At 42.1% G+C, this 144,179-nt stretch overlaps 4 protein-coding genes and 1 non-coding gene across 6 annotated transcripts in view; 2 read left to right on the forward strand and 3 right to left on the reverse strand.

Moving 5' to 3' along the window:
- Positions 1 to 3,958: 3,958 nt before the first annotated feature.
- LOC117259760 (tetraspanin-18B-like) lies at positions 3,959 to 68,087 on the reverse strand. Of its 2 annotated transcripts, none has more exons than XM_033631454.2 (9): positions 67,891 to 68,087; positions 49,494 to 49,573; positions 24,722 to 24,817; positions 23,750 to 23,944; positions 21,125 to 21,199; positions 8,465 to 8,563; positions 8,184 to 8,351; positions 6,614 to 6,697; positions 3,959 to 6,138 (listed from the first exon to the last, which is right to left on the reverse strand). In XM_033631454.2, exons 3-9 carry the CDS (start codon positions 24,782 to 24,784, stop codon positions 6,091 to 6,093), a joined length of 732 nt encoding a protein of 243 aa, XP_033487345.1. In that variant the 5' UTR covers positions 24,785 to 24,817; positions 49,494 to 49,573; positions 67,891 to 68,087; the 3' UTR covers positions 3,959 to 6,090. The 2 variants fall into 2 exon arrangements, with proteins under 2 accessions (XP_033487345.1, XP_033487335.1); XM_033631444.2 differs by having other exon boundaries at positions 49,485 to 49,573.
- LOC117259753 (dynein regulatory complex protein 1-like) lies at positions 9,082 to 19,598 on the forward strand. Its single transcript, XM_033631431.2, has 15 exons — positions 9,082 to 9,394; positions 11,655 to 11,758; positions 11,905 to 12,079; positions 12,169 to 12,306; positions 12,617 to 12,700; positions 12,820 to 12,930; positions 14,490 to 14,590; positions 14,667 to 14,798; positions 14,882 to 15,203; positions 15,687 to 15,776; positions 15,863 to 15,949; positions 17,011 to 17,090; positions 17,244 to 17,399; positions 17,484 to 17,584; positions 18,488 to 19,598. Exons 2-15 carry the CDS (start codon positions 11,658 to 11,660, stop codon positions 18,514 to 18,516), a joined length of 1,707 nt encoding a protein of 568 aa, XP_033487322.2. The 5' UTR covers positions 9,082 to 9,394; positions 11,655 to 11,657; the 3' UTR covers positions 18,517 to 19,598.
- On the forward strand, positions 51,084 to 51,165 carry trnas-uga (transfer RNA serine (anticodon UGA)). Its single transcript has one exon. It is a non-coding gene; the product is annotated as a tRNA-Ser (tRNA).
- Positions 68,088 to 89,203: 21,116 nt separating the features above from the next.
- Positions 89,204 to 137,237, reverse strand: LOC117259977 (CD82 antigen-like). Its single transcript, XM_033631820.2, has 9 exons — positions 137,011 to 137,237; positions 111,993 to 112,065; positions 107,371 to 107,443; positions 97,147 to 97,268; positions 96,641 to 96,715; positions 91,907 to 92,005; positions 91,187 to 91,360; positions 91,008 to 91,091; positions 89,204 to 90,447 (listed from the first exon to the last, which is right to left on the reverse strand). The coding sequence occupies exons 1-9, from the start codon at positions 137,220 to 137,222 to the stop codon at positions 90,370 to 90,372; spliced, it is 990 nt and encodes a 329-aa protein (XP_033487711.1). The 5' UTR covers positions 137,223 to 137,237; the 3' UTR covers positions 89,204 to 90,369.
- A 5,876-nt stretch (positions 137,238 to 143,113) lies between these two features.
- LOC117251020 (G2/mitotic-specific cyclin-B2-like) overlaps positions 143,114 to 144,179 on the reverse strand; it is a 3,341-nt gene continuing 2,275 nt past the window's right edge. The window contains exons 5-8 of the mRNA XM_033616974.2: positions 144,048 to 144,179; positions 143,617 to 143,757; positions 143,408 to 143,518; positions 143,114 to 143,334 (exon numbers count right to left, since the gene is read on the reverse strand). The exon at positions 144,048 to 144,179 is cut by the window's right edge and continues 105 nt beyond it. Of these exons, the coding sequence (XP_033472865.2) occupies positions 143,224 to 143,334; positions 143,408 to 143,518; positions 143,617 to 143,757; positions 144,048 to 144,179 (495 nt within the window). The 3' untranslated portion in view covers positions 143,114 to 143,223. The remainder of the gene's footprint in view (positions 143,335 to 143,407; positions 143,519 to 143,616; positions 143,758 to 144,047) is intronic.

Below are 144,179 nucleotides of genomic sequence, written 5' to 3' on the forward strand. Positions count from 1 at the left end.
ATTGGGTTCAGGTCTGGTGACTGTGGAGGCCAGGTCATCTGCCGCAGCACTCCATCACTCTCCTTCTTGGTCAAATAGCCCTTACACAGCCTGGAGGTGTGTTTGGGGTCATTGTCCTGTTGAAAAATAAATGATCGTCCAACTAAACGCAAACCGGATGGGATGGCATGTCGCTGCAGGATGCTGTGGTAGCCATGCTGCTTCAGTGTGCCTTCAATTTTGAATAAATCCCCAACAGTGTCACCAGCAAAACACCCCCACACCATCACACCTCCTCCTCCATGCTTCACAGTGGGAACCAGGCATGTGGAATCCATCCGTTCACCTTTTCTGCGTCTCACAAAGACACGGCGGTTGGAACCAAAGATCTCAAATTTGGACTCATCAGACCAAAGCACAGATTTCCACTGGTCTAATGTCCATTCCTTGTGTTTCTTGGCCCAAACAAATCTCTTCTGCTTGTTGCCTCTCCTTAGCAGTGGTTTCCTAGCAGCTATTTGACCATGAAGGCCTGATTGGCGCAGTCTCCTCTTAACAGTTGTTCTAGAGATGGGTCTGCTGCTAGAACTCTGTGTGGCATTCATCTGGTCTCTGATCTGAGCTGCTGTTAACTTGCCATTTCTGAGGCTGGTGACTCGGATGAACTTATCCTCAGAAGCAGAGGTGACTCTTGGTCTTCCTTTCCTGGGTCGGTCCTCATGTGTGCCAGTTTCGTTGTAGCGCTTGATGGTTTTTGCGACTCCACTTGGGGACACATTTAAAGTTTTTGCAATTTTCCGGACTGACTGACCTTCATTTCTTAAAGTAATGATGGCCACTGGTTTTTCTTTAGTTAGCTGATTGGTTCTTGCCATAATATGAATTTTAACAGTTGTCCAATAGGGCTGTCGGCTGTGTATTAACCTGACTTCTGCACAACACAACTGATGGTCCCAACCCCATTGATAAAGCAAGAAATGCCACTAATTAACCCTGATAAGGCACACCTGTGAAGTGGAAACCATTTCAGGTGACTACCTCTTGAAGCTCATGGAGAGAATGCCAAGAGTGTGCAAAGCAGTAATCAGAGCAAAGGGTGGCTATTTTGAAGAAACTAGAATATAAAACATGTTTTCAGTTATTTCACCTTTTTTTGTTAAGTACATAACTCCACATGTGTTCATTCATAGTTTTGATGCCTTCAGTGAGAATCTACAATGTAAATAGTCATGAAAATAAAGAAAACGCATTGAATGAGAAGGTGTGTCCAAACTTTTGGCCTGTACTGTATGTATCAGCAAAATGTACTGAAAGTACTTAAAGTAAAAGTATGTTGCAGTAATGTGTTCCACGCTGTCAGTGTTTTATTCTATCTGATGTTTTTGGATAAATATTCCTGCTGCATGTATGTGTCTGCGTCATTTCCTCCTGTAGATGTTCATGGTTGTGCTCATTGACCTCCTCTATATCCTGTTGGGTAGACAGCGCAGTACGTATAGTGTTGGGATTCTTCTCATCTATTTACTCTCTGTATTACTCAATCAAATATGTTGTTATATATATCAGACATATATCAACATATCAGATATCAATATCGTGCATCCCTAGTATAGAGAATTATAAGAAGTACAAATAAGAGTATGGAACAAAACTATGTAAATGTAAAGTAATAAAGTAAAATATAATAGAAATAAAAATGTGCATTATATTACAGTGTTTATTACTAGTACTCAAGATAATACAATTAAGCTGACTGTGTTGAGTCTGTAAAAAATATCCAAATATGTGCACTGTGCTACATTACACTGTACAGAAATATAAAACATGTACTATTAAATTAAATATTTAATATATCATGCTATAATGTTCACTACAATATATATATATATATATATACATCAATAGAATAAAACAAGAATAAGAATAAACATAAGAAATATGAACAGTTATGTGCATTATATGTTGAATAAATATAAACATTCAAGCAGTGGATAACAAAAACATACCCAGCAGTCATCACTGCATATCTGCATATGACAAAAATACCAAAGAACATAATAATTATTAATTTAACAATTTTGATAGTTTATTTATAGAATAGGTGATTTAATTATTTCATTTTAATTTTGTTATTGACAATTTATGAAAAAATAAATAAATAAATAAACATGACAGATGATTTGCCTTTTTCAGTGGCACTGTTTTTAATCAAATGAGAGTTCTTTAAACACGGCATATTGTTAAGGTGGCAATCACTCATAAGGGCCCATCCTCCACCCAACACGTCCCCATCTCAGGGGCCCCGGTGCAGCCACACTGCCTGCACTGACTACATTCAGTCCCTGCATTCAACAGGTGTTGGTGAGAATATTATTATTATTATTATTATTATTATTATTATTATTAGCCTATTGTGCACCAGTATAGACAGTACCTATAGATGTAGCTAACATTAACATAAAGCAATGTAATATTTATAGTAATAACAACAGGCTGACACAAACACCTGTTTCATCAGTTATCTTTAGTGAAAAAGAAAAAGAGAGGCAGCTACTACTCTGATGATTAACCAAAAAAACAGTGTAACACAGGTGATAATCAGTCTGAGCACTCACCTGTCGTCCTGCTCCATCCCCCCTTTATGACCGCTGTCAGTTCCCGTAGAGTTGTTTAACACAGTTTTACGGTGATGTCCGGTGCTGTCGTGTTTGTTAACTCTCAGAAACATGATTTACATCCTTAAAGTCTGATCTTAACCAGGTGCCATCCTCTTCACATAAAACACACAGACAGGAGGCAAATGAAACAAAAAAAAGGCTCCTCTGACAAGCTAACGTTAGCAGATCTGTTCGCCATCTTGTCCCGGTGGACCACTCCACCTTAAATGTGTTTATTTCCACCGGAAGTTTGGTTTATAACAACGTTCAGCGGCCGGAGGGCACCGAGGAGATTTATATAACGTGTCTCCTCAGAGAGCAGACTTTATAATGTCTCCTGTAGAAGATTATTTATGATGACTGCAGTTACGATCAGCTCTGACAGAAATACGAAGGCTGACAGCTAGGAGCCAGTGACGTCAGCAGTACTCGGGGAACCAGCCAATCAGAGTGCAGCCTGCTGAGCATGCGTGTTGTTGTTTTCCCACACTGCAGACACTTGATATTGCAGCTAAAACACCTATTTATTACGTCATCCACTGACTTTATTATACAGTAATTATTAACAGCAGCAACAGAGAATATTATATTAATTTATAAATGACTCAGAACCACTAAAACTTGTTTTTCCTGCTGCCAACAGGTGGCGCTTTGACACTGATGGACAGGTGATGTGCTAAAGGTGGGGCCTTTCCTCAACCTGCTCAAACAGGCGTTTATGTGCATACTGTCATACAGACATCAACATATTAAAGGTTACAATGTATTTGGGATCAAATATATTCTTCTCTGGTCTCAAGAAAACGGTCGTGATCATTTGTTTGCAGTGCTGAATATTTACAACATCTGTTACAAAAACCGAACCACTCATGAAAGCCCAAACAAGCCAAAAGATGTTTACAAAAAAAATAAATAAATGACATAAAATAATTTGAAATAAAATAAAATAAAAGCTACCAGAAAGGCTTACAGGTGAGTTGTATATTTATTTATTATATATTTATTAATGTTTATTTATATCGATTTATTGACTTATTTTAATAATAAAAACATAACACAAAAATTCAGGTAAACTATGGCAGCACATACAGATGAAATATAAGTACTCTAAATATATATAAAGACATTTCACTAAATTAGGCAGATTTTTTTTATGAAACACTGGATACTGTTATGTCCCCAAGGCCTTGAAAAATCATTCAAATAAAATGAGAAATATCATGTGTCGTGTGTGTGATCAAACTGTTTATATGAATAAACTCCACTGTGAGTAAAACGTCTCTGTGTTTGTGTGTGAAGGAGAAATAAAAACTTCGCAGCACTAAAACCACAGAGATCAGTTTAATATCAATCAGTGCCATTTATACAAATCAAGTTTCAAAACACACATTTACAGTAAAATATTGTTTCAGCTAACCTCCTGTTTTTATTTAACTACTGACAAAAGTATCACACTGTGCACAAACACACACAAACACACACTGTACACTGACACAGTCCCACTGAGGCTTATTTACATATAAACACACACTCACACACACACATTCAGTCTCATGTTGTGAAGTTGATGCACAGGTGCTCCACCACAAACCTAAATACAGAATACTCCTTTAATGGTTATAATATCTTACACTGAACCCTGGGTGAGTGGACAGACCCTGTAAACACGTGTTTTAAATCCTGACTGTGAACAGATACGTTTAATGATGTCTGACTGGTGTCGCTGACGCTCGGCCTCGTGTAAGAACCTCCTGTAGAAAGACAGAATTTGTTCCTGATTCAGAAACTTTCTCAGATTTAGAGTTTTCTCTGAGGGACAATGACAAGTTTCTTGGATGGTGTGACACCTGGGAGAGACACACCATCCAAGCTGCAGACCACTGTTTGAGACCAACAAACATCAAAACCAGTTGTTTCTAGAGTCATCACTGTGTTTCCAGCAGCATGGCTGTGTTTTACAGACCTGTAGCTGTTTTTCCGTCAGGCACAGTGCAACAGAGTTAGTGATGACGCTGAAGCCATGTGACTGTGCTGTAGTTCACTGATAGCCAAGTGTTCGCTTTTTACTTCTGGAGATTGGATTTACACTTCAACTAGAATTACCACCTTGCAGTTGTTTGCCTTCGAGACCTGGACAAGTTGCAGTTACAGTTTACATCCACGTCCTTCTGGACTCATATGAAGCCATGACAGTTGAAAGTTGCTTTCCGGTGAAGCATACAGTTTTTTGACCGTCAGGTGTAGCGTGGCTGACAATGGAGCCTTTGTTTGTTTTTGCATGCAAGTTATTAATGGTATACGTACATGTGGATCAACGGACGCTTCTTGTGATGCACCAGAGGATGTGTAAATAAACACACTTGAGTATTGCTGCACGGACGCTTGTGAGTCTGAATTAACCGACCCACTGCACATAGGAGACACGTAAAATAATCATGTACCGGTATAGCAGCCCCTCAGTGGCTTGTAGGTTTTGTGTTTTGTGAAGCAAATTCACTACAACTTCATTATTTTATCCTGTCAGACATGTGTGTCAAGTTTGGTCATAATTAGTGAATGAATCCTTCAGTTATGGCCAAAAACATTTTGTGAGGTCACACTGACCTTTGACCCTCAACCACCACATTCTGATTAGATCATTGTTGTCAAAGTGGACGTTTGTGCTGAATTTGAAGAAATTCCCTCAGGGTGTTCTTGAGATATCAAGTTCACCAGAATGGGACGGATGTATGGACAACCTGATAACAGTGGCTGTGTCTCAATTCAGGGGCTGCAGCCTTCGTGGTCGACGTCGACCACGTCCTTTGAAGACCGCATCAGCCAAATCCAGTGAATCAAACAAATGTTTAACAACACGTCCTGAGTTTGGCGACTTCCAACAGTAAAGAGAAAGACAAGTTTTTGATGAGAAAACAAAAGTGTTCTTGCATGAGGCCGACGTCGTCTGATTTCCATTGTTGATCAGCTCAAACTAAATGATCATCTTCACATTTTCGTTATAATCCTGTTCTGAGGCTCACTGCCTATTATCGTGTGCTGCTTGAACCTGACCTGTGCTGTGCTGAAATTGTGCAGACTCTCTGAGATCCTGAAAACCAGTCGAGGTGAGAATCAGGCTGTAAATCATGAGCGTGTTTCCAGGACACAGATTCATCCTGAAGTGACCACTTATAAATGAGTTTGCCCTCAGCCTGCAGAGCCTCTTAGCACCAGTGTTAATCCTTTACTTTGGAGGAAACAGTGCAGAACCTCGTCTTCAGGTGGCGGATTACTTCCTGTGTGTGTCTACTGTGCCCTAAGCAGTACCTCAAACGCCTCGCTGCTGCTGTGAAGTACAAAATGATGTCACAAAACCAATGAGACACAGAAACTATCACTGTACAAATACATTTCATATTTTACAGTTTGTGTTCTCTGCACTGACGGCCGCTGATGATGCGTGTGGACGCGGCGGTTACTGGATACCTCTGAACAAACACATCGCAAACACCATGGCGAAGAGCTGCGGAGAGAACGAGAGACATCTTAATGTGACGTTATATTTCTGGAACATGATGAGACTTCAGACTCCAGATACAGAAACAGTTGGCTTTTAAACTGTTAATCATGTTTCAGAGTGATGTTTTTATTCAGTGTTGTTCATTCTTCAGTCAAATAAATTCATAAAGTTCCACATATTCCAGTAATTCACATTTACCAATGTCAGGATTTCATGTCGAACTTCATGAATGGCTGATGAAACATATGCTACATAAAAAGCCTCCTCAAAGACTGAGTGAAGTTTCTGAGTTTGTCTGAAAAACTAATCTGTCAGTCTTCATTGTGCTGTTAGCTCACATCTTCAGATATGAATGTTGTGGTTTTTCAACAGATAAAATCTCTGACAACTATCTCTGTTTGTATCATTTACAAAAACTAAATCAGTCCAAAACAACAAGGAATAATTCAGTGTTTTATTATAAAGTGATAAAACTTACTTCGATGGTCAGCACCACGATGGCCAGAGCTCCTGCTGTGTAAATGTACGTCTCAAAGTAGTCGACCAGTGCAGAGTAACAGCCCTGCAGGAAATCAAACACACAGACATGATCAGGAAACTGTGCTGAATTATTCTGACACTGCGGTGTGTCCACTGTTCCTGTGATACAGTATAAAATATAACTTCAAATGAATTTAAAAGTCTGTGTAAAATCCTTGCAGGTGGTTCAGTATCTTACAGTGGACGTGAAGTGTTGAGTTTGAACCTTAAGAGGAGATACATAAAAGATCTTGAGCTCCCAGAGAGTGGCTTCATTTGACAAAGAAAGATGATAACTGTGCTGCTGTGATGTCTGGAAAATAATCATCTCAAGTCAGAGAGTAAAACCTGCAAAATGATGAAACATATTTCTGCACAAAAGAGAGTCTGACAATAAACGAAATAAAACGTGTCAGTATCAGTGAAGTGTTTCAGAGATGGAGAGGAAATGTTGCTAATGGTTTAGCCTTCTGCTAACCTGAGCTAAAGGCTCACAGCTGCAGCTTCAAGTTCATGTTTATGTAGCTAATGTTAGCAACTGTCTCGAATCACAGTGTGTCCTCCACCTCACTCCCACCGCTACAGATCAGCTCACTGGGAGGAGAGCAGGCAGCAGCTCCGGAGATGGACTACAGTCAGCACAAACCCCAGCTCTGAGTGACCGGACAGCCCCGACTCCCTACTGAATCAACAAACTTTCTGTTGCTGCTGTTACAAAGGTTGGACCTGATGCTGCTGCTGGCCACCAGCCCGCTGTGACACCTGGCGCTGGGGGGTATTGTGCTGCTATACAAGCTGCTACAGCCTCAGACTGGAGGTCTGTCTCCGGAGATGCTGCCCACTCTCCACCTGGGGAAGCAGTCCACAGTGGTGGGGAGTGAGACGCAGGGAGCGTGGGGCGGCTAGCAGCTAATTCTTTTCTCATTCGTGGTCTGATAAACAGAGAGAGAGCAGGGCAACTCTGCAACTGTATAAAGCACGTGCACACACAGTATGCCCATGGTCGTCTGGTGGGAGGGGCTTAGGACAGAGAGGGGAGAGCTGCAGGACGAGGGGAGGGTTTTCCAATTCTGCCTGTTTTGGTTTTTTTGCCTTGCCATGTGTGTGTGACGCTCTACATATGAGTACCACTGCTTCCCAACCAAGCAGCACGTCTGTTATCGAGGGTAAATATCCTGTTAAATAATGACATCAATGATGTAATGATAATTCTAATTATGTTACAATGACATGACATGTTATGATGAACATTAGCGTCACGTAAGCAAGCTGAGCAGGTTTTATTCTTTGACTCAGAAACTCAAAATAAAAATGAATGCTTGTCTTGTTTCCTCTCCACCGTGTTCAAACTCACTGATAAAACTGTACTTTTTCGTCCACACAGAAAACTGTTCAGGAATCAATACGAGAATCGACAAAGAATAAGCAGAATCAATAATGGCACTGGTGTCAACAAAGTCTTATTGATTACCATCCCTACTCTCCAACGTGACATGATGGCCTTTGGAGTGTGTGTCATCTGTAATGACCTTGTTGTGTCTGAAGACCACGCTGCCGCTCACACACTGCTCCACGGCGGCGTCTCCGAGGTAACCGTTCCTCTGGCAACAGGCCTCAGGGACCATCTTATTGGGGCTGAGGAGTCTGAAGAGGCTCTCCTCGAAGTCCTCGGGACCGCTAACGCCACAGCAGTCGAACTGCAGAGACACATGAAGGGACGGAGTTAGTCACTGATGGACGGTGGTGTGGGTTGATTATAAGGAGGAAAGAAGGAAAAAGAAGAGAGGTAATTATAAAATGGATGCTTCACCGTGGTCATAATGGCGTTCCATGTGGATGTAAAGACGTCAGTGTTGTTGTGACCTTGGTAGTGACGTTTGAGCTCCCTGCTGAAGTACTCTCTGGTTAACTGGACAGAGACACAAACACACTTCAGCTCAGTCGAGATCTTTTCTTCAAGTTTGCACATACAGTTTATTTAGTGCTCCACATAAAGGATCAAATGTTCATCAGATATTCAGCCCCATGATTTCCTTACATGGGAACAAAAGGGACTCAAATCTGTCAGAGACCTTTATGGATCTGATGTTTTCTGTAGATTTTAGAACCTGACAGGCGAACACGCTCCGTCTGGACACGACCTTTTTCTGTATTTCCAAATAAGACTCTTTATTCTCAGTGTTTATTTTTACTCCTCGAATTACCTTGAGACAAATGTCTGGAGATTAGTGCACAAATATATAATCATCAAACATTCCCTGGCCACTTTATTAGGTACACCTTGCTGGTACCAGGTTGGACCCGTTTTTAATTCTTGGTGTCACAGATTCAACAAGGTGCTGGAAACATTCCTCAGAGATGTTGGTCCATATTGACATGATGACATCACACAGTTGCTGCACATCCATGATGAGAATCTCCCACTCCACCACATCCCAAAGTCTCAGGAGGTGGTGCAAACATTTCTTTCCCCCACGACCTTTGAGTCTGCAGTTTACGAGGTGCACGTGAAGGCAGCGCGCATCGCTCTGATGTCTCCGTCGCCATAGAAACGGTCAGTAAACATCGCGCAGCCACAGAGAGAGAGAGAGAGAGAGAGAGAGAGAGAGAGAGAGAGAGAGAGAGAGAGGCTCCTGTGTTTGTGTCTCAGTGTTTTAACAGAGGCAGTTTACACATGAACATCTGTTGATCCGGATCCAGGAGAGAGATCTGAACCCTCCGTGAGGCCAAGAGAGACTCGGTGAGTCCGCGTGTCACTTTCACTTTACCGGAGACTAACGGATCAATCAACCGTCGTCCGTTGAGCCCCGGCTGTGTGCTCAGGTTTGGAGGTGTTTGGTCAGATGTGAAATGAAATTAAATTTCTAAGTTGAAAGTCAATATTACAGATCTCAGCATTAATACATTCACACTGAGATTAAACAGATTAGTTTTTCTGACACGTTGATGTTTCAGTGGTTAAAGAGAGCTCGGAGACGTTCAGGCCGAATATCAACCAGAAATCAACGTTGAGGTCCCGGTTGGTTCTCACTGGGTGTCGGAAGGTTAACTCCTGATTATGAAACTTTAATTATAGTTTTACAATATAACAATTATAGTTTCCTTCATTATGGACACCTCGCAGTTCATGGTCACCCCCCCCCCCCCCCAAAAAAAAGGACATTAATTCCTATATTAATATGCATTTTGCAATCAAAATTTAAAAGTTTTTCACCAGCCATAACTCCGTTTCCATGGTAACACCTGGAAAATCATCACCCCCATAAGGGACTGTTCCTTACTAATATGGCAGGAGGGAGTGGTGTAAAATAAAAAAGGGGGCGGCATGTCAAATAATTTTTAAGCACTGGGGAGACAGCTCAGCTCATACAATGTAAATGGTTGTATTTTGTATTTGTTTTCCCGCCTTCCAAACCTGCCTGCAGCACGTTTTCTTTAAAAATTGCCAAAATGGGACTGTTTATCACAGAAATTTCTGACGGTCGTTGGTCACATAATGTGCAACAAACTCAACCAAATCTGATCTTAAAATAGTGATGTTTCATGAAAATCACTTTATTCTACGTCTCTTTTAAAATTTGGCCGCAAATAAACCGACAGCACGAACTAACCAGCATGTCACACTCAAATTCAAACATCAACGTTTTAAAAAATCTAATGACTAATTTATGGTGGGGGAAGGCAGGTCGTGCTTTTTCAGCCAGTCAGCTTCAGCAAGGGTCAAAATAAAAAATAAAAAAACAAAGTAATGCTTGGTTCACACTGCAGGACATTTTTGTCTGTTCCAACAGTCACTGTGTCACATTAGATGATTGTGGAGTCATAAAATTGTGCCGTGACTTGGCCGACAGACATGACACACTACACGATGGTACTCACCAATTATCCCCAGTCGTCTTTCACAACGTGTGTGATGTCATCAGGTTATTCTTGTCCTATTGTTATTACGTTTACTGTTATTTCAGTCACTGTGTTTGTTCGTGTGCCAGCTGAACTGTTATTGTAGTCCCCTAAAAAGTGCCACCAGATGGGAGGAGCTACCTCATGCAAACTATGTACGTCACTGAATCCTTCAAAACAACTTCCTGCAACTGTTTCACAATAAAAGCCTATTTAGAAAATTAAGGGATTCTCTCAACCAAAGTTAAAGGAGGCTTTTAATTTTATACAGGTACGTACAGGAAGTGTTGAGTTTGAAATGATGGCACAATGCATTAACTTTATCAAGGCAAATGGGAGCAGCTGTGCTGAGTAAAGGCCCAGACGACATCTGTGAGTTCCTTTATATCCTCCATTATGAAGAAAGAACATTCTTTGCTAGCTTGATGCTAATGGCAGTACTCAGCGGGTTGATAAAGTGCCTCTGCTGTTTGCTTTTTACTCTGTGTGCTAACGTCCCTACAAGAAATATCTAAAAGGCTGGGCTGTTGTTGTCCTACAGTTTCCACGGTAACAGATCACTCTGTGTTCCTATTGGTCAAAGTGACGGCTGTGATGGGAGAAGTCGTGGAAGACAAAAAGAAAATCAAACATGCTAGACTTTCTGTTGGGACCTTGTGAGGCGTCCAAGACATGGTGTCGGTTGTCGTCTACTATGACACACAACAAGATGAAACGATGGATTATCGCGTACGACACTGATTATCATTCATGATGCCAGCCGACACCGTACGTCACTGCGTCAGGCTGTAACCGGGCTGATATCATGTCATGTGAACCCAGCATAAAGAACAGTCGCTGACATCAACATGAGAATGTTAAAACATTCCTCAATATTCTCTTTAACAGTATTCACTGGCCATGGATTCCACCTGTCACGGCTCTGAACAAAACTGTTTCCTGTCTCACACGTGTTGTTTTAGCGTTTGGTAGCAGGAACATTTTATCTGTTGCATATGGTGTCTGCAAACTGAGAGAATAACCTTTCACATAGTATCTGTGGTGACTGTGTCATGTGTACTCAGAAAAAATGGTCCTGTTTTATTTTAATCTCTCCTCAGAGGATGATGGACACGCAGGAGGATTTAGTGACCAACGTCCAAACTGCAGTGGACGCCAAAGAGTCAAAGCGAAGGAGCGAGCTGGAGGAAGCTCAAAGAATCAGGTAACTGAATAAGACTTAAACCAACACCCGTAGCAGCAGACTGCAGCAGACTTTGCAAAGCTAAAGGGGCATTTTTACTTGCTACATCCTCCACACCATTCCTACTGTTCTGTCTTTCATCCCATGTGTTTGCCACCATCGTCCAGACTGAAGCAGGAGGAGGAGGACGCAAAATACTGCCATAAAATATTTGGGGAGTTGGACACAATGCGGGGGTCGAGAGCTCGGGGGGAGATGAGTCAGGAGCAGCTGGACGCCCTGAACAGCCAGTTACTGTTATGTATCACTGTCATGGAGGACAAGAAAAAACACCTGCAACAGGTAAATCAGTCTGTCCGTCTGTCTGTCCACATTGTCTTCTCAAGGTGTCGTCCACTCATTTCATCACGTCCTGTGTTTTCTCTGAACAGAGGCTGAATGAAGTCAATGATCTCTACGTGAAGGAGCTGAGGGAGCAGGAGGAGGAGTTGGACCTGATGAGGAAGACGATGGAGGAGCAGGATAAAACCCTGAAAGAGACCTACAGGAAGAAGATGGCCGAGGCTGAGGTAGGACACAGATCTCTAAATCATCCGTGGAATCTGGTTGAATCTACAGGGATCCACTCTGGACTGGTTTTGGACTGTCAGACTCAGTAACCAGTTGGTTGAGTGGGGAGGGAAGAGTGAGAGTATTGGCTGACGACCTGTACAGGTCCAGTAGTCGTACTCTGTCGCTCCTCCTCACTCACTGCCGGGCCAGCCTGAGCTTGTTTTGGATTTTTTGGGGCGGCAGTAGTTCAGTCTACAGGGACTAGTGCTGGTGTTTTTGTGCCATTGTTGTCTTTCCTACTGATGTTTACACCTGTGTTGTTGGCAGAAAATGTTTCAGGAGGAATTTGAAGAAACGCTCAGAAAAGACATGGTTGAATGGGAGCAACGAAAAATCACTGGGGACGAACTGGTCAGGATAACACACACACACACACACACACACACACACACACACACGTACACACTCAACCTTTAGTCCTCATTCATACCTTATGTCTTACATTGGACACATAACAACTCTTTTTCTAGTCGGAGATGCTGAAGGAGAGGAGTAAGAAGGCAGAGGAGGCGTCTGACGCCATGATTAAGAGCATGATGAATGACCTGAAGATCGAGGAAGGACAGATTGGAATACTTCAGGTATGCACGAATATAGAGATGCTCCCCGGTATCTTATCCTTTGAATGTAGCCTTTTTGCTATGATCTCTGTTTAATACTAGAATAACCACCCTGTGGTTGTATGACTCCGCCCACCAGTCCAGTGTCTCTGACAGTCTCCATCCATGTCAGTGAAAACATGGATGCTTCACACACAGAAGATCTATACAATCAGCACAGTTTCAAGATTAGAGTCACCAATTCAGTATCTGACCAAATGTCTCCCCTTCTGTTCCTGAGATATGACGTTAAAACATGATGATGTCACAGTCAAGCTGACCTTTGACCTTTTGGACATTATGTCATCAGTCAAAAGACATGCAGGTTAATTGGTGACTGTCAATTGTCCGTTGATGTGAGTGTGAATAGTTGTCTGTCTCTTCAGGCTGGGCCATATGGACAAAAAATGTATATCTCAGTACAAGTTGAGTGACGATATATATTTCGGTATTTCCAGCTGCACAACATGTTCATGAAAAATGATATCAAACAAACAGCAGGGCTGCACATTAATGTTCCTGCACACAGCACTGGAGCTACAGAGGTTTAAAGGTTTGCAGCTCAGGACACTAAACTATAACATGACTGTAAAAGGATCAAGTAGGTTTGAAACTATTAAAAATTCTGTTCCTGAGATATGACGTTAAAACATGATGATGTCACAGTCAAGCTGACCTTTGACCTTTCGGATATAAAATGTCATCACTTCATTATTTTTTCCTTGTTCAGTCCAGTTCAGACCAAAGATTTCACGACGAGAAGAAACTGCTGTAGAACGTCACAGAGAAAAGTGTCAGCGGTGTGAACTGGCCGGTCTGAGCTCGACTCAAGCCGGCTGATGATGTCACCTGACACTCAGCTGGTCAAATGGCCGGCGGCTGGTTTTAAAGCACGTCACCTGTTTCAACAGCCAATCAGCTTGTAGTGAAGTCAGCTGGTCAAGTCAAAATGACCGCAGACGGCATGTTGGCTTGCTGCAGCAGGTGCTCCTCTGTTTCCGTCCTCAAGGTGTGCAGGTGTCGGACGGTGGGTCGCTGCTGCTGCTGGCTGTATGTGCTTAAGCCCGGCCCACACACACACATTCTCATTGATTGATGAATTGGTGCTGGTTATTTATATTATTGTGGCGTATTGATTATGAATACAGTCCATCTGATGCTGGTTTTGTTTCATCACTGTAGCCAGTATCTCACTGTCACTGAGTTATGGCCAAAAACATGTTTTGTTAGGTCACAGTAACCTTCACCTTTGACCACCAAATTCTAATCAGTTCATTTGTGAGTCCAACTGGACGTTTGTGCAAAATTTGTGTAAATTCCCTTACGGCTGTCTTGAGAAATTGCGTTCATAAAATGAGACAGGGGCAAGGTCACAGACCTTTGACTACAGCTACTGCCGGCTCAGAGGCATACAAAGAGAGCTCCTACTGAACCGCGGATTTTCCTTTGATGTAAAACTGAACTGGAATCAGCCTCAGAAACCAGTTGTCAGACTAAAGCGCAGCATCGAGAGGCCTTAAATCTCATTCTTGCCTCTGCAGGCTCAGGAGACAGAGAAACAACACCAAGACAGCAAGAAGGAAACCAGCCCCACCATCCCATTGCTGAAGAGAGGGGCCAAAAATAATGGAAGGATCTCCAGGTAGAACAGATTTTCTCTCTCACACACACTCAGTTACCTTTACCTCACTCTCTGTTGGGCTGTCTTTGTGTTTCAGAATGCAGACAGTGACACCAAGTCGAAATGCAAAGTGTTCCACTCAGGATAAACCGTCTACAAAGGCGAGCCAGATGTCTGAGGAACTCAAACGCTGCATCGAGCGAAAGGAACGCTTAGAAAAGCAAATCAAGTGAGTCAATTATCCTGCAAGGTTAAAGTTTTTCCTCTTCTTCTCTTTTCTTAACACCTCCGCCCCTCCTTCACATCATGCAGGCACTTTGCAGTCACCAATGCCAAAAAATACAGGGACGTGCGTCGAATGGCTGAAAAAGAGGTGAAGGAACTAGCGGAGAGGGCTTTGGCCATGGACTCACTGATCTGCCAACAGGTCCTGGGTTTAGCCTGGGAGCGCCCTCCTGTGGAGCTGATGGAGCCCATCCAGCCCAAGAAACACCAGCTGTCTCTCAGCGGACAGACTTCAGAGTGTAGTCAGAGCACGGACATGGACGGGACAGCGGTGCAGACAGAGGTGGAGGAAGTCACACTGTCGATGGAGACAGTGAGGAATGTGATGGAGCTGCTGTGTGACAAGGCGGTGAGAAACAAGTTCATTACTCATGTTCATTTATTTATTTTATTACAGGAAGAGTTTTTACAAAAGGTTTTCTGTTTGTGTGTCTTATATTAAAGGAATAGTTTGACAATTTAGGGATACACTTGATGAAGGTACGATATGATACGATACAGTACAATAAGGGGTTTTGAAGCCACGGAGGGGCGGAATAGACAGGCTACTTACTAACTGAAGCGCTTGCCTGACATAACTGACCGCTGCTTATCAGGTGAAACAAAGAGTCCACTTTTTCTTCTTCACTGATGTATAATTTATTTGTCTGCTGAAGTCTTAAATGAAAAACCTGCAAACATCTATGAATCTGTTTCCGTAAACCAGTCCACATTTTATTACTCTTTCCTTCTGTTCCCAGGTTTTGGCTGCTTTAATTATTTGAGTCAATCATCTAAGAGTATCTAATCATCTATGCTAAAACTAAAGACAGAGTTTCTCCTTCTGTCTCAGGGTGTCCTGATAAACGACAAACTCCTGAACCTGGTGGTTCCCGAGCAGAAGGACAGTCCGACCGTAGTGAAGCTGCGCTCTCTTCTTTGTGTGAGTTAATGTAGTGTAAAGTGTCGGTGTGTTGTTGGACTGTACAGAGCAGATACTGAACAACCACGTGTTGTTTTCTCTTCCAGTCTTTTGGCATTGAAGAGAACGATGTGCCCAAGTTGGCTCTTTTCTTATTAGATCACAGTGAACGTCAGCGGAGATCTCAGACTGAGGTGAGGAGGACGGCAGAGGATGGATGCTTGTGCAAAATATGGCCTCGAGTCTGTCGCCCTTTTTACACAGCGATATAGAGCTGCTACGAAGTCCCTTCTTTACACTGCCTTTGTATTTTTACACACAACAACAGCAGCATCATGCTGCTACAGTGTCTGACTTTATGTTGTGTTCACACCGGGTGCAAATAGAACAATATGTGTGAGTGAATTACAGGTTAAGTCGATGTAAAGATGTGATCAGACGCCAATTTCCACCGGGCTGTGCAATAGACGCGATGCAAATTACACCAAATACGCGAATTAAGTGAGCAGTGTGATTTTGTGACATACGCTCGAAAAATCTGAACTGGAGTGACCGATTTGAGCCACGATAGCCAATCAGTATTGAGATCCTCCGGGGATGTATGACCTTGAGACACACAAACACAAAATATTCTAGCATTCAAATCTGCGTGAGTAATGCCACGCAAAAATACGCATCACGTTTGGTGTAAACACAACATTAAATAGCAGGCCAGCATCCTGGAAGCAAGAGGTGAGACAGGTGTGACACGCGTGATGGGCGTGACATAACACGACAGCATCAGCCTCTAGTGTGACAAACAATGTACACGTCAGCAGCTCTTTATAAACAATAACAATGACATCACATGTCAATAACAATCATTTAGCGTCCCTGTTATATGGCAGCTGATCTCGTCCTCTGCTCGGAGGGTAAGGAGCTCCTGGACCTCACTGTTTTCAGTATTTGACACTTTAAGCCTCTGTTGTTCTTCTGTGAGTTAGCCGCTAACTGCTGCTTTTTAAATCTCCCGTTATGGATCGCACACATAACATGTCATCAAAACGTCACACCTGTCCTGTCCTTGATTTGGCGCTGTTGCCTTAAGGCGAGACAACTCTGTCCCCCCATTCCACAATTGTACGTTTTACACAGAACGGCGGGGCGGAGTAACGGTGTGATATTCCCGCCTTGAACAGGAAGTGTAAAAGGAGCTTCTGACAAACACGATGACATCATTGGACGGTTACTGTTTCTGTGTTTTGTCCGCCTGCAGGAGACCACGTCAATGACTCATTTGACCTCTCAACTCCAAAGTGCTCTAAAAAGTTTCCTCCAGGACCACCTGAGGTCCAGGTAGGAACACGCTCACACACATCATGTCTGTATCTCCACGACAACAGAGGTGGTGTTATGGTTTGTGTGTGAGATTTGAACATGAAATGATGCGATACAGTCGTCTCTCTGTCAGTATGTCATGCTGATGTTCTTCTGCTGCTTTCTAAGAAGAGCTGAGAGCTCAGCATGCCAACATCAGAGTCTTCATCTAAAACTCTGGGACGATCCTTCAGAGGATAAAACCTACTGGGACAGAATGGCCACCATCATCTCTGAGGACACACTGCAACTCTGGGATGACACGGAGAATGCACTTAGGCAGTACCAGTGAGCAACACACACACACACACACACACACACACACCAAACGTCCACCTGTACTCAAATGATCAGTCCTGTTTTTGTTTGTAGTTGTATCCTGACCGACATCTCTGAGCTCAACGCTGACAATGACCGTCTGCAGAAGGAGAACACAGACCTGCGGAGTCAGCTGGGAGCCATAAAAGCCACACGTATGTGTTTCCCATACTTTTCTTACATGTTGCAGTGTTTTCCATTTATTTCACTAATCTTTATTGATGAGTCAGTCATCAGAAAATTAACTATTTTAAAGTCAGCAAAAGTAAATCTCAGATTTTGCTTCACCCAGACGTGCTGTGTCGCAGCGGTGTACCAGCTCTCAGGTAAACTGTGATATGAAAGTTGACGGTTATCATACTGTGTACATTTGCATATCTACAATACTGAAGAAAATGCAACTAGGCAGAAAATCTTTAGTTTTTCTTTCTTTTTACACAAACTCCCATTTAAAAAAAAAAAAAAAAACGGTTTCGGCTGCAGTGTCAGTCTCAACTTTATTTCACTTTTTACACAAACTTGCATTCAAAAATAGTTTGAAGATATTTATAGTAATTAAACATTTGTTCAGCTAAAAATAACCCTTCTGTTTTCACACCTTTAAGGGTCATTTCGACTTATAATAATAATTCTGTGATACCATGACATTGTGCTATTTTCTGAGATGGTTATCGCACTGTGAAAATCTCACACCGTTACAACACTACAGTCGATTCATCTTTTAAATAATTGTTTAAATGAGTAAAAATGCCACAAACAATCTGTTTCCAGCTTCTTAAATGTGAAGATTTACTGCTCTTCTTTGAGTAGGTGAAGAGTTTTGGGTTTGGACTGTTGATCAGGAAAACCAAAAAAAGGAGACACCTGTGATGTGTGTTTGTCATTACTTTCTGATCGTTTGTCGACCCAAAGATAAGTCAGTGAATCCAGAAAACACTCGGCAGATTAAACAATAAAGAAAGTCATTGTTAGTGGCAGCTTCAGTGTGTTAAAATAATCCTGTGTGTAAATGTAACGCAGCAGAAATGAGTGTGTTCCCTCTGACATGTGTGTGACAGGAAATGCTGGAACCCACCCTCCGCTTTGACTCAGCAGTCTATGGACAGCGTGTGGAGTCATCAGTTTGTAGCCCATCTGCTTCAAGGTTGGACAAGGTGTTGTTGCTTCAGAGATGCTCTTCTGCACACCTTGGTTGGAACCAGTGCTTATTTGACTTCCTGTTGCCTTTCTATCATCTTGAACCAGTCTGGCCATTCTCCTCTGACCTCTGGCATCAACAAGGCATTTTGGCTCACTGGATATTTGCTCTTTTTGGGACCATCCTCTGTAAACCCTAGAGATGGTTGTGCTGAAAATCCCAGTAAATACTCAGACCAGCCCGTCTGGCACCAACAACCATGCCACGTTCAAAGTCACTTCAATCACCTTTCTTCATCATTCTGATGCTCCGTTTGAACTTCAGCAGCTCGTCTTCACCATGTCTACATGACTAAATGTTAATGAGCTGCTGACACCTGATTGGCTGATTAGCCAGTTGTGTTAATGAGCAGTTGAACAGGTGTACCTAATAAAGTGGTCGCTGAGTGTATGTCATTGGATACACATACTGCTTTTCAAACAAAACTATCTTGGGAGACTGAATCGAAAATTGGGATCACACTTACAAAGGATTTCTGAAGAGGACACATTCGTCATACAGTTCAAGGTCGTGCACCGTATCCAGTTATATAAGGAAAGACTTGCAGAGATCAACCCGAGTGTGGACTAAGATGTGACCCCTGCGGACCTCGCTCATATGCTTTATCTTTGTCTCAAACTAAAGAGCTTCTGGGTCGATGTTTTTGGAACTTTGTCTGAAATATTAAAAGAGGATCTGCAACCCTGAACTCTCACAGCTCTGTCAGGTCCCCTGACCCCCCTCATCCTCTGTCGGCCTTAAAGACCTGGTATTTTCTCTCAAACTTGAGAGCTGCTCTAAAGACTGTTTCTATAAGAAATGGCAACGATTGATATTTTATTTTAACCTTCAAACACTTGCTCCTGAACAGGAGAGAAATATCATGTAATCGTACAATATTGTTATTGACTCTCACGCACAGTTCTTTAAAAGACCTTCTCCTCTATTTTCCCTCCTTTCTTTTATTAACTTATTTTTGTGTTGAATCTGTGTCTTCATGAACTTTGAAGGTAGGGGCGGGAGGGGCTGGGTGGGAGGCGGGGAGGGATGTTTGTCAGAGAAAAGAAAAATGGAAGGAAAAGCCTTGTTTCAGTTGTTATTCTGTATGATTTTTAATTTATCCTTCAATAAAAAAAACTCAACCCCACTGACACAAACCCTGTTCATTGTGAAGTGAACTCCTGGAAATCAAATTAATCTGCGAGCTCATGTTTAATTTGCTCTGGCAGATGCATCTGGTCCCATTGGACTCATTGATTCAGGCGAATCACAGCCGTTTATCTTATTCATGGCGTGTTTCAGACGATGACGGACAACTTGCAGAGCCTGCACGCTTTACACAAAGTACGTGATGATTTTTGGCCGGCTCACCCTCATGCCTGAGACACTTTACTGAGCACTGAGCTATCTCAGTGAAGAGCAGCACTGTTGAGACATTTTCAAAAACAACCAAGATGGCTGCAGCTGATGTGAAACTTTCTGTTGAAGTACGCTTTTCAAATTCACTCATATACAGACGTGTTGATGCTGCACCATCACAGCTCATCTCTGCTCGCTGAAGTCTGTTTACATCGTCTGTCGCTCAGCGCTACGTCACCTATTTCATTGCTCTGATCGGTTGTAGATATAATCAGTTTCATCCTTAGGCATTTTGACCTCCAGCTAACATCCCTTGGAAATGAAAAATGAGCTGAGAGGCTCCAGACTATTTCCACAAGAGACTCAATGGTCAAAAGTCCCTCCAGAAACAGAAGTACACACCTGCCTCTCACTCCAACTCAACAATGCAGAACTACTTCAAAGTAAACAGAAGAAAAGCTGATCAGTACGTCGGCGGCTTCTTGGTTCCCTTTGATGGAATTCTGATGAGCTACTGGGACTAACACAGTGTGTTCAGGACAGTAACCTCTCTGCTGTGCACCTGTGCGGAGGCAGCAGGAGAAAACAATCAGAGCTGAGTGTATAAGAAGCTTCACACTGAACACGTCCACGAACTTCAGGCCTGTGAGAGGAAACCCAGAGCTGCAACATGTGTGAACAGAGTTAAAGCTCAGACTTTGTGTATCTGTGCAACTGCATGTTGTAAATTTGGTATCTGTTCATGTCTGTGTGGTCCGTGTGCAGATGTTCACATGCAGCTTAACGATTTACGACCACACAGACTTTACATGTTGATGGCAGCTGAGCGAACACATCTGTGTGCGGGAGAATAAACTGAACTGTGTTTCAGTATTTTTAAGTCTATCAGCTGTGATGTGACGAGGCCTCTGACCTCACCAGTGTGCTGCTTTCATACCCATCATGCGACTTGATGAATAGTGTTACCATATTTCTTTTACAGATGTTTGAAAGACTTGAGGGATTTAACGACAGGGAGGAACATCTTAAATAACATCCTAATCCCTCTGTGATAAAGGACAGAAACTGCATCACATCAGGAGCTGCGGTGCATCAACTCTCTGCTGATGAACTCAGTTCAGCTCCGCTGACGATGAACTGATCCAGAGTCAGTACTCACGTGCTCCCTGAAGAGGAAAGCCAGGATGGCAGCTGCCAGCTCAGCGAGGAAGATGAAGAGGATCAGCATGAAGAACTGGAACCAGTAAAAAGTCACTGTGTTAAACTGGGAACATCTGCTCATGAAGTAATACTCTAATCATAATTATACTCTACTGTACCTGAAGAAATGTTTGATAATGACTCCAGACGTTCATGAGTCATGAATATATTTGATGTTGTAAATAAACAAAATGAAAGTCTAAGTTTATGAAACACAACACACACAGTTCAGCACTGACTGAATCATAATGTGACCTGTCCCAAATAAAGGTTGAAAATATAAACACTGAACGGTAATAATCATCTCGTTCCTCTAGATGGCGCATTTGCATTGTTTCACCTTGTTCTTACATAACTTAGAGTGCACACACCACACACTGCAAGACTTATAAAAACTCTAAAGAGTCCGACAGCCTCTGACACCTAAAGACAGTTTGAGTTTTTCTTCACACACTGAGATTTGAAGGACTGAGAATCTCACAGGGTCATTACTTTAAAAACTACAACTAGATTTCTTTTGAGAAGATTTCCCGTCCTGCACCTGGTGGAAAATATTACACCAAACTCCACAAAGACACATCACTCTAGAAACACAAGATAAAAAGCCTTGTATGTCGACAGTGTTCTTGTCAGTTCAGCATCACTATAATCCAATCAAACTGTATCTGTATCAACTTTAGATTTGGATTTTGTCACCTTGACTCTACCAGCCTCCGATGGTTAGCTGAGTTCTTTTAGTGGGAGGAGAACTGTTTCAAAAATGAAGGGGCAACACACATGCTGCGTTTTTTGCTCCCTCAAATTCATTGTCTCCAATGTAGATGTGTGGCAGGTGTGCTCAGACGCCAGGGCAACACCAGAGCCACGCACACGCGTTCCAGAGCATCTGTTTCTCAGGGTGCGATGGCTGCATCCTGAGACAAACACACGGTGTGTTCCAGTCCTCATACTACCAGACTATACAGCACGCCAGACAAAGATTTAGTACGTCCTCATACACAATATGTCAAATGCAGTTTGCCAAAAATACCAGGATGTTCTACTACATCAGGTCAGATTCTGCAGTATGAAAGCCAGCATGCTTCTCTGACTGTTCTGACCCACAATCCTCTGCACAGCGGACGATGCGTCACATCGACTGAGCTGCAAACAGATGACAGTTTGACAGCTGATTGACAGCTGTCAGAGGTCACAGTGACGGATGACAGCACGTTAAAGTAACTGATTAGAACAAGATAATCATAAATATTACAAACAACTACCCACATCACAAAGTAACATCAGCAGAGCTCTGAGGGTTGATCTCTGTCTCTGGTGAATTTGGTAAGTGGCGTTTCTTTTATCTCCAAAGTAACAGATATTAAAGCTGGAGGGTCAAAGTTCATGTCCTGATTGTGTGCATACTGCATGTAACAGGGCCGCTGCAGTAAATACTAAAAGTAAAAATATAAAGCATGTGATTCAGAACGAATTTTTGGAACGCGGCAGCTTGCACTGCATGTCATGTGATGAGGACCAACCAATCACAGCAGACAGATATCTTTCCTTCTTCAGTAAATACCAGTGTGTGATCAATATGTAGGAGAAGTTGATCATGTTAGTGCAGAGCTGTCAGAGCGTCACATCTGTCCCACAGACACAGACAGGAAGAAGATCAGCTCTGCTCTCAGGATTTCATGTGAATAGGCTGTGACATGGTGCTTGTTGAGGTTGCTTGGCAACCTCAGATGCAACCTGTTGCCGTGCTCTTGAAAGCTGGTACAAGAGTAGCACCCAGCGCCCTACCTCGCACTTTCCAGGCGGTTAAAGACGCAGCATGTGTACGGCCTCTAAGACTTCTCAGTAAAATAAAAGCTGGTTGGTGGATCAGATACACCGCAGACCACAGAGCACAGAACAAGAGAAGCGAGACTTGTTCACATTCTTCCCTGTGTCCCCTCCATGTTTACTGTCTGTACAGTTTACTGCTTCCTGTTTGGTGCTGCAGAGAGCGCAACTGTTGCTGACAATGTTCACATCACTGAACTTCAGTATTTGCATGAGCCAAGACTGAAAACCCACAATAATATTAAACGTGTCTGATTTGCCAGAACATCAAGATGAGAAAAAGACCGGCTGAAGACAGCTCGGACTCCAGACGTCCCTCTCCTCAGTAACACTGTCCAGCTCCTCCTGGAGGACCCCGAGGCGTTCCCAGACCAGATGAGATATGTAATCCCTCGAGTGTGTTCTGGGTCTGCCCCGGGGCCTCCTACCAGCTGGACGTGCCTGGAACACCTCTAACAGGAGGCGCCCAGGAGGATCCTGATCAGATGTTGAACCACCTCAACTGACCCCTTGCAAAGGAGCCGCAGCTCTACTCCGAGCTCCCTCTGGATGTCTGAGCTCCTCACCCTGTCTTTCTCTCTCATGATGTCATTGTGACATTAGAAATTTGTCTGCAACAGTGAAATCTTTGAAAAGTACTTTGGTGTAACGCAGAGATACGACGATCACACATCATGGTGTTTCTATCTGAACCAGTAAAACCAGTACATGGCTCTGATCAGTGCATCAGTGACAGATGAAACTGGAGCAGACTCACAAAGAGCAGGAGACATTTGTTCTCCCTGATGGCTCCGCAGCAGCCCAGGAAGCCCAGCAGGAACAGCATGCTGCCCATGGCCAGGATGACGTAGACCCCGGTGAACAGAAGGGGGTTGGCTGCCACGATCTCCCTGAAGCCCATCGGGTCCACCAGCACCCAAACGCCAACACCCAGCAGGAAGGAGCCGCCCAGCTGGGAGAGAGGGGGTTAATTATTCAGTCAGAAGGATTTCTACATCATAAATTTATTCCATACCAATCTTCCACAGCAGTCTGTGCTGGGCTCAGCCATTCTCTTGTGACTGATTTCTTATTTGCTGCCAAGAGGACCTGCAGCAGCTCCGTATCTCTGCTCTGTTTCAAAATGTGTTAAATTATTCCATGAAGCTTATAATTCATATTTTGACATAACATTGTAAATTATAAATGTATGTATTTCCACCTAATGTTATATATGACCCTTTATTGAAACATGTTCTGCAGCAGAATTTTTTAAAACAGAAAAAAAACCTTAACAAAATTGCAACATGGTCATTCATCTTTCATACTGTGTTAAATGACATCTGGAAACATCTGGATTATTTAGATCAGTGGCTCCCAACTGGTGCAGCCACAGGGTCCAGATTCCTCCTCAGTCATTAGTTTGAGGTCCACACAGTTTAATATTTTCAGCGTCATACTTGCATTTGGTTATGTCCTTGAGTTGGTTTACTGTCTCTGTCAAGTAGCTGTCCATTGGTCATTTACTCTACAGCAGGAAACAGCACTTCAAAATAAAAGCTCTGTGCTGGAAATTCACTGCATTAAAAATAAAGTGTGTTATTTACAAACTTGACATATTCTCGAATCACCTGCGGTCCATTCAGAGTGGACCTGTGACCCACTTTTGGAGCGCGACCCACCAGATGGGAACCACTGATTTATAGTCTGATGTAAAAGCACAGAAGAAGAAAAAGTTGTGTGAACTCACAAAGATAAAGAAGTTGAAGATGAACATGAGGTACTTCATACAGCTGAGGCAGTCCCCCTCCATGGCTGAACCTCGAGCTGAAACCTCCCCCTGCCCCTGAAAACACACACACACACACACACACACACACACACACACCTGTTAGTCACACTGAAACAGTGACTCACCCCGCAGATAAGACGTTGTTTTATTATACCAAAGAAAAATTTTGTTACAAAGCTGCTCAGTTTTCACAGTAAAATACAAATATTCAGAATATCAGAGCTGAAACAATTAGTCAGTGATCAGTTAATCAATTAGTCGATAGACAAAAAAATAACCGTGGCATATATACAGTACAGGCCAAAAGTTTGGACACACCTTCTCATTCAATGCGTTTTCTTTATTTTCATGACTATTTACATTGTAGATTCTCACTGAAGGCATCAAAACTATGAATGAACACATGTGGAGTTATGTACTTAACAAAAAAAGGTGAAATAACTGAAAACATGTTTTATATTCTAGTTTCTTCAAAATAGCCACCCTTTGCTCTGATTACTGCTTTGCACACTCTTGGCATTCTCTCCATGAGCTTCAAGAGGTAGTCACCTGAAATGGTTTTCCAACAGTCTTGAAGGAGTTCCCAGAGGTGTTTAGCACTTGTTGGCCCCTTTGCCTTCACTCTGCAGTCCAGCTCACCCCAAACCATCTGGATTGGGTTCAGGTCCAGTGACTGTGGAGGCCAGGTCATCTGCCGCAGCACTCCATCACTCTCCTTCTTGGTCAAATAGCCCTTACACAGCCTGGAGGTGTGTTTGGGGTCATTGTCCTGTTGAAAAATAAATGATGGTCCAACTAAACGCAAACCGGATGGGATGACATGTCGCTGCAGGATGCTGTGGTAGCCATGCTGGTTCAGTGTGCCTTCAATTTTGAATAAATCCCCAACAGTGTCACCAGCAAAACACCCCCACACCATCACACCTCCTCCTCCATGCTTCACAGTGGGAACCAGGCATGTGGAATCCATCCGTTCACCTTTTCTGCGTCTCACAAAGACACGGCGGTTGGAACCAAAGATCTCAAATTTGGACTCATCAGACCAAAGCACAGATTTCCACTGGTCTAATGTCCATTCCTTGTGTTTCTTGGCCCAAACAAATCTCTTCTGCTTGTTGCCTCTCCTTAGCAGTGGTTTCCTAGCAGCTATTTGACCATAAAGGCCTGATTGGCGCAGTCTCCTCTTAACAGTTGTTCTAGAGATGGGTCTGCTGCTAGAACTCTGTGTGGCATTCATCTGGTCTCTGATCTGAGCTGCTGTTAACTTGCCATTTCTGAGGCTGGTGACTCGGATGAACTTATCCTCAGAAGCAGAGGTGACTCTTGGTCTTCCTTTCCTGGGTCGGTCCTCATGTGTGCCAGTTTCGTTGTAGCGCTTGATGGTTTTTGCGACTCCACTTGGGGACACATTTAAAGTTTTTGCAATTTTCCGGACTGACTGACCTTCATTTCTTAAAGTAATGATGGCCACTCGTTTTTCTTTAGTTAGTTGATTGGTTCTTGCCATAATATGAATTTTAACAGTTGTCCAATAGGGCTGTCGGCTGTGTATTAACCTGACTTCTGCACAACACAACTGATGGTCCCAACCCCATTGATAAAGCAAGAAATTCCACTAATTAACCCTGATAAGGCACACCTGTGAAGTGGAAACCATTTCAGGTGACTACCTCTTGAAGCTCATGGAGAGAATGCCAAGAGTGTGCAAAGCAGTAATCAGAGCAAAGGGTGGCTATTTTGAAGAAACTAGAATATAAAACATGTTTTCAGTTATTTCACCTTTTTTTGTTAAGTACATAACTCCACATGTGTTCATTCATAGTTTTGATGCCTTCAGTGAGAATCTACAATGTAAATAGTCATGAAAATAAAGAAAATGCATTGAATGAGAAGGTGTGTCCAAACTTTTGGCCTGTACTGTATATGTATATATATATATATATATATATATAGATATAGATATAGATATAGATATCAGATATCAGTTCATCAGCATAACAACTGTGAATCCCCCACTGCTCCCCTCATCCAAGGTGTTCCCCAAGGTTCAGTTCTTGCCCCCCTCCTCTTCATCCTGTAAGTCCTCCCCCTCTGTCAAATAATCCGCCACTTGCACCAATTTATTCAGGGTTCAAAGGTTTAAATACATGTGAAAGGCGTCTGAAAGCATCGCAAGAAAAGTGATGTCGCTCCAGGTTTCAAAGGGTTAAATGCGCAATTTTCCCAGGCCTCTGTGGAAAAGCAAACTGCTAACAATCGCTAACTTCACTCGCTCAGACATGCCAGGTGCCAACAGGCCAGAAAACCACAAAATCAATTGTCAGCTATTTTAATTATCGATTAATCGTCACTTTTCAAGTAAAAAAGTCAAAAATATTTTTGGCTTTCTTCTGTTTTATATCGTAAATTCAAAATCTTTGTGTTCTGGACTGTTGGCCGGAAAAAACAAGCTATAAAACATGTTTACTTGGGCTGTGATGTTTTGTGATGAACACTTTTTCATGATTTTCTGACAATTTCTAGACCAACAGATTATTTATTGAAGCAAAAACAGTCCTCAGAATGAAAATAATCACTAGTTGCAGCTCTACTAATATCCAGATCTAAAATATTGATGCTTTTAGAGTTCAGCAGGATTCAGTTATACATTTTTTATATATATATTTTTTAAGTTCTGTTGAGACCAAAGGAGGGTGAAATGTCCTCAATGCCAACATGAAACTGACTCACTGAGACTTTACATCAATATGAATCATCTTGTATCATAAATGTAAAAATCATGTGGTGTAACATTTTCACAGAGTGCAGCACCAGAGGACTCTATGAATATATTTGGTGTCTTGATATGAGCAACGACACGAAGAAGGACGGAGGAAAGTGCGATGACACATCGTCAGTAACAGTTTTTGTCAGTTGTGAGGACGTGACACTGACAGCCTGTCCCCGTGGGATCATTTGACACATGGAGGGGACGCTGGCTGCTGCTGAGGACGACATGTTGGTGTAAGAGGGGCCATCAGTGGGGGTGTGAAGAGGACCAACTGTGCACTTATGGTCCCTGATGGTGTTTACCAGTTAAAACTAACATGGAGCCACCTGTCACATCAGAGGGGACGGCGAGCAGCTCAGTTTAATAACTCAATAATTAATCATGATGACTGTTTGGGAATCATCATGTTAAAGGAGGCTGGATTCTATTAAACATGGTGACTCCTTTGGTTCGATGATTTGGTTTTAATGTTGGTGATCGTTTTTTAAATTTCTCCATCACTGCTGATGTTAACCACATATCCATCACAGGACAGTAAATAATACTGTTAATTTTGACTTTTTAACAAAAGTCTTTCGTCAATGACCTTTTTTCCATGATGAAAACGAGACGATGACGAGCTACAAATAGATCTTGATCATAAAAACTAGGACGAAATCTGTTTGTTTTTCGTTGACGAGACGTGGTGAAAACGTTGGTGGTGGACTGTCGGACATTGAAAGCCGAGAAGGGCCGTGCTGGTAATATCTTCAAATGCAGCATGAGCGACAGGCTGGTAAACTCCAGTATATAGTCTTATCCGGAAGCACGAAAAGATGGACCCTGTGTAACCACTTAAAAAGTCCATGTTGAAATTTATCCCGTTAGGTTGTTCCCCCATTTTTCAACAGTGAGTTGTAACTGGTTTAAACAGACAGATGATGTCCTGCTGAGAGAGGCGACACATTTCTGGAGGACTTGTTGAATAAAACCATAAGAAATATCTGTTTTTGTTTTTCTAGCTGTTTAACTATTGTCCACATTCACCCAGTCTTTGTGTCAGACATTTTGTCTGTAATCAGATTTTGTAACTTTTGGAACATTTAGTATGATCTCTCTTTTTAATGTGCAATTTAAAAATAATCTTGACATAAGCTGCATGAACAGAAATGCGACCACTTCAGTTCAGAAGGTGAATTTTGTCAGACGGAGTTATTTTGTGGTTGTTTTCAGGTCTCTGAGATTAAAACCAACAGCTGTTCTCTGATGCTCCGTCGTCACAGCGTGGACCAGTTAACACCAGTAATTCCAGTTTATTTACCATCCTGCTCTTTGTCAGACTGTTCTGAGCTCTCGGCTCTGTAAATGTGTGTTTACTGCTAATCTGAGCGCTCGCTGTGGAGCTTTTACTTTAATGGAGGAAAATGGCAAGCGCGCTGCTCTCACTGCAATTAAACACAGGTTTGTGACTGCCGGTGCACTCTGGGTAATTGCTGCCTCTTTGGGTGAGGTCAGGGTTAATAAAATAAGGACATGTGTGGCGTGTTGGGAATTTGTCTGCACATGCACTCAGACTTATTAGCACATCTTTGTGAATCACAATTACACAAGAATTACAATCTCACAGAGCGATCTGTGATGATGACATGAACAAAGAAGGACAAAAACAAACAACACATGAAGAGCTGTCAAAATAACAACAACAACAAGCACTGAAACGATGTCACAGAGAAAAAACATGATTACAGTCACATTTATTGCAATCACAGCCTGCCGCTGTGATGACAAAGACGAGGACAGGAACAGAAGTCTTGATTAAACCAACAAAAAACAAGCAGCTGTCACAATTACAACTCATCATCATTTAGTTAATCATTAAATTACTACAACTCTCATTACATTATTACAATTAAAGTTCAAACAGCTGTTACAGAAGGAAAAACTGTTCATAGATCATCATATAAACTACTTCACACACAGTGCCCTCTCTGAGACTGACGGACTCTGTGAGTGGAAACATACGACGACGTGTGAAGAAGCCTGTAATTTTCTCCTCAGCTCAGCAGGACACGTCTCCTGGTTACTGCTTATATTAAAGTCTTTAGAACCAGTAAGAGACACGTGGTCATACAAGGATAAAAAAAAAATGTAAAAAAAAAATGTCCATGCTGTCACCGGTGTTAACTTTATCTTTACTTTCTGTTTATTAATCAAATGAAAAGCTCACATTCAAATGTAAGAAATAAGTAAATAAATATTTCTAAATGTTGAGATTAAAGAGGCTCTGTGAGAGATTCAGGCTGTCTGCAGGTACCCAGATTTTTCCCCTCTGTTTAAAAAAATAATTTGTCCACACAATCTCGTCTTACAAAATATCTTTGTCTACACTAGAACACTGAAACGATTTCAAACACTGACAGGGTTGTTGCTCCACAAATTTATGGAACTGTACAAACCACTGCAACATGGTCCTGTAAATATTTCACAATAAAAGGCCTTGTGTTAACAAATGAGGGGATTCTGTCAACAGAAACGTTGTCAGGGGCTTTTATTTTGAAACAGCAGGAAGCGTGAGTCAAAAATAAATACTTATATTTTTTCATGTCTGAAAGATATAAACATGAAACTGTAGTGAAAGCTGGTACGACGTCAATATGATCATCAAAAGATCATCGTCACTGCCTGTTTGTTGCTGAAGACGCGTCACACGGGAAAAAACAGGCGAGCAGCAAGACTCTGACGTTCCGTCACTGAGCAGCAGCTGAGCCGCCTGTGGCCCAAGTGTTAGCTGTGTATCTGTGAAGTGTTCAGGCCAACGTTACTTTTCCAAAACAATGACTGGAGATCTCATCACTGCTGATTCCTGTTCAATTTAAAAACAAAGAAGCTCACTTTAACATTGGAGTGAAGCTCTGGACATGTGAAAGTTTTAATTCTACTCCCCCCATCTTTATCCACCTTATTTTCAAACACAGAAGTAAATAGTGATCAACTTCCGTTTTTTTGTGCGTGACTTCCGGTCAGCCGCTTTCCCTTACCGGAGCTAACAGTGCAAGCTAATTTCTTTTTCAATTTTCAGTTGTTTATGTTAGTCAATCAGTTAGTTAGTTAGTTAGTCTGTGTATTTTGTATAACGTTAGATAACTGTGCCCACGTTTCCGTTATAACGGAAATTTATTCCCTCTAAACGCGAATAAATCGCACGTCAATCATAAACTATGAACCAAAAAAGCACAGTCTATCCCGAGTGAGACAAACTGCTTGATCCCCGTCTCCAGTGTACCAGCAGAGAACCTGCAGAACCGAATCAGTGAAAAAACACACCGGGCTACACAGCCTCTCTACCTGAGCAGCTGAAGCTGCGGCTCGCACCCTCGACACACAGACACACAGACGGTGCTTCTGCATGCCAGCCACACGTGTGCACAACTGTGAGAAATAAATATGTGAGGTGTACGCTGCTTTTCTATCTTTTTTTCCCTTTTCTTTCTTTCTTTCTGTCAGCGACATACACTCCTAACACAGGACGGGTTGTTTTTATTGACTGAGTTGATCATTAAGCCATAGTGATGCGCGGATCGGCTCTGATAGCACCTGAATCAGCATGTACGCATCAACCATCCAGCCGTTACAACATGATTGAGCTAGCAAAGCAGTTTTGTGTTGCTATGTGTGGTATTTATTCAGTTTTGGGAAATCACGATGTCTAGAAAGCATCAGTGGCTGCAGCTGACAGGGACAGCTAACAGCAGCAGCAAAGCTAACATCAGGATCGTCATCCGTTAAAAGCCTCCCGTTGTCGGATACGACATGAAACTACTCCAGTTAGCTCAATCATGTTGTAACTAAGACATCCGCTGGAGAAAATATTTTTTTCACGGGCCACTTTGTGAGTTTAGTGAGTTATTACAGAGACGGCTAACGGCTAACAGCTAACGGTTAGCCCAGCTAATCTACGATAACCATGTTATTAATTACACACAGAGAAAATACTAATGTTTGTTCAGTCATTGTGTTTATAGACTTTACAAACATCAGATTAGTCTAAACGGTGATACAGTGACGTGAAAAATGTGATATATACATATATATAGCTAAACTCAGCAAGGTAAACAACAAGGCGATTCCCATTTACACAGTGGTAAGAGTGCTGAACCGGAAGTGTCGCACACAAAAACGGAAGCTGGCTGCGTTCTGTTTTGCCTCCGTGTTTCCGTGAAAAAAAAGGTGGATAGAAGTTAAAGTTATCTCAGAGCTTTACGGTGGAGAGTTTCTCCTCCTCTGTGCTGCTGCATCAGGTCTGCTCTGTCTGTACCAAAGAGTAGGACTGAGGACTGAGGATTCAAACCTCTGACTTCCAGGCAGCAGCCCCACTAATGTGAAACTACAAAGAGAAAAGAAGCAGCAGGATGTCACTGAAAACCTGCGACACGTGGAGTCACCACTGCTGTTGAGTAAATTTATAACAGTCATAACAGTGTGAACTGGAGCTCGTCTTAACTACTGTGCACCACTGTCACAATGTCTCCTTAGACCTAAGACTTTAAGAGACCTGCAGACACTGCTGGTATTCTCTAATTTAAAACTTGATGTCATCAAACCTGGGTTAAAAACTATGCTCACCGGCCACTTTATTAGGTACACCTTGCTGGTACCAGGTGGGACCCCCTTTTTAATTCTTGGTGTCATAGATTCAACAAGGTGCTGAAACATTCCTCAGAGATGTTGGTCCATATTGACATGATGACATCACACAGTTGATCCATGATGAGAATCTCCCGTTCCAGCACATCCCAAAGGTGCTCTATTGGACTGAGATCTGGTGACTGTGGAGGCCATTGGAGTACAGTGAACTCATTGTCATGTTTGAGATGATGTGAGCTTTGTGACATGGTGCGTTATCCTGCTGGAAGTAGCCATCAGAAGATGGGTACACTGTGGTCATAAAGGGATGGACACGCTCAGCAACAATACTCAGGTAGGCTGTGGTGTTTAAACCATGCTCAGTTGGTACTAAGAAAATCTCCCCCACACCATTACACCAGCAGCAGCAGCCTGAAGCGTTGATACAAGGCAGGATGGATCCATGCTTCCATCTGAATGTGGTTTTTCCAATCTTCTATTGTCCAGTTTTGGTGAATTGTAGCCTCAGTTTCCTGTTGTTAGCTGACAGGAGTGGCATCTGGTGTGGTCTTCTGCTGCTGTAGCCCATCTGCTTCAAGGTTGGACAAGGTGTTGTTGCTTCAGAGATGCCCTTCTGCACACCTTGGTTGGAACCAGTGCTTATTTGACTTCCTGTTGCCTTTCTATCATCTTGAACCAGTCTGGCCATTCTCCTCTGACCTCTGGCATCAACAAGGCATTTTGGCTCACTGGATATTTGCTCTTTTTGGGACCATCCTCTGTAAACCCTAGAGATGGTTGTGCTGAAAATCCCAGTAAATACTCAGAGCAGCCCGTCTGGCACCAACAACCATGCCACGTTCAAAGTCACTTCAATCACCTTTCTTCATCATTCTGATGCTCCGTTTGAACTTCAGCAGCTCGTCTTCACCATGTCTACATGACTAAATGTTAATGAGCTGCTGACACCTGATTGGCTGATTAGCTATTTATGTTAATGAGCAGTTGAACAGGTGTACCTAATAAAGTGGCCGGTGAGTGTTTTTTGACTTTTTGTCTGTTTCTCTGTTAAAATTTGTCATCAACTTCTTTTCGATGATGCGTTTACTTCTTTCATTATAAACCTGATGATTTGTCATCACAACAGTCTTTCAGTGGATTTGTTTTCAAAATTATCAGTGTGGTTCTTTCTTTGTGATCAGAGCAGATTGTTGATAACTTGAGCGTCTTTTATGCAACTGTAATTTATTCTCTGGGAAAAGAGTTGAATCTGTTTTTATTATCATATTTTCTATTTTACTTTTCCTGCAAAACCATTTTTTAACCACTAAAATGAACATTTTTTGGGGCATTCGCTCTTTTTATTTCACCAAAACTTCATTTATCTGTTACTAGTTAAAACTCTACAAAATCAAATGCATTTAAAGAGCACAGCACAACAGCAGGGAGAGAAATCTGGGTTTGTGTTTTCACCCCGAGCCACCTGAGTAACTTTAGTTCAGGATGAAGAGTCAGAAGTATGTTTGAAGCTTGATGGTGGTTTCTGTTACAGAAATGAAGGTCGTACTCTTCCTGTACCTCCAACACAAAGACACACACACACACACACACACACACACACACACACACTCAGGTCCCATTTAGCAGCTGTGGCTCCTTTCAAAAATAGGTCTGGGGGCAGCTGGGTAATTTCACGCAGCCACACAGAGAATGGACACAAATAATTCCCTCTCCCTCTGCAGTCATGGAGAATCGCTCCGGCTGGATTTAATCCTCCTGCAGCAGCTTCCTGCAGGCCGACACTGGAGATCCTTCAGGTGTTGAGTTTGATCAGCTCACACTGGGACGGCCTGATTATTCAGCAGATGTGTATTTGTATGAGCATGTGTGTGTGTGTTTGCCCCCTGAGTGTGCAGCTCTGTACTGTTGTGTGTTCTGTTTCTAAACTGTGTTTTGCTCCCTGAGCTTTAAACCTGAAGCCGACACAGAGCAACATTAGCATTAATGTGAAGTCATATTTGTGTCACCTGATGAATGTCAGTCCAGCATTCTATTTCCTTTTAACTCTGTTTTTGGTCTCCACCATCTCCTGAGGTCATATCTGTCTGTTCAGCAGCTAAATGCTTCCCTGAGTTCATCAGCTGGTCTCTACCTGTGTGTGTTCGGCGCTCGACAGTCGCTGTGTGTTTATCAGAACTTTTTCTGCCTGCTGTTGAAAACTGATCAGAGTGGTGACAGTGAATCAAAGAGTTAAACCAAAGCAATGAGCTGCGAGATCTTAAACATTTCAGAGAGTTGAGGGAAACTGATGCTGAACTGGCCTGTCATTGGTTTGTCTTTGGTTCCAGGTGACATCACGCTCAATGTGTAGTGTCTATTTAGCATGTTGGTTTCTAACCCTATAGTTAAAGATGATTATGCATCGTGTAAATACTGTTTCTCTGTTTATGGTTCTTTACTTTTCCTTGTGAAATTGTGGTTAATTTAATCTGTGCAGACCTTTACAGAGATGTAAAAAAAAAAAAAAACGACCTGTGACAGGTAAGCTGGTAGGCAGGTCGGTAGATCAGTCGTCGGTAGGTTGGTAGGTATAAAGATAGGTACTTGAGTGGGTAGCTATGTAGGTAGATAGATAGTGCGTTAGGTATGTTGGTATTTTATTTTCAGTATTTTTTTTATTGAACAACTCAAACATTTCACTTGAACACAAACGGTACCAATAAAACAAGAATGATAGTTACATTTTAAAGTGCAGTTTTCTATTGATACTCTCTGATTTTAAAGAATCCCTAACTGCATTATCACAGCCTTTCGTGATGTGTTTACTGTGCATGTTGACATGATGATGACAGTTTTAAAAAAGCCATGTATACTGCACAGATGTATCAACAGTACGAACACATTGGCACAAAAATAATACAGTGCAATACACAAAGCAAATAAAAACTATATATATATATATATATGGTTGTCTGGGACGGTTTGAGTATTTAAATAAGTCTCTTCAAGTCAGATATTCTTTTAGTTGGTGTCATGTCTCATATAAATGCTCCATTTTTCCAAGTTCTTTATAAATGTGTTCTTTTTAACTCTCAAAACGTAAGTCAACTTTTCCATAACTAAAATTTCATGAACAATTTCCAGCCAGTGTTCCTGTTTTTTTTTTTTTTCTTTGAGCCAGTGCCGTGCAGGTATGTTGGTATGAAGGTAGGTTGGTGGGTAGAAAGATAGGTTAGTTGGTTAGTATGATGGTAGGTAGGTTAGTAAGTAGGAAGGTAGGTAGGTCAGTAGCTACTTAGGTTGGTTGGTATGAAAGTAGGTCAGTATAGAAAAAGGTACATGGGTAGGTAGGTAGACAGTTTGGTATGAAGGCAGGTAGGTCAGGATAAAGATAGGTAGGTTGGTAGGGAGGTGGGTCATTGGGTAGGTTGGTAGGTATGAAGGTAGGTAGTAGTCTCACCACCAGACAATCAGAGATCTCCGCCTTCTGATAGTCTGGGGACACTCCTTTCTAAAGTGTGTTTAACACACCAGAGAAAACGTCTGGCAACAAAGCAACGCCTCTTACATTTTTTAAAAGGACACGCCCTCCCGGAAATGTGCGCTCCCCCTTTTCTCGTCCGAGCTTGAAAGTGGATGCCGAGAGATTTAACTCCATTTTATCAAACGTGTGCTCAGTCCACAAGATTGTGGAAATGAAGGACTTACAGCGACTTTGTTTAAAACTTTTAACGCAGTCGGACTATGTTTATGAGCACAAGAGTTCAGCGAGCCACCGAAGGACCGCCCTGCAGATTTACTATTGGTTCTGCAACGTAGGGAGTTTTTTTAAACTCTGAAATTGTATCCGCCCATCTAAACACAAAATCAGGGAGAAAGTCATCAGTCTTTAGTTAAGCAAAGCGTCTAAAGACTGACTTGTGAGTCTAGGTAGGTAGGTCAGTGAGTAGGAAGGTAGACAGGTTGGTAACTAGGTAGGCCAGTGGTTGTGAAAGTAGGTAGGTAGACAGGAAGGTAGGCAAGTAGGCAGGGATAAAGATAGATAGGTAGGTTGGTGGCTGGGGGGTAGATAGGTAGGTAGGTCAGTAAGTAGGTAGGTCAGTTGGTAAGTAGGTAGGTCAGTAGGCCGTATGAAGATAGATACATTGGTAGGTTGGTAGATTGGTAGGTCAGTCGGGAGGTAGGTGGGTCTATTAGCCATTTTTGAAATTCCTCATAAATAAAAAAGACAGCTGTAATGCCATCAACGACAACAACAACAACAACAACAACAACAGCACCAAAAGCAAACATCAGCACTAACAGAACACCTGATCATTATTACAGACCAAATCACCACATATCAATAACGTCCTCATTAAAGGTTTTATCAGAGTTCCTGCAGATCTGGGTTTATGGTCAAATTACTCCTCGACAGAATCAACCAGGCAGCAGCTCCTGAAGCTGAGAGACTTCTAACAGCTCTAAACAACTGTTATCATATTTAAAACTGGAGTAAACTAGAGATAGATATACAGTATACCAGAGTATAAACTGTGTGAATATCATTAACTGTTTTCTCCCAGCATGCAATAGTTGGTTCCCACCACAGTAATGCTAACAAGTGATTCAGCAAATTGTCCCTTTAAATATCCATATATTGACTTTAACTTTGCTGATGTCACATATTTCCTTCAGTTTTACCTCCACTGTGACGCTCATTGCAGGCGACACCTTGATTAGCATTTATAATCCGACCACCATGTGGAGGAGTGTGGAGGAGTGCACCGTCAGCATCCTGCTGCAGTGAAACCAGATCCCAGTGTGAATCCCACAGCCAGACTGTGTAACTGTTTCTCCTGCAGAGATTACCCACCAGTGACAGGACGCTCCACTCCAATAAATCACACAGTCACACGGGCTGGAAGGAAGTGCAGCGTCCACAGAAGTGTGTTTCCTCAGAGCAGGAGAGGCAGCGGACCTGATTACCTTCATCCATCAGAGCTGAGCAGCCGAGAACGAGGACAGAAGGATGAACCCAGTGGATTTCAGCTTCTGCATCCTTACATCAGTAATGAGGGAGCAACAGGAAATACAAGGCTGCTGCTGATGTTAGTTCATCTCAGGCATGTTGGTGTCATCGCCTCTTTTCTGGGTCCTGATAATCTGGGCCCAGTTTTTTTTTATTTTTTTAATGTGATCTGGGTCTGATTGATCCCATGTCTCGCTGCCCAGGATCAGCTGAGACATCTTAATTATTTGCTGTTTTTTCAAAGCAGCTTTGGACTGGATCAAACTTACCAAGTCCTAATAACCACAGCTCTAAATGGGAGTGCATATCACAGTGCAGGCAGTCTGCGAACAAACACAGCAGATACCACTTTTCACCATAGGTGCCGCCAGTGGTGTAGTGGTAATTGATGATGTGGGTGTACTACTAGGTAGATAGGTAGGTTACTGATGAGGAAGTGGGCATACTCTCCTATATATTACAATGGCTTTTTAGCTGATAGGTGGGTATACTGTAACTGGATAGAAAAAGAAGTGGGTACACCCCGTATACCTGAGTATACCCTCCACTACACCACTGGGTGCCGCCAAAGAGAACAAAATGGTGATCTTTGAGATTAAAACTTTAAAATAAAGCTGCAAGCAGCGATGAACGGACCCTTGCACCTTTACGGATTCGGTTGTTAAAGGGGCAAAAAGCGAAATCATTTCACCGCTAGGTTCGCTGTTGTGCACTGCCTGTAGAGCAAAACAAAGTGTGTCATGAGCCACTCCTCCCTCTACCTCTGCTCTCCACCCCCCACCCTCCACTCGCCTCGTCTGTGCAGCCGAGCACCGCAGCACCTCCACGGACTATCACATCCAGACGGTCCCGGTGTTTCCTCCGCAGGCTCCACTTCATTCAGCTGCCCGATAAACCCGCTGCTTCTTCCCACTTTAACCTGAATAATAAACCAGGGCTCGGTGCTCCGGTTGGATCCAAACAGAGAGCCGGGGCTAACGTTAGCTGGGAGGCTAGCGGAGGCTAACTGGTTGTTCTGAGTGAAGTGGAGCCTGAGGAGGAAGCACCGGTTAGCCCCAGTTTCACTGCAGACAGATTCACTCGCCACAGGGGCGAGGAAATAAAACCTGAACAGCCAACTTAGTTTAGCAGTTAGCAATGTCTTTCACTCACTCTCAGTCTCTTCCTACTTTTCTCCATGAGCCCGTCACGGCTCCGGCTCACATGAACGTACATGAACGCGCAGCCGGACCGGCTTGTAAACAATGGGCTGGAGATCAACACAGAGAGAGGGTGTGTGAGGTCATGCTATACTCCAGATGAAATTACACCTCTAGTTCTTCACATAGCAATTTTTTAATTCCTTCAATCTAGAAATGATGAATTTCGCTTATTCAATCAATCAATCAATCAATCAATCAATTTTATATATAAAGCCCAATATCACAAATCACAATTTGCCTCACAGGGCTTTACAGCATACGACATCCCTCTGTCCTTATGACCCTCACAGCTGATCAGGAAAAACTCCCCAAAAAACCCTTTAACGGGGAAGAAATGGTAGAAACCTCAGGAAGAGCAACTGAGGAGGGATCCCTCTTCCAGGACGGACAGATGTGCAATAGATGTCGTACAGAACAGATCAGCATAATAAATTAACAGTAATCCATATGACACAATGAGACAGAGAGAGAGAGAGAGAGAGAGACAGAGAGGGCCTAGTTATAGTTCTGGCTACTGTGGTACAATATGTTGAAAGTATGTATTAATATCTGGCAGTATACATGTGTGACAATAGTCATATGTGTATAATAACAGTAGAAGTATGACTAATGACTAATGATGGCAGCAGCAGCAGGAGGCATCTGGCAGGACCACGGCAGCAGCACAACCACACACGTCACGCTGTCCAGGCACCGCTGTGATATGAGTTAATCTGAGAGACAGTGGAGCACAAAGGCTCCGGAGAAGAAGCCGAGTTAGTGACATCCAGAATGGCCGAGTTAGCAAGATGCAGTAATAGGATACGAGAGAGAGAGAGAGAAGGAGAGAAGGTGAGAAGGTGCCCGGTGTATTATAGGGGGGTCCTCCGGCAGACTAGGCCTAAGTCAGCCTAACTAGGGGCTGGTACAGGACAAGCCTGAGCCAGCCCTAACTATAAGCTTTATCAAAGAGGAAAGTCTTAAGTCTAGTCTTAAATGTGGAGACGGTGTCTGCCTCCCGGACCGTAACAGGAAGATGATTCCACAGGAGAGGAGCCTGATAGCTGAAGGCTCTGGCTCCTGATCTACTTTTGGAGACTTTAGGGACCACGAGTAACCCTGCGTTCTCAGAGCGCAGTGTTCTGGTGGGATAATATGGCACTATGAGCTCTCTAAGATATGACGGAGCTTGACCATTTACAGCTTTATAAGTTAACAGTAGGATTTTAAATTCAATTCTGGATTTTACAGGGAGCCAGTGCAGAGAAGCTAAAACAGGAGAAATATGATCTTGTTTCTTAGTTCCTGTTAGTACACGTGCTGCTGCATTCTGAATTAGCTGGAGAGTTTTTAAGGACTTACTAGAGCTACCTGATAATAGAGAGTTACAGTAATCCAGCCTAGAGGTAACAAAAGCGTGGACCAATTTTTCTGCATCTTTTCGGGTCAGGATAGGCCTAATTTTCACAATATTACGCAGATGAAAAAATGCAGTCCGTGAGGTTTGTTTTAAATGAGAATTAAAAGACAAATCTTGATCAAATATTACTCCGAGGTTTCTTACGGTAGTGCTAGAGGCCAGAGCAATGCCATCTAGAGAAACTATGTCATCAGATAAAGAGTCTCTGAGTTGTTTGGGGCCAAGAACAATAACTTCAGTTTTGTCTGAATTTAACATCAGGAAATTGATGCTCATCCAGGATTTTATGTCTTTAAGGCAGTTATGGAGTTTAGTTAATTGATTACTTTCTTCTGGCTTCATCGATAAATACAACTGTGTATCATCCGCATAACAATGGAAATTTATAGAGTGATTTCTAATGATGTTACCTAAAGGAAGCATATATAGAGTAAATAGGATTGGTCCGAGCACAGAACCTTGCGGAACTCCAAAACAAACTTTAGTACGTAAGGATAATTCATTATGAACGTCAACAAACTGAAAACGATCAGATAAATAAGATTTAACCCAGCTTAGTGCAGAACCTTTTAGGCCAATTAAGTGATCCAGTCTCTGTAGCAGAATTTATTGCTCCTTTAATTTCTGTGAAAGTGTCATTCTTCATGCAGGGGTGAGATGGTACATCCTTCATAAAGTGTGGGCGCTGAAATGACCCCTTTCACATTTTGTACCACTTCCTGTGTCCACTATGTGGCACTGGAGAACACACAAATTATATGTCATGTTGCTGTCAATCAACTGTAGACCACACCATGTAAATTTAACCTAACACTTACTTCCTGTTGCCAGTAGGTGGCACAATAACTGTTGGCATGTAGATGTGTTCAGGGTGGGACTGTCATCAAACATGTAAGTTTGGGCAGATTGGACCATTCGCCTTGGAGTTAGAAACCATTTCATGACATAAACATGAAAGTGACGCCTCGCCATGGTCACACTGTTTGATGAAAACTTTTCATGTCGACGGTCTTTAGATGGTCCGGACAAAATTTGAAATCAATCATACAATATCTCTAGATGGAGTTTGTTAAAGTACGGTCCCTGGACATTGCCAAAAATGCACAAAAATTGCACAGTGAATTCAAAATGGCTGACTACCTGTTGGGTTTAGGGCATGCACGTCTTGGCATGTTTAATGTACCTCCCCATTTTTGCACATCTACAGGTGAAACCAACCACAGAGGCTACTCCGTTGAAATTCTGGTGATACCAGTCCAGTGTGCATTGTGCTTAACATGTTGTTGGTTTTGGTCTTTTCATTAGATTTGGTAATTATAAGAAAAGTAGATAGAATACTGCGAGTCTTATCCTTTAACCTTGTCTTCTATGTTTTCATAATAATATATGTATTTACTACAGAGTTTTGGTGCTCAGGGTTTTTTGCTCTCTAGTGTCTTTTAATGCAGCTTTAAAAGAAAAAGCATCTGTAGCTTTAACTTTAAATTAAGAATCAAACTGTATCAATAAACACTAAAGCATTTTGTTAAACTGTGCTGGCAGAATCTTCAAATCTGTCATCATTCAGCTCGATGAGTTCTGCACTGAATCAAATCTCATTTTTAGTCTGTTAGAAAGAATCTTTAGCAAACTGGATAAACGATTATTTTATTTCACTTCTGAAGAAACACTGGAGAAGAGGAATGTTGGACAAAGCGATCCTCGAGGAGAGTTTTCCAAGGATATAATTATTACCACTCCCTGCTCTCTGTGTTCTTACTGAGAGCTGCTGTTTATAAAAACCAGTCACGTGGACACTTTCTCCCTTTGAGGGGCCGCCACTGAACCTCATAACCATAACCAGAGACCAGGGGAGACATCAAATTATCTTCCTTCACACATTTTTATTTAGTAAAGGCGCTGAGATGCATACCAAACACAGCAGGTGGATGAAGAATACATAAAGGTGGAGGTGGTGTAGCCTCTGTGGAGGCTCTGTATGGACTGAAGTTACTGCGCTGAATGTTAAACAGGTGTAAAGTACAGAAGTGAAGAAGTAAGAAGAAGAGAAGCTCTCACAGGTCACCGGCAATCTCGCTTTAATTATCCCAATCATCAACGACTTCAGAGAGACTCTCCGACCAGTTTGGGTCAATACAGTCTCACTGCTGTCCTGATTAGCTGAAGAGAAGAGGTTTGTGCCACGGAGGACTTTAAACACATTTAAGAGTCTCACACTGCAGCTTAAAATATGCATCATGACAAGGTGAAGGACATTTATCATCACTGATGCATTTCTCTGCAGTGTAGAAATAAACTGACTCCTAGTTCACATTATGACTTACAGACAGGGTAGTGCAGCCGGAGCGCACCAGAATGAGGCTCCACCACTTTTTGTCCCAGGTGGGGATATAAAATATTCACAGTCGCATAATACGGATGAAGTTCAAATATATTTTTAAACCCATAAAAGCTCTAATCATTACTAAAGTGAACGTCATGCAAGAAAGACACAACTAAACTAATGATCAAAGTTGTCATATTGAGATTTAAGGTGTGTTTGATTCATGACATCAACTCATGCACTGATTACTATGGAAGAAAACATTCCACCTTAAGAGTAAAAGATAGCAGCCAGTACATTACATTATTTTTTCTCAGTCTAAAGCTGATAACTGTACATGAAATATGCATCACTCCTCTGATGGTTTCTTTATCTGTGATGCATTTACAAAGACACATTACAAAACCTGTTAAATTTCACCAGCTTGTTCTGCATCCACAGCGCCTGCAGGAAGTGGAATCAGGCCACAGTTACAGCTGGTGCAGAGACATAAAAAAGACGCAGCAAGCTGCAGAAAGCGCTCCGTCTGATCAGGGCGGGACTCAACCATAAAGGCAGTGCAGTGCACCTTGTGTTTTACAACCTGCAAAACACTCCTGAAGGTACTACTGAAGGCCGCTAACATGACGTCATAAGTTCTGGTTTCACTTTGGCTCAAACTGACACAAAACACCGTCAGACGTTCCAACTATGGGAAAACATTTTCAAAAACATTTTCACAAACAAAAATAAGGCAGTGATAAATAACTCTAACCAGTGACACCTTCAGAGATCACACTGAAATAGATTTAACCCCCAGCTGCAGGAGGGAATATTTAGTTTTTGGTTAACTTGGTTAATAGAGAATCAGCACCAATGTGATTACGATAGTTTCTTTGATCATTCAGCGTACTTTGGCACAGCACACGTGCAGGCCACAGGGATTTTAACAACATGCTAAGAAGCATATGAATTCTTGAGTTATGGCCAAAAATTTGTGAGGTCACACTGAACTTTGACCTTTGACCACAAAATTCTAGTCAGTTTTAATCTTCAGTGCAAGTGGGCTTTGTGTTGAATTTGAAGAACTAACATTTTTAAGGCACCATTAAGGTGTTCGTGAGATATCACATTCACAAGAGTGAGACAGACAAGGCCATGGTGACCTTGACCTTTGACCACCAAAATCTAATCACTGCATTGTTGAGCTGAAGTGGTCATTTTTGCCAAATCTTTAGAAATTCCCCCGAGGCGTTTCTGAGATGTCGTGTGCACAAAGATCGGACAGACAACCCGAAAACACAATGCTCTGGCTGCGGCTACCTTCAGTGCAGAGACACAAAAAAATCTCTGTTCTGCTTTACTGTCAGTGTGACATGTTTCACTTCCATGACAGAAAAGGCTTTCAGGGTGAGGACTATTTTCTGGACTAAGAGTATTTTTGGATGAGCATGAAAAAGTGGTTGGTATCTTCCAAAAGTCTTTATCCAAAATCTTAGGCTGCTGTCAGCCCTAGAGTGGTCTCCTCTGGTCTGAATCAGGGACTCATGTTGTTCCAAAGTTGTATAATTGCCTAGAGTTGGTTCGTGTTCTCACGGCAGCATTTACAAGAGGACCAGATCAAATGCCTTGTGTGAGAAAGCTGCTCTTGATTGGTCAGAATTTCCATGTGGGAAAAATCCAGGAAGTAAAGCAAACGTTGAAGAAGAGTACACTTGCAAGATAAATGTGACACTTTCTAATGTCACAATGGAGGGACAACTACGCAGGTTGATTTTAGCGCTGCTCATCGTGGACTATATTGCTGTCATTGTTCATTTTAGTCAAACCATACAGTTTGAAAACGAGGCGCGGCTCCAACTAGAAAACAATGTTTTGATGCATTGGATGTGCTGAAAGTGCATATTAAGGCAGTACAGGAGGAGGTGCACATTAATAATCCTCCAGGACTGTAACATGCTCATGTTTAACCCAAACAATGTGTCATGTGACTGCAGTTGCTTCACATCCAGGTCGCAACACCTTCTCACCACAAACCAACCGCACCAGAGTTCCTTTGGAACCGGACCGAGACCACCTCTTCAAGAAGGTCTCAGTCTGGTTGCTTTGGTGTGTTCACACCTGCACAAATGAACCACACTGAGGGGGCAAACCAACTTGAGTTTGACTGAACCAAACCAAACAGGGCAGGTGTGAAAGCAGCCTCACATTCAGACCAGTCCTCTCGGCACCTGGAGCTGTCCGACCTGTCGAGGCCCAGCATCAGCCCGGAGCCTCTCTCCAGAGGAACTTGGTGACTGTTAGATGGTACATTAACAGCCGCAGCAGAGTTTGGTTGAACACTAAAAAGGTTTTGATGTCACCTAAAAAATGTCGCACACCACACAAATATGACACAAAGAGGTGATAATACACATTTTATTCAGAGGGGATATTGTGATTTTTTTTTTGCTAATTAAATGTAATTAGATTAAACACTGAACACTAATTTGTGTAAAATAAATGTGTGTCGTCTCATTTGTGATAAAAGTTGAGTCACGCAGTTGTTTTGTGACAAAGTAGATGTGACGTTCTTCTCCAAGTTGAGCTGAGGAGAAAGTGATGTAATGATGTGTGCTGACTCTGCACATGTAGACAAGTTGTTTCCTAAAATAGAGTTCAAAATGCATTTAATTATTCAACACAGACCTAAAATAGTGCTTGACTCACTATTGCCAAACATGTCATGTTTTAGTCAGCGTGCGACGGCTTCTGCTCTTCCAGCCTGTTAGTTCAGAGCTGGTATTAATGCTGACGTGAGGAAAAAAGGAAGACGCCGTCCTCTTCTTCTCTCTGATGGTCAAACTGAGGGCTGATTTAAACTCATCATGACTCTTTCATTTCTTGATTTTTCCTTATTTTAATTATGACAATCCAAGTCGTCACAGTCAGAGGCTTCAACAGCTGCTGAGGAGACTGCATCAACTCAAGTACTGTACTAACGTAGAAACCAGAGGCACGTGCACTGGGTGTTCATTCTGGCAGCTGTTTTAGATTTAGTCTCAGTCTAGAGACGAAAATGTTCATTAGTTTTAGTCACATTTTAGTCATTTTTATTCTCTATTTCTGACTGTAGTTTGAGTTAACAAAAATTCACAACATTTTAGTCATAATGTTTTCTGTTTTTTCTCTTTAAACTAATCCAGTGAGGTAAAACTCATGGATCATAAATCAGACTCAAGGTGACAGGTTGTATAAAATGATGTGTGTGTGTCATGTCTCCAGCAGTGTGTGACAGGTTTAAGGGCTGATTTACGAGCACACACTTACTGATCATCATTTGAAAAGCTCAACATCTCTCTATTTATGCTCTCAACAAATAACTAATGTGAGCCAACTAGGATTTGTCCCCAGGTTCATTGTAAACTCTGACTTATCCATGTCACTGTTAAGAAGCAGAAACATAACTTGTTTCTTCATGTGCAACATGTTAGTCTGGAGGTTTAAACTGGTGTCCTCTCACAGAGTTGGTGATTCAAACTAAACTTTCATCTCTGTCAGAGAAAACTGATCTGAGTTCAGACTGTTTACTTACAGCACAGCTACACTCACAGATAACTGAGCCTCCTACCTGCCTGTCAAACACCATCAACCCACAAACCTTCTCCAGTCCGGACTGAGTGGAGTCCTGCGGGGTGAAGCTGTGAAGTCTGCGAGCGGAGCTAGCTGCTAACAGCCACCACTGCATCTAACAAACTCCACAGATCCATTCAGCAGCTCCACCATCCACAGTCAGACACACACGGCTGATTATTTACTGCTGAATTACAGCTCACAACTTGCACCAACCCAAACATCCTGGTGCAGACTATTTACTGGAGTTTACCAGCCTGTCGCTCATCAGGCATCTGAAGATCATTACAAGCACGGCTGTTCTTGGCTTTCATTGTCCGACAGTCCACCACTAACATATTCATCAGGTCATGCCTTGTCAATGAAAATGAAACTTAAATTTTGTCTTAGTTTTTATTATCAAGATCTATTTGTAGCTCATCATCGTCTCATTTTGGTCATGATAAAAAAGTCAATGACGAAAAATTTTCAATGGAAAATCTTTTGTCCTAGTTTTTATCTACAAAACACTGCTTGTACTTTACTTGAGTATTTCATTGTTATTCTACTTTATACCTCTACTCCACCACATGTCAGAGGTAATTATTTGTACTTTTCACTGCACTACATTTGTCTCAAAGCTTTAGCTACTCTACAGATTCAGACTTTGCAAACTACATCTTGCCTTTGTGTCCTTCTGTATGAGTCTGTGTCTCCTATCTAAATTCAGAGGTTTCTGTGGGTCTGTGAATGGATGGTGAGGAACAATTCCATTGGTACCATCCACAACTTTTCACTGAGGAAATGGAAAAATGCGTACCAAACTGAACTGAACTGAACCGAACCGTACCGCTTGGTGGAAACAAGGTCTAAAAGATCTGAGTACTTCTTCAGTCTGACCTGCTGCAGGTTTTGTTCCACCTTTCAGATGATTTGTGCTTCTGCTGTTTTCAGAAAGACAGACCTGCATCAGCAAACCATTTATTAAAATAAGGGCAGACAAGAAACACATGATAAATATGTGGTTTAAACATCAGAGCGCTGATGATGAAGAGAAATCAACAGTTAATTGAGGACTGAAGAGTCAAGCTCACCATCTGCCACAGACTCACACGCTGTTAATGCTTTCATGTGTGTGCACATAATTATGTGGGCATGACCACATGTGTGTGCTGCATGTGTCACCAGCTGGTTCAGTGATGAACTGATCCTTTCAGACTGTGACACTGTGACACTCAGCCCGACTGCTCTCTTAGTGAAACTGCACAAATCAACACCATCGTGTTTCTGTTGGCGTCGACGGAGCTGCTGAACATCAGAGACGTCTGACTGTGTAAATGAGTTAGTTTTAATTGGACTTAATTTCATCAGTCTGATCTCTGTGGGGATTTACATTCATTACTCTGTCTGTCTGTCTGTCTGTCTGATGTGAACCACAACAAAGTGATGTTTGTGTACCACAATTAAAAAAGAAGCACTGATCATCAAAGTAAAATAATTACCTGAAAACACACAGAGGCTGACATACCTCACATAAAGCTGCAGTAAATCAACAATTTAATGATAAAAAATGTTTCACAGATTTTTATTTTTAGTAAATCTAAATCCTGTTTAGGAATGTAAAGGTTATCTAGTAACCTGTGATATTCTCCAGTTGTTTTTCTTATTGTGACCTACGGAAGACAAGAACGACCATGTATTATTATTTTTTTTGTGCACTGTTATCTCGTGGTAACGACTTATTATTTCGTTATCTCGATATAACAAAGATTGTTTTCCCGTGATAATTGTCAAGTCTGATGATTGCACACTGGTTAATGTGATCGTCTTGATTTCATCCTACAAGAGCTGCTGTGGTCCTGCCAGATGCCTCCTGCTGCTGCTGTTATCATTAGTCACACTTCTACTGTTATTATACACATACGATTATTGTCACATACCGTATATTTCCAAATAGTCGCCCGGCGGCAAATAGCTGCCGGGCACCTAATAGCCGCCGGGGGTTTGACCCCATATGTGTATAATAACAGTAGAAGTGTGACTAATGATAAGAGCAGCAGCAGGAGGCATCTGGCAGGACCACAGCAGCTCTTGTAGGCTGAAATCAAGACGATCACATTAACCAGTGCGCAATCATCAGACTTGACAATTATCACGGGAAAACAATCTTTGTTATATCGAGATAATGAAATAATAAGTCGTTATCACGAGATAACAGTGCACAAAAAAAAAAAAAAAAAAATACTTGGCCGTTCTCGTCTTCCGTAGTGACCAAATCACATAAAAACAAAAGAAACAACAGTAAGTGATTTAAAGTTTAGTTGATTCAAAACAGACATTAAACACACATTAAACATGGCTTAATAACGACAGTTTCAAACACAAATCAGCTTCACTATAACTCGCAGCATTCACAGACAAACACTTGTCTTTATCTGGACACATTTTCCCCACAAATACAACATGCTAATGTTATTAGCACAAGCCTATGGCATTTTACATTGTATAAATTAGCCTAGCAGCTAGCGGACTTTTCCTCTACTCATATGAAACCAGGGACAACAGCAACATGTAACAAAGGTAACGTTATAAAATTTGGCTCCATTACAGCTCACAAGGTTCACTGACAAAACAACTGTCTTATACTAAACACGTTTTCCAAACAAATACAACACGCTAACGTTATTAGCACAAGTCTATATTTTACATTGTATAAATTAGCCTAGCAGCTAGCAGAGATTTCCTCTGCTCATATGAAGCCAGGATAAATCACACACAGGACTTAAAATGCTATTTTCTTATGTGTGAATTAAAGTAAATCAAAGCTTTGTTTCCACTGAGGGAAATGGTTTCAGCCTACAGAGACAGACAGGAGGTCTGCGTCACTGTGACGTACAGTTACATTTCTGGGGAGGTGCACGTCAGGCTAAGGTGTAGGCTGCAGCGTTGATTTGATGCAGAAGTATAAATCCCGGTTTAGATGTTAGCAGTTAGCAGAGAGTTAAATGCAGCTTTATGGTTTCAGTCTGGAGCTCTGCAGATACAAAAACACACACCATGGCTCACACACTGTCACCCAGGAGAGAGTGGTCTAGGTGGGCCAGGGAGTGTGTGACATATCATATATGTACCAGGCTTGGGAAAAAAATAGGCATGACAATTTATGCTCATGGTTCACAATATAGTTAATTTATACATCCCACATGGATCAAGCCACAATACGTCGTATTTAACAATAAATCACCACCTAATAAACTGACAGGCTGAGTGAACGTCTGGCTGCAGTTCAACAATGAGTTCAAACAGACCACACCTAAAATAATTCTGAAACCATTGACGATAATACGTCTCTAATGGATAACCTTTACTGGGGGGTTCATGCACATATAAAAAAACATAGTGGTGAAAATCCAATAGTTTTTATCAGACTGATATACTTTCAGTTCCCTCTGGTAGAAGAAACAACCAAGCAGAGCTCATTAAAAATGCAGACGTCTTCCTACACAGAGAGCTAGCTGCCTTGCTACATCCATAAAAATAACAACAGAAAAATGGGCACAAAAGTGGCAACGATCCCCGATGAGATCAGTGCAAAGCAAACTAAATAACCCACCTTCCAACTGGAAATGAGCTGACATGAAGATAAACGACAGATCAGTGGGATTATCAGGGCAACATCCTGAAACCAGGAATCCAAGAAATCAACTATTTTGCCTCCAAACTTCAGGAGTTATCGGCAAAAACAGAAAGTTTACTTTGATGTAATACGAACTCATAAACAAAGCTGAACCAAAATGGAGGTTGAGAGGACACAGTGACTGAGTAACAACAGGAAGCAGCGTACCATATGTACCTGTTTAATGGCTCTTGAGTTCAAGCGGAGGCAGGAGAATGGAAGTCTTTGACCTTTGACCTGGAACTGCTTTACATCAGCTGTGGAGAGAAAACAGTACCGTGGTTACTGTCAGGTTAAAACAATGACATGATATAATGAAATATAAAATAATAACAAAGTCAGACACCTTTAGCGTTACAGAAAAGGACAGTGATCAACCAACATTGTGATTTTATCTGACACCCCTAACTAAGAGACCCTCTACAGAGTCGGATATTCAGTTTTTCGAGTAAGTACATTTTGTTTAAATAGTTTTAAATCTGTTTTTTGCTAGCCAACGTTAGCAACAGCACAATTAACCAAAGGTTTAAATGCACAGTGTTAATCAAGCTAGCAGCTAGCATTAGGGTTATCTCCACCCTCTCCTCAAAATGTGGTCACCTCTGGCTCTAAAAATCTAAGATGGTGACGACCAAAATGCCAAACTCAAGGCTTCAAAGCTGGAGTCCACTGACCAGTGGGTGACATCACAGTGTCTGTTTTTGGTTTGTGGTTGTTTTAATGGCTTTAAGCCTAAATTTTTGCTAACAAAAAATTTGCATTCACATTTTAGTGTTATCAAAGGTATGCTGCGTTTCAATGGAACTCGTGAGCTCATGTTTACAACATGGGAAGTCGTGTACGCAAAGTCGTGATCTTGGAGCTTTGCAAAAATTTCCACTTACGAGATTATGAATCCCACAACAGGGGGCAGTTATACGGTTGCTTCTTGTGAACATGGTAAACATGACCCCATTTGATAGGGGATTAAGTGGGATTTATACTTGTGTGTCAAATCGACGCCATACCTAGGCGTAGACTCATGCATCTCCCCAAAAATGATACTACATGTTGCAGTGACGCAGACCTCCTGTCTGTTTTTTATTATTTTTCTTAGTATAAGACTGTAGCTTTCTCATTAAACCTTGTGAGTTGTAATGGATCCAAAGTTTGTTACAGTACCTTTGTTAAATGTCACTGTTGTCACTGCTAGCTGCTAGGCTAATTTATACAATGTAAAATGCCATAGGCTTGTGCTAATAACGTTAGCATGTTGTATTTGTGGGGAAAATGTGTCCAGATAAAGACAAGTGTTTGTCTGTGAATGCTGCGAGTTATAGTGAAGCTGATTTGTGTTTGAAACTGTCTCTATTAAGCCATGTTTAATGTGTGTTTAATGTGTGTTTTACATGTTTAATGTGTGTTTAATGTGTGTTTAACATGTGTTTAATGTGTGTTTTACATGTTTAATGTGGGTTTAATGTGTGTTTTGAATCAACTAAACTTTACAGCACTTCACAGAAACCCCACCACCAACTAGTGTTTTGGAGGTGTAACTGCAGAGTGACACAGACACACCACTGCACAATGCTCACAACAGTGTAGGCCACGTGGGTGGGAGGGGCAATTCTTTTAACCTTGTAAAGCACTTTGTGCTACATTTATGTATGAAAAGTGCTTTATAAATAAAGATTGCTTGATTGCTTGCTTGATTGATTGATTGATTGAGAGAGCTGACGCACAAGTATAAATCTGCCTTTAACCACAGCTGTCAGTGTACTCTACTAAGCTGTGATGGCCGAGTGGTTAAGGCGTTGGACTTGAAATCCAATGGGGTTTCCCCGCGCAGGTTCGAACCCTGCTCGCAGCGGATGTGAACACTTTTGAGGCAGCAGTAGCTCAGTCCATAGGGACCTGGGTTGGGAACCGGAGGGTCACCTGTCCATAGCAGCTCCCTCACTCTGACATCTCTCCACTTTGTGCATGTATAGGTCCTGTTTGTGCATGTGTGTGTATTTCGGACCTGGAGTGAAAAAATTGAATTTCCCCTCCGAGGGATTAATAAAGTACATAAAATTTAAAAAAAAAATCAATCAAGCTACCAGGTAGAGTTTGAGTTATAGCCCCCCTCATCTCCAAATATGTTCACTTCTGGCTCCAAATACCCAAAATGCCAAACTCAAGGCTTAAAAATGCTGCAGGCTACACTTTTCAACAGCCGGGAGACAGTAGCTTATCTAATAGGGGAACAAACTTTGACACAACAACATTCATTTATTCATTTTCTGTAACTGCTGCTGCAGCCTATCCTATCCCAGCTGACACTGGGTGAGAGGCAGGGTTCACCCTGGACAGGTCACCAGACTATCACAGGGCTGACACATAGAGACAGACAACCATTCACACTCACATTCACACCTACGGACAATTTAGAGTCACCAATTAACCTGCATGTCTTTGGACTGTGGGAGGAAGCTGGAGCACCTGGAGGAAACCCACGCTGACACAGGGAGAACATGCAAACTCCGCACAGAATGGCCCCAGCCAGTGGATTCAAACCCGGAGCCCTCTTGCTGCGAGGCGACAGTTCTAACCACTGCACCACACCATCAGCTCAGCTAAAAACAACGAGCCTAACCATCTGTTGGAGGCCACATTTTGGCTCAAAAGCTGACATGCATAGAAAAGTTTGGTCATTTTTTGAACCAGAGTATCTGCAGATTAACTCTGTACGCATATGTTATGATCCACTACATTAATTAGTCCCGTTTTTCTTTTTGTATCTGCACTGCCATCTTGAGTAAGGGAGGGACAACTGAGTGAGGTTCAACTCTTCTGTTTCCCACCCACATGGCCCCACATACAGGTGGCAGAGATCTGCACTCTGCTATGCACTTTACTAGCACCTCTGCATGTTATGGAGCTGAAAATACTCGGTGCTAAGACGTGACACAGCTGAGGAGGTGCAGGAGGTGGTCTGCAGGCCTCATTAAATACAACAGTCTCACATGTATTAACATGTTTCTACAGCCATGATTCATACGTTTTTCAGAGCTCTCCCTCCAGACAAGAGCACCGATGAGTTCACACTGTGACCCTTATAGTCTACCTAATGTCTAGCTGTTTCTATAGCAACCACCACATGCGAGCAGCAGTGAAGCGATGATCGATGTTGTTGCTGCGATGGTACTGTACGCTGCCTACAGCACATCAGGCCGTGGGAAACGCCAAAGAAAAGGAAGAATAGCTTCAGTAATGGAGTGATTCATCATGCCGGAATAATGCTGCATGATTCATGGTTTTTATTTTTTGTTTGTTTTCAAGACGTGATTCAAACCCGCAGAACTATTTGTCACAATCGTGCAGACCTGTGAGCAGCCAGCACATGAAGAGAGATGAGTAACGGGTGAAGCTGTAAAGTTAACACGTTCATACACACGACACTGCAGCCAGATCTAAAGTGCACTAACTAATCCTTCAGTCGCTGCTCTTTTGTTCGGACCTCACTGCTGACAAAAGCCTTTGTTTCATTTGCAACACGACTGCTGTCCCCTGTGGGCCAACATGTATTGATCAGTGGAGCTGATGACCAGGCGATTGTTTCCAGCTCATTCTGGATCAAACAAACAAAACCAAACCAAACATGCAGCTTTAGGACGCAGAGAGACAAATCGTTTCTGAGTTTGACTTTGCTCTGATGATAATGTGCTCTGACATGATTCAGACCTGTGAAGTTGCCTACACTTAAAATCTGAAGTATTTCTCTGTAACGTAATCATTTATTTCTTCATGTGCAACAATCAGGTGAAAAGAAACATCCTTTAGAGGCCGTATGCGTGCTGCGTCTTTAACCGCCTGGAAGACACGAGGTTGAGCGCTGGGCACTGCTCTTGTGCCTTTTCCATGCCAGCTTTCAAAAGCGTGGAGGCAGGTTGTGTCTGAGGTTGTTGAGCAACCAAAACAAGCACCGTATCACAGCCTGTTTACCTAAAATCCTGAGTGCAGAGCTGATCTTCTGTTTGTGTGTCGGCCTGTTTGTCTGTGGGACAGATGTGACGCTCTGACAGCTCTGCACTAACATGACCAACTTCTTCATATTTATCAGACTGATATTTACTGAAGAAGGAAAGATATCTGTCAGCTGTGATTGGTTGGTTCCTGTCACATGACATGAGTTGCACACTGCTGGATTCCAAAAGTTGGACTCTGTTTGTCTCAGGGCACAGCCGTCGCGCCCTGCAAAATAGGCTTTTGGGAATGTGTGAGTGCCGTGACGGTGTCACTCTGGTGTTTGAGCGCGCCTTCAGTGTGTGTACATTTAAATCAATGAATACAAGGGTAGAAAAATGCAGCATGTGTACGGACCCTGAGGCCTTTACACACCGGGAGCCTGACAAATAAACGACTTGAAAATACAAAATACTCACCTGCAAATATTTTGCATCAAAACTATCAGTGTAAAAGCTCAACAGCTGCAAGGAAATCATTACAAAAAGAAAGAAAAGAAAATCATCACGTCTCTTTTTTACCACTAAACTCATCATCATCATCAACAGTTTGATTGCATTGCTGTCTACTGGACTATCCTAACTGACTATGAATGGCTTGATGCCAGTGGTGCGATGTTGCTCACCATTTTGAGCTAAACTTTCATCAGGCGCCGTGTTTCTATTTCTATTCTGTCGCTTGCTCGGAACACACCCAGTGTTTCTACATGTTCCATTAGCCCAGCACCTGCCAATGTGTGCTCACCTTTTTTCTCTGATACTGTAATCTGAATTATCCACAGAGGTCTCTTCCTCTGCTAAACAAACAGACCAGCTGATTTCAGTTTCATGAAAATTTTTTCCAGTGCTCCTCGATGCTTCTGATACAGTGGCTGATGCCAAAACATACAAATGTGAATGTCCCGATCTAGAGCCAGTGTTTGGTTTGTCCACTCTGGGCTACTGTAGAAACATAGCTGTGCAACATGATGATCTCTGTAGACGAGGACCTGCTCCCTGTGTAGATGTAAACATCTCATTCTGAGGTAACGAAAACACATTGATTCTCTTTTTTAGCTGTTTAGACACTAAAGAAAACAAACTGATTATATTATATTCCATTTCTGCCAACATATCCCTCTAAATCCTTCACACTGGAGCTTTAAGAGTTCCTTATCAAAAATGTTTGAGGTTATTATATTAAAAGATTAAAACTGATGTATCATTCTGAAATATCTGAAACTCCCAAATATCAACACTGGTTTAAAAAATACGACAGACATTAACACACTGAGGTTTTCGTGTTCTCGTTTGTTTTCAGTTAAACCAGGTTTAATATATTCTTGTGTTTGATCATGTTTTGGAGCGAGCTACCTTCCTCTTCATCTCTGCTGCTAGCTTGGGAGCTGTGACATGCAGGGTAAGAGTCATGTGACCAGAGACCAAAGAAGAAACGTTGATCCAAATTGAACCAAGTCAAGTTTTTTAACTTATAGCTCAAAAGGTTTTTCAATCTGTACAATATACGACACACTCCATCCTTAGACCTTTAATTTGGAAGAGGAAAAACACAAGAGACAGATGCAAGGTCACAGTGACTCTGACCTTTGACCACCAAAATCTAATCAGACCATCGCTGCGTCCAGGTGAACGCTGTGCCAAATTTGAAAAAATCCTCTTGGGGTGTTTTTGAGATATTGTGTTCACAAGGAAGGGATGGATGGACAACCTGAAAACATAATCCCTGCGGCCACGGCTATCACCGGTGTGGTGGCATAAAACCTGTCATCCCGTGCAGATGACGCAGCTCTGTCAAACAGAAGGCTCGTGACTCACAGATGTGGAGGACCTTCCAAATCTGTTGACAGCAGCTGCTGCCCACACAGCAAGAAGCCCTTCTCCCCGTTTCTTACATTCTTTATTTCCTCAGTGTGAGAAACAAAATCATATTCATGTGCAGATGAGGTGAGATGGTGACTAATCCTGCACCAGCTGAACGTTTTCGGAGAGGACCTGAATAACTGTTTTCATCTCTCAAGTGTTTAACGATCAGTTTGAAATGCAGATTCGAGCTCCATCAAACGCACCTGAACTCAAAGTGATGAGCGCAGGTTCAAAGCAGACGCCTGCTCCTGCCTTTTTAATGTGTGCATCATCAGATTCACAGTTGACAACATTATCGCTCCTGTGCACATTACAGTGAGAGCAGCAGAGGGAAAGTTAGTGCAAGCACTCACTCTTAAAATACAGAAAACGATCTGCTATTAAAACTCCATCAAAGTTGTGCCTGAAATCTGCAGGAGTCTGAAAAACCCACAACACAATGGAGCCAGAAAATCGAGTACTCCAGCACACACTGAAGAGCTGGTGTCAAACTAAAAGTTGTTATCTGATTGCTCTAAAACCCAAAGAGCAGCTTTACTCCTGATGGAAGACGTGATGAAAAGAGAATTACTCCCAACACTTCAGCACCTCAGAGCCACCGGAGAGCGCTGAGCTGTCAGCTGCTCGACGACAAACCAAACCTTAAAAAGATGAAAGTAAAAACATGGAGCTCACAGAGGTAGACACCAAATCCTCCAGAGACCCAATTACACTCGAACCCCGAGAGGTGGATGCCGAGGCGGAGAGAGGGAGGCGTCCACTCTCCTCAGACAGCTGAGCGCCCTGCACACCCGAGACAACTCCTCTTTATTAAGTGGAGTCGATGCAGCAGGTGCGATTAAAAGCTGCCGTCCATGCAGATGATCCAACTCACCACAAAGTGAAGCGCCTGTCGGAGCAGGACCACACATGCAGCAGGCTCCTCTCGCTGTAACGGCCTCACAGTGTAAAAGAAACATCACCTTCATCACAGCTGAGACCATCTGGTTCAGATTTGAGAGAACAAACTGAAGAATACAGTCTGCTGGTTTCTCTCAGCGGCCGCATTCAGACTCTGCTCTGAATTACCAGCCTCCACGTGTTAAAGAGTGTGTACGAGTGGCTCGCTGCCAAAAGCTCTGGTGATTTAGCCACTGTGTTACAGCTGCACCACTTCTTTTGTATTTAATAAAGCATTGAGTCGTGGCAGAGAGCACTAAGAGCTGCCACGCTGCATTCAGGGTCTGATGTAATGTTGGATTTTATGGTTAAATTGCAAATTCTTTGATTCAAATGGCCCCAAATCAGCCTCTGAAGCTGAGAAACTTCTGATCCACATCTGAGCATCAGTAAACATGTCAAGTCTGATATTTCCAATCATAAAATATTCCACCAGCTACAACGGCTTGTCTTTCATATACTCACCTCTCAATCAGAATCAGAATCAAAATACTTTACTGATCCCCGAGAGGGACACTGTGGTTCATTACAGATGGTCTGGTATAAAGCGTAGAGAATGATACAAGTAGAAATAAGAAGTATAGGTACAAAGTATGTAATATATATAAACATGTTCCTTATCACCGTTCCTGTGGATCAGGACAGGATCTCAAGGTGCAGCCGGGCGGAGGAAGGAGTCCAATTTAGGGACCATAGACTTGCGTCTCTGCTCTATGCAGATGATGTGGTTCTGTTGGCTTTGTCACACCGTGACCTCCAGCATGACCTGGGGCCGTTTGAGTGTGAAGCAGTCAGGATGAGAGTCAGCACCTCCAAATCTGAGGTCATGGTTCTCTGCTGGAAAACTGTGGATTACCCCAAGCGAAGGAGTTCAGGTATCTCGGGGTTTTGTTCATGAGTGAGGGTAGAATGCACCTGTCCGTCGTGGTTCAGAGGGAGCTGAGCTAGAAGGCAAAGCTTTCAATATCCTGGTCCATCTCCGTCCCAACCCTCACCTATGGTCATGAGCTCTGGGTAGTGACTGAAAGAATGAGATCGCAGATAGCCTTAGAGATAGGGGGAGGAGTCAGACATCTGGAGGGAGCTCGGAGTAGAGCCGCTGCTCCTTCATGTTGAGGTGGTTCAACATCTGATCAGGATCCTCCTGGTCCAGCTGGTAGGAGGCCCCGGGGCAGACCCAGAACACACTGGAGGGATTATACATCTCATCTGGTCTGGGAACACCTCGGGGTCCTCCAGGAGGAGCTGGGAAGCATCTCAGGGGGAGAGGGACGACTGGGGGACGTCTCTCAAGTATTGTGCTCAGCCTGCTGCTACAGCGACCTGGCCCCCGATAAATGGATGAAAATGGATGGATGGATGAAATATGTTAACATGCTCTGACCCCCCCCGCAGGTCTTCAGAGGAACAAAGAGTCTCAGTTTTTCTTTGTAAAAAGTTTATTGTTATTAAATGTTTGTCCTGTGTCATTAACAGTCCTCTACCGTCGCTGCTGAATATTTAAATCTCATATTAATGTTTTTTTTATTAATAATGCCTACATTTGTTTATTCAAATGTAATATCTCCTCTTTGTGTTTAAATCCATTTATATTTCCCATTCCTAATTTATTGTGAAGCTCTTTGTAACACAGACGTTTATGTTAAATATCTAAAATATAACTTTCACACAACTTCAGTTAACATGTTCTCAGTCAATGTTTCGTCTGGTTGACTGACACAGAAACTCAAAACGAGTTTTTGACAAAGGAAACCAAGAAAAGCTCTCTTGGTGTTGTGACCGAGCAGAGCTCAGGGTGCAGGTCGCTCTGTGGAGGTCTGACCATCTGCTCCTCAATTCACTCAGTTTAATCTGGTTAGAAACCTCTGAAAGAGCGTCATGTGTCCGCAGTGTGTTTGAGGAGAAAAGGTCGAGTTAAAGGCTCCTAATTAAATCAACACATCAGGGAAACGACCCTCTTCCTTCCTCCTCTCTGCCAGATCCAGTCATTACCAAAAAAATGTATCATTAGCAGACAGAAATCTGACGAGTCACCACGATTAAAGAAAATTATCTGCTGCACAAAATTCGTACTTTTATTTTTTCTTGAGAGATACTGGTTACTTTCACTTCTTCAAACAAAATCTGAGAAGTAAAAATCACACTTTGGTTCAGCTAATAACTGTGTCCACATCATTTTAAGAAATTACAAGATTAAAAAAAAAATTGGTTAAGACAAATAGATCAAATTGAAGTTCCAAAGCGTCCTCTGGACAAAACCAAGAATTAACCAACTATTTTCTTTAAATCTGTTGATTAATCTTTAAATGTTATAATCTAATTCTAAAAATGACCGTCGCAATTTTCAAGTGTCATCTTCTAACTGCTTGTTTTGTGCAATTAACTTTCTAAAATCCAAAAATTAATACATTTATAACGATATACAAGAAGAAAATCTGACATTCAGGAATCTGTAAACAGAGAATATTTAATTTTTTGCTGGGAAATTGACTTTAACCAATTAACTGATTATCAAAACAGCTGCAAATTGATTTTCTCTGCATCGTCTACTTGTTAATCTTTTTTTTTTTAATAATCCATTTATTGTTTAAGGTATAAAATGTTAGAGAATGGTCACCATCTTTGAGATTTCCTTGAGCCCAAGGTAATGATTTCCAAAAAGCTAATGTTGTCTGACAAATTTTCTGTAAACGAAGCAGAGCTGAAACAATTAGTCAATTATTGATCCGGTTTCTTTAAAGTCAGAATTTGCAGCTTTTCTCTGTTTTGTATCTTTGTTAAATAACATCTTTGGATATACAGACATCACCTCGGGCTCTGGAAACATATAACAGACATTTTTCACAATTGTCTGACATTTTTATAGACTAAACACATAATCGATGAATTAAGAAAACAATTATAGATTAACTGATGAGGATAATGATCATTATTTCGAGCCCTGCAATCGTTTTCTTCTTCACACTAAAACCAATCAATGTGTTCCTTCTGCTTTAACAAAATTGAGCCTGATATTCAGTATTTCCCTCAGACGTCTCAGGTCTCTAACTGTCAGAGCTCGACCTCAGTCTAACCAGCAGCCCCCCCTCCGTTCACCCCCGAGACTCTCTGAATAGGAAGTAAAGTAACAGGCAGCCCCGGCAGATCGCTCCCCCTGAGCCTCGTCAGTCCTTTTGTCCGGCTGCAGCAGCCATGCTGAGATCCACAAATAGACTAAGTGCCTCAGTGCTGCACATGAAGAGAAGGGACAGATGGACCTGTGGTTCCCCCTCGCCACAATGCCTGTCGACGTCCTCCAGAGACTCGACCTGAACTCTGAGGATGTGGAGGTGGAGCGACCGCAGAGTCAAGAAAAAACAAGACTCAAATCAGAACTTGTGGCTGAACTGTACTTCAGAAGGCTTCGTCCCAACGCAGCTGTTTTTAAAGATCAGTTTGCCTTTACTTAACAGCCAGGAGACAGAGACAGGAAACATGGGGACAGAAAGAGGCACCGCATGTAACAAACGGCCTTCGTCCAGGAATCGAACCGTGGATAAATTACCAGGGACACACACCTATAAATGTCCTTCATAACCAAATGAAATATATGAAGAACTGAAACCAACAGTTAAACACATTTAATGATTAGTAATTGTTTAAATTCTTTATCGAGCAACAAGCCTCAGAGTCTACACACGCTGGCTGCACATGCTCACAGTGACAATGTTAATACGCTGATGTTGGCAGTGTTCACTGTTTTTACCACTAGCATGTGCAGGTTTTTTAAGTGCAGGAACACCTGCTAAAAAGCTTCCACTGCCAGTAGACTAGATGAGTATGTCATGGTTGAAGTCGCAGCCAGGCTGGAAAACAGGTTAGTAAACAGTAGAAAGCAGCATGGAGACCTGTCAAAGTGTTCTGGTTGTTACTTTTAATATCGCTGCCTAATTCAGTCTCTCTTTCAAACTCAGAACGGACTAAATTTGGATCGATGTTCGAGCACTTCTTGGATGGAGACGGACAGTATTTTGTAGCAGCATGTCGTTGCATCTCACTGGTTAAAGTGCTGAAATTTGTACGTCCACCTGCTCCTTGGTCCTCTTCAGCCTGCTAAACAGACTCAGAGTGGTGACTCAGCATTTTTTGTGCATATGTGGACACTCAAAGAAAAGTCAGACTCCTCTGAAGTTCAACTTCAAGTTTGTGGTGCGGTTCACTTAACCTGTGCCTTGTGAACACAAAGCGCTCCAGGTTCACTTTGCTCTTTGTCGTTGTATTCAGCCCTCTGGATCACATGCTGTTGAACACTTGAAAAAACAGACGAAACCACGTCGGCCTGTAACGCTTGCAAGGACGCAGGACGAGGAGTAGTTTGGTCCATGAAGATACTGCACGTCTCCAGATGTGGAATGTAGAACACATCAAACAGCAACAGTCTGCAGCACAGACACACTGAGGTTTTTCTGACAGCGAGACGCTTCATAACCGCACTGCAGCGCCACGTCAAAGTAAAAACTAAACTACATCAGTGTATATTATATACAGGCTATAGTGTGAACAGGAAGAGGACTGAGGCCCCATCAGAGCTGAAGTTGACCAGAAAGAGAACTGAGTCCTCTTTCAAATGAACTGACAATGACTGTGTTTACAAGGCCTTTAGTATGCTGGTTTTGATTGGGTTTTTTAAGTATCCCGTTTTTGTGTTTGTGCATGTAAACACCATATCCTGAATTCAGAAACCGGGTTATGCCCTTTTCCCGGTTTCAAGAAACCTGGTTTTGCCACCTGGAGTACTCCGATAGAAGCCGGGATGCTGGAGCATGTATACGCCTTATCCCGGTCTCTGACAGCTGCCCGCCGTGTGCGCAGGCACCAGAGTGACGCACCAGATATACAAGCAGCATGGCGGCAACAAGAGCTTCCCATTTTTGGAGCGACGAAGAGACTGAATTTTGCCTGAAAATGATGAAAGAACTCAACATGACTATGTGTTTAGACTCCATGAGAACGATCCTATCCCACCAGTCACAGCTACGTATTTTCATCCACTGTTGCCTTGTACTGCGTGGTGTCAGTGACAGCCAAATACCTATCAAAGTTGGTGACATATTCAATATTTGTTGTCGCTCTCTCCTCCCATTGCTGAAGATGAAGTGGATGAGTCATAGCTGTAATGTGACGTGAGTATTTACAAACGCCAAGCCCGCTAGAAGCCACAGAGGTCTCATTTTTGTCTTACTTCTAAATATAATAAATATATCACATTTCCCGCTCAATCTGTTGTAAATAAAAGACGTAACACACACCTGCGCAGATAGGATGCAGTGATCAGAAAACAGGTCCTGGTATTTATCATGTATACAGGGATATGAATAACCGGGTTTCTCTGTGTTCCATGTAAACATCATATCCCGGATATGCTCAAAGCCGGGATACTAAAGACCTTGTAAACACAGTCAGTGTGAACACAAAAAGAACTGAGTCCCTTTTCTGTTGGTCCACTTTAAGAGGACTGAGTTTGGTTTGTCTTTAAAGGACTTCATGTGAAAACACCCTCAGTGTAAGGTCGTCATTAGACCAAGCAGGGCAAACAAAACATTAACAAACCAGCAGTCCACTATTGTTGTTTTTTTCAATGCTTGCTCATCACACAAAGCATCAACAGGCATTCATGATTTGAGAAGATGACATCATCATTTTCCAAAGCCTCTGTTTTGCACATCCACGCAGAGAAACAGAAAAACGAGTGATGATAAATCCTCACTTTAGAGGGTTTAAGGTCCCTTAAACAGTGTTTGTTTGAACAAGAGGCCGAAACATGGAGGAAAATATTGTTTAAAAAACAACTGGATACATAAAGACAGAGCCAGCATGTCAGCAACACTGGCAGAATGTGACACTGGAAAGTCTCAGCTGTAAAGAGGCAACATGTAAAGTATGCAAAGCTTTAGTATCACAGTTCATATATGGTGCACAGTGGTATCAGATCAGTACTTGGTATTGGCTGATTCACAGGTTCACAGTAGCTGGAGGCTAAAATGCCATCAGGACATCTTTGTTCTGATGTTGCAGATCGAAGGCATCACATTGAGCTTTCAAAGATCTTTTTTATTTTCTGACATTTTATCGACTAAACGTTTCATTATTTTATAAAAAGTAAACAACAGATTGAGCAGTAATGAACACAGTCTGCAGTGTCGGCCCTACAGCAGCCACCACACAACTAAATGGACCCACAAACGCTCAGTGAATCAGCAGCAGAGTGAATTTTGTGCGGCTTCTCCCTCGTTCGCCTCATTATGTGAACATATAAGACATGTACCACGTCTCTTTCTGGCACCGCTGATGATCCTGTTCTGAGCGTTATATTTCATGCAGATGGCGTGTGTTTATGTGCCAAACTCATTTATACAAAACGCAGAGAAGAGTTCACACAGAAAATATAAAGCGTCTCTGGGTGACGGTCTGGCAGCTGACGCTCGCAGCAGAAAAACAAAATGATGGAGAGGGTCAGTGAACGTGTTGCACAGACGCACGAGGTGTGAAAGTACCAACAAGCAGCCAAATGCTGTTTAGATACTCGACCGGTCGCAACGGCAGTTAATCAACTCTCGTTTGGAGATTTTTATTTTGCTCTAAAAATAAAGCTGGCGGCTGGTTTGTCAACAGAGGAGGTGGAAACATTTACCATCACACAGACGGCCCTGAAACTGCTCTGAAACTGCTCCCAGCACTCCGGCTGTCTGTGCTGCTTTACTGTGACTCAGTTTACTTTCTTCACAGGACTCTGCAGTCACATTCAGTGGTGGAAATACACAAGTTTTATAGTTTATTATATTTATATTTACTGAAACTACTGCAGTCTCTGAGTCTGACCCACACGGCTTTTTTAAGGGCTGGTATTAATAAGAGTGTAAAGATTGATCACATTATATTCTGGCCGATATTCATTTTTGAACATAAACAAAATGATAAGTCGATTAATCAATTTGTCGATCAAATGAAAATTAATCTGAAACCATCTTGACTTGACATTTTATACACAAAACACGTCTTAATTCTTACTTCTCTGATGTAAAGATTTGCTCCTTTTCTCTGTCTGACGTGACAGTGAAGTGACTTTCTTCAGGTTTTAATCAGCTGGTCGGACAAGACGATTAACTTGCAGACGTCCCCCTCTGCAGGGCTCTCACACATTTTCATCGACAAAATTTCCAAACTTTTCCATGACTTTTCAAGGACCCATAAAAAAAGGTTTGCCCAGCAATTTTAAACAAAACAGATTCAAACTTCATTCAAACTCCAGCTGGTTCACATGAAGGGAGAGACGGACCCACGGGGAAAATGACGAAGCGTACGTGACGGTAAATAAAATGTTGTCCCACATCGAGGCATGTTAGAGCTGCGTTCTGTCGACAGCTACTGAAAATTGATTTGTTCTTATGTCACATGACATGGAAGGTTAACTACGTACGATTATTGTAACAATATCATTAAACAACAAAGCTCCATAACTTTTCCAGGCCTGGAAAATGTGACTGTGAAGTTCCATGACTTTTCCTGGTTTTCCATGACAGTGGGAACTCTGCCTCTGGGTTTTGGGAAATCTTGAGGGCACTTTTCACAATTTTCTGACCAAACAACTAAACGTGTGAATCACCAGAGGATCCACAAATGATATTATCACGATACTTATGATACAATATTATTGCGATTTCAAATATACTGCGATATGCTGAGTGTTGTGATAAAATATTGTGCGATGTATTACTGTAAATTATGTCGCCTATGGAAAACTCTGGCAACATCTTTGCAGAATGTTTCTAGTGAGCTGAAAAACTAATTAATTTACGTATACTGGTAGGCTATCTAAAGTTTAATTTGTATTTGTAATATTAATAATTTGTTAACTTGGCACTGTGTGACGATACAATAATGCCAAACTAAAATATCGCCTTACTATGCTGTATCAATTTTCCCACCTCTACAAACACCAGGAGTTGGAAATGAACTGTTTTGTCCATCTGCCACTGCAGCTGATGGATTCTAAAATCTAACCAGTAGATTACCGTTGTTTTATTTTGTTTGTTTTTTGGTTTTTAAGTGAAACTAATCTAGCTGCCACTTGCACATGTTCCCAGCATCTGGCTGGTGGCTGTTGCTAATTTACAACCCTGCAAACAACTCATATATAGATAAATATAGATAAATAGATCAAATAATTAGCAGATTAATTTATAGAGAAAATAATCATACATTGCAGCCCTGCATAACATGTACATAACATTTACATAACATTGTCTGTGTACACCTGTGACATTGTTCAGCCTGGACGTCTGAGGCTTCGGCCCCCGGTGTTTTATTTAAGGCTGTCAAGCTATTTAAAAAAAATGAAGCTAATAATCACTCTGTGATTGTTTAACCTAAATTAATCACATACATCAAGTGTTTAAAAACATTTCAGTTTTAATGGATGTTGTCAGATGTGTCGTAGTAAAGCTGCTGGATGTTGGACACAGTTGTCCCCCTGTCCTCGACCACCCAAACTGGTCTGCAGTCCATTCTGTGAGGGAGTTAGTGAGTCGGTCACAGGTAGACTGACTCAGTCTGAACACCTGGTCCAGTGTGGTGTAACGAGGCTGGCTGCTAGCGTTAGCATCAGAGGCTGTGCTAGCTCAGACCTCCTGGTTCGCTGCTAAAGTGTTGAGGTGATATTTCAGACTGAAGTTCTCCGATGGTACAAAAATCCCTTCCTGCAGAACCTGCAGAGAACACTGCTCCTTTCAACAGCTCCATCTGGCTGTTGCTTAAATGTAAATGTTCCATTCACGGGGCCGAGCAGCGTCGTCTCGTCTGCCTCCATCATGTGACAAAAACACTGTGGCCTTCAGTGATGCACCGGGTCAAAGGTCACCACGAAACACAGTTAATCAGTGTTCATTTTTTTAACACGTTTTTTGTGATTAATTAATTGAAATTATCACATTATTCTGACAGCCCTAACAACTAGTTTAATCTATAATACATCGTCATGTATTATTAATCTCAGTCATCAAAGTAACTATAGCAGACAAATAAATGTAGTAAAATAAAAAGCACAATGTTTCCCTCTGAGATGTCGAGCAGTAGAAGTATAACAGCATAAATACACAAAAACAAGCACCTCAGAATTCACTTAAATGTGCAATATGTAATTTTCTGCCGCTAGGGGTCTCAAACCAAAACAATAACAGAAAACGGAGTTGGATGATGTCACGAAGTAGCGTGGGATCATGGGAGTTGTAGTCATATAACAGATACAGATCTTACTTAGCTTTACAGTTAGCGATGGCTTCTCCCTCTCTGCTGCTCTCTCTTGCTCAGTGCGTCTTATGTTTAGCTATTCCTCTGCCTCGTTTATAAATGCAGTTCATTTACCGGCATCAGCTCAGCATTAACGTTATAGAAACCTATCGTTAGATGTTGTGGCCGGAGCGCTGGTGCTCGCTGGCCGGAGTGCTGGTGTCCCGGCGGGCAGCAGTGCTTGCAATACACTGGTGGAAATGATTAATATTTCGATAACATCAGCCAGATGTTTGCTTACCTGTCTAGTAGAACACACGCGAGGTCAGCGTCGAATTGTAGTCATAGATTTTCACGAAGCTCCCTTCATCTCGGAAAGGCCACACCAATATTTATCCTTGATTTAGCTCTCTTCTTATCCCAAATTCTTCTGGGATCGCTTGGTTGACCCGTACGTTTCGGTGTCAGAAGATGCAGCAACCGTCAGTGCATAATCATGATCCATGACGAGTTAGCTTAGCCTAGCAACAGTAACGTTCATTCTCTGACGTCTCATCCGGTCTGCTGCTTCTTCTTCTCTTTCATTTAATGGCTATGGTAACTGGAGTTACGTCACCATTGACATGCGACCTAATGACACGGTCCATAACTTTTTCATATTTATTTGGGTTTGAAAAATTGTTGGAAACATTTCTGATAATCAAAGTACACAACTAAACAAAATATATAATACTGGTTTAGTCGTTTTTAGACATTTTTATGTGGAAAAACTACATATTATACCTTTAATCTTAATAAAAGCAGTTGCAAAGTGTTCTGTTTATACTCAACACTAATTCCCAACAACTACTCATATTTTTAACATCCCAAGTCATAATCAATCTGAAAACAAACAGCTTTTAAGGATTAATATGATGCCAGAGTGCATAAAGAAGCGCCAGAATAGAGCCCAAAATAAAAAAGACCCGAGAGAGAGTCCCCCTTCAGAGGTCCAGGCTGAGACCCCGACGTCCTCAAATCGTGGATACGCCCCTGCTCTACAGGTACAGATCTCAAAATGGTGCAGAGAGTCTGGATGTGCAGCACAGAGACAAAACCAAGACACTGCACAGAGATCACACGGTGCAGTCACATACGTGTTTTCAGACATTAGAAAGGAAAGAAAAGGAGCAAAGTGACAAAAGCATCAAACACAATCACGTCACCACTGAGTCTGACCGCGCTCACAGATCACTCACAAAACCATTGACTGTGCAGCACTGGAAACAATCTAAAGAGGTACTAATTAATGTCTCTGCTTCTTCTTTTTGGTTTTTGTGACAAACTTAAACATTAAAATTAAACAACCTTCTGTTTTCAGTATCAGAGCATCATGAAATGTTTAGATGAGCCATTTAATGCAACATTAACTCTCTGATGTCATCGCAGTTTATACAGTCACTTTCAGCTTCAGCCGGTGGTGTGAGGGAGTTATGACAGACCTCACTGTGCACTATCATGCATGTATTGTCTCCACTGGACAACAGCAAATCACATATTACCCAGCAATCATCACTGCATATCTGACAAACACATTAAACTATGTAAGAAATGAATCATTTAGCTGAACAGTTTTTATAGTATATTTATAGATTTTATAGCGTATATAGATAAAGCATGTGTTTGTTTAAGATAGCTACTGAATGATAAAATAAAATAAAACCATGTCACAGACGGCTTTGCCTTTCTGAGGATATTATGTAAATATTATAATGTATTAAAATGAATGAATACTATCCATATGCAGTATTTCCAAGGTAGCACTCTGAATCACCCGCAAGGGCCCGATCTCTGCCCGGCCCCTCCACCTCAGGGGCCCCTGTGCACTCACACTGCCTGTCTGTACTGTCTGTATCTGCGCCCCTGACTGCAGCCAAATCACAAATCAAACACTGTGACATGTAACGTTTGATACATACAGGTTTATGCCAGAGGCTGATATCGGCCAATAATATCAGTCGGGCTGATTTATTGATCAGGTTCAATAGTTTATTTGACTAACAGAAATATAATTTGATTTATGAACATAAAATTAAAACATTCATAGACAACAGTTTGAATTTTGTCTCCGTTCACACACATTAAAGAATGAAGTTAAATTCAGTAAAGCCACAGAGGACACCAAACTGAGGTTCATTTTTTATTCACAACTTTAAGTTATTTATCTTCAGATACTTTAACACCACAAAGGTTCAGCTAGTATGAACTTTTTTCTACTAAATTAGCCTTGTTCATATTAATGTTTTTATTGTAATGATAGGCCTATTTTACTCTATCGCTGTTATAAACCAAAAGTTTTAACGGTCACAAACCAACACTGAACTGAATATCATAAAGTTGGTGAATACTGGTTTAAATTAATAAATTTAAGGTCGTTTTTCAGAGTAACTGATGACGATGAAGCTGTGGGTTAAATGTGTGATAACTAACCTTCATCATGAGACTCAATCAGACCTGTAACGTTTAAAATAAGTGTAACTCACCGCTGACAGATGAGCTGCTGCTGTTTCCTCCTGAATGTCTCTTTATTCTCGGCTGTAGAAGTTTGAACAGTTTCCTCCGGACAAACTAATAAATCCAACAAACTCCTTTCACCAACATTTACTCCTGCCTGACTGTGCAGCTGCAGCAGCACAGTCTGTGCTCACTGTTCGGTGTGTGACGCTGTGAGCTGCTGCTGGGAGCGTTTACGTTCCCATTTAAACCGACCGTCAAGACAGACAGTGAACTACACACTGACTTCCGGTCCAGAATGTCAGAATAAAATCACTTCCGGAAAAGATGTCACTCAAATATTTTAGTTAGGTAAACGTGGCAATACCATTTTGAAGAAAAATAAATAAATAAACTAAAATTAAAATAAAATTATTATTATTATTATTATTATTATTATTATTATTATTATTATTATTGTTATTAGTTTACAAATAAACTTTATTACAAACAAAAATCCTAAATTCAAGATTTTATTTCTTAAATACTGACAGCAAAAACTTTATTTACTTTTTGGGCAGAATGGTCTGTTTCAGACTGTTATATAGATTCTTCATCAACCATTGTTTGTTCAGTGAAAACCGAGCATTAAGTTCTTTCACAGCAACGCCCTGAATTTACATTTGTACGGGCTGGAAGGACAGACGATGTATGATAACAACTACAATAAAATTATGAAATAAATCCATAAGAATAAACTGACAGCTATGTTTGTCAAGAATAATAGAGAGCAATAAATACCGTAAGATGACAAGAGTTAAAAGAAGGATATACACTGTAACTCCATCCATCCATGACACAGCACACTGGTCACTGGCCACTCCAGGTGTGTCGTGGGATTTTGTGATAACCACACATTATTATTGCAATATTCAACTGGACCTGTACAAAAAGTTAGGAATGAATTTCTAATTGACTGTATCAGTATGTTGTGCACACCCATTTCCTAATAAAGAGACAACTTTAGCTAAAAAATGAAATTCAATTTAATTCAATTCAAAAGAACTTCACAGGGAACCTTTTTGTCACCATTCACGTGTGGGAATTTTAAGTGTGTGACACATCAAAGGCTCTGATTGGCAGCCAGTGTGAGGGATGGTAACAGTTAAAAGTGGAAAGCCGTGAGTGGGACGATGGATCGCTTTACTGTACGGAGCAAATTACAACAAAGCTCCAGAGAAGACGACCGACCACTGAAAGATAAGAGGAAAAAAACCTGTCAGTAGACAGAATCAGAGCTACCTGTCTTATCTTTGCTCATTTTTATTGTCTTATGTCGTGATAAGAGTGATACCACACGTTATAGAAGCTGCTGTGCACAGATATAAATTCAGGTGCACCTGAGATTTTGGCTCAACCTTTAGTGTGCGATGGGCACAAAACATTTGAAAACCACTGTACTACACAGATGAGTTATGCTCACTTGACACAAAAACTCATCTCTTCTGATGCTGGCATCATTTCTTAATGTTAAGTCAACTTTTTTTTCAGTTTTGATCTAATTTGATTAAAATTTATAAAACTGATTTCATCTAATTAGTTTAAAGCCAATAAACAACACTATCACTGTGCATGTAACATATTGTACACGTTAAACTGACATAAATTCCTGTCAGACAAGGGTCATGTGACACATTAATCAGTCCCAGTTTTCCTCCACTGCGACGCCCCTTGCCAAAGATCATTTCATTCATGAGAAAAAACTTTGCAGTGGTCAACAAAAATGACTCGCAGCATGTAAAACATTAACATCAAAAATTACAGACAGAGATGCAACAACTTCCAACAAATGTTTAAAAAGCATTTATGATTTTTGTGAATTGAATACATTATTCCTCTGTTGTAAAAAATGCTGCTATATTTGGAAAAGAGCTCATTATAGGCCCATTTCCACTGAAGAAGTTCCTGCGGTGGAAACGGGCCTTATGACTTGTTAGGACTCAAAACACAAAGTGTAGGGCTTGGGACTTGACTTGGCACTTGAGTGCGAAGACTTGAGACTACTTGAGACTTGCAAAACAATGACTTGCTCCTTCCTCTGCATCAATAATATGTAGGTACATTATTCTGAAATGGGCTATTTTGCATAATGGATACTTTACCTTTGGCACTTTAAGCACGTTTTGATGCTAAAACTTTTGTTTGTTTAAGTAACATTTTGAGCACAGCAGTTTCACTTGTAAAAGAGTATTTCTACACTGTGGTAAAAATGTAAAAATAAAATATCTCAGTATTTTTCCACCACTGACTGTGGGTACTAACGAAGGCTCCAGGTTCTGACGATGAAGAAGAATGGAGGGAATAAAAATGACGCTATTTCTGGTTCTGCTGTATCGATTTCTATCCTAACAAAAGAAAAAGTCTGTTGTCTGGTGGTGTAACAGGAGTGTAAAGCTCTGCCCTAAGCAGACGTCTGATCAACCTGAATAACTCTAAAACCACCTGTGCCTTTAAGTATTCTGTTCTGAATGTTTGATGTGAAACAGTCGCTCATCATTTTCACTTCTCCTCTGCCATCATGATTCATAAAGTCGTCCCTGTTAAAGCATCAGGTCAGAAATATTAAAACTACAAAGTATCCTCTGCAGAACTGGTGCTCAGTTTGCCCTTCTCCTCTCCTCATGTTGAATCTGCTCTCCACTCAGAGAAGTATGCTAATATGCAGCAGCTAAATGTGGGAAGCCATCACTCACACGCTGCATGAAAACAACTGAAGAATATAAAATGAGGGCCGAGATAAAAAGGATGACACATCCAGTCCTCCCTTCTCTCCACTCATGCGAGCTCTGTGTTTCCACCGACGCTGGATTCGCTCTAATTGACTGCTGCAGATGTATCTGATGGGCCGGTGCAGCCGTGATGCCTCTGGGCAAGGTGACCTACTCCTGTTTGATCATTAGAGGCTTTCATCAAGCTGCTCCATGCTGCTCCATTTGTTTGGATCCTTTCTGGAGTTTAATCCACCATCATTTTACAGACCAAAACAAAACAGAAGAAATACAAAATGAACAGTCCTCAGCAGACAGAGAGGAGACTGTGTCATCCAGGAAAGTGAGTGGAGGCTCTTATACATGGAAAAAGTTCCTGTTACATGGAGCTGCAGAACAGGTGCACAGGAAGGAGACAAAAAGATATTTATTGCAGAGCACGGGGCAACACATACGTCACATGTCCACGTTTGGTCATGGTCTTTCCACGTCCACATATGACGTCCAAGGTACCCTGGGTGTGTTGGTTGTTGACGTTCTGGGACGCTGTGTCAACTTCAGCCTGTTACATGCATTGTCTGTTTTCAAAATACACTTCTGTTTTCACAGGACATGTACAGTTTGCATACAGTCTCTTTCAAAATAAAAGCGTCGGTACAACACCGCAAGTTGACACACACATAGTTGGGTTTAGGAAAAAAGATCAGGGTTTGGCTTTACAGTCTTACGCCGGATTTCCACTGGATGCGTGTCCGTTGCGGAACGGCAGCGCTGGTTATCTGCTGCGTGCTCCCCCGTCTGTCAATACCCACCGGCTGTGTTTGCTGTGCGGAGCGGTGCAGCTCTGCCGGAAGACATCTCGGTGCACTGCCATGATTAACATCTCCTCGTCCATGGTGTTCACGGGGTGAAATGACGTCCAAAAACCCCTGACCTGTTGACTTCAGGCCTGCCTCTGCCCATTATGTAGTTTTCAAGGTGTAGTGTAGGGAAATATGATCCACCGTGAACACTGTGTATTTTATTTTGAAAATTAACCGGATGTTTTATTTTGTTTCTGTGCACGACTTCCTGCCCCGCACAATCTGTGCTGTGCTAAATTGCAAAAATAGAAATCCTGCGTATCTGTTGCGGAGGGCTCCGGAGTGCCGGAGCTGAGACGGAGCCGGAACACAGCACAGCCGCAGCCGGTGGAAACACACACATTGACTAGAATTGAATCGTATCGGCTCTGCTGCCGTGCCGGAGCAGAGATGCAACCAACACGCATCTGGTGGAAATAGGCCGTTACAGGAAGTGAACACTCCTGGGTGAAAGTTGGTGGTTGTTGGACCCGTCCCGTCCACCACCCCTCCCACCTCTCCACTCCACCCAGACTTCCACCGCCTTGACTTTTGTTGTTGTCTCGTCACCGTTAAACAGTAATGGTGACCAGTTGTGTATCATGCCAACATGAAAGGATGGCTGTTTTTGTCAGTTAAAGTCACTGACTGAGCGAAGGATTTCAACGACTTCGGAGTGAGACTGGATTGCATGGCGAAGATGTGCTGTGGGTGAGGGGAAGCTCTGAGGAGACTGAGGAGGTTTTTACATCAGGGACCTGGGCCTGGATATGAGTACACACTTTGTTTGATTAATGTGAACACTGTGTGTGTCTTACCTGGGCATGGTTCATTGATCAGCGGCTGGGTCCACTTGAAAAGGTCTCATGGTTCATGAGTACTTTGGTAACCTATGAAAGCAGGAGAGCTTGTTCTTGACATTGTCTCCAAAATACAAACACTGGCAGGAATAATGTGTAGCTCGACTCTGTCGTACGGGCTCAGGATCTTTGGATAAGAGCACTTTTCTATACTGTAGCAGCAACGTAAAGAATTGTTGCACAGATGATGACGCAAGTGTATTCTGGTACCTAGCAGCATTACTAATGTGAAAGCTGAGCAGAGAGAGTGGGGGGGGGGGGGGGCAATTGTACTCAGGCACAGAACAAATCAATCGTACCTTCCAAAAAACGAAAACGCACAGTACTGCAGTGTTTCAGGGCAGAGCAGCAGGGTTTGACACAAACCAGCAGAGTGGAAGTAACAAGGCTGAGTATTTGTAGGAGCTTCATTACAGAGATGAGACGCAGCTGGTTTGACACCTGCAGGCAATCACACACACACACACACACACACACACACACATACAGTGGCAGCAGGTTAGAGAATCACTCAGAACTTTTAAAATCCCTGTAAACATGTTAGTGTGAGTGAAATGGTCCTGCAGTGAATGTGTCACAGTGGGACTAACACACCCAGATCATGTGACTCCTGCATGTATACAGTCAGTCAGACCCAAACTGGCCGAGGCGCTCTGAGCATGCTCCACAGTTTCCGCCCCGGGCTTTGACCCGGAAGTCCAATAGCATTAAATGTGTAAGAGAAGAAGAAGCCGCTAACAACATGGAGAAATCTACATCCAGAGCCGTGACTTTTTGGACGGACCAAATGTACAGAGCTGTAAAGTTGTCCACCATGGTAGCAGTTAGCTGCTAGCTAACCGTAGCTAACTTGTTTGTCCATTGTTTGGTCTGTGACGTAATAGGTCAACAGGAAAAAGGTCCAATACTAACAACAAGTTTTATTGACTGAAAAAGATATTTTGGAATTCTGTTTGTAAATTGACAGACTGACAGAGGCTGTTTTTCTGGCCTCAGAGGAGAAACAGAATTTGTTTCTGAAATAAAACTTCAGCCTCAGCTTTTTAAGAAGATCATCAACCTGAGGTTTAAAAAAATGCAGAGGTATTTGTAAGAGGTGACAGCCTCTACCTCATCTCCTACAGCAGTAAGAACATCAGGAGTGTTTATAGGCTTCTTCCAACTATCAGAGAAATGCATGACCTTCGATTTATCATCATTTAAAACCAGCTTTAGTTGTGAAAGCTGAATCTGGAAACATTTTAGACAGCCTGCAATATGGCCACAGCCTCTGTGATGGAAAAGCAGGCACAATATGTATCACTGTGTCACCGGCATAAAAATGAAAATTGGCGCCAACCATGTTTTGACCAAGACTATTAATATAAATTGAAAATAACAGTGGATCTAACACAGAACCCTGGTGTACACCATTACAAGTGTTGAGCCAGTTGGAGTTGTAGCAGATTTGCAGCAGGTTTATCTGTGATAACACAAGCTAATTTGGTGTAAAAGGAATAAAAGTCTGTGTGTCTTGTTTCTTTGTAGGAGAGGTGGTGGAGGTGGTGAAATCCACCCATGCCTCCATTAGACGATTATGAAATCTTACTGTAAGTTTATTTTGTTTTTAATTAAATAAAAATTCTTATTTTTTAATTCAATGAATACAATTGGAGCCTTATTAATGTGTCTGCCTCATTTTATTTGTTTAATGTTATTTTTGTGTGTACACTTAGATGTAAATCACTTTAATCTGCACTGTAAGTCTGAAAGATGCAACATAAATAAAGATTTTAATGATTTCTTCCTTTGCTTTGTGAAATCAACATCACTGGTTCCCTCTGTAAAACACATCATGTTTCAACATCCCAGCAGGGTATTTTTGTGTGAAGGAGTTTTTAGGCTACATCCCACACAGCTGAGTGTAAGTGCAGAGAAGTGTTGTCATCCTCCTGCTGCGGAGCTGTGAACACCTCTGTTCCCTTCACTGACACAAGAACACCATCTGGCAGAATATGTGGAGGACACCGGGGAGCACAAGTCCGTTCAGGGACAGCCATGAAGACAAGTCAAACCCCACCACCTTCTCCATGTGTGGTCCGACGCACAGCCACATTTTTCTTTTTTTTTTTTCTTTAACTTCTCCCCTCAAACACAGATGAACAGTTTAGTTTTCTGCCGGGCCTGCAGAGGTTTAGAGACCAGGAGGGTGATTTTTAAATAATGCAGCAGACTTTCCGCTCTCACAGCGGGTGAGAAAGCCAGTCACAGCGGGGAAACCATAACACATCTCTAGGATTTATCTCAGCTTATAACCATTGTGCCTCCTCTGGAAGAACAAAGGCTGCAGACGCCTCTTTATACACAGACTGCAACATTTTGTTGTTCACAGAATACTTCCAGGATAAAAAAGACATTTGAATATTGGTTAAATGCTTTTCAACCATGACACTAAAATCAGATGCAAACATTTCCAAAAACAGATTTAGTTTCAGATAAAAGGTAAAAAAAAAAAAACGGGTGCAGGCAACGACTATTTTTTTTTAAAGCTAAAGCACTGTTTCCAAACCAGGGCTGCTTCTGAAGACTTCATGATCCATGGATACATCACTGCTTGTCTTTATTAAACTGTGTCGTGTAAGGTGTCCTTGAGTGCTTTGAAAGGTTCCTATAAATAAAATGCATTATTATTATTATTAAGAGACAGCAATATGTGGGAAGACGGTGAAGTAGTTTTTTAAAATAAGAAATATATAAACATATGCATATTTGTGTTTAGGGAAGAAATAAATGCACAAATAAGACGTTGTTTTCCACCGGTTTGGTGTGCGGCTCTTAATACTACAACACCCATGAACCTACTCAACTCAACTCAACTCAAATTTAATTGTAAAGCACATTTAAAAACAACTCTCGTTGACCAAAGTGCTGGACAAAAGGAATATAATGCTAAAAAGAAAAGGAACGTAGGGGTGACATAACTGTCAGGTACACAGCTCACACATTTAGAGACACAACACACACAGGCATGCATCAGGGAAAACCACATCAGGGGGGCACAAACGCTAATGAATAAAAGTAGGTTTTGAGCCTGGACTCAAATGATTCAATGGTGGGGGCCTGTGAAGAGTCTGGCAGTGGTGTTCTGAACCAGCTGGAGGCAGGACAAAGAGGACTGACTGATACCAGTGTACAGAGAGTTACAGAAGTCCAAATAGGAGGAGATGAGAGCGTGGGTGACTGTCTGCAGGTCTTTGAGGGAGAGAAATGGCTTGACTTTGGAAATGGTGCAGAGTTGAAAAAAAGGTGGCTTTTACTACTGCATTTATTTGTTTGTCAAATTTAAAGGCAGAGTCAAGTTTCACTCCAAGATTTTTGACATGGGGTTTAACAAAGTTAGAGAGGCTACCGAGCTGGTCAGAAATCCCTCTAATGGAGTCGGGGAGGACAACTTCTGATTTGCCCTCATTCAGCTGGAGGAAATTCAGTGCCATCCAGTTCTTTATGTCCTCGAGGTAGTTTATGAGACTGGACTTGTGGTTAGGCTTGATAGGGAGATACAGCTGTGTATCATCAGCATAGGGGTGGAAGGAGATGTTACCTTTTTTAATTATTTGGCCAAGAGGAAGCATGTACAACGAAAAGTGATTGGGCCTAAGATGGAGCCTTGAGGGACACCACAGGAAAGAGTGGATGAGGAAGAGGAGTGATTTCCCAAACTGACAGAGAAACTTAGAGTAGGGGGAGCTTCATCATGTTGCCCAGTTGAAGACCAATTACATGGACATGAATAATCTGTTTATTAGGCTTGTCCTGGTTATGATCATATTCGGGCAACACATTCTCACTCCGATCTCGTCACATATCCACATTTGGTCATGGACTTTCCAGGCCGACATATGATGTGCAAGATACTGTCATGGGCGTGGTCTGAACCTGTTAGCTGCACCAGAGACAGAAGGACAGTTTGTAACAGTCTTTCACAAAACTACTCATCAAACACAGAGTGAGCAGGCAGGTGAAAAAGCTGTGAGACTTAATTTGTTTGCTTGGAACCTTCCAAGACACAAATTCAGTCCAAAGTGCTTGCCGTGGCACACCGAAGCAGAGAGCAGATGAGTTAGTGGTGTCTTCAGGATGCACACACACAGTGAACAGTTCAAACGTGTGCAGCGGTACCATGAGGGAGCTGACAGGAGGCGATGTCAGAGGAGCAGAGGGTCAGGTACCGGGTGAACACACAAGGGAAGCCAACACACCTGTGAGGAGCTGGATGTAGGTAGGTCAGAATCGGCGAGGAGTCGAAGAACCAGCGGTGATGATGACCACATGACGAGGTAATCCACAGTAGAGGAAATCAGCAGAGGCAGCAGAACAGGTGAACTCACTATGTAGAGCTGACTGACAGTCTCTTGCCACAGCCACAGGAAACAGGTGAACAGAAACCAGGAACGTGAAAGCGAAGCTCTTCATCGAGGACAGAAGGCTGAGTGGTTTACTGGGGAGCAGGCAAAGCAGGCGAGGTCAGCAACTGAGAACAGAAGCTGCATGTTGTATGAAAGGTGCTGTATAAATAAAGTTGTGTCAGGGCAGTAACAACATTATGGCAGTATATAAACTTTATATATAGTCTTTGGTTAATGCAGAGGGGCGTATGGTGTGGACAAATGCAGCAGCTGTTCTTGTCGGAGAGGAGAAATGTCAGAGCTCACAGATGAGATAAAACATTTCAGCCTCCTCCTCAGAAGTCAAACAAACAAAAAACACTCTGCATACAAATGACTCCGCTCTCCCTCCACGCAAAAAATCACCTGCCATCCAGCGTGACAGCCTGTCTGTCTCCAATCAGCCATCCACCACCAGTGGAATCGAGATTCTCGCTGCGTCCCATCCTCTGAAGACAGAGGGAGTCTTGTTGGTTGGAGCAGTGAGTTGTGAGTCGAGCCGTGCTCTGTCGCTGTCCATTACCTCAGCGTGTTCCCCCTGTCACATGTGATGGGCTCAGCGATCCCCACCGCAGGTGTCTGATGTATAAACCCTGACAGGCCTCCGGAGGAGCTGCAGGCATGAAGGACTTTGGGGAAAGAAAGGTCGCCTGCTGAGACACGAGCGGGGGGTAGATTTGTGTCTGTGCTGTGATTGAAAGAAACATTCAGTTGGATGTTGTGGAAAAAGGATTTAATGGCATCTGAACTTTTGAGTGTGGTGCGGCAGAAAGGAAGTTTTCGTTAACATATTCAAAAAGCTCATGTTAATGAGATGGAGCACGAATTACCCCGTAAGACTGTACTGAGGTTCTGTGTGTGTGAGGAAGGTTACAGTCTCCTCATCGCTCCACACACACCTGAGTCTAAGTCACATGGTTCCTGTACGTCATGATTTATTCACCACGTCTGTTTCTATTGCACTTCTTCTCTTTTGCTTTTGTAGATAAACCAACTCTCACAGCCAATTTTAATTTTTCATTTCTTGATTTCCAAGTCCAGTAGCCAGAAAAGAAAGTTGGCACTGTACGTTTATGCAGACCACAGATACGTTACATTTGTGTGCTTCATACATATCAGTGTTTCTAAAGATGTAAGTCTGATAATATGTGTGTGAGCTGCAGGTGGAGGGAAAGGTCAATAGTGTGAGGCATCTGCCAAGCTACAGACAGCTCATTAGGCTATAAGACAACACAGTCCTACATTAAATGGACACAACCTCCTGACAACACATCACATAGTGATGGAGATGAAATGTGTTAAAATGATGTGCTGGCAACATCTGTTACAAACAGTCACAGTTTGGTTGTGTAACGGTCAGTTTGGTTGGGTTAGAGAACAGAGAAATAATTAGTTAAGTTTAGGAAAAGATCTTTGTATCGGTTAAATTAGCGACATAAAGGACACGTAGTAGTTACGTAAAGTACCAACATAAAGCAGCCTTCTACGTAAAGTCTCATAACTATGTTGACTTATGGTTTCATACGGACTCATGTGGACTTTGTTGCTCTTTATATTGACTTCTTGTGTCCACTGCAACAAAAGACGCTCACTGACTCCAGCATGTAGTTTCAACACATTTGTGCACACCACCCTGTAATGCGGTGTTAAGACTTAGGATGATTTCATACATTACCTGTTTGGTTCAGTTAAAACAAACTCAGGTCTGTTTGCACTGTTAGCACAGTTTGTTTGGGCTGGTGTGAGAGCTGTCAAAGGAACTCTGGTACGGACCAAACAACTTTCAAATGGACTCTGGTGCAGTTTGTTTGTGGTGTGAAAGAAAACAAGCCGAGCATAGGACTTTATGATAGCTGATATGTGATTATAGCAACAGCTAAACCAAAAATAAATCCATCTGCTGATTGTGAAATCTGTCCGCCATCTGATAAAGGACATTAATATCCCATAAACTATTTATGCAAATGCATACATGTAACCACGGTAACACATATGCACGTCAGTGAGGGGATTTTCCCTGATTTAACAAATGTCATCAGTGTATCTGACTGTGTGTACTTTGTTCATTAAAAAGTGTTTGACAGCGATCCACAGTGTTAAGCTCCGAATCATTACTGTACAAGATGCCTTCCTTTCATCCTGTCTCTGTGTTCGTCATTATTCAGAACATGATTTGATTTGAGTCTGAACATTAATTTGCAGTCTTGTCTTGTGACTTGTCCGTAACTCGCGTTGTTGTCCCGCCACATTTCCCCCTGACGCTGCTGGGTGCTGATACACAATAATGCCGACCGGCTACATATCACCGGACCTGTTGCACATATCAAAAAAAAAAAAAAAAAAAAGAAGGGGTGTCGGTGGCTTAGTGGTACAGCAGGCGCCCCATGTACAAGGCTGTTGCCACAGCGGCCCAGGTTCAACTCCAGCCTGTGGCCCTTTGCTGCATGTCACTCCCTCTCTCTCTCTCCCCCTTCACACTTCACTATCCTATCAATTAAAGGCACAAAAAATGCCCTAAAAAAATATCTTAAAGAAAAAAAGATTATAACTTCACGAAACTTAATTTCCTAAAACATTTTCTATGTTATTATTATTCATAAATCTCACTGATGGACCCCTGATTCAGGTTTTTTGTATTTTAAAAAAGCAGCTACATGAAGTGAGAAACATGTTTTATAAATAAAGCTCATATTTGTGTAAGGTGTGTGATGTTTACGTGGTGTATAGTGTGGTTTCCATCTGTCGTGTTTCTCACCCACTCAGCACCCACTCGAGTGAAGCAACAACACAAAGACATAATATGATGAGAAACAAATATTCTGTTTGTTTAAAGTAATAAATATAATAAAACTAAATGCATTCATAGTCATCAAACCTCCTCCTCCTCTTCTTCTTCTTCATCATGCTTCTTCTTCTTAACTGTCAGTGTTGATGTTTGACTTCCTGCTGATGGAGGGAGGTGAAGCACGACCGTTCATAAAGTAACGAGACAGAAAAACAAAAACACACATTAGATTAATTCATTACTACATTCCACTCCACACACTGATGATGTCATTAAAGATGTTGTTGGAAAAATACAGAAACCCAAACCCTCACTGTCACGCAGGATGAATCTTTGTGTTGTGATGCTGCACGAGGAGGAGGAGGAGGAGGAGGAGGAGGAGGACAAAGAAGACTCCTGGGTCTCATATACAGAATAACAAACACACTGCCTGCTGCTGCAGAAAGACTCTGGGAGACTGTGTGGATGTTTTACAGCTATGTCAACAGCTCCAGGTGAGGTGCTCCATGCTACATTGCTCTCCTGTCCATGCAGGAGGAACCAGGAGCAGCAGAGTGTCGAGCTTAAAGCCCGAAGGACACGAAAAATGACTCACGCAGCATTTCAAGGATCAGTCCTTCAAAACATGACCTACATGCAGCTGCAGACCTGACAGAATTTATCCACATTGTTCTTTTATAAATCTTGTTGCTCCGCCCCAAAAATCCTCTCCGGTTTAACCCAGCAACCTGAGCCGTTTATCTGGAGGTAAATTAAAAATAAATCATTACACAAACTACATGATGAAAGCTGCTCAGAGCTGCTCAGAGCTGCTCTCTGATTTTACTTAGTTATCAGGATATCAGCCTGATGTGGCGTTGTACGGTGTCGGCTTGGATAGTGAGCATCAAGTACGCAATAATCCATCGTTTCATCTCGTGCAGTGTGTCAAAGTAGAAAAAACCTACAGTCAGGTTAAGTGGCAGTTAAGACTGATCACATTGTATTTATCATGTTGTGCTCGGTTGTTTGCTGGAGCTTGAAACTCGCTGGAGTCGATCTCTGACTTCCATCTGAAGTCCAGCTGTGTTGCTGTTTGGTCCTGTGAACCTGCAGCCTCCTCTCTCTGAATCACTGCTGGCATGTGGAACACAGCACCATCAGGTCCTGTTGTTTCCTTTAGTGCTGCACCGCAGTGACACCTCCGTCATGGCTCCAACTGAAACTAACAGCACGGCTCTGTAGGGACGACAGTCTGTCCACCACACTGAAACATCTCAGCAACTATGGGATGAAACTTTGTTCTGACGTTCATGTTCCCCTCAACATGTAAAACCTCTGGTAAGTTTTCATGCAGTGCCATCATTGTGTCCAATACTTTGGTTTGGTTCGGACCACTAAAGACACATCAGTCTCAGTGTTTCACTGACAGCTATTTACTGCATAGAGTATTTATGACACTAAAACATTGTATTTATGAACACGACTGCTTCTGTTCATTTCATGACTGGACTATGTTGCTTTTTCAAGTTGTTCTCTTTCTGCAAATTAAATCTGTTTTCTAACGACTGTCTATTGTTGGTCTCTAATGCAGATACTCTCATACTCTTTTCTTCAGTGCTTTTCAACCACGTTGGCAGCGTTGCTTTAAGAATCATCAGATCAATATTTAATGCACCACTAACTTTACTTTATGACCAAAAAGCCAGAGACTATGATTAAGTTGCTGTGTGTTTTAAATTCACCGCCTCTGAGCAGAAGGCAGAAGATAACATTATCTCAGAGCCTGAGCGGACAGAGCCTCTCTTCTTCTTGGCAGCTGCCTCCATCTCACTCAGACACGCCCTGGGTCTGTGTCTGCAGCTGTCTGTACCAGAGCGAAGTGCTCACTCTGCAGCTAAATCTGGAGGCCAAAACGTCCAGAGAAGTAAACCTCACACAGAACGCACCTCAGCCTTGCAGCCAGTTTTTCACAGTGGCCACTCGCAATATTAGATTGGGAAAAAAAAAAAACCCACGGCCCAAAAAGCCTTTTCCCCAAAGACCACCATCATTAAAGAGACGTCCGTAAAACTGTTGGCATAACACCTCTAACTGCAAACAAGGTCAATTATGACTCTTTCTATTATGAGTTTTTGATCCATAGTGGTTTTATACTTGTTAAACTTTCCTGGAGCTGAAAAAAAGAAAATCTGTGATGTCATCACAAGGAAAGGTCAATGAGCTGAGCAGGATCTTGTGGGCGGGGCCAGCAGGAGAAACACTTCCTATTCAGTGGACCGTACACCACGAACGTAATCCTGTAAGCTAGAAAACTTTTTTGGCATATGCACGAGGCGAGCAGCTCCGTTGGACTAAATAGGTGCCATCTTGGCGTCTGGTATCTAGGTATTATTTTACATCTATGACACTGACTGACAAAAACCCCCCAAAAAACAAAACAACTGCTCGACTTGAAAGAATGTCAGTCGACTGAGGGGCCTCCGACTGATGATTCAAATCTCCAGCTGTCATGGGAGCAGCCCTGATCTCAAGTCCTCGAGATTGTTCATGTGGAGAGTTCAGTCCGACCTGCTGGAAGTCGCTCTCTTCCTGCAGAAGCACACTTATATCCATGACACAAAGGACGCTTCATTATCATGAGATCTATTCTCATAATTACATTATAAGGTGTCAATTTTTTTCCTAGCATAAATGCAATGTGTCTCTGTACTTTGTGTTTAAGCTGTAAAAGTTTGAGTGATCACTAATGACTCACACTATAAAGTCACTGTACTCAGTGTGTACGATGTTTCACTGAGGATGAAACCAGACTGAAGCAGTGAGTCGAGCTTTGAGTCACAGCTGACATTAAAGACAAACTGAAGTGTGTAACCTCAGTGAGGAAGACTTCAGTTAACTGAAGAGTCTTCTGTGAGATCACAGGAGAAAATGAACAAACAGTTCCAAAAAGCCGAAAGGACTCGACGTGACTGAGAAGAAGTCTGAGTCTGAGCTCCTCTGTGAGCGGCCGGCAGAGATTCATCAGGACGCTGTGACAGAGTTTAAACCTCGTCAGCGACCCCACACAGACTATCATCACTAATGACTTCCTCTGTGTGCATCAACGCCCCTCATTGTGAGGTGAAATTACATTTAACATGGCTGATGGTGATCTCACTGGTCTGGACTGTGGAGAGTGTGTGTGTGTGTGTGTGTGTGTGTGTGTGTGTGTGTGTCTTGCCTGTTTCCTGTCAGCTGTTGTTTCTCACGTCTGTGTTGAAGGACGTCTGGTGTGATTGTGTGTGTGTGTGTGTGTGTTCAGACTTGTTCAGTCGTTTCCTGAGCAACATGTTGTCACACAGCGAACAGATCACATCTGGAACCACCAATCAATAATCAATCAGCATGTTACCAACACCTTCACGTTACAGCAGGTACGGTGGCTCTGCTGTGTCATCAGTTATCTGACTGCAGCTCATCCACAGACCACATGAACACAAGCTGGTGCACACGTGTGTGTACTTCAACAGTAATACTGTGATTATCTACTGGAAGCTGAACCAGCTGTCGACCATCCAAGTGTTCAAGACATTTACTTAAAGCAACCGTGCTCTGCTGGTGATTGGCTGAGCGTCCTGTCTGTCTTCCCCACATGGAGGCTTTCGACTGACGTAACCCCTCGCGTAACATCTTGTGCGTTTCCACTTACTAGTAACGTTAATGCTTCTATGTAACGTTAGCACTGTGACCTTATTCTAAAACCCATCAGTCATCACTGACTCCGGTTGAGTTTTAAAACTCTGGGGTTGCGTTTGACTGTCTTGGTTGTAACGTTACACTCGCTCTCCTCTTCCGTGTATCTAACGTTACCTTGCCAACGCCTACGTCTAGGAGGAGGAGGGGGGAGTAGGCCTTTGGAGAAATCGAAATAGAGTAAAAGTAATGCATTCAACATGTACTTTTGTAGAAGTACAAACCAGGAACCCTCCTGCTGTGAGACAACAATGCTAACCACTGCACCACCATGCCACCTGTGTTAGTTTAGCCAACAATAAACGCTGTCACAGTACAAAGCGCTTTCCATGAGCCAAGAGTGATGCAGGAGCAGCCAACAAGCTGACTGTTACCTGAGCTCAGGTTAATTATCAAGGTTACTCATAACGTCAGCTGATAAAGTCATCTGCAAACTGTGAGCTAGTGAGTGTCGTGGAGCAAATGGTCCAAAGGAAATATAGGAAAATATATATATATATATATATATATACATGTATATATATACAGTACAGGCCAAAAGTTTGGACACACCTTCTCATTCAGTGCGTTTTCTTTATTTTCATGACTATTTACATTGTAGATTCTCACTGAAGGCATCAAAACTATGAATGAACACATGTGGAGTTATGTACTTAACAAAGAAAGGTGAAATAACTGAAAACATGTCTTATATTCTAGTTTCTTCAAAATAGCCACCCTTTGCTCTGATTACTGCTTTGCACACTCTTGGCATTCTCTCCATGAGCTTCAAGAGGTAGTCACCTGAAATGGTTTTCCAACAGTCTTGAAGGAGTTCCCAGAGGTGTTTAGCACTTGTTGGCCCCTTTGCCTTCACTCTGCGGTCCAGCTCACCCCAAACCATCTGGATTGGGTTCAGGTCCGGTGACTGTGGAGGCCAGGTCATCTGCCGCAGCACTCCATCACTCTCCTTCTTGGTCAAATAGCCCTTACACAGCCTGGAGGTGTGTTTGGGGTCATTGTCCTGTTGAAAAATAAATGATCGTCCAACTAAACGCAAACCGGATGGGATGGCATGTCGCTGCAGGATGCTGTGGTAGCCATGCTGGTTCAGTGTGCCTTCAATTTTGAATAAATCCCCAACAGTGTCACCAGCAAAACACCCCCACACCATCACACCTCCTCCTCCATGCTTCACAGTGGGAACCAGGCATGTGGAATCCATCCGTTCACCTTTTCTGCGTCTCACAAAGACACGGCGGTTGGAACCAAAGATCTCAAATTTGGACTCATCAGACCAAAGCACAGATTTCCACTGGTCTAATGTCCATTCCTTGTGTTTCTTGGCCCAAACAAATCTCTTCTGCTTGTTGCCTCTCCTTAGCAGTGGTTTCCTAGCAGCTATTTGACCATGAAGGCCTGATTGGCGCAGTCTCCTCTTAACAGTTGTTCTAGAGATGGGTCTGCTGCTAGAACTCTGTGTGGCATTCATCTGGTCTCTGATCTGAGCTGCTGTTAACTTGCCATTTCTGAGGCTGGTGACTCGGATGAACTTATCCTCAGAAGCAGAGGTGACTCTTGGTCTTCCTTTCCTGGGTCGGTCCTCATGTGTGCCAGTTTGGTTGTAGCGCTTGATGGTTTTTGCGACTCCACTTGGGGACACATTTAAAGTTTTTGCAATTTTCCGGACTGACTGACCTTCATTTGTTAAAGTAATGATGGCCACTCGTTTTTCTTTAGTTAGCTGATTGGTTCTTGCCATAATATGAATTTTAACAGTTGTCCAATAGGGCTGTCGGCTGTGTATTAACCTGACTTCTGCACAACACAACTGATGGTCCCAACCCCATTGATAAAGCAAGAAATTCCACTAATTAACCCTGATAAGGCACACCTGTGAAGTGGAAACCATTTCAGGTGACTACCTCTTGAAGCTCATGGAGAGAATGCCAAGAGTGTGCAAAGCAGTAATCAGAGCAAAGGGTGGCTATTTTGAAGAAACTAGAATATAAAACATGTTTTCAGTTATTTCACCTTTTTTTGTTAAGTACATAACTCCACATGTGTTCATTCACAGTTTTGATGCCTTCAGTGAGAATCTACAATGTAACAGCTCCGGTCACCGTACGTTTACATGACACGAATTATTGCCTTAATCCGACTATAACTGGACAACTGACGGGCATGTAAACGCGTTACTCCGACTAATATCGGAGTTCTCTAACTGCGATTAAGACACTCAGATAATGCGATTGGAATTCGATTTTCTCCGGCATGTATACACCTTAATCAGAGTTAAACTAGACAATGCATGTGCGCATGCTCCACACCCCCCGCGCTGGCGTATGACCCCAGAACAGACAAGACATGCTATTGTTGTAGCCCTCCAACAGCATATGGCGTTCTTGTCTGCCTCTCGAAATCACCATGACCACGAGGGATAGCGTGCACCTTATCTGCACAATCAGTAACACGTACATTACGTACGAGATGAACAAAGCTGTACAATTATCCATCTTGCTGTTGTCTGCCACCTGACTCCAGTTGCTTATTATTAAGTGACGTAATAGGTCAACCGGAAAGGGGGCCGTATTAACCCACTGAAACGATGCATATCGCCACCTAGTGTTGAGGAGGGGGACACGTTCCTGTCAGTAATTCGATTTTCTCAGTTGCATGTAAACTGGGACAAGGACAGAAGTCCGATTAGACACCAAAATCGAATTTTGAGCATAGCTGTGCATGTAAACGTACTGATTCACACGTGGTTCTATTCATAGTACAATTAAGGGTCCGTGTCAGTCCACAGCAGTAAACAGAGGGCTGTGAGGTGAGCTCACCGTCCTGCTGCTGCTGACATCAGGTGAAAGTTAAACCAGGAAGATGCTGCTGGATCTGAGCAAAGAAGCAAAGAGCACATGTACTGGATGTGTTCACGACAACAGAACGTTATTTGCACAGTTTTACTCTTGAAATACAAATTTGTACGATGTGGAAAAGAGACACAATTCCCTTTTTTTATATCGCTCCTATTGACACCAGGATCGATCTTCAAAATGAAGACGTAATATTGAGAGTATCAATATCTTAGGATCAGTCTGCCCAAACCTACTCTTTTGTTTGTCACTGTTTTGGCCGATGCTCAGGTGTTCGCTCACGGCTACAGAGCACGAACACCACAGCTCGACTGACAGGATGCCTTCAGAGAGAGGATTTTGTTGATCATTCTACCTCATATTCAATGTACAGAAATGCTGCTATTGGTGAGGATGTCTTAAAATTTACCATCAAAGCAAGATTGCAGGTACTGCCAACTAAGTATAATCTGTCAACCTGGTACTCAAGTATGCATGAACCATTTTGTTTAAATCATGATTCTGAACAACTTGAATCAACTGCACATGTGCTAAATGGGTGTCATGCTTACAAAGCTCTGTATATTGCTCTTCATGACCGCATTGTCGATCTAATATCTGAGGCTGTGCAAAAAGCTTTACCATCAGGCGCTGCAAGGTATAAAAACTTGAGAGTGTTGCCAGGTTGATTTGACCTGGATTATAACATCTTTGCCAACATCCCCAATACACCTGACATTGTTTTTGTTGATAGCCACCACATGGAAGTCCTGATTTTGGAAGTAGGCTGTGTGTTTGACCTGTACATGGACCAGGCTTTCCATGACAAATATTCAAAATATCAACCATTACTCCAAATCATAACAAGTCTTGGTTACAAATGCAAATTCTCCGTACTCATATTTGGAAGCCTGGACCATGTGTATAAATATACCACTAGTGGCCTGAACATTGCTGGCATATCTAAGTGCAGAGTAAAAAAGCTTGCTAAATTTTGCTCTGTTTCTGCTGTTATAGGCAGCTTGGCTGTATGGAGGAGAAGATGCTATGTATTTCCATGAGTGACCAGTACTGTCGTCTTGACCCTTTTGTATTTGATTCCCTGCCATATTTAATGTAATTGGTGGAATCAAATAAATAATTCATGTGTGTGTGTGTGTGTGTGTGTGTGTGGAGGTTACTACATGAGGAGTTTTGGCAAAGATTTCTTAACACTCTGCTCGGGGCAGCAGGCGAGCAAACGCTGGACAGACGTGGGAGAGTATCTCATGTGTGTGTGTGTGTGTGTGTGTGTGTGTGTGTGTGTGTGTGTGCTACAGTCATCTGAACAGTCACAAACACTCCTGACCTCCTCCTCCTTAAAGGAGCTGCATCAACATGTTCTCACTCCACACTCATCAAATCCCCACGCTCGGGCGATGACCCTCAGCATCAGATAATGACGCACTGAGGCACCCTGTGTGTCCGATGGGTCAAACAAATTCAGGACTTTCCCCCAGGAGACGGCTGTTCATGTCCCGTGTGAAACCAAAGTTAACTGAGCTATTTTAATATCAGCTCTGGACGCCATAAACAGCTATAAATTATACTGGGGGAGCACAGAGAACCTTCTAATGCAGGGTAAATTGTAACTCAGACTTTTTAAGTGGTTACACAGATTCGATCCTTTCATGATTCAGGTCAGTCAACCACAATACTGCCAAACAGTGACCCATGAAATTCCAGAGATCAGATGTGTTTCAGCAGAGTTCAGTAACAAAGAGTGATTTGGGCCGATATAAATACACTTCTTTCTGTCCTCTTTACACTGTTTACCTCACTTTATCCTCCCAACATCAACATGACAGCTTAAGTTTGTTTGTGTTGTTTGTATCATAATGTCTTTCTTCTTTGTTCTGGAAATATGTTGGTTATTCACAGGGGGTAAAATAAATGAAGGGTTTAAAAAAAGCCTCCATGCAGAAGTACAAAAGCAGAAAAAAACCCGCATGTTTAAAAAAATGAACTTGAAAATGAATGCTTTGTTTTTCATGCCTGAAGAGGAGGAAGACAAACACAGGAGTCATTATTCGTGCACAAAAGGATTAAATACCATGACGTCTCAGATTGTTCATTTTTATAAAACTGCATGTCTCAGTGAAGAATTGTTTGAGAATATCTTCATTTAAATCAGCTCCAAAGTGCAATTAAAAACATTTTCACACTTCCTGCTGCATCAATCTTCACTTTGTCTCAACTTACAGAAGAAATAAAGTGACCAGGATTGTTTTTATGCAAATACATAACAATAAAGAAAACTAAAAACACCCTCACACACATCAGAAGCTTCACTGAGCTCTGGGTTTTCTTTTTCTTTCTTCCTGTTTGTTGCTGATGTGATGTTTGAGCAGAGTGACGTCGCCCTCTGGTGGTTTGTTCTGGAACTGCAGGACGTGTGCAGCTCAGCACCGTTGGTTCATTTACTCATGGTGTTAAAGTAACTAAGTACATTAACTCAAGTACTTAAGTAGTTAAGAGTTCTGAGGGACCTTTACTTTGAGTATTTCAGGCAGCTTTGTTTTTCTGCTGATATGATTGAAAATATTCTGTGTCCTTAAAATATTTTATATATTTAAAAAATGTATATCTTATAAATATTTATTTATTCTTTTAAAACATAATATAAAAATGATATCTTCAAAAAATGTGATACCTTCAAATCTTAAAATATTTTGTGTTCAAAACATTCTATATTTTTTTAAAGATATTTTATATCTTCAAGATGTGTCACCCACACGTTGTATAGCCTTAAAACATTTTGTCTTTTAAATACTTTATATTTTAAAAATATTTAATATCTTCAAGATATGTGATATCTTCAGAATATTTTATATTTTTAAAATACTTTATATCTTCAGAATATTTAGTATCTCCAAAATATTTTATTATTTCTTTAAAAAAATGTATATCTTATAAATATTTTGCACGACCAGAACAATGAGCTGAGAGTGAATTCCCCACTACAAACGACCACGTTCACATCACACGCAGCCGTTTGATTAATTGTTAATATCAAATTACTGATTACTGTGGCTTTAAGACTGGAGGTAAACCACAGGAAGTGGATTAAAAACAAACAAACAACAAGTAAACAAACTACTGTAATCAGTTTATTGTCAAAATGAAAGAATGAATGTTGTGAGTACACACTTCTCTAATCCAGCTACCAGGAGACCATCAAGTTACAAACAAACGAACTCGTTGTGTCTTAGAAACTATTACAAAGGTTAATGAGATGGTTTCATACAGACAGTTTGTACACAGGAAGAAAACAGGACGGAGGATTTGTACATTATAAAAACAACATCTTGGCTGAAAGTTAAAAATCGTACATAAGTGAATTTCAGATGATTTTTATCTATAGATAATTTTCCAAGATGGATCTCCCCAAAAATATTTCTTCTTCTCCAAAATAATTTCCCTCATATTTTAAAGTTCACATATTTCAAAAAGTGGTTATAAGAAACATTTTCACTCCTCAAACTCGTTTGTTTTAGATTAACGTGGGTAAAATAAAAACTTAAAGCTACCATTTAAAAAACAGTTTCTGTGCTTGTCATCAGAGACAATTGTAAACTGGGAGCGATACTTTTAGAAAACAAGTATCTCAAATGTTCCTCTTTAGTATCTCATTATTTCTATTATTTCCAGAAGAAAATTAAGAAAACACGAAAAAAGACAAAAAACAAAACGAAAACAACGACCGACTTTTAAAAACCAGCTGCTAAAGAAAAACACTGGCAGATTTGTTTTGGATTCACACAAATAAAGACTAAATTATATACAAAGTACTAAAACATTTCACATAACTCAAAACGCTGGTGTATAAAAATTAAAAAAACAACACACCACACACACAAGGTGGATTTTCCAGTTGTCCAAATCTGTTTTCACGCAAACGTTAGCTTTGAATTCGTCCTCACAAACACGAAACATGATTTCTCTTCAGATTTTTTAGGGAAACTAAAACCATGAAGCGAGAGCTGTGATCTGATCCATCATTTCATTGCTCCAACAACAGAAACTTAATCACAAACATTTTCAGCGTCGCTCTCTGATCCAAAACGTCTCTAAAGTGCTCCAAAGAAAAACTAAAAGATGGAAGTGCCTCAACAGAAGAAGAATCTAACTCAATATAAAGCAAACTAATTATTTTACATTTGGACAAAACACAGGACGGAAAACAAAACGCATCTTTTAACTGTTTCCTGTCGTTCTTTCTGTTTCTGTTGAGTTGAACCAGTCGACTTCCTCTGAGCTTCTTTAGTACTTTGGCACTTTGGTGTAATCTTCTGTGTGAATGTTTCTGCACAGGCAGATCGACAAGATCATCCCCAGCAGCTGTCCAACAAACAAACACAGACATCAACATGTTTTATTATTTTTAAAAAACAGTTTTATATCGTTAACACATTTTATATCTTTACAACACTTCAGATCATCCCCAGCAGCTGTCCAACAAACAACAAAGCCATCAATACATTTTGTTTTATATCTTGAACACATTTTATATCTTCAAAAAGATTTTTATCATCAAGATGTGTGATATTTTGAAACATTTCATGTCTTTTAAATATTCTGTATTTTTAAAAAATATTTCATATCTTCGGGATATTTCATATCTTTAAAGCATTTTATGTCTTCTAAGTATTTTATACTTACAAAAATATTAAACTTAAAGTCTGTATAAAAACTGACTAAACGGCAGCTCAGACTGAGTTTTGTGACCACGTCACACCAAATGATCGAGATCACACAGCGCACCAGCTGAGGTATAACTCATGATTTTATTCCAACACTGGACATTTACCTGTGACACTGAATCCACCTGAAAAATTGTTGGTGTAAGGCTGCTCTATGACATCATGTTTATGACGTCATGTTTATGAATGAAGACATACCTCGATCAGAGCCACTCCGAGGCAGATACCCAGGACGACCCCGATGTTGGTGAGCAGCCAGCTCTCCACACTGTCAGCACAGCCCTGAAGTAGATTCACCCAACACAGCACAGAGGAGTGAATGAGTGAGGAACTCAGCAGGTAAACATAATAACAACAGAAAATAAACAACTGTTTACCACGTCATAAACGGGCCAGTCGGGCGTCTGAGCCTCACAGAATCCACTGTCAGAGAAGTTTCCTGTGACGAGCGAGATGTTCTGACAGGAGCAGGGAAACAGCAGCTGAGAGCTGTTGACGATCACCATGTTACCGTTCCAGTCTGTACGGCTGCTCCAGCCACAGCACTCCATCTGCAGGACAGACAGACAGACAGACAGACAGACAGACAGACATAATCAGCTTCATCTACAGACAGAGTAACACTCGTGTTCTTGATAAAGTACAGTTTTGAGGTATCTGTACTTCCCTTGAGTCTTTTAACTTCATACTTTCTACTCCACCACATTTATCCGCTTTAGCTACTTGTTGCTTTACAAATTAAGTTTTTTGCACAGAAAACAAACTATTTTGATCCTTTACAAACCAAATAATTAATTGATTAATGAAGAAAACAATCAGCAGATTAATTCATAATGAAAATCATTAGTTAACAGTTCAAGTTAAGCTCCACCTCAACAACTACAGGAGTAGCATCAATATATCACAGCATGAATTTAAAAAAAAATCAAAAGTAGTAGTAAAAAATTATTGAAAAATAAACTAAAGCTTAAAAAAGAAGAAATGAATCACTAAAAACAATCAAACCCGCTCTGCAAACTAACTGAAAACAAAAAATAAAACCTAATGCAAAGTACCAAAGTGTAGTAACTGACTCCAGATCAGTGCGTCTCACTCACATTCCTCTGGATGAAGTCCCAGGCCTGCTCCGTGGTCGAGTTGTTGCCGGGGTAGTTGTCCAGCACCTTGGTGACGATCTTGGACATCTCCTCATTTAACTGGAGGAAACAGGTTTGTGGTGTTCATTAGAAATATTCATCTCATGATGCAAAATACAGATTCAACTAAATCTGTGACGACCTGCAGGTTTTTATTTACCTGCTGTCACTGAAAGGTGGGCTCCATGTTTAACCTGACAAAAACACCCTCAGTGTTCCTCAGCAAACAGTGAATCTTGTGGATATTCAACGATATAAGAGCTTTATAACCAGAGTCATGTTCCTGACTCAACTGGACTTTGTCAACCCAAATGTGAGTTGTGAAGAATTTAGCACAAAGATCTGTGAAATCAGATTTGTAGGATATCCAGGGGAAACACAGCGCCACCTCTTAATGAGACCAGACGCAGGAAACCTGAGTGTGATTGTTACTAAACCAATGTTGAGACATTCAAGGTCTCCACTGAAACACACTCTGGAAACACACACACACACACACACACTCTTTTTTTCCCAAACCAAGGTTTTTCCTTGATCCAGGATCTGGCAGCGGAGCACGGTGGCTGAGAAGAAGCCAGAGAGCTTCCAACAAATGTTCAGATACAATAAACAGAGATCTGACTGCGCTCAGAAGAATTCCTGCTTCTCTGAAACGTTTGGGTTTATTCAGATGATTTATGAATCAGGACGTCTGGATCAGTGAGGACAAACATCTGCTCTGAGCCTCACAGACCTTACTGAGGGAATCATAAAAACGCACATTATTATTTTAGGGTTGTAAGAGTGTGTGTGTGTGTGTGTGTGTGTGTGTGTGTGTGTGTGTGTGTGTGTTACTGTCATGTCACTGTCCAGCTGGCGTCAGTCTCACAGTTTTTTACTCACATTCCCCAAAAATACTTTGATAAAGTCTCGTCAATCGTTCTACAGTCCTGCACAGTGAGGAAGTAAAAAGGTTCTGCCGCTGAGCTGAACGTTGAGCTGAACGTTGAACATTTTGACACCCTCTCCTAAACTGTACGTCCAGTTGCTACCGACTTTTCTGCAGATCATCATTGGACAAAGCTCATCGAAAGTCATCAAAAGCTCCTTGATATCTCATTGTGTTTTGAAGATACTGACCAATGAAGTTTAGAGGGGGCGTGGCTCAGAGATTTAATGTGTTTGTGTGTTTTACTCTGTTTCATGTTTTTCTGCTGTAAAGAACTTCATTTTACAGGACAATAAAGATCTGAACTGAACTGAGATGAACTTCCAGGAAACTGTGAAAAAAAATCCAGACAGATCAGTACTAAAAATAATGATTAGCTGCAGCCCTATAGGACCATAATGAATAAAGTGTAATGCTGAGTACATGTTATGTATCATCTGTCGACTCAGGCTGGTTGTATGAAGGTTAGAAATCCAGTGCATTTACAAAATTAAATCTATTGAATCTGTGTTTAATTACCTCTAACGTCAGCCTGTGTGTGTGTGTGTGTGTGTGTGTGTGAGGCGCCCGTGTGTTTACATTTTCAGACATTTCCGTATTACTGTCAAACCTCTCAGAGAAATCGGAGTCGTAATTACACCTCAGATTTTGACATAAACTGTATTTACAAGTTATAAACTGGTAATTACGGTAACTCGTATGACGTGAACGCAGCATAAAGCCTCGTCTCAGGGAAACAGATGTTTTGCATTGGAGTTAATGACTGGAGCGCCGATATAAACACATGAGTCTGTGTTTAACCTGAACAGAGACACATTAAAGTCTGCAGAGCCTCAGAGTGCTGATGCACTGTAACAACGTTAAATATCTCCTTCACTCAGTCACAGAGCTGAACAGGAAACAGTTCACTGCATATGAACACATGAACTGACGGGTTGATCTCAGCTCAGCTCCTTTACAGCACAGTGTGACATCACACTTCATGTTTCCTAAACTGCTCATCAGGATCAGACTCATGACCACAGTCCTTCACCTGTACACGTATTTATCACTCACTCATGTCACAGAGCTGCTTCTGTCACTCTGTGTTGTTACGGACGGTGTCGTCACTCCTGTACCTTCAAAGTACGACGCTCTGCTTTCAGAGAAGTTAAAATAGAACCACAGTGAACACTGGTGCTCTGAACAACTACTGCATTGTGGGATATTTATGCCAGTGTAATGACCAGTGTTTGCACACTGTAATCAGGGTTCCCACACATTTTCATGAATATAATTTCATGACTTTTCAAGAACCCATGATGAAATTTCCGAGACCACTCACAGTGTGTAACACAAACAGAACTACAGCACGCTTTATTCTAAATGTTAATTATGCGTGCACACGTAGCAGCAGAGCTCCCAGAGTGGCGAAGAGACGGCCGATGGGTTTGAAACAAAGAACGCTTCGTACCTTCAAACCACCACGCTCTACTTTCAGCTTCTGCTTTCTGAGAAGTTCACATGGACTCAAAGTGTGTACTGGCAGTCTGAGTGCCAACTGAACACCCTGGGCTGCCCTCGTTGTTGCTCAATCTTACAAATGTGGTACTATTTAAAGCTCCTAGTGGGAGATATGCATTCAAGTCTTGTGTTTGTGGTTTCACTCATCCTGAAGTCGGCTAACAGCATCTTGCCAAAGGGTCCACACTAGAAATGTGTCGTCCTACCCTGAATCAAAGCCCTGCTCTTTCGCACCACAGTCAGTAGTCTCAACCACTGAACTCTCCAGCTGCTTTATAACATAATCACATTTAACTGCCGTACATTGACAGAGAGACAGAGCGCAGGAGAAAGTGAGGAAACATACGTGATGTTAAACAAAACGTCATGATCAGCACATACTGGAGCTACGTTATATCCAAGGCTACAGAAAATACATTTGGTGTTCTGTTACATTATGTGGAAGATTATCCACCGAAGATCACTGTAATAATTAACATTACATGCAACAAAAGTCCTTGATTTTTCCAAAACTTTCAAGGACTTTACTTTTACTGTAATTTTTCCAGGCGTTCCATGACCGTGGGATCCCTGTGTGATATCTCACTGGAAACAGTGTGTAATTCAATACTACTGGTTGGTTTCATGCTAAGGTTTTGGACATACTAAAACTACAATCACCACCCTGTGGTTGTATGACTCCGCCCACCACCCTGTGGTTGTATGACTCCGCCCACCAGTCCACCCTGTGGTTGTATGACTCCGCCCACCAGTCCGCCCTGTGGTTGTATGACTCCGCCCACCAGTCCGCCCTGTGGTTGTATGACTCCGCCCACCAGTCCACCCTGTGGTTGTATGACTCCGCCCACCAGTCCGCCCTGTGGTTGTATGACTCCACCCACCAGCCCGCCCTGTGGTTGTATGACTCCGCCCACCAGTCCACCCTGTGGTTGTATGACTCCACCCACCAGTCCACCCTGTGGTTGTATGACTCCGCCCACCAGCCCGCCCTGTGGTTGTATGACGCCGCCCACCAGTCCAGTGTCTCTGACAGTCTCCATCCATGTCAGTGAAAACATGGATGCTTCACACACAGAAGATCTATACAATCAGCACAGTTTCAAGATTAGAGTCACCAATTCAGTATCTGACCAAATGTCTCCCCTTCTGTTCCTGAGATATGACGTTAAAACATGATGATGTCACAGTCAAGCTGACCTTTGACCTTTTGACCTTCATTATTTTATCCTGTTGGACATTTGTGTCAAGTTTGGTCAGAATTAGTGAATTCTTGATTTATGGTCAAAAACATGTTTCGTGAGGTCACACTGACCTTTGACCACAAAATTCAGATGAGTTTATTCTTCAATCCAAGTTTGTGCCAAATTTAAAGGAATCCTCCTGAGGTGTTTTTGAGATATCATGTTCACAAGAATGGGACGGACGGACAGCAACCCAAAAACATAATGCCTCTGGCCGTGGCTATTGCCGACACAGAGGCATTTTAAAATCTCACCTACTGTTTTAGCAAACTAAACAGCACGATCGTATGGAGTTCCAAACGAAGCTTGTTCTGAGAAAGAAAATGTGCGACACATCCACATGTGATGAAAACAAGAGACTCTGAGAGGCAGATAAATGTCAGGAGACAAAATGCAGTTTTTGGCCTCGTTACTGAAACAAAGCCACAAAATAAAATAATCTGTGCTGATTAATGTGTCACTATGAGCTGCTCCTCCTGTGGACGGTGCACAGCAGGGCACAGTGTCTTTAAATCCTCACTGACAAACCTGTAAAGGTTTCACTTCTGACACTGAGACATATAAAACATTCACAGAAGCTTCCTAAGAATCATGTTGCTCCGTTTCTGTTCATCTGTTAAACGTCTCAGATTAAAACAGCAGAGGGCGACGAAGCTCTGAACGCCGTCTGGTGTCACATCAACCACATGTCGCCTCATCAGACGCCTCATCAGACGCCGTGTCTCACTCAGAGCTGTGTTCTTGTTGAAAGGGTGGAATCGGTTTCTATTCACAGCACGTGTTGTTCTTATGTTCCAGCACATACTTTGCTTGTTCTGACACATCGAAGGTGTGAACTCAACCAATCAGAGGACAGAGGCGTGTCACTAACAGACGTGCTGCAAACCACCACATTCCTTTTGTCAGAATCACCAGCTAATGTTCCGCTTCCAGGTGACAAACAAAAACAAGGTGGAGGAAACTCCCATGATGCTGGCATGTAACAGGACGGAGGATAAGTGAAGAGGAAGTGACATCACTCACCACATCTTTCTGGAAGTAGATGAGAGCGCCGGCTGCTATCTGAGCGATGAGGATGAGCAGGAGGCAGGTGAAGTACTGAGGAGAGATGAGCAGGTGTTAAACATGAAAACATCTGTTGGCTGAGAGGCAACTGCAGGATCCCAGTGAAACCAGTAACATCTCATGGTCAACAAACCCACAATGAAAGTATCTGCTAACACCTCTTCCTGCTCCTTTTTGAGCATGTCTGTTGATGTTTGTTTGTTTTGTTTTTATTTTTTGTTTTGTTCAAAATAAAGTCATTCATTCATTCATGAATACAACATTAGGAGCTGCTGCGTGCACCGCACACACACACTCTGGTGCAACAGCTGTTTGTACCGAGCACAAAGTGAGTGTACCTCGTCCAGTCGTACCACAGCTGCATTATTCATCATCATGTTTAAATGATCAGACCCTAACATACATACATATACATATGTTACACACACACACGCAGTCACACGCAGTCACACACAGTCACTCACCAGGCCGAGCAGACAGCGGATCTCATAAATGGCTCCCAAGCAGCCGAGGAAGCCCACGAGCATGGAGAAAGCTCCGACTCCGATCAGGATGTAGCAGCCCACCTTCACAGCTGTGGAGTTATCTGTGAGGAGACAGAGTTCAGATCAGAAAACACACGTGTTATCACAACTTTAATATGATAAACAGTTTGTCTTACAAAGGTCAAAAGTTAAATCTGCAGCACATTTTAAAGTCAGGATGTGTCCTTTGCCCCAGCCACAACACTCCGTCTGATATATATCTGCTCTGTGAATGAACACAAACTCAACTGTTATTTTACTTTTATTAAAACTTTGTCAGCCAAGCCTTAAAACACGGCCAATTTCACACACGAAATTTAAAGTAAAAGTAAATGAAAGCTTTGTTTCCTCTGAGGGAAATGGTTTTCATTTTCAACATGCAGATATATTCCTGTGGAGGAGCACGTCAGGCTGCTGCGTCGAGTCAGTGCAGAATTATTTTTGTTGCACACAGTAGCAACTGAATATCCAGACAAAACAAGACATCTAATGCCGCCTTGGGACTGACAACAAATTACAACATCCTCCAAAGTCTGTTTGGAGCGACACATGAGTTCACCACAGATCGAAACTCAAAACAAACTCTGTGGCAACAACCTTCACCAAATTATGTGTAACTGCAGAAAGTCATTCAAGGTGGACAGAGCACTGTGTGTGGGGGACTGGGAAGTACTGTGATCATACACAAAGTGCAGCAAAAAATACTATAAATATATATTTTTAAAAAACATTGGAAAGTGCTTCTGAGGATTAAAATAATGTCACTTCATCCTGTCGTCAGAGCCGTCGACAACTACAAACAACAAAACGTCTTAACATTAATGTGACATCATCACAGTCAGGAAAAAGAACAGTGTCTGTTTCATATTTGACCAACGTGTATTTATAAATGTATCTAACATGTCTTAGGAGAATGTCATCAGTCTCTAAAAACTCTATGAACGTGTGGAAACTGAGAGCAGACGAGCTCTCTGATACATCGACATGTGTGATCATCAAACATGAATGAAATTAGGAGCACATGTGCATCTGCGGCGTTCCACTGATGGCGAGTGATCAGAGTCCAGCGTAACGCAGGAAGCTGAAATCAGACCTCAGCACAGACTCACAGGCCAGGACGGGATTCTGGGGAACTCTCTTTATTATCGGAGCTGTGACTCATCGAGAAGCCAGAAATAAAAAAACACAGAGTCTCATACAGCCGCAGAGAATCATTAAAGTCACACAAAAAGACTGTGAACAAGCAGCGTGTTGATAGGTGCCAATGCTCCGCCCTCTAACAGAGTCCTCATGGCCTCAAGGAATCATGGGATACCCCCGGGGGATCAGTGAACCAGGGCACGCAGCTCCAAACCAAGACGGAGAAACGAGGGGAGTTTATGATGGAAAATTAGGCTGTGGAGGGAGGAAGGGGGGAAGGAAATAAAAACCAGTGTGTGTTGCTCTCACACACGTACATGTTTCTCTGGTCGACCAGCTCAGACGACCTGTGCAGCTCCTGACCCCGAGTTAAGACTGAAATACTGACTGTTATAGTAAACCACAGAGGGGGCAACACACACGAGTCCTCAGCACACACGCTTCTGTTAATCATCACCAAACTGCAGCAGAGTCACTTAAAGAATCAGATTTCATGTTAAAATGAGCAAATTCAACATTTCACTCTACTCATGGTTTTCTTTAGTGTATGATCATCTGGAAATATGAATTACTGTGTTTTGTTACCTTTGAATGAGTCGTTTATTTGTACATAAAGCTGCAGCTGCGGGCATTGACCTCTGAGGCTGAAAAATGAAGCCGACACTGAGGAGCCAAAAACTGCAGTTCCTCTAATGTCCACTAGAGGCTGGCTCCAACAGACCTCCATGTTAACATGTAGAAATAAACATGTTTACAGCCTGGTATAAAAACAGTTTTGGTCTCTATAACTAATGTCAACATTCATGATGCCTGTAGGGGGCTGAATCTTTATATAACTCACGCGTTTACATTTTATTAAGGCTTACAGGCTGTGTTTTTCTATGAAAGGCAGTGCACCCAAATCCGTACATATCCCACGTATTTTGAAGGGCTGCGATCACGTGATCGATGCACTGACAGCGGTAAACAAGGGAGAAGTCCTGAGTCCTTGTTAAGAGGCAGGTCGGGGTGGATGGGTCACATAAAACTTTTGCCCGGGACTTTCCCCTGGACTCATCTGTTTGGATCCGTGTGAACTTTGAGTCATGTCTTCATCATGTTTCTTTTCCTAAAGCTAACCTCCATAACTTTACGTTAATTACGTAACTGTACGTTAAGAAGGTAACGTCATTCATGGGGCGCAAATTAGTAGGATACCATATGAACCGTTCCATGAGAATACGTTGAAGCTTACAGTTACACATAATAAAGGGCGGGGCCTCTTTGAGTGACAGGCTGTCTGCTGACAGTGTCCTACGTCAGATCCACCCCTCGCTCCTCCACAGCTCCACACTCTCATTTGAATATGGTCACTTCTGGCTCCAAAAACCCAAGATGGCGATGACCAGAATGCCAAACTCACGGCTTCTAAACGGGAGTTTTATGTTTTTGAAATATTTTTATATTTATCACAACATAAAAAACTCTGACTAAGTCCTGTACGTTTTTACAGTTTTACAGTTTTATGTTTTGTGGCGCAGAGGTAGAGCGGGTCATTCACCAATCAGAAGATCAGCGGTTCGATCCCGGGCTCCTCCAGTCTGCATGTTGAAGTATCCTTGTGCGAGATGCTGAACCCCAGATTGCTCCTGATGATGCTTCCATTGGTGTGTGAGTGCTTTAAAAACTGAGTAGCAGGTGTACGGCAGCATCTGCCACCAGTGTATGAATGTGTGTGTGAATGGGTGAATGTGACTCGTAGTGTAAAAGTGCTTTGAGTGGTCGGATGACTAGAAAGGAGCTGTACAGGTGCAGGTCCATTCCATTTCACATACTTGCACTTTACTTGAGTATTTGCATTTTAAGGAACTTTATGATTCTACTCTGATATAATTGAGATGCAAAACATGATCCAGTGGTTTTATACCAAAGGGTGCTGGGTTATTGTGACACAGTACTGGGTTCCATGTTTGACCCGAGTTGGATTAAACTTCACCCAGTATTTTTTAGTGGGTAAAGTAGTATAAAATGTGAATCCTCAGGTACGGCGCCCCAAAACTGAACTTCAGTAAACGTACTTAGTTACACTCCACCAGCGATTATTTGATGTCTCTTGTCAGACAGTTTCCTGTGGTTTTCCGCCTCGATGTGAAGGTGTTGTTTACAACCTGTCTGAGTTGTAACAAATCAGATCCATCCCATAAAATGAGCTGATATCAGACGGCTTGTGACTCAGCGGCGTCTTTATACAATCAGGTTACAGCAGCACCAGGCGGTTCATTGATTCGTGATCATCAGTGACGAGCCACGGACGCCACGGACGCCACTCACCATCAATACGTCTCATTTATGTGCAGACACAAAGCTAAACTGTCCCACTCGACTTTAACCTCCATGAAATCCCTGGACTCACGCTGCCCGTCCGCCGTCCTCGCTGCTCCGACAGACCGGTGATGTAGTGTGTGTGTGTGTGTGTGTGTGTGAGTGTGTGTGTGTTCATGCTCTCAGCGTCACTGAGGACATTTGTCCCTCGTCCGTGGCGTCTCTGCAGGTGTCCTCCTCTCAGACACTGGGCTCTTTCTGCTCTGTCCAGCATCAGCATGCATCACATCAGCCCAGTGCGCTCACCGCCTTACTCATCACTACACACACACACACACACACACACACACACAGTCTCTCTATGACACCAGCTCAATGTCTGTCTCTATATTTCTGCATCAACACTTCTTCAGTTGTCTCTGAGTCATTCTGTCTCGCTCACACTGCTCCTCTCTTTCTTCTTCGTCTCTCACTGATAAACTCTCACTGTTACGACATCTTTTAAACAGAGTTAAAGGAGTAGTTCAACTTTTTAGGGGAGGTTGGCATTAAGCACAGAGCTGGAGTCAGTGTGTGTAGTTAGCCTAGCTTAGCATAAAGACTGGAAGCAGAGGGAAACAGCTGTATAGTATATTAACAACACTTCCTCCACCTCTGCAGCAGTTTCATGTAGGAACTTTTTTCTCTCTACCAAACGACACCCACCAACTGTATCACTTCACAGAAGGACGCGTGCATCTACTGCTCGCTAACCTGGCGCCACTGAGCTCGCTAACATTAACCTCACCATAAACTCTTTGACCTCTGCAGTGGAGTCAGTCTGCCGGTGTCTTCATTCGCACTTTTATTTATTGTAATGTCATTTTTTGAAGTATCCTCAAATACTTCATATCCCTGAAACCTGTACAACCTGAGCTAAAAGGTTACGTACGTTAATAAACCATAATATTGGTAAAAGTATTTAAATTGTGTCATTAAAAAAATTACAAAACTCTGATGTTTTTTCATCAGATTTTACAAAATAAAAACACCAAAAGATTTTTATATGTAGAAACATAAGACAAAATAATTCTTAAGTTATTTGCCCCATGTACATTATTTTGTTTTGGAGATATGGTCATTTTTATATGAAGAGTGCAAAGTTTTAAATTTTGATAGATTAGATCATAGATAGATCATTTGTTCCTCTGGTGTCACTGCGTGTTTCAGCGTGGTTTGCACTAATGTAACGTAGCGCAATGAGGTTATTATGAATGTGCAACGTGATGAAAAGGAAGAAAGAAGAGTTAGCTTTCTGCTGCACAAAGAATGAAAGCTCGGGCTCCTCTGGTTTTTATTACAGCTCGATATATATATATACACATATATGATTATGCAAACAATGATCTCCTGCAGCCATCACAGAGAAATACTGGCATTATTACAGCAAAATGTCATGTTATCACTACAGATAGAGTAACATAATGTAATGACATGATGACAGGGAGGACAGAAGCCTTCAGGCAGCGAATGCCAGGCGTCAAAAAATATGCCCCTATTATTTTCAATGTATAACCCCCACAGTGGTGGAGGCTGCATGTGCCGCCCCTCAGCACCATACGCCACTGTCCTATTTCCAGCCTCACCGCCCCCGTAACTAAATGCATTTTCCGATATAAAGAAACAAAGGAGGACAAGCAGACAGAGAGATCTGTGTCTTAAAGAAATTTCTTTTTTAACTCCAGAAGCAGACGGACAGAAACACAAAGGAAATCTGCTGGACACTTGTGTTTAACTGGACACACATCAACCTCAACTTTTACTGTAACAGCAGCACATGTGGGTCTGAGTCTGGCCTTCATCATCATCGTCACTGCGTCTGACAAACATGAAGAAAAGTCTGTTTTTATCCTGATGCAGCTCAAAGCTTTGGAAACCAAATCCAACAGTTCATACAGGTGGAATCATTACATAAAATAACGTGTTGTATAACGACTCAGTAACTGCAGCTGCAGAGCAGAGCTGAACATGTTCACTCAGACAGGAAGATGTTTGGGTTTAAAGTCTCCAACAGATGAAGGTCGTCTGTGTGAATGTTTTTCAGAGTCTGAAACTGGTTATGACGCAGACTTTGGAAAAAATAACATGAATGTAGCTTCTGTCTGACATGTGAGTGTCAGTGGAGGACGGAGATGGACGCAGTATTCAAATCAGGGCCGTAGTCACCTAAAGCCGTGTTTCCACCAAGCAGTCCAGTCCAGTCCAGTCCAGTCTAGTCCAGTCCAGTCCAGTTCGGTTCAGTACGCTTTTTTTCCTGTCTCCACAGTGAAAAGTTGTGGATGGTCCCAACAGAAGCGTTCCTTAGCGTCCCCATGTGTGGTCCCCCCTCTGTTGGGGTACCTAGCACACAGATCTGGTACTAAAAGGTGGAGCTAGAAACCCTGCAGTCTGATTGGTCAGTACAGGACGCTCACTCTGCTCAGGCTCAGTCTGAAGGGTTTCTGTTGGCGCCAAAGGCACTATACTGAAAGAGTTTGGTGGTGGAGGCCTGTCATGCTAAGAAATTTTGCTAGACGATTAATTGCGTCAGAAATTATTGCGGTAAGCGATAATATTGCGTAATATTGTGCTTTTAAGACCATTTTTATTGTTGTTGTAATTTTGCTGTCTTTAGACCATTTTTAAACTTATATAATGATAATAAAGGCATAATGATGCAAGTATACCCTTTTAAAGAGAAATAAACATTTATTTAACAAGAATATTTAGGAATGCAAAAAAAAGAATATTTAAATATCCGAAATAACACGAAAAAATACCAAAATAAATAAATAAATAAATACCGTACAAATACAAAAAATAGTCTCTCAGTCACTGTTAATAAAAAGTGCACTGTAATAGAAAAAAAATCAAACAACCAAAAACAATAAAATGGACTCTCAGTCTCTCATCAAAAATCGCACTTGAAAAAAACAACAACAACCAAAAACAATATATAAATAAATATAAATAATAAATATGAATAAATAAATGCTGTGGCATTTGGTTTAGGAACAAGTTCCCTGTCTTTCTCTTACGCTAAACTCTCTTTTTTTTCTCCGCCTCGTCTCCCCCTCACGAAGATCGCACTGTGTGTGTGTGTGTGTGTGTGTGTGTGTGTGTGTGTAGCCCATAGCCCCGCCTCCCCCACAGAGACAAAGACACTCGATGACAAGAGCTTTCCCTCCGTTCATTACGCTAATGAACCAACTCACCCGGCTGCCAGACGATGCACAGCAGTGAACGCTCTTGTCGTCCAGTCTCTTTGGTGGAGAGGGACGAGGAAAACAAACATGCATAAATATGGCGATTAATCACGGCCGGAAAAGTTACCATCTCCCTTTAAATTTACCGTGCAATTAATTGACTTATTGCATATTGCAACAGGCCTAGGAAACGGTTCCATTGGTACCATCCACAACCTTTCACAGCGGACATGGAAAAAATGCGCACAGAACTGAACTGTACTGGACTGCCTGGTGGAAATGGGGCTGCAGAGACCATTCATGCTCACATTCACACCTACGGACAATTTAGAGTCACCAGTTACCCTGCATGTCTTTGGACTGTGGGAGGAAGCAGGAGGAAACCCACAAACCTGGCCAACCGGCGGGTTCAAACCTGGAACCCTCTTGCTGTGGGGCCACGGTGCTAACTGTGATGTGGGTGCAGATCGTGGTGGCAGTAGCCAATGTTTAAACGAGAACTTTAAGGGTTGAAGTGGAGAAGGGTTCTGTGTGAATGGCAGTAATCTAAATCTGCAAAGTAACTAAAGCTGTCAGACAAATGTAATGGAGTAAAAAGTAAAATATTTACCTCTGTGATGTCATGGAGGAGGAAAGAGTACCAGAAGGTGGAAGCTTTAAACTGTATGTTCTGTTTTTCCTTAAAGTCTCAGATTGTTGCTGGAGCAGCTGCTAAAATGGACTAAGTTACACTGAGAAGTTTTTTAAATTACAGCTTTATTTTAACGCAATTTGACAACTACGTTTCAATAAAATAACTGCTTCTATGTGCAGATGTGTTGGACAGATTTCTGTCACAAACCTCTTGTAAACATCACAGAGCTGCACGCAGGTTTACTCACGCAGCTCAAAGCTGAAAGTCTCGTCGTGTTGAAACAGTTCAGGTAAAAAAAATAATAAAATCTCTGAGTTGTTCAGCGTCTGCAGCCTGTTTCTTCTTCTTCTCCTCTTTGTGTCAAACACACATTTAAAGACACAAACACACACACAGTGAGCCTGCAGCCAGATCCTGGCCTGTTTTCAGCCTGGCTCCGTGTGTGTTGGCCTACATGAGCTCTACGAGTGGATCAGTGAAAAGGTTCATGAGAGAAAAACAATACAAGACATTTGTTTTGTTTGTGATTTTTTCAAGACCTCACACTGAAATCCAGCCAGGAGAGATTTACCTCGTCTTAACAGGCCGAAAAGTGACTTCACTACAACAAAACACGCAAATAAAAAGAATCAGGTCATCAGACGCAAACATCAAAAGGATCCACGCTGCATGGAAACTATCAGCCATCATCGGGAGAATAAACTCTGTGATTCAGTCTGTTCAGTAACATTAAACCTGACACAGAACAAACAGCCTTCAGATGTCTCAAAGGTCCCTGCTGAACCACAAGTTACCATGTTGGAATACCAAAAATGTATTCTCATCCTCTGATACTAACCGAGGTTATATTGCTGTATTCACGACTCTTTTGGCTCGTCGAATGCTTCTGTTAGCTTGGAAATCTCCCTCATCATCACCACATCCTAGGTGGTTAAAAGATATCATATTTGTCATGTCCGGTCCCTGTATGATCAAAGCGAGAGCTGCGTCCACATGCTCGCCGTAAAGTCAAACACATCCTCAGTGGGTGTGGCCTCCACCAGGGTTGTCCCTTGTCTCTGATCCAGTTTGTGATATTCATGGACAGGATCTCGAGGTGCAGCCGGGGGGAGGAAGGGTCCGGTTTGGGGACCTCAGAGTTGCATCTCTGCTTTTTGCAGATGATGTGATTCTGTTGGCTCCATCACACAGTGACCTCCAGCGTGACCTGGGGCGGTTTGCAGCGGAGGGTGAAGCGGTCAGGATGAGAGTCAGCACCTCCAAATCTGAGGTCATGGTTCTCTGCTGGAGAACAGTGGATTGTTCCCTCTGGGTTGGGACAGAGTTACTGCCTCAAGAGAAGGAGTTCAAGTATCTCAGGGTTTTGTTCATGAGTGAGGGGAGAATGGAGCGTGAGATGGATCAGTGGTTTGGTGCAGCATCTGCAGTGATGTGGGCGCTGCACTGGACCATCGTGGTTCAGAGGGAGCTGAGCCAGAAAGTGAAGCTTTTGATTTCCTGGTCCATCTCCGTCCCAACCCTCACCTATGGTCATGAGCTCTGGGTAGTGACTGAAAGAATGAGGTCACAGATACAAGCGGCCGTAATGAGTTTCCTCTGTAGGGTGTCTGGGCTCAGCCTTAGAGATAGGGGGAGGAGCTTGTACAGCCAGAGGGAGCTCGGAGTAGAGCCGCTGCTCCTTCATGTTGAGGTGGTTCAACATCTGATCAGGATCCTCCTGGGCGCCTCCTGTTAGAGGCTGTTTCAGGCATGTCCCACTGGTAGGAGGCCCCGGGGCAGACCCAGAACACACTGGAGGGATTATATATCTCATCTGACCTGGGAACACTTCAGGATCCTCCAGGAGGAGCTGGAAAGCGTTGCTGAGGAGACGGACGTCTAGAATACTATGACCCAGCCTTGGGTCGATGTCATATTTAAAGCTGCAGTAGGTAGAAAGCCTGAAAACGGTTGATTTTTGAGTCTCATCTGAGTTAGGAGTATTTTATCCTACTTGGTTCTATTTCTCCCTCTCTGGGAGCCTTGGCTCTCCCTCACCACGCAGCAGCCCTCCCCATCCCTCCCTCGCAGCCCCGCACCGCTCCCACGGCCGACCCTCGCGCCCTCCAGCCGGGCCCGGCCACACCTCACCCTTCCTCCTCCGGGGCTCTGGGGAACCGAGTTCTGTCTTCCTTTTTTTGGGTTGTTTGCCAATGCTGGAATAGCTATTTTACCTGGTGCAATGTTCGCCGTTGCCGCTTGCTCTCCCCTTCTGCCGGCGGCACGGGAACGCGCATATGCAGTAGAACAGCCAATAGGAAGGCAGTGGTCTGAGCTGACCGTTGACTGGTTGATGCACATCGGCACAATACTGATTCTTTAGAGGCTGAACACAGAGCCATGGTGATGTGCACAAACCTATTGTTTGTCTCAGACCACTTGATTTACATTATGCTCAGAGGATATTATAACATTTTTACTCAATTATACCAAAACAATGTTGCCTACTGGAGCTTTAACTTTAGAAAAAAGCTTTTATTCAAAATGGCCGCCAGATACCAGACGGTGATGAGGGATCGGTCCTAATTTTACCCAGACAATGCAGACTGCGTCATCATTAAACTATACCTTTTTATTGTGGCTATGTGCCCACTTTTTACATGTATTTTATAAATTTTAATTGTTGCCTATGAGACTTGGATGTAAATCTATAAACCCACTATGAACAGATGAGACGGAAACATGGTGGTGGGGTCTTTTTGTTTTGTCTGTTCTGTTTGTTTTGTTTTTCTTGAACATATGAAACATGGAGATATGTGTGAACATGTTTGTGGCTACATCTTCATTAATAAAAATACTCTGGAGAAATGTGAAGGAGGAACTCACTCAGGACGACGATGAAGCTCTGATTGTCCAGCAGGAGCCACAGTCCGAAGCCCATGATGACGGCGCCGCACAGCTGGAGGACACATCATAACATTTCATTAGACAGTAAGACAGAGTTCAGGAGATGCAACGATACATTCAGCTCAAAGTCTGGTTTTATACTGGTGTGATTTACTGGTACTGCTGGATCCCAGTTTGTTTCTTTTTAATATACGTTTGTGCCAAATTTGAAAAAATTCCGTCACAATGTTCTGAAGAGATTGCGTTCACAATAATGGGATGGACGGATGGACAACTGGAAAACATATCACTGACATGTAGACATAAAAAATAAAAATACTGAAACAAATAAAAACTAAACTAAAACACTTGTGAAAAATAAGAAATAAAAAAAATAAACCGATATGAGAAAAACCCACTCTGCAATCTAACTGAATATAAACTGAAATAAAAAAATAAAAACAAAATAAAAAGTACGAACTACTGAAAAATACAAAACTGTTACTCTGAATAGCATTTCTTTTTTACAAAGCTGAGACTGTCCGTGCAGAGGCCTGATAATTAAATATTCAAGGTGTGCAGCCATGCAACGCCTCCACGCCACTGACATTTATTAATTCTTTATGGTTCCTGGATTTTAGCAGCTCAAAACATGAGACTTAAATATTTCAGGTTTAAGAGCTTCACTGTCCCTCATAAAGTTAAATCTAGAAATGTAGTCTAAAAATATAAAAAGACCATTCTGAGTGACTGTAAAGTGAAGTGTTCATTTCATGTTAATAAAATAATGAAATATAACACACTGAGGTTGTGACATCAGCAGCTCATGTTTGATACCTGTTAGGACACTTTGTGTGTGAGTACTGTCTGTTTATTTTTTTACTCAAATTTTAAAAAAGACGATAACATGAGACGCTGCAGCTTCAGTTTAATACGACAAAACTCAATACTAAATACAAACTGTGAGGAAAAATGCACTTAATGACTTCAAATGTCAGAGTTCACACACACACACACACACACACACATACAGAGTGACTTCGTTGCTAAGAGTCTCTTAACCTCAGATCACAGATTACATTTCCACAGAAGAAGAGCGAGGAAGACAGGAAACGAGAAAGTGATTGTCACCGTGGTAACGGGGCCACAAACACTTCATCTGTACCGTAATTAAGACTCAGACAGAGAACATGAGTCAACATCTTGTCTCCTCGATCTGTCCACGAGTTACAGACACTTACACGACTTAATTTCATTGTCAAACACACAATATTTAATTATGATTCGTTTTCGCCATCTTTAAAGCTCCAGTCTGTAGGCTTTAAGGGGAAATATTGGCAGAAATGGAATACAATATAATCAGTATATCATATATTTTTTGTTGTGTCTTTGTTACCATAGAATGAGATGTTTATATCTACATAGGTTTCTACAGTAGCCCAGAACAGACAAACCAAACACTGACTCTAGATAGAGATATCCACGTTTTTGCGTCAGCTACCATAGTTAGAAGCCCCTCCACAATGAGAGCATTGGAAACTAGTATTACCGTCCCATGGATGTATGACTCCGCCCACCAGTCCAGTGTCTCTGACAGTCTCCATCCATGTCAGTGAAAACATGGGTGCTTCACACAGGAGAGGTCCAAGTGGACGTTTGTGTCAAATGTAAAGAAATTCCATTAAAGGGATAGTTCAACATTTTGGCAAATTGGCCTATTGCCGTAATCCCTATAGTCATATGAGTGGGTACATTACCTTTAATTATCAGTGCCTGCTGTTCTGAAATCAGTGGGGCAGAGCTGCCCGCTGAAATGGAGGTGAACGGTACAGGTCCCTCTCTCCCTCAAAACTAATCAAATACACCATCAAATGACTCCAAAACGCTCTAGTGGACAACTTGTAGCTTACACATTCACCACGCTATGAAATAATAATGTATAATTAAGTAACATTACGACACATGAAGCAAATACTCGGATCTACTTTCTTGAGTAAACCACTGGGCGGAGTGACACAGTGCGCAGCTGAGACAGTGCCGTTGTTATTGCTTGTAGCCATTTGTGGTATCGTCAGCTGGACGCAGCAGAAGGTTTGAGGAAAGTTTACAAGTGTTTTTGTAAATCATGGTTTACACATGCATTGTAAAAGGTTGCGGTAACAAGCTGAAGACATGGAGCAGAGTGAAGTTTCACGTAGTTCCAACCAGTAATACGGACAGGATGAAACAATGGCTATTTGTGCTGGATTCCAACACGCCTGTGGAAACAGTCTGAAAAATGTTTGTGTGCTGCTGCCATTTTTTACCAGAGGACTACACTGAAAGGACGGAGTGCAGAAGCTCAGGAATGGTTCAAACTCTTTTCTTGAAAGCGTCACTAAACGAGCAGACGTGGTAAGTGATCATTGTGTATTTACTCAGCTAAAATGCAAATGTTGTTGTGGTCATGTTATGGATAAGTGCTGCCCAGAGCATATAGTGAAGTGACTGGCATTACTTCTCATTGTTGGGAATAAACAGACTGCTAGGGAACATTTTATGTTGTTGTTCCTTCAGGAGTTGTGGTGATTTATGAGTGTGGAGTTAGCATGTTCTCCCCATGTTCCGGTGATTATTTTGAGGCATACTCTATATTCATATTGCACAGCACAGGTGTACCTAATAAAGTGGCCAGTAAGCCCCGCATTTACACCACCGGCTCTGGGTCTCCCCTCAGCCCCTGGTTGCTCGGCAGCCTCAGCCTCTCTTCTTGCTCTCTCTTCTTCCAAAACCTGTAACTCTTCCTCTGTATATTCTGGCTTCTTCTCAACAAACTTGTTGCTTTGATGACGGGAGTAACTGCACTAAACATACGCTGTTTGAAATCACTCCGCCCAGCAAGTACTGTATGTCTGGAATGTAGTTCCGGCTCTGCATTTGGCTTCAAAACAACTCTGTCTCGTAATATTACATTATTATTTCATAGCGTGGTGAATGTGTAAGATACAAGTTGTCCACTAGAGCGTTTTGGAGTCATTTGATGGTGTATTTGATTAGTTTTGAGGGAGAGAGGGACCTGTACCGTTCACCTCCATTTCAGTGGGCAGCTCTGCCCCACTGATCTCAGAACAGCACGCACTGACAATTAAAGGTAATGTACCTACTCATATGACTATAGGGATTACGGCAATAGACGAATTTGCCAAAATGTCGAACTATCCCTTTAAGGTTTTCTCAAGATATTGTGTTTGACCATCAAAATCTAGTCAGTTCATCGTTGAGTCCAAGTGGGCACTTGTGCCAAATTTAAAGGAATTCCCTTGAGACGTTCTTGAGATATCGTGTTCACAGGGAAGGGATGGACGAACACACGTACATACTTTAAGTTTTGTCATAATTAGTGTATGAACTCTTGAGTTAATAAATATGTTTCCTTCAGTCCAAGTGGACGTTTGTGTCAAAACTGAAGAAATCCCCTCACGGTGTTCTTGAGATATCACATTCACAAGAATGAGACAGATGAGTGACCTAGATCTTGACCTTTGAATCCAAGTAGATATTTGTGCCAAATTAAAAAAAAAATAAATTCTTGAGGCGTTCTTGAGATATCGTGTTCACAAGGATGGGACGGACAGATGGCACGGAGGCAAAACAACAATCTTTGGAGTGACGCACATGTTGAGTAATGTTACGATACTGTCGAGCTAAATTTATAGTTATTCGATTTATTACCAGTGACAGTGAGTGCATTTACATGGACAGTTTAATTCCCTTTTCATTCAGAATGAAAGTTCAAGTGATCTTGTAAACACCTAATTCAGAATGAAAATGGCCAATGCGATTGAAAATTCAATCCGATGTAAGGGGCTGGAATATTCCATTTCTAATTCCCAATGAAAGAATTTCTCACACTTGTATACACTCATTCCTCTTTAAGTTCATTCCGGTCTTTCTGCACATGCTCGTTTCCTTGCCCTTCTGGCATGATAACGTATACAGCGCGCATAGCAACAAGCTGAGATAGAGCAGTCGGACTCGTTGCACTCACCGGTTTCCATTCGCCACAGCACGGTCTTCTATCTCCCTTCTTCGACCTTCTACCTCCCTTCTCCTCCTCAACAGACGAAGCATTAGCAGAACAAGGTTGTTGTCGTACTGCTGCTTCAAGAATATAAGCAAAACAAGCCTGAAAAAGGCACTAAGAACGGCGTCGTCAAGCATCTTGTTATCCGGAGCGAGGACTACAGTGTTTTCTACCGGTAAACGTAAACACGTAACATCCGCCCCGCCCCCTATCCAATCAGAAACCTTCCCTGCCCCAAACCTTGCGTGGACCCAAATAAAGGTGATTAAACTGATCTCTGTGTAAACCCTCATTCAGAATGAATATTTCTCATGTAAACTACCTGGAAAGACTTTAATTCCGATTGATTTCATTCAGATTTATTTCATTCTGAATGAGAAGCCATCATGTAACCGTAGCCAGTGTGATTCTAGATTAAATAAACCAAACTTGAAACATGACATGCACAAAGAGCAACTCTTAAACAGTGATGTAAAAATGTGCCTTTCTCCTTTAATGGCTCATAATTATTATTATTATTATTATTATTATTGAAAATCTGTAAAGATAAAATACTCACAAAGAAGATGAGGTTGAAGAGGAACAGGAAGTACTTGGTCGCTGTCAGGCAGCCTTTCCCCATGATTCTGGATCTGTGAACATAAATCAGTCACAACATTAGTTAGACGCACTGTATATGTGATATAATAATATAATTAACATGATCAGGTGGAGTTATTGTGTACGAGGGCGGAGCAGGACTGTGTGTATCCAGATCTGCTGTGGGGATGAGCGTGATGTGAAGGAGTGGTGACAGATGCTGCAGCAGCAGAGACCTCTGAGGCTTAGCTGCCCGGCTGATCATGACCGAGGACCGGGGGGCTCAAATCCTGCAGGATTACACCCACAAACACCGGCTGCAACAATCAGGGCTTCAATCTGTGAGCGCAGAGCGAGGAGAGGTCGTAACCTCTGTGACTCGCCTGCCCTCTGACTGACAGAGGCTGTTTCTTATCAACAATACTGTAATAACAGGAATATATGAGCCTCACAGCAGCACAGATCAGAGTGTTTCCATTCATCAAGTTTATGTGGTAATCAGATTACTCTCTCTCTGAAGATTTAAGATGTTAATTTGAGTCTTTTTTAATATCTGCAGATTGTTAGAGACACCTTGTCTCCTCCTGCTGCTCCTCTCTGCAGCAGAACATAACCTTAATAAGATTCACTGTCTTCTGTCTGTTGCAACCAAAGCAGATTAACTTTGGAAATCTGGTAATAGACCGAGCCGATCACTGACGGACTACTGTGCAGTTTCTTACATTTAAGACACAATGCCTCTGAAAAGATGTGGCGCTTTTAGAGGTGAAGAAATATAAAAGGTAAATAATGGAAAAAATAATTATAAATTTATATTTCTTATATTTTCCTTTTCTTGATCCTGTATTCAGAAGCTGAACTTTGTCAGACTCTGCCTCTGTGATTGCACCTTTTTATTTGTAGAAATATTTCAGAAATATTCAATAAACACAGTGGATAAAATATTGTTATATTTAAACAGATGCTCCTGTGTTCAGTGATGTTAAATTACTGTTTTTCTCAATGGAGTCTGGAGGCTGTGACGAGAGCACAGATGGGCAACTGAAGCTGTTAATGGATTTCCTGTCCGAACAGGCTGTCTGACAGAAAGGTGAAGCGGTGAAAATACTCTCAATATAGCGTACACTGATACAGATTTTTCAAGGTGGCTAAAATATGTTTTATTGCTGACCTCGTCCGCAGCAGCACATTACTGAGCCTGCATGATGGACTCCAGCCTGCTTCTATAAACTGGAGGTGTGCCGACTGACATCGATTGTAGGTAATTGATTTTAAGTGTTTAATATTTATACCAAATTAATACATTTTGTTTGTCAGACTAAGAAAATGAGTCAATTAATTCCAAGTGGAAGTTATTAAATCCCAAACAAAAATCACGTCCGACTCGTTTTCACCACCAGGAAACTGTCATGACTTTTCTCTGTGTGCGGTGGCTCATATTTACAGACAATTCAGCCGGACGTGAATGCAGCATCTCTCTGTGTTTTTTCCACCTTCTCTTCACCTCCCTGCGGCCTCACCTCCTCCTCCTCCTCCTCCTCCTCCCCTCCATACAGTAATGGCCTCTTACTGTCCAATAAATCTATGAGAATCTGGGTGAAATATGGAGGGCCGGCTTGATGCTTCCTCCTGGCACTGAAGCCCTGTAGCGTGAGCACAGTGCCCGTGTATCCGACCCATATTCCCATCACTGTAAATGGGTTACTGTTACATGGCTGCCTGTGCCAGTTTAGAGGAGGACGAGGGGGGGGGGGCACCTGCAGGGATGACAGAGGGAGGAGAATATGCAATGGAAAAGACATTTTGGCAAAGAGTCGCAGCGAAGCCAGATGGAAGGTATTACAGACCATAAACAGAGCAGGATGAAACCTTAAAGGGATAGTTTGGATGTTTTGTAGAGTTGCTGTACGAGGTTCTTATCCACAGTCAGTGTGTTACCTACAGTTAGAAGATGGTCCAAGTTCATTTTGGAACCTCTGGTTCAGATCGATATGACTGTGCAGCTGATTCGATGAGTTTCAGACACAATCTAAAGAACAATACGATCCTCTGTCACCTGCGACCACGAACCAGACTCCTTTAAACAATCTGTGAGTTTTCTAAGTGCTTGAGTTTGGGGAACTTTGTGAAACACTGTCTACAAGAACTTCTTAACCTCCTGAGACCTGAACTTTTGTTTGGTGTGCATTTTTAATTTCTCCTGGCTATTTGGGATCAGTACGATAAGAATAACAAACTAAACATTGTCAATGACAATAAAGTCCCAATGTCTTTAAACAAGTACTCCCTAATTAACAGTGTCTAAAGGCCCTGACACACCAAGCCGACGGTCGGCCGTTGCCCAAAGTCGGGCCGTCGGTGAGCGTCTGTCGCTCTAGTTTTTGCAGTGTGTCCTGCACCGTTGGCACTTCGGCGTTGGCGGGTTTCGGCCGATTGAGCATGTTGAATCTGTGGCAGAACGTGTCGGTGACAGAGATCACTCTGATTAGCTGTTCAGATTTTATTTCCTCGCCCCTGTAGCGAGTGAATCTGCCTGTAGTGAAAGTAGCGTAGTGTAGTGGAGCTAGCTGGGAGCGGCTAGCGGAGCGTTAGCCGCAGCATGACCAGAGGGAAGCACAGCCAGTTAGCCTCCGCTAGTCTCTGAGCTAGCCCCGGCTCTCCGTTTGGATCCAACCGGAGCACCGAGCCCTGGTTTGTTATTCAGGTTAAAGTGGGAAGAAGCAGCGGGTTTATCGGGCAGCTGAGTGAAGTGGAGCCTGAGGAGGAAACACCGTCTGGATGTAATAGTCCGTGGAGGTGCTGCGGTGCTCGGCTGCACAGATAGGAAACCCCTCGGCTGACAGGATGTACCACTCTCTCACTCCGCTCTCTCTCACGCAGGCGCAGAACGTACGTGCTACTTGGCCGTCGGATGTAGTCCATGTAGTGTGTTCAAATGCAACTGACACAGGGCGACGTGAGGCGACGTAGACGACACAACAGTTGGCTTTCGTCGCCGCTAGTTCTTTGATGTTGGTTTGGTGTGTCCGCACCTTTAGTTTGTCACTGTTCCTAAACTTGGTCAAATTTGTTGCCGTATCAAACTACAAACATTATTAATCATAAATAAACAAGTTTCAACCATAACATGTGATCAGGTTTTGGATATTGTCCACTTTTGTCTCGGGATCAGCTGCAGACTGACTTGGCAGAGACTCGGCCTCCATCTTGTTTCTACGTGAATTACTGTATTGTGCTCTCACTACCACTAGATGGCGTAAAAAGTGTCCACAATCGAAGACAACAGGTTTGAATTAAGTAGAATGAAATCTGAGGTTAAGTAAACCCAAAATGTGATGTCCTCATGTGAGGACGCAGGGTCTCAGGTTAATTATTTGTCGCCTCTTACAAATTCAGCAAATGTAACATCCGACATTAAATTATTCCTGTCTTTGTATTAAAAAAGAAAACAAAAAAAAACCATTGGTGTGTTGTGGTGCTGGTTTGTAGAATGATCGGACCTGTCAGCCAATACGACACGAGTATGTATGCTGTATCATGTGCTGTGATTGGTCTCATCTCGCCTCCATTCCTTTCACGGACACGGCTGTCGTCTTTCATGGCAATTACGTGCTGTCGGTGGAGGATTATTTGGTTTGATGTTAGCTAACTGCAAATAACTGCAGCGAAATATGACTTTGTTTTCTTACGTTTCCTGCCTGTGTCCTGACTCACTGATAACCAGGAGGCATCTCTCCTGTGGAGCAGTTTGTATTTTTCAAGGTCAGTATCAGACATCATCAGCTGGACAAACATGGTGACAATCATTGTCGCCTCCAGACAGAATACTTTGTTATTGGTTGAAGCTGTGACTTCACCAGTCAAAGGTTACCAAAGTCAAACTCCACGTGATGTGAAGATGTGAATTTGCTTTTCCACTGGAGGCGAAAACTTCTCCCTTCACTCAATGGAGGTGAACCTGTGGCAAAAATTCCCTGATATTAATTTGACGTTTGTGTGACAGAGGCCTTGAGCCAAAAAAGTTCAGCACAGTTTATGACATGCAAGTGTGCTAGAGGAAGTATCCAATTCAACAAGTAGCATAAGTCTCTAATGTGTCGTCTCTGTGGGAAGATCAGGGTCATTTCATACCACGGAAACTGAGCACAAGTCTCTGTCCGTCTCCATATCTAACGCTGAGTATAAACAAGCCATTAACATCTTCCTGGCTTGCTAACATCTTAGCTGTTCGCCTGCTACAGTCGTTCACTGTTGTCGTTGTTGGTTTGGGTCTGTTTTTTGGGATTTGTTGACAGTATGAAAAACTAAAACATCACCAGCCTCATCATTTAAATGAGATTATGGTGTCTTCAGGGATTCTGGACTACAGTCATGGAGCCTCCTTCTGGTCGGGGGAAAAAAAGGTTCCTGAAACAAAGGCTTTGTTAAATTTAGAAATGCCACAGAGCCACTTTGTGCTGCAGCTGCTGAGTGAAGAGAAACATGTCTGCTCCAGGAATGTGTACCATGTTTCAATTAATTTATCAGCTGAAAACTTGTTGAATATAGCACGTTTTTAAATGTCTGTTAAATAAAACCATAGGGAGGACAGCATTTCAGCGTTAAACACTCATGTCTCTGCAAAAATGTGCAACAAGTTGAAGAGCAGAAACAAAAAACATGCTGTTCTCATTATTCCCACGGAGCTTCAAACTGAGTCTGGAGGACATTATGAAGGCAGTGAATGCCACATACTGAAACTAAAAGTCTTCTCATGTCATTAAAATGATTCTCGGACACAAACAGAAGCAGGTCGACTCTGTGCCGTCAGTTCTGACCCAGTTCACACACACTGTGAAACTGGGTTGTCTGTCTACTCAGTGGTCAGAGGGAACGAGTCCCAGTTACCACACAGAGGTCACCATTGACCGCTCTGTGTTACAGTGCTGCAGCCAACGATTCACCAACACACACACACACACACACACACACACTTTTTATTTCCTAACACACAAAGACAGTTGACTGACAATGAGCAGAAAATACTTGAACACAAGGGCGAGACTCAGCTCATCTTTACTGAGGGTGCAGACAGAGTCGGCGTCTCTCCTTTACCCCGACAACTTTATGAATATAATCTCAGAGATTTTAAATATAAAACCTAAAATCAACTTTAAAATTATGATTCATTTCATCAAGTCATTTTAATTCTAGTCCATATTTTCTCACAAAAGTTGCAAACATCATCAGTGCAGTGAAAATACTGCAGAATGTTTTCTCTGCAAATCAATTTGTTTCAAGTATTTTCTAAATTCAGGTTTCCTCTAACTTAATTGTAGAGCAACTATGACTCATTTACCATGTTTTAGGATGCAGTCAGTTTCATTTAAATTAAAGGCAGGTTGAAATACCTTCTAACTCGAGCTTTATTCATTTAGGAAAATACATTCTTTACAACCAGAGCCCAGCCAGAATCGTCTTTATAAGATTCAACTGTATATTAATGAGTTTAAACTGCCTCAGTTCAGTATCTGACCAAATGTCTCCCCCTCTGTTCCTGAGATATGACGTTAAAACATGTACATATACATACAACATATAAAATGTCATCACTTCACGACATTTGTGCGAAGTTTTGTCAATTTTTTTTTGAGTTATGGCCAAAAGCATAATTTGTGAGGTCACAGTGACCTTTGACCAGCGAAATCTAATCAGTTCATTGTTGAGTCCAAGTGAACGTTTGTGCCAAATTTGAAGAAATTCCTTCAGAGTGTTCAGAGTGTCCCAAGGATGGGACAAATGGACAGATGGACGTACAGCCCAAAAACATAATGCTTCTGGCCACGGCTATCACCGGTGCAGAGACATAAAAACACAGCACAGTGATGATACAGACAGATGTATCATTCATGTGAACAAAGTCTCTGCAGTCTCTCTCTGCCATGTGCATGCATCAATAATAATACCTGAATAAAGATATTTAAAACAATGGTTTAATTTCAGTATTACAGTAATTTAAAAGGTTGTGGAAATAAACTCACCCAACATGAATCTGAAGTCTCAAATTACAATTAAATCGCTTGATACTTTCAAACTGCGACCTCTGCTTCAAAACTTTCCACCTCTGCAGCACCACAGCTATGTGCAACAAAAGTTAAATTTGCAACTTTAAGCCACACATAGCTCAGACTGCTAGCTAGCATGCTCATTGTTCCTTTTTCTTCCCAAAATACAGTCGTCACTGGTCACAAGTCAGTCTTTAGACGCTTTGCTTAACTAAAGACTGATGTCTTTCTCCTGTAGAAGCGAAAATCGGTGCCTGGAAGGGGGCGAGATGGCTCCTGACCTCGTCCTCTACTTCTCTTTCAGATCGTCCTCTGTGTTGACTTTAGTAGTTTAGGTTCAGTTGGCTACACTTAGAGAAACACTGGAGTCAAATAGAATCTGGTGCAAACGAGTTTAATGTGTCCACAAGCTTCAACACATACAACTCATGAGTCAGGCTCCGGAGCAAGACTGAAGTTTCACTTTCTGCGCTCTCCCTTTTATGCTGGTGAAGATTCGAGAGAATCTCCACCCTTTTCCTTTAGTCCTTCCTACCTGCGTTCGAACCTATTGGTGGCAGGTCTTTTTCTTTTTAGCCCTTTTCCATCTGGTCCAAATCTATTGGTGGCAGGCCCCTTGGGCCCTTGTACAAACATGACCTAATGGTGTAATCCCTGGGCCTGGAAATCCCCAAATTCTCCCACCATTAGGTTCGAGCCTGGTTTCACTTTATTTTTTAAAAACATATGAAACCTGGGGACTTTCTCTATACAATCCCCTGTGCTTTCATGCAATGTGAACTCTTAGAATGTGTGTCATGCAATACAAACGTTAGAGTGTGTGTGTGTTATTATTAAACAGTACATGGTGTGGTATATGTGTGCTCTTCAGTGTGAATACATAACCTTGTGTTATGAATACATAGACTTGTATAACAGTGTTTTATCACACATAGATGCATAACAAACAGTTTTATAGGAACTTATACATAAAACATGGTTATATAACCTTTAATCTTAATCAACTTATGCAGTATAACACCTTTACCTGATTAAAGTACACTACACTCCCTGATTTTGTGTTTAGATGGGCGGATACAATTTCAGAGTTTAAAAAACTCCCTACGTTGCAGAACCAATAGTAAATCCGCAGGGCGGTCCTTCAGTGGCTCGCTGAACTCTTGTGCTCGTAAACATAGTCCGACTGCGTTAAAAGTTTTAAACAAAGTCGCTGTAAGTCCTTCATTTCCACAATCTTGTGGACTGAGCACACGTTTGATAAAACGGAGTTAAATCTCTCGGCATCCATTTTCAAGCTCGGATGAGAAAAGGGGGAGCGCACATTTCTGGGAGGGCGTGTCCTTTTAAAAAATGCAAGAGGTGTTGCTTTGTTGCCGGCCGTTTTCTCTGGTGTGTTAAACACACTTTAGAAAGGAGTGTCCCCAGACTATCAGAAGGCGGAGATCTCTGATTGTCTGGTGGCGAGACTACTGGCCTGTTGGTTGCCCGGCCTGTGACAGCTCCAGTTTATGTGTAGGGCATCAGCAGCTAACGTTAGATGTGCCTTTCGTGTCTTTCTCCCGGGAACTGCCCATTGTTCCGACAGCCCATTGTTCCGACCATATTAAACCCATTGTTCCGAAATCATCATGATGCCCTGTGGTTAAGGTCTGGTTAGGTTTAGGCACAAAAACCACTTGGTTAGGGTCAGGAAAAGATCATGGTGTGGGTTATAATGAAAAAGAAAGTGACAAACACATAAGCTGTGAGCCTGCTCCGCCTCAAGCTTTTCCCAGCTGACCCAGAGCCGGTCGCGGCGCACCATCAAGGCAGAAATACGCCCACCGGGAGCCGTTCAGCACCGCGGACCGTCGGACTAAGGGGATGTCGAACCAATGGGCTGTCAGACCAATGACATGGACCCCTTTCTCCCTGACAAACACTAACCTGTTGGCATTACACTGTCAGGGCCTCACTATGCCATGCCCACGCATTATATCCAGGTGTGTAAATATAAACAGTGCAGGCAGTGCAGTTGCACTGGGGCCCCTGGGATTGGGGGGCCCACTCTCTATAGAGCAGAGAATGGGCCACCTCAGAAATACAGCTGTTAGAGCCATTTCTAGCAAGTCCTAGTTTCCCATTATTTTGGCGTCACTTTAATGCACCACCTGACCTGACATCTCAGGAACTTTTAATTAAAGGCAGATGTGCTAAAGTGAGGGCGGAGCGTGGAAGAGGTCACGGGGGTTACAGTCTTTAACCGCCATGTTTTTGGTTAATCTTAGTTTTTACTGCTTGATGAAGTCGTTTAATACCCAACTGATCTGAACTCTGTCTTTGTAAAGGCCTGTTTATTTAGTGATGTTGGTTTGGGGATTCTGTTTTCATTTTTTTGACCGCGACAGTCAGTTAGCGTCATCCTGCAACTCTGCACACATCCTTCAAATCAGTTAACTCTAAAACCAACCGAAGCACCTGGATCATTAAACAGTGAGTAAAATGAAACCAGAGACAGTGAGTGTAACTATAACAAGTATAAATAAACTATTAAAATATCAGTTTCATGAATAATTTCTCATTTTATTTGGTATTTCTAAAGATGTGCAGCTGTGATTGGTAATGTGTGTGTTGATGTTGTCCGATGTCAAGTCTGGATTTGATCATGTGACGATACTAAAAAATATACAGCAGCTGTTTCGATGCACAACCTGGCACTAAGGCCGTCATCATAGCGTGCACTGGGGCCCGTCCTAACTACAGTACGCCCCTGGTTATATCCCACCTGCCTGTCATGTTTCACTTGGGAACATGTTACGAGGTTGAAGCTAGGTGTTCTTGCAGTACTGTTTTATCTGGACTTTGAAGTTTAGTTAGCTGCCGACTATCCATTAGAGAAATACAAATTTGACAATGTCTGCATGCGTTTGGTGAGTTTGGGAATATATATGTAACAGAAATGTTTTCCTTACTGGAAGACAAAGCTAAAAACTGAGTTTATAAAACTCAGATTATTGTTGAATGCCACGTTTAAATTCTGCTGGAACAACGACCAAAGTCTGCAGACCTGAACAGCCTTTTATCGTACGGCTGCATTTTCATTTTCCTTTTGGTTTCATTCTAAGTTGTAATAAACAAAACAAATCCTCCACTCCTCCGTCTGTTCGTCCCTCCTTCATTTTAATGTTCCTCCTCCTCCTCCTCCTCCTCCTGAAGCCTCTGCTTGTACCAGGCACAACAACCCACAGCTCTCTGGCTCTGAATGACGCCACAATTGTCTATGAGGAGAGTAAACTAAAAATAAGAGGAGGCTTCTCTTTCTCTGAGCGCCTGGAGCTGCAGCAAACTTTCTATTCAACAGTGACAGAGTTAGAAAGGTTTTACTTTTATTTTGACTTCAGCACCTCACACAGCGCAGCTTGATTTCATCACAGTGTCACATTTAAACATCAGTTATTCTTAATCCAGTATAAAAATCAAATACATTAAGTTACACAAAGAAAGTCTAATTGCCAATCGTGATCCAACTTCATCCACAAACCACCAATATGTTATGTATCATATCAACGTTTCTGAAGTGACGTAGTATCTGAGCTGACTGTGTCATCGGGAGGTGGAGGAGTTGATGGATGGTGCGACACCTCAGAGAGACGCCTGTCAGGCTGCAGACCACTGTTCAACACCAAGAAACAACTACACTGGTTGTTTTTAAGTGAGTGATCGCTGCATTTCCTGTAGGGATAGTGCCAAGAAAAGCATAATTTTCATCAATAAATCAGTTGTTTCTTCGTGCTCCTCCTCCTGAGATAATGCCGTGTGAAGCAGCTGTTTTCTTACTGAGACGTCGCTGCATTTCCTGCCAGGATAGAACTGCAAAAGCTGTTTTTCTGAAAGATTGTTTTTATGGCTTTTTGCCTTTATTGGATAAGAACGTTTGGGTGTGAAAGGGGAGGAGACAGTGGGGGTGACATCAAAGCAAAGGGCCACAGGCTGAAATCGAATCCGTGGCTGCTAAGGCAAGGACACCGCCTTTGTACATGGGACATCTGCTCCATCTGGTGAGGTACTGGGTGCTCCAAGGTGGTTGTTTTTTACCGAGATCTCGCTAAGGATCCTGCTGGGACAGTGTCACGAAACCAGGTATTTAAGCCAAAGGATCTTTTCCATAACCAAGTAGTTTTTGTGCCTGAATCTAACTAGGGCTGCCTCCTGATAGTCGACCAAACATTAGTCGACCAGAAAGGTCATTAGTTAGCAAGATTTCATTGGTCGCTTAGTCACAGGAAAAAAAAAAGAAAAGTGAAAGCTGCGCCTTGTCAAAATAAATCCAAACCTATATGACTGGAGCATGTGTGACTTTACTTTGAAAGGACAGACACAGGAAGTGTCCACGCTCAGCAGTCAGGCAGGAGTCAGGTTAATTTCCAGGGCTGGTACCTGCGGTTATTCCACAGGCTAGTTAATAACATGTCGGGCAGGAAATCCAAAGTGTGGGATCATTTTGAGAAGGTGAAGGACGAACCCAAGGTGATATGTAAACTCATCTTCATTGGTCGACTACAAACATGACGTATCATCTGAAACATGGAAGTAGCTACATGCCCATTAGCCCACAGCGTCATTAACAGGCGGCTCGCTCAGTGTGTGACGTGCACTTGGAGATAAAATATAGGCCTATATTAATGAAGGTTCATTAGTACGGTTTGTATTTCTCTGTAATGTAGCACAGTGTTAACAATGTTACTGATACTATTCTTTCTCACACCTTCAACTCAAACCACCAAAATATATCATTTAATCATTACATTCATATCAGAAACATGCAGGAGACTAGTCCACTGATGGACCCTGATGAGGACTCTTGGTCCACTGATGGACCCTGATGAGGACTGATGGACCCTGATGGTCCACTGATGGTCCACTGATGGTCCACTGATGGTCCACTGATGGACCCTGATGAGGACTGTTGGTCCACTAGGAACATTCTTAGTCGGGGGGGCAGCTCTATACCCAACTACGTTAACACATATCTGCTACATTGTAAAGCACAAATGTGATGTATCCATGGTTTGTAGAAAGGAAACGTACAATGACATATTTTCTGCTGACTGAGTGATAACTTCAGGCTGCTGTCAGACTCTAAATATGTGACATTTTCCATTCTCGTTTTCATTTTCATTTCTCTAAGGAACTGTGTAACTACCTCATCTCCACCTCATTTCATTATGTGTCACACGTCTCAGTCGTATGTTTGTCTGTGTGTTAAGGCAGGTTTCTGTTTGACACCCACTTGTGAGAAAATGCAGCCGAGCCGGCCGTCGTGTCCAAACGACTGACGTGTGTCTGAAACATCTTTGTTTTTAATTCCTGCTGGATAATTCACACAGTCAGAGCAGCTGCGGGGGGATTATCCATCAGACGGAAACGTGAAGCAACTTTCTGTTTCATTTGTTGTTGTTTGTTTTCCTATCAGCTGCTCCGGCTTCATGTTCCGCTCTGATTCAGTTTCCCAGTGTTGGAGATAATCCCTCATAAACTCCTCTCCTGGCAAATGTCTTCACGTCTTTTTGTTTACTGCGGCTTTATAATCCATGGCAGCGCTTCACGTCACGCTCGCTCGCTCTCACAACTTTACTGTCTGATGACAAAAAAAATGTTAGAATATAAGAAAACTACTCTCACAGATGCAGCGCAAAATCACCAGATTTAACTCCACTGAAAGTCTGATCCACCACATTTAACTTAAAACTGACGTATTTACAGTTACTTTATTTTTGTCATTATAAATATTCATTATTTATCATGTCTCAGGCTAACATGTTGACATCGATTTTTTTCTGACCAACAGTCCAAACTCCAAAGGTGACATCATGTCAGACAAATAAAACCAGCTGATATTTACATTTGAAGAGCTGGAAACACTCAATCTTCTCCATTGTGGCTTAAAAAGAGACTCGTGCTGAATGAACATGCTCCTCGAATGTTCCTCCTTCCCGAGTTAGAAAGTCGTTCTTCTGACTTTGGTGTGTTTGTGAGTTTTAAGTTGTAACGTCAAGAAAGCAAAATAACTCATAACTGATGTCAAGAAGAAGCAGGGTGTCCATTCACCACTGCACAGACGGGGCGAGGGTGACCAGCTTTAAATTGACTGGCTCACACATTACAGAGGACCTCTCATGGATGACAAACACCACAGCGCTTGTCAAGAGGACACACAAGTGGCTGTACTTCCTGGGGACACTCAGGATGATAAACCCGTCACAACAGCTTCTGGTGTTATTCTTCTGCTGCTCCACTCAGAGTGTCCTCACAAACAGTACCAGCCCCTTTTACACTGCCAGGTTTTTGATGAATGTTGGGCCGTTTTGCCGGCAAGCTGCGAGCGTTTAGACACACAGAGCCGGATTGGCGAGTTGATCCAAGGTGTCCAATTTTCCGCCTCATAGGGTAGACATATTGGTGGAACCTTTTTGGTTTAAGCAAACAAGGCAGCCTTCCACAGCAGGAGGGGCTCTTGATGACTTCTGGGAGGAGCTGTTGATGACGCTGCACGTGCGAGCCACTGGCAGTGGATAAACAGGAAACAGCTGATAGCAGGAGTTAGTGAGCAGCTAGTAGCAAGAAAGAAACACAAACCTGACAGACACTGTAAAGATGAGCAACTGGGGAGACAAGGAATTGCGCGCCCTCCTTGTCCTCGCAAACGAAGAGGCCATTAACCGTCAGATGACGGGGACGGTGAAGAACGGGCCGACTTACGAGAGAATCGCCGAAGGACTGACCAGCTGCGGCTTCCCTCCCACGTCACTGTTTACGTCACACACTGAGCTACACGTTTTGTTACTTGCTCACGCCCCCCATTGCCCCGAAAAAGGCACATTCTGTATAAACAAAAGTAGGTAGGTGGCATTTTGCTGCACTTGTTTTTATACTGCCAATGCTGAAAAAAGACTGATTGGGCTTTCCTGCAAATTTGCACGATTCCTGTTTAAAAAGGGCTGGTGTGTCCATGTGTGGTCCTGTAGATTCAAAAGTCTCCTAAAAACTGCACAGATCATCGTACACCAGCAGCTACCCACCCTGGACATCTTCACCTCACTGCAGAAAACACAGAACATCCTGAAAGACTCCATCCTGCTCATCACCTGTGATGGCCTCCATCAAAACACGCACCACCAGATTCAGAAACAGTCTCTGCCCCAGAGCCACCACCACACTGAACTCTGGGCTGAAGCCAACTCACCAAAGCTCTTCTCTCTTTTTTTAATCCCATTGTAACTGCATGCATCAGCAGTGCGTGCATGGTATCATCAAAGTGAGTATTTTTCACTACATTTTAACATTTATATACTAAACTATAACATAACTATTTACTATGAATAAATTCTGACTAGATGATTAATCAATTTTTTTTTATCATTTTTTAAGAAAAAAAAATATCCACACCATTTGCTGCGTAAAGCTTCTTCTACTTTTATGTGTTGTGTCTGATTGTAAACTGAATATTTGTGGAGTTTGGACTGTTTGAATTCATCATCCTGGGCTCTGGGAAATTCTAGCTGGCACGCTGTCACATTTTAAAGACAAAAAAAACTTGATTAAATCAAGAAAATAAACCCTCCAAAAGGAGATGTGCAGTTATTGATTAGCTTGGTCAGAAAATGTTTTAAAATTAATTTGAGGTTTAATTTCTGTGGATTCAAGCTTATGTGTAATATGTATGTATCTATGCATGTGAGTAATGTGTTTATGATGTGTGTGTATGGATGGACGTGTATAATTAAGTCCATGGAGGGTGTACACATATGTAGCTGTGTGTCTTCTAATGCTGTATGATGAATCTTCATCCACATGTGTATTCCTGTCAGGTAAAACCCTCCCTCAAGGCGATGTGATTCTGCAGTTAATCGCATGTTCACTGCTGTTAATGGCGATGAAGTTAAAAAAAAAAAGAGAAAATAACTGCAGATTAATCAATAATGAAAATAGCTGTAAGCTGCAGGTCTACAGAAACATGATGGGGTAAATATTCATGCAGTTTTTGCTGAGAGTTAAACTTTTGCACCCTGCTGTTACTGTACGAACATTTTTAACTCATTTTGATGACGTGTTAATTTGACGGCTTGGACTGTAAACAAGTTTTTTCGTCCTCATTAATGACACGTTCATCATGTGACAGAGGCAGAACTGAATCAGAGACTCTTACACACTCTTTGACTCATGCAGAAATGTGCAGGACGAGCGTGGGGGCAGCAACAACAACAACAACAACAACAACAACAACAATACACTCTTTTGTTGTCGCTCCTCCCTCGCTGTTCTTTTCTTCAGAATCTATTTGTAGCCTGAAATTTAAATCTCATACGAGCAGAGCAGCGACAAACAAAGAAGTGATTATCTGATGCTCTGTTTATAGTTTAAAGGTTAATATTGGTTAACTTGCTGAACTTGTGCTTTTCATTGTGGAGAAGCTCGTAGTTTGGTTTTAACGTAGTTTCCCCAACACTGGGCACCAGAACATCTGGACTCTGATTCTGAGGGAAACTCTGAACCAACAGTTCAAACACTTTCAATATGTTTTTCACAGAACAGATGAATCTGCAGATTATTTTCTTGATTTATTAGTTCATCATTTGTTCTATGAAATGTCAGAAAAAAACAGCAGAAAAGAAACACAAAGCCCAAGTTGGCATGTTTAAACTGCTCATTTTATCTGACCAACAGTCTAAGTCCCAAAAATATTCAGTTTACTCTCAAATATGAAAAAGAAAAACAGCAAATCATCACATTTAAGGAGAAAGTGTTTAAATTTTTTTGTTGAAAAATGACTGAAACTGTGAATCAATCATGTTTGATAGTTGCTGATGAATCTCTGCAGCTGCCTCCTCCAGCTCCACCTCCACCTGACGACACCCCTCTAACTCCTCAGTAACACACCTCCCTCCCTCCTCACAGTCTCTCTGACCAGACAACAAAACACTGGCAGCTTTCACACACAGTTTTTTCTCTGTGCTAACAAAAGGAGAAACTCGACACACGGTGAGGCTGCTCAGCCTTACATTTCCCCCGCACAATAAAAACAGCAGCGGGTGTTTGAAAGACGCCCTTTTCTCACCATGAGACTTTGTCTTCAGAGACACCGGACACGACTTTCAGCTTGAGAGGTTGTAAAGGTGTGTTCACCTCGTGGAGACAAACTGAAGCTGACGAAAACACATGTTCATACAAACATACAACCTGTATGGATGAACTGCAAAACTAAGCCACAAATCTGTTTAAATAAATGACAACGTTCAAGTTACAGCTTTTAAAATGATCAGTTCATCCACCAGCTCGTCTCTTGATTGATCTTTTGTCCTGTGAAACATCAGAAACATTTGGACGATGCCCAGCACTACTTCCCAGCTGACAATTTTTTTTTTTTTTTTTTTTTGACCAACAGTCTGAAACCCCCAAAAGTACTCTGATTACCATCACCAAGGATGATGACAAACAGCAAATTCTCACATCTGAGAAGCTGGAATTACATTTCTGGGCTTTTTGCTTTAAAAAGTGATTAAAATAATTAATTAGTTATCAAAAATTGCAGATTAGTTTTCTGTCAGTGAATCGCCTGATCATTTCTGACCTTAGTTGAGATCCTCATTAACTGTAGATATTAATGAACCTGACCAGAGGTAAAAGGTACATTTACATAAATATTATACTTGAGAATGTTGATGTGGGAAAAAGGTGAGTGAAACAAAGTGTTAATGTAGTTCTTAAATAATCTGTGATAAAAAGATTTTCACAGTTTCTGTTCATGTGCTTGTGAACGCATCATTCTGTTGTGTTCAAGTACAGAACATCGGGTTCATTTTCAGGATAAACGTCTGGTTTTCTGCTTCAGTGTCCTGATGGAGCTGCTAAATGTAACTAACTGCAGCAAATTACTGGTGCAGAAAGTAATATTTATCTTTACTTTAAATACTGAAAACCTACTCAAAGGTTAAGTGTGCAGGATTTAGTGTCATCTAGCAGTGAGGCTGAAGTGTGTAGAACTACGTATTTCGAAAGGCTGCGATCACATGACCAATGCGCTGATGGTGGTTAACAAGAAAGCAGTCTGAGCACTTGTAAGGAGGCAGGTTGGGGTGGATGGGTCACAAAAAACGGACTTATGCTCTTGACTTTCTCCTGAAGTTACGTGTTCGGATCCCTGTGAATGAACATGTCATTTCAAGGTACGTCCTCACCATGCATCTCTTCCTAAAAATAACCTCCGTAACTTTACCTTATTATGTAACTGTACGTTAAAGATGCTATGACATTCCTGTGGTGCAAATTTGTAGGATATAATACAAGCCGTTCTATGAGAATACGTTGACCCAGGAATTGCAATTTTTCCAGACCTGACGTGGCAGCATGCACGCCTTCAAGTGTTCTAGTCTACCGTTAATATGCCAAAAGAAGAAGAAGAAGAGCAACTACCAGCATGGAGCAACAACACGTGGGGACGGCGAAAAGTAATTCTTTGCAATGGAAGTGTCGCATATTTACAGTCTGCTGCAAACACCAGCCGCTGAGTGTCTATCGTGCACAGGATGATGGGTGAGGATGGAGGATAGAGGGTGTGTGAGGATGTGTAAGGATGGAGGGTACAGAGTGAGGAGGAAAGGGGGGAGTCACCCAAACAAAGCGAAGCTCGGCCCGTCACTGATTGAACTTCTCCCTCTACCATCATTAATTCAGTGTTTGACGCTCGGCGGTGGCAAAACCAGTTTGGGCCTCTCAGACGTCTCTATTCCCCGTCAACTGAAAGGAGCAAGCTGTGCAGGTTTCCATGACGATGCTGCAGGAGGGGGAGGTGTGTGTGCGTGTGTGTGTGTGGGAAAATGGAGTCGCTGAAATCTCACGCTTGTTTAGAGCCAAACTCTGGCGCTCACTCCCACAACGTGAAGCCTGCAAACACAAATCTCTGCTACTGACAATACTGAGTCTGCTTTTTCCTGTTACACTCAAACACATCACTGCGATCATACTCCTGAAGTCACAGGGTCGAATTTCACCAAGTCTGTCAGGCTTTTACTTTGAAGGCTGCAGCTTTTCTTCCTCAGTATCAATTCATCAGTTTATTATTTGGTAAATAAAATAAAAAAATAAAATAACGAGTGAAACTGAATTTTTGTCTGATTGTCTTTGTAAATAAAGTTCGTATGAGTCGACAGCAGCGTTCTGGGATTTTATATGTTTTTGTGCACAAACCCAATAAAAAGTCCAAAACCAACAACATGACGGCCCTGACACACCAAGCCAACAGTCGGCTGTCGGTGAGCATCTGTCGCCGCAGTCCGCAGCCCTGCGTCCTGTACTGGCTTTTTTTTTTTTTTGTCCAATTCTCAGCACAGCAGAGCCCGTCAGTGAATGAAATCACTCTGATTGTCACTTCAGCTCAGCGCACGAGAAGAGAAACGGAAGTGAGGAAAGTAAACAAAGAGCTAAAGTCCAGAGGGAGTGAGACCAGAACAAACATGTTCCATAAGGTCAGATTATTTTTCTCTTGGTTTGTGTTGTTGTTCACTGGCACACGGTAAATATGCTCTGATTGTGTTGTTAATGTGCTAACTGGCTAACTAGCATCAAGACGCTCTTCCTGTTTTTTGGATGATGGATACAGGCTTCCACCATCTGCTGCAATAGAGAGTTTATTTTTTCACGCAGGCACAGAACGTATGCGCTGGTTGTGCAACGTTTTTGGCCGAGACATGCGATGTCAGTTGACGCAGCTTTCATTTAGTTCTCTGAAGTTGGTTTGGCGTGTCTGAGCCTTTAGTCCATCTCTGGATACTGTCTGACTTCCTGTCTGTGGCTCTCAGCTCGGAGCCCATTGGTTCCTACTGAAGCAACGTATCCTCATACAACAGTTCGTATGACATCTAACTAACAACTGCTGAACGTAAACGAGCCTTTCTTACTCTGCGCATAAAATGAGTGCACATGCAGAATACCAGTTGGATTCATGACACCTGCGTACCAACGGATTTTGTTCTTACCACCGCGCTGATGTTGGTCAATCAGAATCTAAACAACGGGCACATGTCAGCTATCTGCAGTCAGCACACTGCCACAACAACATCTCTGCAACAGTATCTCTATAGAAGGAAACACATTTCCCTGGAGATGTGTTACAGTATCATGGGGGAAGAGGTGAAGCTGTTTCTACACACATTTAGGCCTCAACACACCAGCGTCACACCATCTGTGACCAACTGTAATGGCAGTCAGAGACAGTCGATAAGTTGTTTGTCACGGTCGTCAAACATGTTCTGTCGGTCTCTCCCCTGAAGGCACGGACTGTAATATCTACCATCAAGGTTAGATATGTCATCTCACACAACAGTTAGTCCTGACCGAGCGACCTGATAAAACAGTGCTGGGACTTTAACTCTGCAGGTATCACTCTGCTTTACAGCTGTTCTGAGCCGTTAATCACCTTAACCATTAATCAGCCCAGGTTCAGGGTGGAGGTAACAAACTGTGCAGCACAAAATGAAACATATAACATTTGAGTTAAATAATGAACAGTCAGAAAGAGGCCTGAATACTTCACCGTAAATCTCCAGGTATGTGCTCATGACATCAGAGGACGATGCAACGTACTGATAAAGCTGTTAACTCATCAGCATCACGTGTGTTCCACCAAAGAGACCATCAACAGACTGATGTTACTGGTCACTAAATAAATGGAGACACACAGATGTAGCCTACATCAGTGGTTCCCACAGGTCCAGCCACAGGGACCAGATTTCTCCTCAGTCATTGGATCAAGGCCCACACAGTTTATTACAGCCAGAGTCATACTTGTGTTTGGACATGTCGTCAAGCTAGTTTACTGTCTCTGTCAAGCACCTGTCTGTTAGTCGCTCACTCTACGGCAGGAAACAGCTCTTAAAAAAATGCAGCTCTGTGCTGGAAATTCAACATATTTCACACTAAAGAATGTTTTTTACAAACTAGACATGTTTGCGAGTCACTTGACGTCCGTTCAGAACGGACATGCGACCCACTATTTGGAAACCACTGTCCTCCATGATACACAGCAGCTGGTCTGTGGTAACGTGAAGACCTGGTTTAGACAAAATAACGAGCTAGTGTCAGTCCAGTCCAGCGGTCAAACTATTTGTGTGTGTGAAGCCAAATAAAACCTGTTGCTGCTTTTTACTATTGATAAATGGTGTTTGTAGAACTGCTGTCTAAGGCTGCTGTCAGCCCTAGAGTCGTCTCCTTTGGGCCGAATCAGGGACTAATTTTGTTACAGTTGCATAACTGGGTTGGTTCGTGTTCTCACGGCAGCATTTACAAGAGGACCAGATCAAATGCCTTGTGTGAGAAAGCTGCTCTTGATTGGTCAGAATTTCCATGTGGGAAAAATCCAGGAAGTAAAGCAAACATTGAAGAAGAGTACACTTGCAAGATAAATGTGACACTTTCTAATGTCACAATGGAGGGACAACTACGCAGGCTGATTTTAGCGCTGCTCATCGTGGACTATATTGCTGTCATTGTTCATTTTAGTCAAACCATACAGTTTGAAAACGAGGCGCGGCTCCAACTAGAAAACAATGTTTTGATGCATTGGATGTGCTGAATGTGCATATTAAGGCAGTACAGGAGGAGGTGCACATTAATAATCCTCCAGGACTGTAACATGCTCATGTTTGACCCAAACAATGTGTCATGTGACTGCAGTTGCTTCACATCCAGGTCAGAACACCTTCTCACCACAAACCAACCGCACCAGAGTTCCTTTGGAACCGGACCGAGACCACCTCTTCAAGAAGGTCTCAGTCTGGTTGTTTTGGTGTGTTCACACCTGAGGAGGCAAACAAACTTGAGTTGGATTGAACCGAACCACACAGGGCAGGTGTGAAAGCAGCATAAATGTAAGATCACACTCGAGGCTGTGCTGTTGGACTGAAGATCAACACGGCTGTGATTCAGTTGTAGGCACGAGGCCGCAGAACAACAGCACGACCTCAGGTGTGATATATCAACACATACTCAGAGGCAGATCAGACTCTTTTATGCACTGTGTTAATAATAATAATTTAAAGGCTGCATGGTTTGAGTACAGATTTGTTTGTACACTGTTTGTGAAAGCAGCCCGATGTGTTTTTCAGACTGAGGGCATAAACCAGAACATTCTTTGCGTGTAAACGTCGTCCGTGGATCACTGATGTGATTTAAGATAGGAGCGTTACAGCACAGAGGAGGAGGATTAATCACGCTGCAGATACACAGTGGACTTGTTAGTCTCTACATTCACTGTTGGTTTTAGTCTTTTTCATTGGATTTATTGACAGTAAGAAGAATGTGAAATATTATCTGGTTCTCTGTGATTTAAAGATTTTCACCAACTTTTTATCAAACTTGAATATTTCACTTCTTTCTGCAGCAACAGGCTCCGACTCAACTCCACCATGCTGTCTGCTGCGGAGGAGAAATGTGAGCAGCTTGAGTGCCTCAAACCTTATTAAACCCATAATTACTCTTCAGGGCAATTCCTGCGAACAGGGTAAACAGGTTATAGACTCCCAGTGGGTGAGTCTCTGCTGAGGACAGGCTGCAGATGACGCACAGCTCCTCTCAGTTTTGGTCAGAAACATCCAACACAACACACACATACAACACCGTTTCACATTTTTCCTACATTTTAAACACACAGGCGTGGTGTCAGGTTCAAGTCATCACGGAAAGATCTCAGAATGAAGACAAACTGGTTCCTGAAGGTGGAACATTGACGTCTGACAGCTGCTGACTGCAGCACAGTGAGATCCATTCAACACCACACACGGTTCTGTTCCCCGTGTATGGAAAGGTAATTAAGGTTATGTTGTAGTGAAGCTCGACCTGCAGCTCAACTGATTTACAGCCTCACATGTCGAGGAAAGGGGGGGGGAATCTGAAATATTGACCGATGCCACCACGCACAGCACTGACCCACATTCCCATCTGTAACACAGACCAGTCCTCACACACACAGTCGATACACCCGCAGACGGAGAGCTGGTTGTTGTGTAAGTTTGACAAAAAGTTGGCCGACATGTCAGTGATGAAGGTTCCCCCCGAAAAATCCTTCACTCAGGTCATTCTGTTGAGAACTGATTCATGGATTAAAGGGGAACTTTTTCAACCTGTTTCCTGTGTTTTACGTGTCTAATAATGTGAACAATGATTTTTAAAACAGTGTTGACAGAGAGCGCTGCAGTCCACAGCGGTGAAACATGCTGCAGTGTAATCCCTGCAGACGACTGAGCATCGTTAACTTACATCCACTACACTTGTTTTTGTCACTGACAGGCTCAGATTGTTTTTCTAAGTGTCTGACAGGATTATGAAATGATCCCTACAGAGATAGACCTTTGTGTTAAAGAGTAAAATTCTTTTTTGACTCTTCCCCTGCAGCACAGTGAGCCCTTGTATTTGGTATAATCATAGAATGTAGATCAGCTTCCCCTCCTCGCTTTACAAAATGACTAAATGACATGGTTCCTTGTTTACATCTTGAATAACTCCGCTACACTCTGTCTAACTTCCACATCAAGTTTTCTAAAATCTGGGGACCCTTTATAGAACATATTAAAAAGGTAAAGAGTCAAGCTGACTGACCACATTGGACTGTACACTGTGCCTCGATCCGCCACGACACTCAGTCTCTGTTGGACCTTCCCTGACCACGCATGGTTGCTGTCTCATGGATGCTGTCTTTCAACCTTCCTGTGCATGACCGACTCATTAGGGATGCACCGAAATGAAAATTTGTGGCCGAAGCTGAAGCCAAATAAAATCAAACGCTTGGCCAAATACCGAGTACCGCTGTTTAGTTTTTCATTAGTTTTTGCAGATGAACCCTCCAGATTAGTGTTGTCACGGTACCAAAATTGGGACCCACTGTACGATACCAGTGAAAGTATCACGGTTCTGAGTAGTATCACGATACCACAGCAAAAATGAGGCAGATGTGCCTTTTGTCATTTATAAAAAGATAAATCACTTTTCTATCATACATCAATGATATTTCAATGGAATAAATTACTTATTGACTTATTCATACTTCAAAAACAGCATCAATAAGTGATTAACATAGGGGGGATCAAAATAAAATAAATAAATAAAATAAAAATCAACCAGCCACCCTCCTCGCTGTTTGATCGCATTATCAAAACACGCTGCTGTTATTCGGCTTTGCTTTTCACTTATTCCACCGAATACTGAATGTGTGGTTTTTTTGCAATATTCGGCCAAATATATTCGGTTACCGAATATTCGGTGCATCCCTACTACTCATAGTACCACCTGACATATAATTGTGTTTTCTTTCCTTTAACTGGCAGTGTGTTACCTTTTATCTTAGTTATTTATCACTATCTTTATTACAACTATTATTGTGATTATTTTTGATATTTCTTTTTTATTCAACTGTTTTCGTCATCTTTTTTCTGTCCTGTATTTCTTATGTCTGTTTGTGTATTGTTAAAATGTTTTAGAAAATCACAAATAAAATCTATTTTTAGAAAAAGAGTAAGATCCTTTATGTTTAACCAGAAGCAGCCTTGAAACCACTGTCACCAGACTCCATTTAATCATCGTAAAACAACACTCTCGACAGACGCAAAATATAACTCACAGAAACCATCTTGGTTCATCTTTCAAATGTTCCAACAATCACAAACTCTGGTTTGGTTGAAATTAACCCTTAAATCACCAGTTAGATGTGAGAACATGTTGCCTCTATACACACTAACATGACTGGTTATTTTAAATAAAGTTAAAAAAATAAAAATAAAAAAATAAAAAGACGCTTGCTGCACCTTTTTATTGGTGCCAGGCAACCACCCCATCACCTCCTCACCCTAACCTTCCTATGTAATCAATCTAGCATTTATTTATTGTGTGTATCCTGCAGTAATCAGTGTGTAGTTGCTGCCATGTTGAGGCAGAGGGTACTGTCTGTAGCTCTGGTTGAGGGTGAGAGGCTGTCAGCAGATAAACAGAGATCTTGTTGTCGTGACCACCACAGAAGCCCCGCCTCTCAAATCATCTGATTGGACAATGGGACAAAAGCAGAGATGACGTGGGGCGCTTTTCTGCTCTGAGTTGAAGATTTTTTCATCTCGAGGAGTTCAGAACGCTCTGGCAAAAACGGCAGGCGCCTATAGCGCAGGAACACGAAGCGCATAGCAAAGCATTGTCATTTAAACTATAACAAAAAGCCGCCTCCAGCTGCTAAAACACTTTCTGTGTGATCAGGTCTTAGTAGATTTTAGTTGAAACACTGAATGAGAAATTTGATTTAATCCTGAAATACCTCAAGAAAGCAATCAGTCAACCAAATGTGGGACACATGGCCGTTAAAATGGACGGTTCAATATGGAGCAGAGAGACAGAACATTTACAATCTATTAACAGCTAATCTCATTCTCGACATTTCTTCTCACGACAACTTTGATTTTATCGGAACTGAATACAACACACGCACATGGACGAGGAGGTGGAGGAGACAGTGACGACAATCTGACTTTTACTAGCAGCATCTATGTTTCTAAAATCTGTGGGGTTTGGTGCAGATTCCACACGGGCCTGGTCATAGTTACAGCGCCACCTACTGTTAACAGCAAATTACATGTTTCATACTTTGGTGTACTCCGACTAGCAGGTCGACCAGATCCACCTCAGATGTGCTCAAAAAGCCTGAGGGCCTTGACGATGCTTTAATGTGAAGATGGTGAGTTTTCGTCACGGCGAGTTTCGATGTTTCGACGTGAAAAGGAAGCGGCGTGCATTAAATACACACACCAGATGATGTCCTGATGAATGTATCTGAGCTTTGCTTCAGTTCAGCCACAAACATCCTGAAAGTCCACTTTTATTTTCCCCGCACGTTTCTTCCGTTGGCTTTGATTGTTTAAACATGTCTCTGTGAATAAGCTCTTTAACTAAAACCAGTTCTGCATCCCAGAGTCAGACTCTTATTTAATAAAGTTTAGAGAGTTAGAGTGTCTCACGATGGTTTCAATCAGCGGGTAACACAACAGGAACCAGAAAAATCAGGTTGATTCAAGACTTTCCTCCAAACTTTGTCTTTTTCTGGTGGAATATGGAACAGTTTTACCTCTGTGGGGCAGTGAAATTAAAATAAAGACAGAAATCACACTGTATCACCACTGTATCTGGTGATGACCTGGAGACACATGTTACCAGTTACAGACAGATACTGGTTTGTTTCAAAGCAAAAGAAAAGTTAAATATTGCTGTTTTGAAAGTGTTTAAATCCTCACTAGAGATAAAGCTAATTTAAAATCAATAGATCCTTTTAACTGTTGGTCACATACTGTCTGAGTGGATTACTGATATCTGTCACACAGCTCTGTGTGAAGGTACAAAATCCAGTTTGGTGAAAGTCCAACAGTTTATCAAGTTAACCTTCACTTTCTGTTTGCAGCACATCACACACCCACACACACAGCTGCACACTGACTTACACACAGCTGTAAAGAACCTCTGACTAACTTTGATTCATTCACAGAATCTTGTGATGAGTTTTGGATCTTCCTCTGACAGATACTGAGATATTAAACTGTTCCTGACTGAGTTGTGAGCTGAGAGTTTAAAGTTGCACGGTGTGTGTGTGTGTGAGCAGCTCCCACAGTAACAAGTGGTGTGTGTGTGATAGTGAAGCTCCTCATTGTGTCAGAAACATAAATCAGTCTCACAGGCGCCACATCATCATCATCATCATCATCATCGTCAGCCCTCCTCCTCCTCCTCTCATCATTAAACTCAGTAAACTGCTTTAAGATGTCTCCACAAAGCACCGATCAATCAGAGATCCGATGATCGATCACCAGCAGCCTCACGCGCCTCGTGTTCACTAAAACCCTGCATTAAGAAAAGCAGCTTCCGTTCACTGATCAACAACAGCTCAGCTTTACTCACCGAGTTTTACTGTTGTACAGCGGAGAGAAGCTCAGTGCGAGTCTGTGCGGGTCCTGGTCCTGGTCCTGGTCCTGGTCCTGTGTGCGGCTCCTGTGTGCGCTGTGAGCAGACTGTGCTCGGACTGAGTGACCTCCTGCTCGACAACAAAGCAGAGAATCTGCGGACTGAGGCAGCAGCAGCAGCAGCTCTGAGGCTCCTCTGGTCCCCACCATGTGGCAGATATGGGAACTAACCAGTCAAACTCTGCCCTGCTTTAACCCCTAAATCCCCGCACAGCCCCCCGCACAGCCCCCCGCACAGCCCCGCACACAGCAGCTCCAACAACACAGGATTAAAACACACTCATCTGAAACTACACTGGTTATTAAGAACAAAGGACAAAGAGACTGAACACCCAAAATTATTACTGTTGTTATTATTATCATTATTATTATTGCTTGTATTATTGCTGTTATTTTAATCACATGTATTATTATTATTATTGTTATTATTATGCTTGAATTATTGTTATATTAAATTTTATTTATTTTATTATTGTTTTATTATCTTCAGATTTATTATTATCATTATTATGCAAATATTTAATCATACAGTAAATTTTATGTTGTTATTACTATTATTATTGTTGTTTTTGTTTTTTTAATGATTATTTTAGTGCTTTTATTGATTATTTTAATTTTTATTTCATTATTATTATACTTTATTTCATCATACAGTAAACTGTATATAGTAAAAATTATGGATAGTAAAAACTTTTTTTACTTTATTTAATTTAATTCAGAAATCCAACATGCACATTTGAATAATTATATATATTAATAAAATGTTACATATATATATATATATATATACATACATACACATACATATATATATATATATACATATATAATATAACACCTTACTGTTAAATAACTACTAGTAAGAGTCTACTTAAGATATTAAAAGTAAAAGTCCTCAATGCATTTAAATCAATTTAAAAATTACAACTAATTAGGGACTGTTCTTTATGTATTAGAGGAGGGGGGAGCTGAAAGCACAGATATTTTACCCTGAGCCTCCCTCAGTGACGGGAGGAAAATCCATGACCCTCCACCACAGATCAGTTATCAGATTTTTTTAAATGTACCCTTTGATGTTTGAAAGTTAAAAGTTAAAAGTTGAAGTCAAAATCTTGAAGCTGACAAAGCCTCGGTTTTTAACTCTTGATGTGCTGCTGGTCAGTTCATGCAAACAGTTTAGTTTGAGCCAAACTTTAAATGAGACGTAGAACAAAGTGATTTCTGATGAAATATCACTGTTTTAAGCTCAGATCTGGTCATGTTTTTTTTTCTGATTAAAGCATGTGTGTCCAAGGATGGTCGGAAATTTAAAAAAATCCAACAATATTTTCTGTTTTTACAGTTTCTGGCTGATAAATGATGTCAATTTGTAAGAAGAAAGAAAACAGGCCTTCCAAACTCACTGGATTGGCTTGTTCGGTCTGTTTAGAAGGCAGGAAAATACAAAATACAACCATTTAGATTTGTAAATTGAACATAAGCCCCTCCCCAAAAATAACTAATAATGATTTATTAATAGCTCCGAATAATGAGCTCCACCTCAGCCAGCAACAACAGTAAAACCCTGCTTTTATATTATTGGGTCAGAATAATCTAATGAGATCAGCTGTAACAGTCAGACACTTACAGGGGACAGTTTTAAAATACATGATTACATACTTGTACTAAAGTGAACAAAAGAGGTGCAACTCAACCACGAGGGCAGTGCAGCAGCAGCAGCAGGACAGTCTGCAGGTAACTTGTAATTCATCTTCACAAAAGTCAGCAGCTGCAAACTTCTTTTAATTTAATGTCTGAATAATTACATTCATGAGGCCAATGTGAAGTATATAGTGTATATTCTGATTCTTTTTAATTCCGTTAAATTTTCACTGAATTAAAAAATCAATAAAAATCTCCTCCCCTCCCCTCATTCTGTTATTCCCATACAGGCGGGAGACTGTGAAGTGATTTCAAATTAATGAATGCAGTTAACATTTTACTGAACTTTTTAATTTTATTTGCAACAGAGTATTTTCACAGTGTGGACTCTTAGTCTTTATTTAATCTAAAAAAATATCTGTTTACTGTTTCACAACTTTTAAATATTCAAAGTCAGACAAAAAAGTCAATAATGATCTTTTATTTTTTTAATTTATTGGTCTAAAATTACTCAAATTCAAATAAATACTATGTCTAAAAATGCTGAAACCAGCCAATGAAATATTCACCACGTATTTAACGGTAAAATTCTTCATATTTGCAGAACAAAATCAAGATGTGTGGGGTTTTTTTTAAATAACTTGTGGTAATATTTCTGTCCTGCATCAGCAGCTCAGCACCAATCAGTCAGTGTAGACAAGGAGGAGGAGGAGGAGTGGTGAAGTCAGGGTCAGTCTGAGGAGTACAATGCTCCTCCACACACCACAGCACATACAGTGTGAGGGAACATGAGCCTCTAAATGGCCTTATTCTGCATGAGTGTACGGCTGACTGTGTGACTGTGGCTGATGTGTGTGTGTAACGCTGCTGCAGGCGTTGACACAAAGCCAACGACTGAGGAGACGGTTTCTCTTGCTGGACCTCAGATGGTTTGATGACAGCTGAGTGACGCTCAGGATTAACGACACTGTGACCTCAGACTCACAGCCAGGATTCATTTTCTCACTGCGGTTACGTCTCATCACAGTGGCCTCATTTATTTCTTCTTCTACTGACACACAGAAAGAGACGTCAGATGTGAGAGTCATGGTCAAGTGTTCAGATCCTTCAGCTTCACTTAAAGGAGAAGTTACACAAGGTGAAGGAGGACTAATGTAAATGTAGAAAAAGTTGTGTGAAGCCTTTTGTACGGTGGCCCAGAGAGCTCAACACACCAAAACTTAAAGGTTCTGTTTAGCCCCATTTCCACCAAGCAGTCCGGTTCAGTTCGGTTCGGTTCGGTTCAGGTTGTTTCCACCATAGACATATATACGTAGACACCGCATCGAGCGCTGAGCCGTACGTCAACCTCGCCGCCATATTGGATGTGGCAAGGCTGCGCTGTAAACTAATACAAGTGAATGGACTTAATTTCATAAAGCGCCTTTCTACAAAGAAATTTATGTTAATGCCTCTCGTTTATTCATTCACACACACACTAATATACTTGGGAAACAGTTAGGCACCAAAAACAATGTATTTGATCTTCTCAGATGGCTAAGATAAGAACTTTATTGATCCCACACAGGAGCAATGCACCTTACATCAGCCGAAAAACAATACACAGTAGCCTATACATATATATATATATATATATATATATATATATATGTATATACATATATATATATATATATATATATGTAGCCAGGAAGTTTCCACTCTGAGAGAAGCGTTGGAAACACAGGCAAGCGTGATCGAAGACCAGGGAACAGCTGCGGCTCTGGATCGCCGGATGACGGACTTGGTGAGGTGCCATTGCCATGGATCGCCCGGCCGGGCCCGTGGGGCTGGTGCTGGTGCTCGGGATCGCAGGAGAGGGAAGCGCCGGAGTCGGCGGAGCCTGCTCGGCAGTCACTGGGGGTGACAGCGTGCCCCCAACTCCTCTCCCCAGCATGGAGTACCGTTCTGAAGGAAGGGAAGCGCAAGCCTCAGAAGCCCCAAAAGTGTAATTGTGTAGGATATCTGAGTCACCAAACAGCTTAATTTCAGCGCTTGCAAATCCTGCCACGAGTAGGGTTAGGTTCACCTCAAGGCTTTGGAACCTTTGGCGTTTTAGTTTATATGCAAATATTTGCTATTTTGTATCTGTCTGTCCTTTTACTATGTCTTGTATTTTTATTGTAGGCCTACTATACTATACACACACACACACACACACACACACACACGTGTGTATATATATATATATATATATATATACATATAGCCTATACTGTGCATTGTTTTTCGGCACTACCTTGTTCTCTATAGCTGATGTAAGGTGCATTGCTCCTGTGTGGGATCAATAAAGTTCTTATCTTAGCCATTTGAGAAGATCAAATACATTGTTTTTGGTGCCTAACTGTTTCCCAAGTATATTAGTGTGTGTGTGAATGAATAAACGAGAGGCATTAACATAAATTTCTTTGTAGAAAGGCGCTTTATGAAATTAAGTCCATTCACTTGTATTAGTTTACAGCGCAGCCTTGCCACATCCAATATGGCGGCGACGTTGACGTACGGCTCAGCGCTCGATGCGGTGTCTACGTATATATGTCTATGGTTTCCACAGTGTAAAGTTGTGGATGGTCCCAACAGAAGCGTTCCTTAGCGTCCCCATGTTTGGTCCCCCCTCTGTTGGGGTACCTAGCACACAGATCTGGTACTAAAAGGTGGAGCTAGAAACCCTGCAGTCTGATTGGTCAGTAGAGGACGCTCACTCTGGTTTTATGTAACCTCTGTTCATACATCAGTAAACTACAACTATAAAATGAAAGAGAAAAAAATAACTTCATTCACTGGGCCAACTGCCGGCAACTTTTAAGGTGGAACGTTAACTTGTAATGTTACTCAATGCATGAGTTGATGACGTGAATCCATCAGCACACCTTAAATTTCACTGTGACAACTTTGACCATCACTTTAGTTTTTATATGACACACACTTTTAGTAATGACTTTAAAAATATAGATGAATTTGGAGCGGATTATGTGAAGGTCATATATTCTAATCCTCACTTCCTGTGGGCTACAGCAACACTAAACCCCTGAGCTTGCCTGAGAAGGACTAAATGCACAAAGCTGCTATTTTTAAATATCCCATGGAGAGAGACTCTCACTGCAGCCTGTTCTATTTTGTTGTGAAAATGTGGGCGTGCAGCCTCGTTCTGTGGACGATAAACCAGGTGCAGACTTCCATCTGTGTCACCGCTGATGAGGAAATACAGCGAGTGCTGGACGGAGCAGTGAGTGACAACAACCCCGCCCACATTTAAGAGGACTGTCTGAACACACCGAGGGTCTAGGTACCATGTCTGAAGGCTTACTGCTAGTTCCACAGGGACTGGACTGAAAGGGTTTGGTGGAAACGAGGCTTAAGTGACCCTCATGAAAATACTTTACACTAATGACTAATAGCTTATTTCTGTATCATGTTGAATATCATTTCTGGCATACAACATTCAAGTAAAGTTTTAATAGGCTACAGTAACTTTTACATAAGACAAAGCTTTTTTTTAGTTAGCTGTTAGGATAAAAAAAAAAACATCACGTCTGTATTGCAATAAACTGGTTAATTAAATCAGTGAGGTCTGCACCCCAAACAGACTCTGGAAGTCTGCAGAAAGTCTGATTTAGGCTCTTGTGGACTGGATGAATTGTGGATTTGGAGCACTAAGCACTCCCAGAAACACACCCAAAAGTCCATGAGTATTAAAGTGTGGTGTAGTCTGGACATTTGGATTCAGGCTTACTGTTGGCAAAGTCACACCATTTGTCATAATACTTGAGTTAGGATCCTGTTAGCTGGTGAAGTTTTGGCAAGTTAACCAACACACTATCAACTGGGACGTACTGATAGCGAGAACATTAGTGAGCAAGAAGAATTTTTGGCAGTTTGTCAACAAAAAAGTCAAAGACAAAAGAAGTTTGTTCAATAATTTATGAAAAGAATTCAAATATAAACATCCCAGAAATATCTTGCACTACCTGCCTGTGTATGGAAAACTAGAGCCACAATAGACATGTGTCCAGGTCTGTAAAATACAACCATTTGGTAGGTAAAGCATACTTTCAGTTAGTACTAAGCTCCACAGATCATTTTAAAAACATAGTCCACCAGTTCAACTCCATATTAGATAAAGACATGTCCACTCCCAATAAAGTTTAGTGTTCAGACAGTTTGTCACTGTCCCACTGTCTCGTCTACCACGACTGCTGTTTGCTTAAAACCAGGTCATTTCTCATTAAACAGGAAGCTCAGGTTGACTGACAGGCTCTGACTCAAGGTGCACACAAATAAATTCTGTCGTACCACAAAGATCTGACATCAGTGATTAAAATCAAACACGTACCCAAATCTCTGAACAGACCACAAAGCTATGATCAAAAATTAAAAACATTTATTAAAAACTAGAAGTTTCTCCACAGATTGAGATCAATCTAAAATAAAGTGCAAGTGAAATGTCCACTGATAAAATTTAAAGCTGACTTCAAGGATTGTTGAGCAGAGGAGCCGCCATGTTGGTGATGATGGACGACTTCAGCTGAGGGATGAGGCTGATCTTCATCAGCTTGCTGCTCGAGTACTTGTTCCTGACGGCCTGCAGAGGAACAAGCTCACTTTAGTTTGCGCTCAACACAACATCTTAACATGTTTCCTGTCCGTCGACTCACCTGGAACTTTGTCTTCCCCCCGTTTACAGTCACCACATTTTTGGCGATGTGCTGCATGATGGGCTTCAGGTGGGCCGCGTCGTAAGTGGAGTAGTGCTGCTGAGTGGGAGACTGAGACGAGACGGCCAATTAAAGAGCAGCAAAGAGAAACATTACACACATTGAACACGTTAAGTCTACATGTTTGTTTAACTCCAGAAAAAACTCACCCACGGCAGCCCGTCGACCAGCAGCTGGGAGAGACACAGCGCAGCAGCAGCGACCTCAGAGGGTCGATAGTGCACCATGTCGTAGTCGAGGAGGGTCAGCTCCATCAGATACTTGGCCAGCGTGTGTTTCTCTACGTCAGACTGAGACACAGACAACATGGAGGCCACTGACAACTCTGGTGGACACTTCACACATTTTACTAATCTCTTCTAGTCAAAGAATGGTGTTTAAACCTGCTGTCTGCACACAGTCTGTTCACGGCAACTGAAGTCTACATATTTAAAGTTCAAGCTAAAGACTGATCAGCTTAATACTGCAGGATAAGAAAACCTGCAGCTGTTCATGTAACCAGGTCACACTGAGAACTGATGGAGCTCCACATCCTTGATCATTAAATTATATATCGTGGTAAATTCATGGCTGAACTCACATTCGCCACCTTGGAGGCTCGTCTCAGGAAGTGTAGTGGAAGAGGACGTCCCAGCTGAAAGTTGAGCGTCCTCAGAACCAGCTGCTCCATCTCCAGAATCTGAGACTTTGTGAAAGCGTTGTCTGTGATGTA

This window comes from Epinephelus lanceolatus, chromosome 2 (genome assembly GCF_041903045.1).
Source record: "Epinephelus lanceolatus isolate andai-2023 chromosome 2, ASM4190304v1, whole genome shotgun sequence".
Lineage (NCBI taxonomy): Eukaryota > Metazoa > Chordata > Actinopteri > Perciformes > Serranidae > Epinephelus > Epinephelus lanceolatus.

Excerpts from the sequence above, each read along its gene's own strand:
- LOC117259753 (XM_033631431.2), top strand. The coding sequence starts at position 11,658 with ATGATGGACACGCAGGAGGATTTAGTGACCAACGTCCAAACTGCAGTG. Across the intron at positions 14,799-14,881 it reads CGCTTAGAAAAGCAAATCAA|GCACTTTGCAGTCACCAATG; the intron begins GTGAGTCAATTA and ends CACATCATGCAG. Across the intron at positions 15,777-15,862 it reads AGCTGCGCTCTCTTCTTTGT|TCTTTTGGCATTGAAGAGAA; the intron begins GTGAGTTAATGT and ends TTTCTCTTCCAG.
- LOC117259977 (XM_033631820.2), bottom strand. The coding sequence starts at position 137,222 with ATGGTGGGGACCAGAGGAGCCTCAGAGCTGCTGCTGCTGCTGCCTCAG. Across the intron at positions 97,269-107,370 it reads GAGCTTCATCGTCGTCCTGA|ATAACTCCACAGCTGTGAAG; the intron begins GTGAGTTCCTCC and ends GTCTCCTCACAG. Across the intron at positions 91,092-91,186 it reads ACTGGCCCGTTTATGACGTG|GGCTGTGCTGACAGTGTGGA; the intron begins GTAAACAGTTGT and ends AATCTACTTCAG.
- LOC117259760 (XM_033631444.2), bottom strand. Across the intron at positions 8,564-21,124 it reads CTTTCCTCTTCAGGGAGCAC|TTAACCAGAGAGTACTTCAG; the intron begins GTGAGTACTGAC and ends GTCTCTGTCCAG. Across the intron at positions 8,352-8,464 it reads GGAACGCCATTATGACCACG|TTCGACTGCTGTGGCGTTAG; the intron begins GTGAAGCATCCA and ends GTGTCTCTGCAG.